The following is a 121,896-nucleotide window of genomic DNA, read 5'->3' on the forward strand; positions in this document are numbered from 1 at the left end:
TGGGATGCCAGGGATTGAACCCAGGTCAGCCGCGTGTAAGACAAATGCCCTCCCTGCTGTACTATCACTCTAACCCCGCATTTTCACCTTTAAAGTACAAACTTCCCCTTTTCCACCCTAGATTTCCCTTGACCGTTGATCATAGAAATGAAAAAGAACAGGGAAGGACGGAAACTGAGAGGCTGGGGGGAAAGATGATGGGGGGTGACAGGGGTAGGGGCCAGGGGCCTGCAGGATCACCTTGCAGTGTAGAGGTGGTACAGGTACACACATGCCCATATGTGGTGTAGGTCGAGCTCTACACATATAAACAGCAGAGCCGACAGTAGTGCGAGTGTGAGAGTTAAACTACAATATCCAAACTCACAAATGGGCCTGCCCAGGACGCAGGCTGGGGCTTGCAGGGGAACTTGGGGAGGGAAGTGGAGGTGGCATTGATGTCGGAACATTCCTGAAAGTCAACTGTGAATAACTATGTAAACAGTGCCTTCATTTTTTTTTCTTTTTGGGTCACACCCGGCGATGCATAGGGGTTCCTCCTGGCTCTGCACTCAGGAATTACCCCTGGCGGTGCTCAGGGGACCACGTGGGATACTGGGAACGGAACCCGGGAGTGCCTTCATTTTTAATTTAAAAAAATACACACAAAATAACTCCTTTCCTCCTCACGTCTGTTATGGCTCTGTAGTGATGACGGCGTGTGCATGTGGGGTAGGGGGTGGGCGGGGGTGTCGCTTGGTTACAATGCTGGAGCATGCTTGGTTGCTGTACCTTGGATCACAAGTAACAGTGACCAGGGTCAACCTCCAGAGCTCGCTTCTGCAAGGCAGTTCTCCTCCTACTGAACTGTTCCCCAGGTCCCAGTTTTTTTTCATGGCCTCAAACAAAATTTTCCAGGACATACTTCGTTCTGCCTTCTGTGTCCATTTTTATATAAATGGATGCGAGGGTTATTTTTATTTTTCTAACGCACGAAATTGGCACAGCAGCAGACCAAAGCCGCAGGTAAATGAGGAGGGTTAAATGAGAGGAGAGGCTTTTCATAACATATCCCGAACAATCACTTACCCGTTGCAGAACATTTCTGCGAAATGGGTGCGTTAGCCGTGTCCATTTTGCCAGCCTCTCCGGGAAGGAAAGCCCGCTGGCTTTTAAGACCCAGGCAGCAAACAAAAAAACACGGTCTTTATCCTCACACACCCAATCTGCACGTTGGGAAAGTGCAGGCCCTGACAAGAATTTCAATTATTTAATCAAAAAGAAAATGAAAGAGGTCTTAAGTGTTGTGATTCGAAGACAGCCTTTTCATAGACCAATCTAGCGGACGCTCACATTGAATATGAAGCAAAATGGGAAGGAAATTAAGGCAGCTTCGGCTTAAATCATGTGATTGCAAATAGTAAATTAGTTTCTCGATGTTTTCATTTAAGTGTTTAAGTGGAAGGTTTTATTCCTAATGTAGTGTAGTGACAGAGAAGAGAACCCTGGGCGCTGGCAGCCCCGTCTGCGCTCTGGCGATGCATTTGCCTTGGGGAGGGCGAGAGAGGCAGAAAGCTAAGATGGAGAGAGAGAGAGACAGAGAGAGAGAGAAGGGGGATGCAAAGGCTCCGCTACGTTAAGGTGCTTTTGTTTCAAATTGCAACCAAAGTAGGCTTTCACAGCACACTCATTAATCGAGCAGATGAGTAATGTCTGCGGAAAATGTACTAAGTGAAATGCATTTAATTTGGAAGGGAAATCAGGAACTGCATTAGTCAGAGCGTATAAATAGCCACAGCAGTCATTGGGCTGTTGTTTTGTTTGACGTGGACACGCTGAATTTGTTCTTAAGGGATAACGGTTAGATGAAAATGGTCCAACATGGAGCCTGCAGCAAATCAGCCGCTCTCGCGCTGGTTTCTGGGCGCTTGGGGCGGCCGTGAGGACTCAGCCCGCAGGAGGGAGGGAGGAGAAGTGCTGGACTCAGGGGGGATGGCACTAATCAGGTTCCACAGAGCTGACCTGAACCGTGCAACAAGTAGCTGGAGGTCATTTCTTTGCAAATGAGCATCCCTTTGTGTCTGTAATTAGCTTTAATTATTCGGCCAGGAGCTTCCCAGCAGGCCTCTGTGGGAGGTCGGGCTCTGGCTTGTGTGAACTGAGCAGAGAGGCCAGCAGGCCCCACCTCCGAGGGCCAGGCTAGCCACTGGTGCTCTAAGACGGCCCCGCTAGGGTCTCTAAAGCTCTGCTCAATGCACGAGAAACCATTATTCAGAGCATTGTAAACCACATATTCACAGTAAAATGTAAAGAAAAAAAAAGCAGTGGATGAGAAAGTATCATTCATGGCATTATAAGCCATAAAAGATAAAAAGGCCCTCCCGTTGATCGTCGATTTGCTCGAGCGGGCCCAGTAACGTCTCCATTGGAGACTTTGTTGTTACTGTGTCTGGCATATCGAATACTCTCGGTAGCTTGCCGGGCTCTCCGAGAGGGGCGGAGGAATCGAACTCGGGTCGGCCATGTTGGCCGCTTGTAAGGCGAACGCCCTACCCGCTGTGCTATATTCGCAATAAAATTGAAAAAGAAAAAAAGTTCTGTTCAGTGGGTGGGTTTCATCCAGGTCCCATTCCGGGCTCATCTCAAGCCAATGGATGCTTTCCCCTAACTTCCAGAGTCCAGCGATCTAGGAGCCGATTCCCCATTTCCTGCCACCAGACAAAGTCACAAGGAAAAGAAAAATAAAGTTAAGGGCCGCAGACTTCGGGGCAAAACCAAAGGCGAGGGGTGGAGAGTGGTCCGTTTCCTGCTCAGCCCAGGCTAACTCAGACCATCCTTTCTCTTGATGGTGGAGTAGTATTTTTGCTTGATCCGTTTTCTTTGTATTATGGAGATCTCCCACAAATAGAAAAGCAAGTACTCCAAGACACTTGCGTGAGTTTCTTGTGTTGCACATTAAGCACTGCAATCTCTTGTCATGTGTGCTCATGTAGCACAAATTAACTGTTAGTTGTGGGGCTACCTCCAACTTCACACCATGGCCCAGGAATGTCATCTGGGGTCTCATGCATGCAAGACTCGTGCTTTATCACACTGACTCATATCCCAGCCCTAGTCTGTGTTATTTGTATCGAACAATGGTGTTTTCTGTGATTCATTTATGAAAAATATTGCGGTGTCAATTGAGTCAATTTCTTATTATTTTTATAGTTAATATGATGCTCTTTTTGTCGGGGAACCACATCTCATATTTTCAGTGCAGCATTTGGGAGTTGCTTCTGACACTGTTCAGGGGACCAGGTGGTGCCCAGGACCAAACCAGGGCTTTTGAATACAAAGCACGAACTTTAGCCTGCGAAATTCTCTCCCTGGCCCCAACACGATGCATTTAAAAATATTTGATTCAGGAATAGAGAGATAACTCAGTGGTAAAGCATTTGCCTTGCATGGGTGAGACCCTGGCATCCCATAAAAAGGGGAAAATGTTAAAAAGACACAATTCAACTTTAATAAGTTATAATTTGCATACAGTCAATGCACCCATTTTAAGATTACAGTGGGCAGCGTTTGGCACACGAGTGTTTCTGTAAAACCACGGTCTCAGTCCCATAAAAGACAATTCCCTTACCCCAAATCTTGCCTGTTCCGTTTCTGGGCTGCTTGAGTCTTATTTTTGGCCCTAGGAACCCCAGACCAGCTTTTCTTCATAGTTAAGAGTTCTTTTTTCAAGGATGAGAAAAGCACAAAGGGCTGAATACACACTTTGCCTTAGAGAAAGTATTGACCCCCAACACCATGTCTCTGAACACCCTCAGGAGTCACTCCTTAGTAGCCTTCAGGTGCTGTGGGGGGCAACTAAACCCCATTTCAAAGTCCAAATAAAAATAATTTAAAAATATATCAGAAATTTTTAATAAATAAGCACTCCCCCAAACCTCTTAATAATCAGTCTGTTCAAAGAAGTAGTAGTAAGCCAACGATTATCCACACTTTGAATTTGTCACCTAAGTCTGCAGTTCCTACATTGTTTTTTTTTTCTTTTTGGGTCACACCCAGTGATGCTCAGGGGCTACTCCTGGCTCTGCACTCAGGAATTACTCCTGGAGATGCTCAGGGGACCATATGGGATGCTGGGAATCGAACCTAGGTCGGCTGCATGCAAGGCAAATGCCCTACCCGCTGTGCTATTGCTCCAGCCTCCCCCCCCCCCATACATTGTTTTAACTTTCCTGAGGAGTAGGGACTTGCCCCATCAAACCTTAGACTTCCTGGATTGTCTGACTGCTTCCATGCAATGTCACTGGCCTTGCTCTTCTATTCTATTTGTTTTTAAGTCACACTCAATGATAGTCAGGGGTCATTTCTTGCTTGAACTCAGAGATGGCTCCTGGCAGTGCTGAGGGGATCATGTGGGATGCTGGGGATCAAACCCAGGTGGGCCAACGTGCAAGACAAGTGTCCTGCCCACTGCACTGTTGCTCCAGTCCGTTTCTCTATTCTTCGTATTTCCCCCTTTTGGCCCTACTTCCTCTTCCTTTGTCCTTATTGAGACAGTGTGGTGGCACACTCCGTTTCGGTGTACTGGGACGGTCTCAACACAGGGGCATTGGTTGGACTGAGTGAATGGAGAGATGGATGGATGGAGTTTCACGTGAACAAAGGGAAGATTTTGACAGGATGGAGCATTCTGCAAACATTGTTGATTGACACAGGTGGTGAAAGGGAATCATGAAAATAATAGCAATTGGATATGAGACACTAGGGTGTGACTTTTTTGTGGAGGTGCGGGGGAGGAGGGAATGCCACACCCAGCCATGCTCAGGGGTGACTCCTGGCTCTGCACTCTGGAATCACTTCTGGTGGGATCATATGAGATGCTCAGCATCAGACCTGAGTCAGTTGTGTGCAAGGCAAGTACCCTAACCGCTATCCTATTGCTCCGGCCCCACATCTCTGGTCCTTATTAGCATCTTTTAAAGTGCTTAAAAGGAACTTCCATGTTCTTTTGTGAACTTTCCTATCCTTTGCCCATTTAAAAATTTTGCTGTCTTTTTCTTGTTGACTTGTAGAAACTCTTAATTTATAACCAATTATCCTTATGTGTGTGGCATGACTAATTTGCAAATAATTCTTCCCAGTGGTTTTTTTTTTCTATTGTGTGTTTTTGGTAATATTTTGTCATGCAGAATTTTATTTCATTTTGTTATTTTTTTGTGTTTGGGGCCACCCCTGCCTGTACTCAGGGCTTACTCCTGGCTCTGTGGTCAGGGATCACTCCTGGAGGTGCTCAGGAGACCATAGAGGATGCTGGGATTAAACCTGGTTGGCTGAGAGCCCCACCTGCTCTGGTCCCTGTGCAGAATTTTAAAAAATTATATAATTTTACCAGTGTTTTCTCTATGGCTTCCGAGTCTTAACTTTATATGTAGAATGCCTTTTGCAATTTTGAATTTTATTCAAGAAAACCTCAGTAACTTCTCTTCTGTTTTGTTGTTGTTGCTGTGCTCAGAATTTACTCCTGGCTCTGTGCTCAGGGATCACTCCCGGGGTGGGCTCAGGAAACCAAATGGGGTGCTGGGGATTGAGTCTGGTCAGCTCTAAGGGTGACCACTATACTCTTGCGCTGTTATCCCACTTCCATTTTCTTTTAAAATGATCTAATATCTTAATCGTTATAAGACAAATTTGATGTCATCCTCTTATAGAGGACAACATTTGTACCCTCTCTTTTTTTGGTGCATTAATTGATTGCATTTTCAATAAATGTTAGAAAGCTAACATTCATTGAGTTTGGGGTCAGAGAGATAGTACAACAGGTTGGTGTTTACCTTGCATGAAGTGGGCCTGAGTTTGATTCCTGGGACCACATATTGTCCCCTGAGTATTTATATGAGTGATCCCTGAGTGCAGAGACAGGAATAGGATCCGAGTACAGCACAGTGGGACCCCCAAATTAAAAAATAAATAAATAGATAAATACTTCATAGACAGTATTTTCAAACAAAATATAAATATTCCAGCATTTAATCAAAACATCAAATATTTCATTGTGAAAAGAGTCTTTTCAGGAAGGTTTATAATATGCTCATCTGTATGCTGGATAATAGCATCATACAATCTTATAAGATCAGAAACTCACCATATAGAATAGTAGAAATTCATACCCCTTTATATTCAAAATTATGCACATCAATTTATTGAAATACTCCATATCAGTAGGCACTGCAGTTTGGATGTGATAGAACTTAGATGGTTTAGAACTGAAGAAAACACCGTGGGCACCCCAGAGCAGGGCGGGTGAGTCCCCCCACCCACCCCAACAGAGTCCTGGCAGCTGAAAACTCCAGAATTAAATCACTGCCATGCTCACGGCCAATCTTCACAGGCTCAGACAAGGCTCATCCATGAGTGAATCTGCTGAAAAACCTAGGTATGCAGGACTTGTGACGGAAATGTCTAGGCTCGCACGGATTCGGGAATGGGTGACCTCCCGCTCATCTCCCTGTGCTTCTGCTAGCCTGGCAGTCACACCCACAAACTGCCTCTGGAACCATATAAGCTCATTAATGGCCATGATCCAGAGACTCACAAATAAATTTCCCAAAAGAGAGCAACATAGAACAACATGAGCAACACAGAGAAACATATAGAGATCCCTCTGGACCCCAAAGTCATCATCCAGTTACACCTAAATTAATTAATTAACTTCAGCTATATCGCCATATTTAAAATTTTAGAATTCCTGTACATCTCATATTCTACACCACTGATGTACCAAGACAAGGGCTTAATGTCTCCAGAGTTAAATACAACAATTTTCCCACATTTTCGTCTAAGGAAACTTTTTTGGATCATTTTTAGTGGATTATTCATAACAAGCAATACACAATAAATTATTGAAGTCTGGCTTTGGGAGCAGACTTTGGGGCTCAGAGTGGAATCATTTGAAATATGATCGTGGGAAGGTATAATGGTGGTGAGCTTGGTTCTGGGATATTGCTCGAGCGGGCCCAGTAACGTCTCCATTGGAGACTTTGTTGTTACTGTGTCTGGCATATCGAATACTCTCGGTAGCTTGCCGGGCTCTCCGAGAGGGGCGGAGGAATCGAACTCGGGTCGGCCATGTTGGCCGCGTGTAAGGCGAACGCCCTACCCGCTGTGCTATCGCTCCAGCCCTCTGGGATATTAAATGTAATAATATTAATGTAATAAATTATTGCGAATAACTTTATAAAAATAAAATGCATTTTTTTAAAAAAAGGCACATATGCTACACGAACTCATGTGCTGGTTGTGTCTACGTGGCTGAGCACATGTGTTGCCCACATCTCCCCTCTTGAGATGTGTACTTCCATGCTTTCATATCTAATACTGGGATGTTTAGGGGCTCTCTCTGCCCTTGGAAAAGTTTGAATTCTCTCTTGAGCACATTATTCTCCACTCTCTCCCACTTTCTCTCCTCTTCCCCTTCAAAAACCTCCAAATAAAATCTATTCTGCTTCCAAAAAAAATGGTAGAAAGATATTTACTTGAAAATTTTAAACTAAAATTAAGATTTTGGACCAGAAGTCCCACAATGGTTAGGAAATGTTAGTATATACCTAACCAGGATTGACTCCATGAGCACTGCCAGTGAGTCCTTGAAGGCCGCAGCTCTGTGGGGTGGTCCGGGTATCCCCAGCATCTCAGGGCCCTGAACAGCATCACACATCTTTGAACCTTTGCCTAGAACCACTAGACCAGTAGGGCTAGAATAACCACCAGAGACCTCAGATCTCCTGAGCACCTATTTGAGAGCGCCTCCACTTGGGGGTGGCCACTTGTGGGAGTGTGTGCTGGTGCTTCAACCTAGGGTTCTCTCTTGTATACAAAGCATGCACTTCTGTCTCTGAGCTATTTCCCACGCCCTGGATTATATCTATTTGCACTGGGATCAGGCCCTGCAGTCTCAGATCTCAGGCTGTTCCCGGAAATGCTTCCCAGGAGAGCTGGCCAGGTGGTTCAGTGCTCTGCACGGCAGTGCCAGGGTCGACCAGGGCCACTTTGTGATGTTCAGGGAGGCACACAGCACCCAAACTGGGATTTACATCCATGCACATGAGAAGCGTGCACTCTGACACAGCATTCTTCAGCCTTTCATAGCTGCGGTCTGGCAGCTCTACACCACTAATACGGTCTATATGGATCAGAACATTTGCTGTGTGTTTTTTATTATTTTTTATTGAATCACTGTGAGATATACCATTGCAAAGTTGTTCGTGTTTGGGTTTTAGTCATACAATGTTCTAACACCCATCCCTTCAACAGTGTACATTTCCCATCACCAAGGACATTTGGGTTATTTGGGGGAAGGTTGGGGGGGGGGGTTGAGTCACACTCGGCAGTGCTTTGGGAATAATTCTGGCTGAATGACTGGGCGGGGCATCATTTCTGGTGGTGCTGAGGGGGAATATGAAGTGCTTAATACTGATCCGTGGCCCTTTGAACTTAACTACGTGTACACTCTAGCCCTTTTGTCATTTCCTTAGTCCCTCCCCTGTCTGGGAAGGAGCCTTTTTCCCCTAGTAATATATCAGACTACTCTATTGGAACTTAATGACGACCACGGTAAAAAACTAATAAACAGAGTGGAAGAGCATTGTAATTTCACCATCATACCTTCCAGAGGGTTAAGAAATCATGCATGTCTTCTTATATTTCAAACCTTCACTTCACTGCTGTGGGTCTTTTATGACTTTAAGAAGCGTGTTTTGAATTGAGAAGCCATGGGCAGTACAGAAAACTTCCAAAGAAAGATGAAAGTTTCTGACCCTCCCGATTGACCCAGTTCTGAATGAACAGATGGATTGGATTTAATCCTCTTGGAACTAGGAATACTCTGATTTCCATATCCCCTGCTTGCATGTGCTCTCACGTGAGTTCCCATCCTAATTTCCAGTGGAAAAGCATTATCTGAAGCTGCATTTGTAGGAAACAGCCTTCCGCTGGACATGTCATCCACTCTACTAGTGCTTAAAATAAAGTACTGAGATAGAAGGCAACTTGAAACAGACAACAAGCAGTATAATACAGAATGTTACGAGTAAAGTGTGTTACTCAGATCCCTCTAAAATACATTTCTCCCTTTATTTTGAAGGCCACGGTATAGGCAACTTGGCTAATGGAACCAGTCTCTTCCTTTGATCCTCAATAGGGTTATCTTTTCGGGAAACTAAGTCCCAGCTCAGATGATAGTTTTCGATGAGGCTGACATGAAAGAGAAAGGCACTATTTAATTATTAGCTCCCTGAAAAACATGTCTTTTCTCTCTTTAAATGAATAATTCTTCAGCTGAAACTGTAAGCAGGAGTGAGGCAGGACTTGTGGGCTGGGTGCGGGAGGGATTCATTTGATCTTTGTTGTTTCTGCTCAGGCTGCAGGCAGACTCTGGGTTATGCACCAGTCTGTGATAGCGTCACCCTGCTGGCCCTGGGGGATGGATTTTTAGGCAAAGGAAAATCAAAGATAATTGTTATGTGAGTGCATTTATTTTGTCTTAGACTTGGGGGGATGTTGGTAAGATGTACCATCAGTTGCCTGGCAGGTAGTAGATGCTCAATGAATGCTCCCAGTAACTGACTACATTTTCTTTGTGTATCTGCCGACATTGAAGAGGGCAATGGGGATTATGGCAATGGACTAGAATCAGGGGGTTGAAAGATAACCACCAGCCATGCCTGTGTAGCTATTGAAATGTTGCCCCACTCTGAATGGAAGTGTCCAGACACTGAAATACAGGCTGAGTTTTAAAGATTGAGCATGAAAAAGAAAAGCCAGGATCCTGGGACATAGTTTAAAGTGCTGGAGCACATGCAGGAGCCCAGGGCTCTATTCTCAGACCTGCAGCATTGGCTGAGGGCCCCCGAGTAGTGATCCAGAGCACTGTGCAGAGATAGTCCCTAAGCAGTGCTCCCACATAGCTCCCGGCGCTGCCAGGTGTGGTGTTTTTTTAAAAAAAAAAAGCAAAAAATGAAAGGGAAAAACACTCAATATTTATATTGATTGAATAATAATATGTTGATATGCTCAGTTTGCTCAAGCAGGCATCAGCAACATATCCATTGTGAGACTTGTTACTGTATTTTGGCATATCAAATATGCCATGGGGAGCTTGCCAGGCTCTGCCATGCAGGCGAGATACTCTCGGTAGCTTGCGGGGCTCTCCGATGAAGTATATAACTATTTCACTTCTTTATTCCACTTACAATGTTTATTAGGGTTTTGTTTTGTTTTTGTCCACATCTGCTATCTCAGGACTTCCAACTTGGTGAGGGTGGCGTGGGGAGGTCACCTCCAGAGGTGTTGTAGGCATCATGGTGTGCTGGGACTCAAACCCTGTGCCTCACACATGCCAGCAAGTCTTTCCCCACTGCCCCCTTCTGCTTTTAAATGGGAGAGTAGAAAAGCTTTCACTCCTGCTGCGGCTTCTATTAGAGTTTATTGGACAGCACTGCTCTAGGCTTTGGAGAGAACACAGCAAATAAAGTCTCACTTTAAGGAGGGATAAAAGTGGTTTACAAGGCATTTTACAAGGATCACCCAGACCCTTTGCCCTGCCCAGACCGTGGTCCTGGCAAGAGGGATGGTGTTGGGCCTGTCCGGATCTCCAGCGGGGATCCGAATGCCTTGAGGTCCCCCACTACAGCCTCGCCCCAAGGAAGATGGACGAGGCCAGTGCTCCAAGGGAAAGCTGGACTAGGTGCTTTCCGGTTCTGTTCAGCTCTGTTGGGGACCCCAGTCTCCAAGTCAATCCTGCAAGCCTGCGGGACCTCATGCTCCGGGTTCGGGGGTTCCAACTGTAAGAGGACCGTGAGGCCCCATAGAGGGAACTTGGCCAGGACCCAGCGGGTGGCGCGGCCAGACCAGCCGGGGCGATTCGTCGCCGCGTCCTCCGGGGAAGAGGCGGTCCCCGAGTCCCCAGGCACCTGCTCGGCGTGGGCTCAAAGCACTTTTCCCGGCAGACGCTGGGGTCCCGTCCCCCTCCTCCCCCTCCTCCCCCAGGTCCCGTGAGGACTGGCGCCCCTGACCGCGCAGCTGGAAACCGAGCGCACGAACCGGATACCGGCCTGGGGGGCGAGCGGGGGACCCGAGACCCGGGTACGTGTGCCCACGGGGTGCTGGGGAGACCCTGGCCCGCCCTGCTCCCAGCAAGGATCTGCGGCGCCCGCGCCCCGTCGGACTTGCTGGCTGCCTGGCTCCAAAGGAACGTTGGTCCCACCCGGAGGCCGGGCCCCGCGGTATCGTGGGGGCGTGCGCAGAAGCCGCTGCCCCGGGTGGGTTTCAGGAGACCCGCGGCCGCGTCCAGTACTTGCCACCCAGGTCGGTCGGTCCATCCCCACCCACGCTCAGGGCGGGTATCTCCACGCCCCCTGCTAGACAGATGAGTGACTGCCCCCCCCTTCGGTCTGGATGGACCCCAGAGCCCCCGCCGCCCTCTCTGTCTGCGCTCCGGTGCGCCCGTCTCCCGAGTTTACCACACAAACCCAGACACCGCGTCTCAGATGCTGCCGCGACGCGTTCTGACCTGGTGCAAAAGCTCTCGCGCGTCGCGCCATCCCACTTCCGACCCATTTCTCCTCTCTGTTTCCCTCTTCCTCCTTCCTCTCACTCTCTTCCTGTTTCCTATCGCCAGCCCGTCTCCTCCTCCTCCTCTCCCAGCTCAGGGCTCCCACTTCTCAGAGCCCTGCAGTTCGCAGTTCGGGGGGCTTAATTGATTCTGGTAATTAGTTTGTTCTACCTGCTAGATCAGATGGAAATTCTACCAGCGTGCCCAAGGATTAGCACTTGGCTTTCTCACACCTCCTCTAATTATCTAATAGCATGGGTTGGGAGGACCCAGGCTCTATTAAAACACTTTTACTATTAGCAACAGTGATTGGGATTGTGATGACGACTAGATTTCAACAAATTAGAGCTTAAAAATGGGGAGATGGAAGAGAAGCGGCTTCTTTTAATTTCCCCGAGTTTGACATCAATAATTAGAGCAATTTTCGGAGATGCGAGCTGAAATTACCCCTGCTGTGCTGTCGATGATCAACCTTAATTTTAGCAAATTTGCTCCCGGGAAATAAGTGTGGCAGACTAGAAAAAAAAAAAAAGACAAACAGGGGGAAAGTAAAACCCCAACACCAAAAGACCAAAAGGTTGGGAAGAAGGAAAATGAAAAGAGATTAAGAAAGGGACCAGGAGACAAAAACCTACTGTCATTAATTTGGGAAACTAAGGCTGAAAAAGGGTGGCCTGGCAGAAGTGGCAAACAGTGTATGAGTGGTACAAGGAGGAAGTAAAATGGAAAATTCAGGAAAGCTAGAAAGGCTGGCATTAGGAGGCAGCTCTGGACAGTTATTTGACTCACTTAGGTGTAACTTTCCTCAGCCCATCACCTGCAACTGAGGTAGAGAGATGTATGGTCATCAGCAACATTTCCTTTCTTTAAAAAATATATTATTATTACTATTAGTTTGGGGACCACACCCTGCCGTGCTCAGGGCTTACTCCTGGCTCTGCGCTCTGGGATCAGTCCTGATGGGCTTGAGGGGGACCAAATGGGGTGCTAGGGATTCAACCTAGGTACTATCTTACCGGCTGTACTATCTCTTGGGCCCCTTCTTTCTTTTTTTCTTTTTTAAAAATTCGGCAATCCTGGGGGCTGGAGTGATAGCATAGCGGTAGGGCGTTTGTCTTGCACACAGCTGACCCGGGTTCAATCCCCAGCATCCCATAGGGTCCCCTGAGCACTGCTAGGAGTCATTCCTGAGTGCAAAGCCAGGAGTAACCCCTGTGCATCGCCAAGTGTGACCCAAAAAAAGCAAAAAAAAAAAAAAATCGGCAATCTTGGTAATCTCCTGGCTTGAGTCATGCCCCCCTCCCCCCAGATAGGAACTCTTTCCTTACCGCCCCCCCCCCCCCCACCTCTCCTTCGCTATCATCTCTTTCACGTTTGAACACCCCGGGCCCCAATTGTGGGGTCAGTGTCTCCTGGCGTGCTTTTTATATGCCTTCTCTAAGGAGGAGTTTGTCGGATGACAGAGACCCGCTCTTCGAGTTTAGAAAACAGAAAAACAAGTCATTTTTTAAAATTTTTTTAAGGGGCTTCCAGTCAAGCGGGCGCTGCAGGGGCGGGGCGGAAAGCGCGGTGAAGAAACCCGCGGGGCGCGAGCCGCTGGTCCGCCCCGCGCTCTCCAGGGTCGGGCCGGGCGCGCTCAGCACCACGGACAGCGCCCGCCCCGCCCCGAGCCCGCCGCGCCCTCCCCTCCGCCGCTGGCAGCCCTGCCATTGGCTCTCCAGGCTCCCCTCTCCCAGCTGCCAGTTCTCCTGCCGGCGGATCCGACCTACCCAGGGACTCGTGCTCGCGCCTCTCCAGCGCCCGGGGTAGCCAGGTCGGGAGACAGCGGCGGGGGATCCGGAGCCTCGGAGGGCGGCTGTCCGGCTCGCGCCACCACGCTTAGTCCAGAGGCCCCACCAGCTCCCCGCGCTTGCTCCAGGCCCTCGCCCCGACATGAATCTCAACTTCACTTCCCCGCTGCATCCTGCGTCTTCGCAGAGACCCACGTCCTTCTTCATCGAGGACATCCTCCTGCACAAGCCGAAGCCTCTGAGAGAGGTGGCCCCCGAGCATTTCGCCAGCTCCCTGGCCTCCCGGGTGCCTCTGCTGGAGTATAGCTACCCCCTCATGCCCACACCCACCCTCCTGGCTCCTCACCCCCACCACCCTCTGCACAAGGGGGATCACCACCACCCCTACTTCCTCACCACCTCGGGTAAGTCCCCGGGACCGGGGAGGGAGATGGTAGGTGTCCCCACACAGCCCGGAGCATCTCGGAGAGTGCCGGCCTGCGGGCCTTGCTCCTAGCCCGGCCTGGCAGTCTCTTTCCCCAAGTGACTGAGGAAGGTCGGCGACAGCGCTGAGCCTTTTAGCCAGCCCTGTCAACTCACCCGTGGTCACTCCGCACTTTTATGCCCAAGGCAGCGGGAGGTTTTGGTGGCATTGGAGGTGGGCAGTGCCTCCCTCCCCCTCCTCCAGGCAGTTTGGCCATTGCTGAGTTGAAGTTCTCCGCCTCTCCCCACTCCCCAACGAGTGGGATGATACCACGGAGACAGAACTCTCAACTTTTTAACTCCAAGGCTCAGATAGACTCAGCAGGGACCAGGGCACGGAGCATTCTCCCATACTTGGTGTGGACTGGCTTGGGAGTGAGCGAGGGCTTGGGGTTGGACTGGAATTCAGGACTGGAATTGAGGCCAAATCAGATATAAGAGAAAGGAGAAGAAGAAGAGTGGGGAGGAGGACCAAGGAGGGACAGAAGCAGCTCCTCTTGAACTCTCTGCACACCCAACTCCTGTCCTGGGCCTTCCGCTGCCCTTCTCCACTCCAGGGTGCTGAAGCTGGGGCTGGGGGCTGGCAGAGTCTGGGTTGGGATCGGGAGATGCGGGGGAAGCAGCCGGATTTTTCCCTCTCTCCTCCGAAAGGCAACCTTCACGCTTTGCCCCCACCTTACCCCCCTTCTCTGCATTTTCATTCCAGCCAGAATAATTTGTTGAGTTTCAGATGCACCGTGTGCTAAAAACAAGAAAACACAACAACAGCAAAAAAACCCATCCTGAGGGGGTGGGTTGGGGTCTGGCACAAACAGGAGCTGGTCTGAGAAAGGTGGGGGGCACCGGAACCCAGGGCCAAAGATAAAGAGCTAAGTGGGGATGAAGAACCAACCCTGCGGTCTGGGTTGGAGATGCTGTAACAAAGACTGCGTTGAAATCCGCATCTCAGCACTGGCTTCGCCACCTGCCCACCAGTCTCTTTCTGGGCTTTGGAGCATCCCTAGGGCAGTGTCGTATGTCCTGTTTCTGGTTCTGCCCCTGGAAAGGACCAGCCTGGATACCCACTGTGGTGTGTTAGTGTGTTTGTGTGTTCACATCTCAGACATGGACCACTGGGTCAGGGCCAGGAATGTGAAGTCCTTCTGCGGACAGCAGAGAACCCTGCAAGCCCTTCTGCTTGGGCTCAGAGGGAAAGAGTGAAAAAAGGAACAAGTCTGATATTAGAGATCTGGGCCCACACCGAGTACCCCAAATTGATCAGGGAACGTGGAGGGGAGGGACGACTGTCTTCCTTCTCACCGAGCCTCTTTGGAGGAGTATTAACCGAGCCCCATTGGCAGCAGGCGGGGAAATGCAGCCAGAGAGAGAAAAGCACTTTCAGTGAGACTGAGAAGCAAGGTCCAATTCGCACTCCTGCCAGTCCTCTGGGGACTGGAAGATTGGGGGTGCAAGGAGAGGCCGGTTGTGAGAGAGGAGTGGAGTTCCGCTGGTTTACCGACAGCTCTCCAAGGAGACGATATTTAAAAGCCCTCACCGGTTTCTGGTTTCTGTTCCCGTTTCTTTGACTCCCCTAACTGTGTATTGTTTGCTTCTAGAGGACCTTTCCCATCAAGACCTCCGCATCCTACTTCTCCTTGTGATTTTTCTAGCCCCGCCTGCCTGCGACTTCCGGAGAAGGGCTCCGGGCAGGCCGGGGAGGGCGCGGGGAGCGCAGGGAGGCAGCGGGGGAGCCGCGGCCCTGCCCACGCGGCTGCTCTTCTCTCTGTAGGGGTCCCGGTGCCCGCGCTCTTCCCGCACCCGCAGCACAGCGAGCTGCCCGGGAAGCACTGCCGCCGCCGCAAAGCTCGCACGGTTTTCTCCGACTCGCAGCTCTCCGGTCTGGAGAAGAGGTTCGAGATCCAGCGCTACTTGTCCACGCCCGAGCGGGTGGAGCTGGCCACCGCGCTCAGCCTGTCTGAGACGCAGGTGGGCAGGCGGGAGAAGCCGCGCTCTCGCGTTCGCTCCCCACAGCACCCCAGGGCTAGGTCGTTGGGGTGGGAACGCGACCCCCACCCGCTTTATTCTAGACATCTGGGAAAGCCATGTGCGCCTTCATGGCCCGATCTGATATCTTGTCCTTCTGGTCAGGGCTCTGACCCGGGTCAGACGTAAACCGGCCAGAGATGATGTAGCAGGTGCTTGAGCAGGGGAAGTCCCCACGGATTTCCTGCCCTCGGTTTAGACTCAGCCGCCCCACTCCTACTCCCGTGGGGGCCCAGTCCAGCCTCGGGCCGTCCGGTCCTGGGTGCAAGAACGTGGCCATCCTCCTGGAAAGGAGATTCACTAAAAACCATGCTGGGCGCGCTCACACCCCAGCGCCAGGAACCCCGGAGAGGGAGGGGACCGGGTACCACCGCAGAGGTCAGCCTAGCAGTTCTGATGAATGACGTGGTTAGTCTGGGGGGCCCGTTGCGCTTTTGCCCTCGCTGGTTGTGAGATCGGTTCTTTTGGAACCGTTAGGACCCTCGAGGCTTTTTCTGAGGGTTCCAGTGGGACCTGACCCAACTGGCAGGCGGTCTTGGTTTGGGAAAATTTGCCTTCATGGATTATGATCTGTTTTCCTAAAAGCCGACCACGCTCAGTTCCAGGCTTAGCCAAGATGGGTGTGAAGGAATGAATGATTCTATTTTATTTTATTCCCCCCTCACCCCGAAATCAGGTAAAAACGTGGTTCCAGAACCGGCGGATGAAGCATAAAAAGCAACTGAGGAAAAGTCAAGACGAGCCCAAAGGGCCGGAGGGGTCGGAGAGCCCCGAGGGCAGTCCCCGTGGCCCCGACTCTGCGCCCCCAGAGGCGCGGCTGGGCCTGCCCGCCGGCCACTTCGTGCTGACCGAGCCGGAGGATGAGGTGGACATCGGGGACGAGGGGGAGCTGGGCTCGGGCCCCAACGTGCTTTGAGCCAGGGCCCGGGCCGCGCCAAGAGTGCCGGGCGGGGAGGTGGAACTCGGGCCACAAACGAACCCACTCGCGGCCTCGGCCCACGCCCCCTCCCGCCCCAGCACCAGCAGCCGCTGGCCGAGCGCCTCGGGGCGTTTCCTCCCGCCCCCGCCCCAGACCCCGGGCTCTAAAGCTGCGGAGCCGATTTCTCCCCACGGATCGCAGACCCGGGGCCCTCACCTCTCCGTCACCTGCTCCCCAACTCCGCGGGCCAGGTCCGCACGCGGCCCTTCCACCCGGACCCTGGGCCTCTTCCTTGGGCAGAAAGGACAGGCGGCAGGTAAGGGGGTCTGGAAGCCGGGCAGAGCCGCGGTTACACCGAAGACGTCCACATCGGACTGATGAGCAGCTGGTCGCCAAACTCCTTCCGGGCCTCTGCCCCGCCCCGGTCCCATTCCAACGCCGATACCGAGGGCGCACGGCGCATCCACGCTCTCGGCTCTGCACCCGTCTAAGAGCTCGAGCTCCCACACCCCATCCTCCCTGAGTTTGTGCCCCACACCTGCCCGGATCCCCGCGTCCTTAACTCTCACCCGCCCGCGCCCGGAGCGCTGCGCAGACCCGGGGGCGCAACTCTCCTGGTCATCCCCGGTGCCCGGCCGGGTGACGCGCCCGTCCCGCCGCGTGCCACAGCCCCCGGGCAGTGCGCCTGCTATACCGAGGAATCCTGGGACGCGGGCGGAGTTTTAGGTAACTGAGATAAGTGCCAGGGCTGGGGTGCGGGAGTACGTGTCCCCTTCCCAGAGGGCGCGCACCAGCCGGAGCTCTCGGCCGCGGGGTCCGGCTCCCTCCCCCGGCGGGTGTAGTAGGAGTCCTCTCCTGGGGGTGGCGGTGTTTTGGCTAATAAAGGGCTCTCCGGGCTACACGGGGAAAGCACGAGTTTCTGGGAATCGTTTGTCTGCGCGTCGTCCCCGGCGCGCTCTGGTTCGCGGGTGGAACTCACGCGGCCACTGATCTTTCCCCGACCGGCCCGCGGCCCCCGCGCCCCAGGCGCTCTGTTATGGAACCTTCTCCATGAGCTCGAGTTCCACCTGCGTGGAAAAGGTCACAGCCACCACCACGCGCGTCTCTGAAATGCCGAAGGGACGGAGAGCCCCACTGTTTGGAGTTTGGAGTCGCGGTGAGGAACAGTGTGAGGACGCGACGCGCGCAGACACTAGGTCAACGACCGCGGTGGGGACCCCCCTAGGCGCACTCGGCTCTTGAGCTGCCGGCGCGTCTGGCGTGTGAGCTGCTAAGTGAACCTCCGACAATTTTTCGTAGACTGTGGCTGGCGCGGGGGCTGGCCCAGCACATACATAATATTACAAACGGCAGCGGCACGGGCTTGCGCTTGGCTTACAAGCATCTTTTGGGTTCTTTGCGTTTAACAGGAGGACGATTCCTAAAGGTCTTTCAGGATTGAGATTTATGCTATACGTGTAGCAGCAGGCGATTTTTTTTTCCCAGAGTGGGCTTTGGCTGGGGGATTTCTACAACAGAAATAAGCGCGACCTTCTAATGTGTATCATTTAGGAAGCAGAGCATTGCTTTAGAAACAGAAGCATTTGCAAAGGGCCCTTTATCAACCAACCATCTGTGAGTCGCCAAGGACGCAGGTGATGTATTGTTTGTTTTTCAGAGATAAGGAAATCAAGGTTTGGCCAGATGGAAGGCATTTGCTCCAGAAGAGTCAGTCGGTCTAGTTAACCAGCGAGTGCGGGCTGAACCAGCAAAAATAACAGAACAGAATCCATTCATGTGCCGACTTCTGCTCATTTCTTTGCCTCTTAGTCCTCACAAGCAAATTTCTCAGGTCTCCTCCCTCCTGAGCTATTGGTCTTATCATTTTCAGGCAGGAGTTTTGGACTGATGTTTTTTGACAAAGGAAAGACTGGGTTATCAAAAAAGTGATTTGGGAATAAGAATGTTCCTTATACCTGGAAGGGAAATGGATATTATTACATCTGGAGGGGGAAAAAAATCTCAATTTCTCTAATCTCAGAAGAACTGCTACTAAAGAAAGATTTGGAAGAGAATCTTTATTTTTTTTAAAAATTTTTATTAGTGAAACACCATGAGGTACAGTTGTGGACTTACAACTTTTTGTGCTTGGGTTTCAGTTATACAATGATCAAGTACCCATCCCTCCACCAGTGCCCATTCTCCACCACCACTAATCCCAGTATCCCTCCCACCCCCACCCCTCCATCCTCCCTGCCTCTGTGGCAGGGCATTTGGAAGAGAATCTTTAAAGAGAATAAAGTGGGTTTTTTTTTGGGGGGGGGAGTGTTGTTTTAAAATTTAAAAAATGAGCATTAGATAGCCACTTGAATTTTCCAATTAAAAATTTAAAGAACGTAAATGAGATGGGTAACACAGAAGCCAAAGCACCAGACCTTCCTTTCTTTCCTCACCATTTTTCACACGAGGATGCCGGGACTCAGAGCAGCCATGGTCTGACCTCCTGTCTTTCAGGGGAATGTCCCCCACCATTCACATGTCCTGATTGAGCCCTGGCTGGGGTTGCAATTCCTGAGCATTAACACAGACACTGTGGCTGTTCATTTGGTGCCTCTTTTGTGGCTGCTCCTGGCAACATTCATGGGAAGAAACAAACTCAGATCTGCAGAATCAGCCACATAAACTGTAGCTCAGTTTTCTCATCCATGTCCCTGAGATTGGTGCCAAACGGCAAAGTTCTGGCATAAATATATATGTGTTATATATATGTGTGTGCTATATATACACACATGTACATACATACACATGTATTATATATACATATACATATGTATACTTTTTTTTAAACACAGGGCATTATTGAGGCTAGTTTAGGATAGACACTGTTCTGTCTCTATTGTAAATGTAAAAGGAAAACACCTTTTGTTTTTGGTCTTCCATATTGATCAAAGACTCCATAGGCTGACTAGGTATTTTGTCTGAATTACTCAGGCTTTTGCCTCAACTTACTTTCATGGCGGGGGAGAGCGAAGATCTGACCAAACTATGCCATTATGCTCTAGTAAAGAAAAGCATCCCTGGGTCTGATTCTGAGAAAGCAGGTCTCAAAAATAGCCAAGTGGCCAACGGGCCTACCTGTAATTCCAAGTGCATGATTTGTTCTTAATGTTGTTTCTGAGAGACTTCATTTCATAGCTTCTCGGAGAGGGACTCTTGATAACATTTCTGCTCTACTGACACAGGAGTATAAGGAATGGACAATACTTCACTCAGCCCTTTATTAGCTGACCGCGGGACAGAGAAATGACAGGTTGGAATCCACAATGGTACTTCAGCGGAGAGAGGGCCAAATACTCTTTCTGCTGTTTGGTAACATGTGTATGAGAGAGAGAGATGGAGGTGCAGGCCCAGCAGTATGCTTCCTGCCACAATAAATGTACTTAGTTAACGAAGCGACTCCCTTGGTATTTTTGAACTGAGCTCAATCGATATGCAGAAGTAATGAGTTAATTGATTTATAGTCATGGTCTATTGTTGGCACAAAAGTGCAGTGAGGATGTTGACAAGCTATATAGGAACCTATAGGAACACTGGGAATGAAAGGGAAGGAAGTACGCGCCACGGTGGGGTGAGCACTTTGGCTTGGTGAAACTGAGTTTAGGGAAGGGGTGGGAGATTAGCGATGGTAATTGTACTTCAATGGTTGCTGGGCTGTTTTGTCTCAAGAGGGTAGATCTACTCTGCAATGCTAAAGGGGTGCAACCAGAACGAGTAGATGCTTTAGAGAAGCTAACTTTGAAACATTTAATCTCCTTTTTCTTTTCTTTTTTTTGGCGGGGTTACACCAGCAGTTTGGGGGATTAGTCCAAGCATGGTGCCAAGGACCAGGCCATGCAGGAAACTTGGCAAGCAGGTACTCCAGCCCTTTGAGGTATCTCTGGCCATGAACATTCTCTTTAGGCCGTGGCATGCCAGAACAGGAGAAGTACACAAAATACTTTCACTAGAAAAGTTTAAGCAGAAGCAGGAAGACAAAACACCAGGATCACCCCATTAACCAGGTTGGATATTGGCTCCACACAATCTCTGTGTGGTTCTCCCTCTTTGTTGCAACCTATTGATTCCAACTTATCAAAAAGCTATTTTTGGCAGGCTTGGGACCACCTCCGATAGTGCTCAGGGACAACTCCTGGCTCTATTTTTAGGGGTCACTCCTAGTAGTGCTTGGGGGGGCCCTATATGGTGCCAGGGATTGAACTGGGGATGGCAACATGCAAGGCAAGTGTCTTAACTCCTGTACTATTCCTCCCCAAACTTATTAAAAATAGGTGATTGAGGATGTAGCTCAGTGTAGAGTATATATTTTCCATCTATGAGGTCCTGAATTTGATTTCCTAGTACCAACTGTCCACTGTCCTCCTGTTGTTCATTGATTTGCTCGAGCAGGCCCAGTAACGTCTCCATTGTGAGACCTTGTTACTGTGTTTGGCATATCGAATACGTCATGAGTAGCTTGCCAGGCTTTGCCATGCAGGCGAGATACGCTCAGTAGCTTGCTGAACTCTCCAAGAGGGGCGGAGGAATTGAATCTGGGTTGGTTGGGTCGGCCACGTGCAAGGCAAATGTCCTACCGCTGTGCTATTGCTCCAGCCCCCTAGCACCAAGAACATTTAAAAATAAAAATTGTCTTCTTACTAAGAGTAAGACTTTATGCATTCTAATTGAAATGTGCCCAAAACAATTAGCAGATGGAAGCAAACCAGATAAGATACTCCTTTATTTATTAAGAAAGTCAGATACCTGGTTTCAGAGAAAAGCTTCAGCAGGATGATGAATTCAACACCGTGACAGAACCAAGAAGAAAGAACTGTCAGTATTAGAAGTGACATTTGATGAGCTAAAAACCCTTCATTTCACAGACAATCGATTCAGATGTAATAAACCCTTGAGCACATAGACAGCAGCAGATTTAAGATTAGAAGCCAGTGTTAAGCATCTGACCTTAAAAGTGGAGTGGGATGTGGAGAGTATTTTGCATAGTAATTTGGGGCTGTGAACTTTTAAAAAACTTTTAGCTGGAAAGTTATCTGGTAAAATCTTAGATCAATTGATGGAAAACCTTTTGGTTAAGAGCAATTCTGAAACTCAAACTGGTTTTCCTGGGAGCTCCTCACTCTCCTGAGCCTTCTTTTCATTTAAACAGGGGTTTTAAATGAAACCTGTTGGGATATATTGCAAGAATTTCAGATGTCCAACAGGATAAGATGGATGATCTCTGAACTATTTTGCATCTCTAATTTTGGCGGGGGTTTTGGTGGGGAGTTTACAAGTGGTGTTTAGGAGGTCTGGTGCCACTCCGGATGATTTTGGCCAACGAGGCCCAGTGGATTAATGTGGGGCCCAAGGATAAGGTGGTCCTCGAACTTGGCTGTTCCAGGGATTACCTGGGCCAACCTGGGGGTGTTGGGGGCTCTCAGGATGCACTTGGTGATATTCAGAGGACCTTTGATGCTGGGGGTCAAACTGGAATTAGTCACACAGAAGAGGTGTGAGGTCTGTACCATCTCTCTGGACTATCACATCTCTCTAGTTTTTTGTTCTAACCAAGTTGGTCTCACCATCTTTAATTATAGATGAGGCATCTGAGAGAGAAATTGACTTAGCGAGGCTCATAAGCCTATTATTTGAGTGAATTACAAAAAGGTAAAGGTAAAGGTAAAGGCCCTCCCGTTGATCGTCGATTTGCTGGAGCGGGCCCAGTAACGTCTCCATTGGAGACTTTGTTCTTACTGTGTCTGGCATATCGAATACGTCATGGGGAGCTTGCCAGGCTCTGCCGTGCGGGCGAGATGCTCTCGGTAGCTTGCCGGGCTCTCCGAGAGGGGCGGAGGAATCGAACTCAGGTCAGCCATGTTGGCCGCTTGTAAGGCGAATGCCCTACCCGCTGTGCTATCGCTCCAGCCAGAGTGAATTACAAAGTTAATATATATGAAGGTCAGAGGTAATTCCAATAATTATGAAGGAGTGAGGCAAAAATTGGACATAATTCTCATGTTTCTTCTCTCCAGATTCTTGCCATGATTTTCTGGTTTTATTTCTTGATGCTCTTTTTCATTTTATTTGCTCCTTCCCTCTCAGTGTTCTCGGTGTGTGCTCCAGATGACCTTTACTCCATGCATTTGTTTATACTCATCCAATCTTCCTGCTTTGACCGCTTATACTCTGGTACAGAGCCACAATCAGTTTTGCCATCCTAGAGGCTGGCTTGGGGGGGGGGGCGTTATTCATTCTAATTGAAATGTGCCCAAAGGAATTAGAAGAGGGAAGCAAACCAGAAAGGATATTCCCTTATTTATTAAAGAAGCCACAAATACTGGTTCCAGAAAGAAGCTTCAGCAAAGATGATGAATTCAACACCGTGAAAGGAACCATCAGTATTAGAAATGACATTTGACGAAACCGAAACCTTTCATTTAATTTGTTTAGAGACTTAAAATTCTACTCTTATTTTTGCAAAAGGTCACTTTACTGGCTGTATGTTTGAGTGATGAGGCAAGTTCCTTTCGCTCAGTTGAGATTGGTTGGGGGATGTGTGATACTAGAAACATTAGAAACAGAAGTGCCTGCTGTGAGATCTTAGATGAAAGGACCTAGGGGAAGAGAGTGGTTAGAATCTAGGTGTGAATATGTCACACGAATTGATTGCTGAAAGCCTCAAGGGCTCCAGGTGTGGACTATAGGGTTGATTAGAAGATGAGAATGAATACTTGTCTTATATCATTAATTGTTAATGATCTTGTGACTGTTTGCTCCTTTTTGGGGGAACACCAGCAGTGTCCAGGGTTTGCTCCTGGGTTTGTATTTAGGGTTCTCCTCTGTGCTCAGGGGACCATCTGTGGCCCAGACACCAAACCTTATCAGTCTCACATAAGGTAAGCACCTTACCCATTTATATCTCCAGTCCTCCTGTGTGTGGCTTGTTTCACTCCAAATTCTTCAGCATTTATCTGTTTTCTCTTTCTCAGGTTGATATGTATTATTATTTTTTTCTTTTTGGGTCACACTTGGCATTGCACAGGAATTACTCCTGGCGGTACTTGGGGGACCTCATGGGATGCTGGGAATCAAACCTGGGTCAGCTGCTTGCAAGGAAAATGTCATATCCACTGTGCTATTGCTCCAGCCCCTTGATATGTATTCTTAAAATTTCACGTTCTCAACAAATCTCTCCCAAGCTTCTGTCGTGCTCTGGATTCTGTATCACTGTATCTCCCATTCCTTCAGCTCAGGAGTCTCTTCATTTTACCCTGATTTCCCACACCCTCTTCTTCCTGGTGGTGGATACACAGTCTCCTGAAATTTGCTGATTTGTGTCTTAAAGGCAAAGGCTTGTTGAGCATCCTTACCTAAAAATATTTCAATTTTCATGCTTTATTCGCATTTGGGATAAGTACAGAATTCTAAGTTGAGAGGCTTTTTTTTCAATATTTTGAATAATTTTGAAGGTAGTAGTCAATTATCTTTAGTTGGTGGATGTCTGAGAGCATTTTGATTCTTGATTCTATGTGTATCTGTTTTATTCACTAATTTGTTTTCCTTTTTGGATACCTGCAGGATATTTCCTCTGTGGGAAGTACGGGGGATTCTATGATTATGTCTATTGGTGGGGATCTGCTTTCACTCATTGTTCTAGAGAAATTCCACAATAAGTTCTTTTGATCTGAAAATAAGTTTATTTCAGTTGTGGGTGATTTTCTTGAACTTTTTGGTGGGGGCCAACATCTTGCAGTGTGTTGAGGTTACTCCTGATCTCCACTCAGGAATTACTCCTGGCAGTGCTTCAGGGATCATATGAAATGCTGGGGATTGAACCTGGGCATGCTGTGTGCAAGGTAAATGCTCTACTGCTGTACTATCTCTCCAGCCCCATTAAATTATTTTATTTCTGTGACTCATTTTCTATGTTAGTTCTTTACGGAACTTTTATTATTTTTTCTTCCATAAATTAGCCTCTAAATCCATTCTTTTCTCTCCTGTCTTTTGCTCCTTTGCTTATGGGGAGAAGTTTCCCAATGTCATCTGCTAATCTTTGACTCTTTAATTTCTGCTCTTATATTTCTAGTTTCCAAGTTTTCTTTTTAATTTCCTGACCTTCCTCCTTTTTTAAAAATCCTCTATAAAATCCTCACGTTGGTAAATCCTTGGCTGTCTGCTCTTTTCGAAGTATGCAGAACCAAAGAGAGCAGAGTGGGAACTTTTCAGCAGGAGCTCACTGGAATTCTGTACTTTTTTTTTTTTTTTTGCTTTTTGGGTCACACCCAGCAATGCACAGGGCTTACTCTGCACTGAGAAATCACTCCTAGAGGTGCTCAGGGGACCATATGGGATGCTGGGAATCTAACCCAGGTCAGCCGCATGCCAGGCAAATGCTCTGCCCGCTGTGCTATCACTCCAGTCCCTGAATTCTATACATTCTTGTAGGAGTCAGTGGTTCTGTTTTTGCCTTGGGGAACCATTGAGTCAGAATTTTTAGATCTTTCATTTTAGGCTGCCTGATTCCTCTAGAAATATTTCCCCAAACGCTTTATTTTAGTTTGGGGATCATACCTGGTGGTGTTCAGGGATCACTCCTGGCAAGGCTCAGCAAACCCTATGTGATGCCAGGGTCAACTGGATTCAAGGCGATCCAATTAAACCTACTCTCTCTCCAGTCCCAAGATTCCCCACAAACTCCTGCTATTAAGGTAGAGACGGAGTCATATAGCAAAGGGGCACTGAGATCTTTGTACTGAGAGACACGTGCTCACTCCTGCTGTTCTGGTGTCCAACAGTTGGCAGAAGAGACCCCAGAGTTCTGTGGGGTGGGGGAGAACTCCCCTTTGCTGCTGGCAAGAACTTCCTCTAGCTCCCCACATCCTTCTCTCCTACTTATAGAGGCAACTGGACACCAGTTCTTGAGCATGTGGGATCTTCTCTAGCAGAATACGGAGCTGATTTGGACTCTTCCTTTACTGGACTAGAATCTAATGCTGTATCTTGCTCTCCAACTTTTAAACAATTTTTGGTACTATTGCCTCTCCTGTTATTCTTTCTGTTTTTAGAAAAACACCTTTTACTGTGGTATGGGGGGGCAGGTAGGAGATGGCAGGAGATTTGCCATGAGAGTAAACAGTATGATTCAGACTACCACATTTTCTTTCTTTCTTTCTTTCTTTCTTTCTTTCTTTCTTTCTTTCTTTCTTTCTTTTTTTCTTTCTTTCTTTCTTTCTTTTTTTCTTTCTTTCTTTCTTTCTCTTCCTTCCTTCCTTCCTTCCTTCCTTCCTTCCTTCCTTCCTTCCTTCCTTTTCCTTCCTTCCTTCCTTCCTTCCTTCCTTCCTTCCTTTCTTTCTTTCTTTCTTTCTTTCTTTCTTTCTTTTTGCGTCACACCCGGAGATGCACAGGGGTTACTCCTGGCTCTGCACTCAGGAGTTACTCCTGGCGGTGCTCAGGGAACCATATGGGCTGCTGGGAATCGAATCCGGGTCAGCCGCGTGCAAGGCAAACGACCTACCTGCTGTGCTATCACTCCAGCCCCCGAGACTACCATATTTTCTCAGAGCTATTTTAATTTGAACATAATGTTATTTTTATACTATTATTGTGAGGGATGGAAGTGTTGATTTTTTTTAACTTTGGTAATCTTTTGTGTAGAAGAATTGTATTGTGATTAGAACAAATTAAAAAACTGACTTTATTGCAAAATCACAGAGCATCTCGAATTCAGTGACATAGTATTTCTGACTCGGGAATCTGCCAGTTTTAGAGTACCAGAAGTCAGAGTTAGCTCTCTCCCTGTGTCTGTCTGTCTAATCTGTTTGTCTCTCACACATAGTGTTGGCAATCAAATCCAGGACCTCACACTTACAAGGCAAGTGCTGAGTTATATTTCCAGTCTAGAGTTACTTCTTAAGAATATTTATGGGTGGTCCTAAATGGTATTATAAGATAATCTTAGGCATTTCAAAGTGAGGGATTTTATTTCATTTTTCTTGCCTACCAATTCCTGTAAAATTCAGGTACTTGAATCTCTGGGAGAGAAACAGAAAGATGAACAGAGAAAGTAAGACAGAGCTACAAGCTACAAACGTGTTTGCATGTATGGGTGCCCAGGTGTACACACACACACACACACACACACACACACACACACACACACATGCACATACACACGCCCTACCACCACCACCACCACCACACTCTAAAGAGAATGATGGAAACAGGACTGGGAGAATTGGAAGGTGATCAATTAAGACATTAAGTGTTTTGTGACATCTGCATTTTGCATTTTGCCCCATAACAAGGCCATCAGCTCATTTTCAGAGGGCTGTTGCCTTCTTCAGCCCGATCCTCAGATCAAAGCAAAACTGTCTGCTTGCATTTTCCAATCAGAATGGGGATGCTAATTTATACTCCTTAATGTGTGATGGTAAGAGACTCCTTCAATTAACTGAATTCTATAGCCAGCCAAATAAAAGGTATACAAAGGCGCAGGCTGGAAGGGCCGAAATTCTCATTAAATCAAAAGGTCCCGTATTCTTGCCTCCTGCATCTGAGGCTAAACACTAAAAAACGGGATCATCAAAGGAGGTTTAATGGGTTAAATTGAGAATCTAATCTAATTAAAATATTAGACATGGCTAAATAGTTCTTTGATATATTCAGCTAAAGGTTTCATTAAAAATTGGTGCTTGAGGTCTGTGTGATAGGAGATTATCAATTTTAAGTAGACAACAAATTTCGGGACCTCATCAGCTCTGCTTCTCAGGGCCATCATTGTGCAGAGGTGGAGGGAGTGACTGGGAGAGCATGGGTGCCAGGTGATGGCTTAGATAGAGAGGGCAGGGAGGGGGCCAGTCTTCCTGGCAGTGATTTTTATTGTTGTCTGGGTGAGAGGGAAGGGGAAGACGTGGGCACGAATTGTAGCACTGTAGCACTGTCCTCCCGTTGTTCATGAATGTGCTTGAGTGGGCATCAGTAAACGTCTCCATTGTGAGACTTCTTGTTACTTTTATTCGCATTTCAAATACGCCATAGGGAGCTTGCCACGCTGTGCTGCATGAGCGAGATACTCTCAGTAGCTTGCCCGGCTCTCTGAGAGGAACGGAGGAATAGAACCTGGGTCAGCTGCATGCAAGGCAAATGCCCTACCCGCTGTGCTATGGCTCCAGCCCGGGCACGAATTGGGAAAGATGAATTTGCCATAGAGGAAAGGACTGTCATAGAGATCTAGGCTGATTTTACTCCCCGGACAGTCCTTTTTTGTTGTTGTTTTTATTGTTCTTGTAGAGTGGGGATTGAACCTGGGGTCAGTTACATAAGCATCACCTGTTATACCATGGGCAAGATCTCCAGCTCTTCTGGTTTTCACATCCTTCTTAAGGGAGTCAGTTTCCCACAGAAGGGCTGATGATGTCTTTTAAGCTTTGAATTTCTGAAAGATGGGGCTGGAGTGATAGTACAGTGGGCAGGGTGTTTGCCTTGCGCACGGCCAACCCGGATTCAATCCCCAGAATCCCATATGGCTTCCTGAGCTTATTCCTGAGTGCAGAGACAGGAGTAACCCCTGAGCATCACCAGGTGTGATCCAAAAAAAGCCCAATTTTTTTCCTGAAGGTTATTCCCCCCCACACCTCCCTTCTGCCACATTTGCAGCACAGGGATATCTATTATCTAAAGTGTTTCTGGCCAAACTCGTGGTGCTGTGGCAGAGGAATCTTGAGTAACAGTCAGCCAGTCTTGGGATCAGTGGATCTCTGTGAGCTGTTATTCATGAAATCTCCTAGTTCAGATATTTCACTAAATATATTTGCCTGAAATGTTCATCTCATTGGGAAGCTTTCAACCTGTTAGAGCCATTTAATAGCAGAAGACCATTTCTTCAGCTTATTGAAAATTAATTACTTACGTTACTCAGGTTTATGAGGGGAAATGAAAAGGCGTTGAGAGGCAGCAAGGGAGATAAACCTGCCCACCAAATTCTTTTTTATTTCTCTCTTCACATTACCCAGAGTCTCAATATTGAGGTGGAGAGAGAACTGAAAAATCGATTCCGTTGATGTTGCACAGCATCTTGCCAGGGGAAATTTGCATAACATCTTGGGAAGGTCCTGACTTCCCAGGGATATCACAGAGCCATAGTTAAGTCAACAAACAAAACGAAAGAAGAAAAGAAATCATCTTGTGATGGGTCATATGTGGGCAGGGGATACAGCTCAGTGGCAGAGCATTTATCTTGCATGTGTGAGATTCTGGTTTGATCCGTGGAACTGCAAAATAATTTTAAAAATGTTTTCAATCTATTGACCAGATATTTACTTAGGGAATTCAGATGCTTCATAGCTTCTCAATAGCTTTGTGGTTTTGCTTTTATTTTTATTTTTTGGTTGTCAAACTTTATTTTTTAATTTGCATGTTTTATTCATTTTTTAAAATGTTGTTTGTGATTTGTCACATTTAATGTTCCAACATCAATACCACCATCATTGTGGGTTTTTATTTTATTTTATTTTTTGATTTTTGGGTCACACCTGATGATGCAGAGGGGTTACTCCTGGCTCTGCACTCAGAAATTACCCCTGACGGTGCTCAGGGGACCATATGGGATGCTGGGAATTGAACCCGGGTCAGCCACATGCAAGGGAAATACCCTACCCACTGAGCTATTGCTCCAGCCCCTGGTTTTGCTTTTAAAAGAGGTTGAGAGAAAGCAAAACAAATAACTCTCCTTGGTTTGGAAGCAGTACGTGAGAAGGAGATTTCAGAGTTTTAGCTCTCTGAGATCCAAATTCAGTATATGCCCCAAAGTGTAGGAAGTACAATTTTTATTAGAATACAAATGCCTCTTAATTTTGCTGTGATAATGCACAATTTTCATATGATAAGAAACAATTCCCTGTAAGCCAGGGATCTAGGGGGAGTGAGACACTATAGAGAAGTAAAATCTATAATTATTTAATTTTTTAAAATTTTGTGCCACTGTTTTATTTTTTTATGTTTTTGCTTTTTGGGTCACACCCAGCAATGCTCAGGGGTTACTCCTGGCTCTGCATTCAGGAATTACTCCTGGTGGTGTTGGGGAGACCATATGGGATGCCAGGGACCAAACCCAGGTCAGCCGAATGGAAGTCAAATGCCCTACCCACTGTACAATCGTTCTGGCCCTCTTTACCACTGTTTTAAATACTTTCCTCACTAGGGAGACTAAGGAGGTATGCAGACTATTCATTTTTGTTGTTGTTTCTCCTTTTTAAAGTAGGCATTAGGAATAAAGATAAAAATCTACTAAGCATTAAAAAGAAGAGGCCCTATAGTCATCCTAGGAAGAATGAAGAACTGGATTAAAATATATACTGTTCAAGATTTAGCCTTATTCTGACAGGAAAAGGTAATTTGGAAGAAAATAGGGTTTTAAAGAGCAATGTTTATTTCGCCCACCTTAAAAATGTCTTATTTTTCAAATGTTGCTTCTAATTGAATGGTAATATATATTTTGAAACACATCTTGGAGAGAATTAGCTAAACTTGCCCTGATATCTGCAGTCTATCACCCAAATTAAATTCATTTTCTGCTGGTTTTCAATAAGTAATTAAAAAAGAATCTCCCCTGAGTTTCCCTAGTCTGCTATTGTAGACCATTTGCTATCAACTCAAAGTTCTCAATTAGCTTCAGTGTTGTTATAATTACTGGATGTGTTTTCAAACAACTCCCAGCTAATAACTGTTGGGATGAAGAGTCATTTTCTCACTATAGATGAGATTGTGCACGTTCATGCTTGCTGTGATGTTTTGACAATGATTCATTAGCCAATAATAAGGCCCCAATTGGAACCATTAGGCATTGGTGCTTTTCTAGGCTTACTGTTTATATTGTTCCTCAACATTGTCCTTTCTTGAGTTGGTTTCTAGATAACTCCTAAGAGACCCCTTACAATTCAAAACAATCATGAAGACAGCTGCCATTAAATTCAGCTCATTGTCCAAGGATGCTATTGCTGGAACTCTAGGTAGAAAAACAGCACATAAAGGAAACTGCCATAAGAGAGAGTCTGTGGTTTTAAAGTCCTTTATTCATCCCATTCCCAGAGATCAGGCAGACCAGGCACTTAAGTATGTCAGCATTAACTATAACATTTGGTCCCATGCAGATGACCCATCCTTCTACCACTCTGCTTTGAAATGTGTTGCTTTCAGATTGTTTTTTAAATATCTTAAACAGAAATGCTATACAAATTAATCACCAGTCCACTTGGGTCTGTAAAATATCTGTACTGTCACTAGTGCTCGCCAGCATGGCTACGTGTCATTCACTGCGTGTGCAGAATTTCAGGCTTGTTTTGGTGTCATATTAGATGAAGGGATTTCTGCTGTTTCTCACCATTGTGAAATGACTCAGTGAGAGAAAAGTCTAGCTTGAACCAATGAGTCCAGCCCCAAGTTTTAAGCAAATATGTTTTATTTCTTTTTTTCCTCCCTTCTTTTTGGGCCACACCCAGCCTTGCTTAGGGGATACTTCTGGCACTGTACTCAGGAATTACTCCTGGTAGTACTCATAATATAACATATGGGATGCTGGGGTCAGCCACGTGTAAGGCAAATACCCTCTCTGTTGTACTATAGCTCTGGCCCATAAATATGTTCTATTTCTTTTGCTAAAAGTCATTTAAGATACCATAATCCCTTTCAATATTTGCAGACAAATTGTTAGGATTTGCAGACAAATTGTTTAGAGTCTTCTGTGCTTTGTGGTAAAGGCTTGCCTTGGATCCTGTGAAATGTCCGACATCAGCAAGATCATTCAATCTGCTCTATAAAGCGAAGGGTGGGTTTGGGTTAGTGTGAGAAAAGTGCGCTGACATGGATGTCATAGTGCTTCGGCTAATAGCAATGGACAGATTTTAAATTACCTCCAAAAAGTGGAGATTATTTTTATAGGTATCATGGAAATTGCTTTGCAAATGTCTCCCACAGCTTTATTGACACAGTAACAGAATCACCAGATTGTAGATGTTTAAACTACGATAAGGTAATGAATACTTCTAAAAATTGAACTTGATAGAAATCTCTGAGAACTACAGGTTCCTTGCTCACATAGGAAAGCAGGAACTCCTCAGGAATCACCAACAAGTTGCTGCTCTGGGTTCTGAGACATCCTAAGTTTGAACCAGGGGTCACCAGTTGTAGGACTGAGACCTGTCACTCAGCCATTCTTTTTTTCTGTTTTTCCTTTTGGGTCACACCCAGTCATACTCAGGGTTTACTCCTGGCTCTGCACTCAGGAATTACTCCTGGTGGTGCTTGGGGAACCCTATGGGATGCTGGGGATTGAACTCTGGTTGGCCATGTGCAAGGCAAGTGCCCTTTGTACCATCATTCTGTCTATCAACTCATCCTTTCTGGACTTCATTTCCTCTTCTGAAAAATGGACCATGAAACAAGATAAAGGTGTTCTGAGTCCTACATTCTTTTAAGATGCACGAATTGAAAAGGAATATTTAAATCGGCTACCCCGTTAAAATAGGAAAAGGGACCAGAGTGATAGTCCAACGGGGAGGGTGTTTGCCTTGCATGGGGTTCGATCCCTGCATCCCATATGGTCCCCTGAGCACTGCCAGGAGTGATTCCTGAGTGCAGAGCCAGGACGAACCCCTGAGCATTTCTGGGGGTGACCCAAAAAGCAATAAATAAATAAATAAGAATAGGAAAAGGTTTGTGTAGGCATTTTCTTTTTTTTTTTTTTATATTCCAGAGTCAGGCCAAGAGAAAGTACCTTGAGCATTGTCAGGTACTTTAGGAAAAAATGGTTCTTTGATTTCATGTTTCTAGTAAAGTCTTGATTGTTCCCCAAAGGGTACCCTTTATTTACAGAAATATTTAGGGGCACCCCTAATGCTGGGACTGGGGCAATCCTCAACTAATTCCTCGTGTCTGACAGCATCTTCCAAATACCACTGAAACAGGACCCTAGTTTTTTTTATAGGACCCTAGTATCGTTTACCTACAGACACTGCTTTTCTAGAATTTCATTTCTAATTGTTACCAATCTTAGAAGAAAGTTAAGGGAAGCATCGTGGTATGTGTAAAATGTATAGAACACAGGCAGAAATCCCCAAAGCTGGTCCTCTGGCCACTTGCATAGAAAACCAGATTTGCCTTAAATTATTAAAACTGTCAATTTCAGAATGTAATAGCAAATTAAACCCAGCTAAAATGTACTTCTTTCAGGTATTATTTTGGAGTTTTACAGTCTCTGGAATTTTACAGTGTTCAGTTTCAAGAGATTTTTTTAAAAATCAGTAGTAAAACCAAGGACTGCTTTAATCTTATTTTTTAATGCGTGAGCACATATTTGATGATAATACACTTGTAGCCAGATACCTTGCAAATTTATAAACTTGTGAAGAAAGTAACTTGGAGAACTGGACATAAGGATTTTTCTTTTGTTTGTTTTTAGTTTGGGGGCCAAACGTGGCAATGCTCAGGGTACTCTCTCTTGGCCTGACTCAGAGATCACTCCTGTTGGGGCTTGGGGGACCATATGCGGTGCCCAGGATGTAATCTGGGTCAGCAGTGTACAAGGGAAGTGCCCACCTCACTATTACTCTGGCCCCGTGGAGGTGAAGATTTCTGATCCTATTTTTTTTTTTTTTTGCTTTGGGGGACCAAATGGAATGCTGGAAATCAAACCCAGGTCGGCTGTGTGCAAGGCAAACACGCTACCTGCTGTGCTATCGCTCCAGCCCCTGATCCTGGTTCTTGTTGCTTTGTGATTAGAACACTTTGTGGCATCATTGGTCCGCATAGACACCTTTTGCTGTACTTTCGTTTGTTCTTCGATTTTATATATAACCCCCTTGCTAAGTTTAGAAATAGTTAAAAATTGTATCTTAACATTTACTGTTAGTTGAATTTGAGTTCAACAGAAACTGAAGTGTTTATGCTCCCCCCCCCCGTGAGGAAGGTGAGAGGGAGATACAGCAGATCTGCTTATTTCTGGTGACTTCGAGGCTCTTATTTTGCATAGGGAAGGCTGGACATAGTTTAAGAAATCGCAAGATCCAATATAAAACTGAAAGGCTTTATTCCCTACTGATTCAGCCTGAATTCAAACTGCTCTGAAAATAAATAAAACAATTTTTTCCCCTCCTAGAAGCTAAAACATGACATCATGATAGACTAGGGCCCATAATTTGAATCCTGGGTAAAGCAAACATGGCTGGCAGTGGGGTGATACATGGATTCTCGCCATCTCAGCAGAAGCGTTGGCGTTTCTCTCCTTTCCACACACTTAGCACGTCTACTCGTTTGTTGTCTAGACGATGTGGAGGACCTTGAAAGCAGCCACGGCCTGTTTTTCCCGTTCATGTCTGCTCTGTAGTACTTCGAGCAGCGAAATTTCCGGTAAAGTCTCTTTTCCAGCATAGGTTGAATTTTTCTTTTCTTTTGATGCAGGATCATTCACTGAGGATGACTTAGGTTTGGGGATGGTTTTAGCGTACTCCAAAGCCTAGAGGCATTTAAAGAGAAAGTTTTACAGGAAAGGGTGACTTGGTTCTCTCAGTTAAACCTGGCCCTAAGTTATCCAGACTCAGAACGCCAATGGAGACTATTGCTACGATACTGTACTCAGGTTCAGATGGAAATGAAGACCAAATGGACACAGGCAAATAGTACATCTTCTAAACAAAACTCACATGGGGCTGGAGTGATACCACAGCGGGTAGGGTGTTTTAGGGTGTTTGCCTTGTATGTGACCGACCCAGATTAGATTACCAGCATCCCATAGGGTCCCCTGAGCACTGGCAGGAGTAATTCCTGAGTACAGAGCCAGGAGTAACCCCTGTGCATTGCCAGGTGTGACCCAAAAAGCAGTAAATATAAATAAATAAATTTAAACAAAACCCACGATATACAATTCTCTGTTTCTGGTCACACCTCGTGTAGCTCATGAGCTCTTTCTGGCCATGCCCAGGAGTTCTCTAATCCTTAGTGGGTTTCAGGGGACCATTGGTGGAACCGGGATTAAACCAGGTCAGCCAGAAGCAAGGCGAGCACTTTATCCGTGTACGATCTCTCTGGCCCAACATACAATTTGTATAAAATGAATTAGCTGCCTAGTAATATGCCAGGGAGAAAAAGCAAGTTGAATTTTGATGCACACAAATGTGCTTTTGGATATTTTCCTTCAAACAACCACAGCTTGATTTTATTCAAGTGCTTGAAAATAGAGTTCTCGGGTGTTTGATCTATTTAGCATCTCAAAGTCTTATTAAAACCAAACACACACACACACACACACACACACACACACACACACATATATTTAATTGAATCAGTGTGAGATAAAGTTACAAAGTTCATGTTTGAGTTTCAGTCATATAATGATCAAACACCCATCTCTCTATCAGTGCACATACATTCTCTGACACCAATGTCCCCAGTATACCCCCCTTTCCAGCCCTCCCCCTGCCTCCATGGCTGACAATTTCCCCCACACTCTCTCTCTACTTTTGGGCATTAAAAACCAAACTTATATTTAGGAGCTATTAATAGGCCTTTTCACTCAAAAAGAACGTTCACAGCTTGAGACCAAAGACATTGCTATAGTTGCTACAAAATTGAGCATCTGTTATTACACCATCTCCTCTTGTTCCTAGGCGCTTAGAAATCCCGGAAGTGTTTATCAGAGACCAACATAATCGTTTTATCTGGGCACTGAGTTGTTCCTCAGAGATATCAGTTCTGAGGGGCATTGCAATAAAGATAAGACCACGAAGTACAGTTTGAAAAATCTGCCTCTATATCAATTTTCTCTTTTAACAAGAATTTGATATCTGAAATGGGAATGGATAGTACATTTAGAACTAAGAGGGGAGAAAAAAAAATCAAAACAGGACAACTCAGATGTCTACGCGAAGGTGACTTATGAAGGAATTTCTTATTAGCAACTTGTCTCGAATCTCTTCAGAGAAAAATAATGGGCCAGAGACAGAAGGAAGAAGGGCATCATAGAAACGCAATCAAGCGGACTGAGATCTTCAAGGTCTGAGGAGGAGAGGCAATCAATAGAGGCCGTGAGGGCCTGTGGAGGAGAACACGAAGTACACATTCCTCAGAGCACCAAGGGCCACTTGTCCCTTGCACAGAGGGTCCTGGTCCTTAGTGGGATCGAGGCTGAGACTACCCTGCCCCATGTCTCACATCCCTGCCGGGAGATGGATGGCATCTGAGAGGGAGAACATTCTGTATTTGATAAAAAGCACTGCTCTCTCTGGGGCAGAAGGAATCTCTCTGACAGTTACTTCAGAGAAAAGGTTGGGGACACACTTGAGGGGAGTCATGAGGGCTTACACAGAACACAAGATGAGATATTGAGTTTCCTCAGATACTAACCAGTAGACTGGGAAAGTTATAGTTTACCTGGATAGCTACTTTTTTCTTTTTTTCTTATTTTTGGGGCGATGGGGGTGGGGCGGTCACACCTGGTGATGCTCAGGGGTTACTCCTGGCTCTGCACTCAGGAATCACTCCTGGCGGTACTCATGGAATCATGGGATACCGGGGATCAAACCCAGCTCAGCCTTGTGCTAGGCAAATGCCCTTCCTGCTATTCTATGCCTCTGGCCCTGGTGAGTGTTTATTCTAGGGAGTTTGTGTCACGTTGTCCCTGAGTGGGAACACTGCACCGCTCTGCCCTTGGAGGAGACTGGAGGAGGGTCATAAGGCCAGGGTGGCCTGCCCATGTCCACGAATGAGTTAAGGCCTGCAGGGCACGGGTGAGTGGATGGGTACGGGGAAGCTGCCTAAACTGGGAGGTGATAGGAAGTGCTGTTGAGCCGCTGTCTCTTACCTTCTGCCGAGGGATGAGAGGCCTGCTCTCTGTCTTCGCAGTTGGGGGTTTGGACAGGAGGGAGAGAGCCCTCATGTTGTATTCTTTGACTTGTTTGGAGTATTCCTTTTGCTGAGCTAACTTCTGCATCTGGGGAGAGAGTCAGACATACAGAGTGACTCTGGGCCTCACCCACATCCCCTGCTCCCGAACGGACCCAGGTGCAAGGCAACAGCAGGGAGGTGGTTAAGACCTGCTTCCCCCCCTCCACTCTCTCTCCTCTCTCTCATCTCTCTCCTCACTCTCCTCTCTCCTCTCTCTTCACTCTCTCTCTCCTCTCTCCATTCTCTCTCTTCTCTCTCTCTCCCCCCTCTATCCCCTCTCTCCTTTCTCTCCCATTTCTCTCTCCTCTCTCTCAGGTGCCAGCAGTGAGGTGGTTAAGAAGTGGTCCCAGGGCTGGAATGATATAGTACAGTGGGAAGGGCATTTGCCTTGCACGGCTGACCCAAGTTCAATCCCCAGCATCCCATATGGTCCCCTGAGAACTGCCAGGAGTAATTCCTGAGTGCAGAGCCAGGAGTAACCCCTGTGCATTGCCGGGTGTGACCCAAAAAGAAAAAAAAAGTGTTCTCTCTCCTCTCTCTCTCTCTCTCTCTCTCTCTCCCCATTCCCAGTTCAGCCAATGGCCCCCTTAAATAGGGCCTAAATCACATTAGACCCCCTCTTTGTTGCATTTACCCAATTTGCTTCCAACTTTGAACCGAGCTCTCTTCTTAGGCCTGGAGTACAACTGCAGTTAAAACACACTCACTGAAGATCTTCTTTCACGAGAGGAAAGAGACTAAAGTGGATGCACTTTTCACGGGCTGGGGAACTCTTAGCCTAAGTGTCTTTTTGGGAGTCACTGTTCAAAATGACTGCCTGGACTTGGTCAGGAAAGACCGACAACCACAGGACACACGACACACACACACCTCTTTCCCAGCGCCCGGGCCAAAGCAACCCCCCTGAGAGGGAGATGAATGAAGGAACACTGGGCAGAGTCTGGTTTTGCGGTCATGGGGTGTCTGTGTGATGTTCCCCAAGGTTTTCCACTCTGCTTGGACTGAGACAGTGGCCGAGGCCTGTGCTGGTGGGGACAGTTTTCCCAAGAGACAGAGGCTGAGCCCCACGGGCGGGCGCTCCGACAAACACTCACTTTGTCTCTTATGGTCTGAAAGTCGGGTCCGAGGCCCCCAAGCTTCACGTCTTTTATTTCATAATCTTTCAGCTTGGAACTCTAAAAATACAACCACAGAGATGGTTTTCTATTAAGGACTGCCTGTCCCCACTGCCACGTGGGGAAAAAGTAGGGGAGAGGGATGAAGTTGGAGCGGATTGAGAGAGAGAGTGGGTGTATTCCCCACCACTTCTTCCCTTGGTCATTGTTTCTTGGGTACTCTGTAGCTAACACATTTTGACTTTTTTTCCCCCCGTAGTTAAAAACGCAGAAGACCTAAAAATTCTAAAGATGTTTCAAGCAAGGTGTCAGAGAGATAGTACAGAGGGTTTTGCCCTTGCCTTGTGTAGGCCGACACAGGTTTGAGCCCTGGTACCCCATATGGTCCCTTGAACCATGCCAGGAGTGACCCCTGTGCTCAGAATTAGGAATAAGTTCTGACACTGCTGGGTCACTGTTAACTGTCCTCCCGTTGTTCATCGATTTGCTTGAGTGGGCCCAGTAACATTGTGAGACTTGTTACTGTGTTTGGCATATAGAATACGCCACAGGTAGCTTTCCAGGCTTTGCCATGCGGGCAAGATACTCTCCGTAGCTTGCCAGGCTCTCCTAGAGGGGTGGAGGAATTGAACTCAGGTTGGCCATGTTGGTTGCGTGCAAGGCAAATGCCCTACCCGCTGTGCTGGGCATGGCCCCCAAATAAAAATTATTTTCAAGGGAGTCAATGGTCTGTTAGTATGTCTTTATTGTCATGGGGATTGTTCCTGGTGGTGCTGGGGGTAGAGAGATGCGGTGGGGCAGGTGGTGGAGGGAATGAACTCAGGGCCTCATGTGAAACATGTGTTTACTCTACTACTGAGTCTCAATAATATTCACACCCCCCCACACACACTCCCCCATCTTCTGGAGGCTGTAAATGACAGTTGATGGTGAATTTCCCTGCATGGGGAGAGGGTAGGGGAAACTTTTTACTTGGGTGGGGGAAGCCCCTCCCCTTTCCATTCTCTTGTCTTAAATGTAGATGTCATTCCTCAAGCTGGAGCCCCAGCAGCAATTTTGTAGTCAGGCAAGATAAAGGGAACAAGAGAATCAACCAGATCCTGGTTCTGCTCTTTTGAGCCCTGGTACCATCAGTGCTTAGCAACTGCCTCCTGGTACATTAATTATAAAAAGAGGGGGCCATTATTTATTTATTTATTTATTTTGCTTTTTGGGCCACACTCGGCGATGCTCAGGGGTTACTCCTGGCTTTTCACTCAGGAATCACTCCTGGCGGTGCTCAGGGGACCATATGGGATGCTGGGAATCGAACCCGGGTCGGCCACGTGCAAGGCAAACACCCTACCCGCTGTGCTATTGCTCCAGCCCCAGGGCCCTCATTTAAAAACAAATGATGTAAAGAGTCGTTCTGGGTAGAACTTAGAGCTGGAGGCCCTAATTCTACCATCCCAGTCTGTCTAAGGGCCCGAACAGGCATCCTCTAGGAAACAAGGATCGGAAAGTGATGTCAGAAGAATTTGCCTATCATAGTCAAAGCAGTGCATTTAATACTCGAGGGAAGAGGACTCTTTCATTTATTTATTAAAGCACTATGATTTACAAAATTATTCATACTTGAGTTTTAGACATACACAGTTGTAGCACCAATCCCACACCTAGTGTCAACCTCCCTCCAACAGGGTCCCCAGATTTAACCCCTCCCCCCATATGCCCCCAAGCCTGCCCTCTTGACAGGAACCTTTCTAAGTTCTGTTATTAAAGTTTGGGGTCCCCTGATTTCAGTGCTTGGGACCCTGTGGTTTGGGTATTTGGCTCGGTCATCCTTAGCACTACCTTTATACCTGCCTTCCCTGACTGGGCCCCGTTGCTTCTTGTCTGTCGCTTCTCCTCCTCCCCTCTTCTCTCACTTTCCTTCTCCACCCTCTGCCCTGGGACCAAGGCTGATCTGGGCATCCCTGAAAGGGGAGAGAAGAGTTTTCAGCCTTGAATCTAAAGCCATTAAAAAAGAATTACATTAAAGCGTAATTTAGAGAGACACTGCTCATTGAAGGGCATTTCAAATTCAGAAATCATTTTATTTTTGTTTTGGGGCCATGCCCAGTGATGCTCAGGGATTACTCCTGGCTTTGCAATCAGAAATTACTCCTGGCGGTGCTTGGGGGATCATATGGGATGCCGGGGATCAAACCTGGGTCCGGTGTGTTCAAGACAAGTGCCTTACCCACTGTACTATTCCCCCATGCCACTCAAAATATTTAAGAAAATAGTCACCACAAGGCAGTCACTACAGCCACTTCCTGCCCCTTCTGTCTCGATTCAGACTTTTACAAAGGTGTCCACATGCTACAAGCTATTTCTTTTTCACTAAGACATTTAGCATTATACTGTATTTCTGTTACTAATGGTCATTTGAGAATGTTTTTTTATGCTTAGTAGTCTGTTGCCTCGTTATAGTCAAATTACTTAGTTCCTGCTCTAAATTTGGAACATTTAAAATATCATGGGGTCAAGGATCTAACTCACATTAGAGAATTTTCCTGGCATGTGTGAGGCCCAGGGTTTGATTCCTGGAACCACAGATGTGCGCACACACACACACACACACACACACACACACCAGAAACCCCAAACCAAAAATAAGATGTCCTAGAGCTAGACTAACGTTCAAGAATAGTCGAGATAAGTACCAGGAGGTTCACTGCATGGCTTGGAGGTCACCCTCACACACTAGGGGAAGAGGCAGCTCAGATAGAGAAGGGAGCACCAAATGATGGGTGTTGGGAGGATCCTCCCAGGATGGGAGATGCATGCTGAAAGTAGACTATAGACGGAATATGATTGCCACTCAATGCCTCTTTTGCAAACCACAGCACCCAAAAGGAGAGAGAGAACAAAAGGGAATGTTCTGCCACAGAGGCGTGGTGAGATGGGGGGGAATGGGGGGTGGGAGGGATACTGGGATCATTGGTGGTGGAGAATGGGCACTGGTGGAGGCATGGGTACTCGGTCATTGTATAACTGAAACTCAAGCACAGAAACTTGTAAGTCTACAACTGTACCTCATGGTGTTTCACTAAAAAAAAAAAAGATGTCCTAGAGCTAAGAACTGTTTGTGGGTCATCCTGATGATTTCTTTGAGATAATAAAAGAGGCTGGGAAGTTTGAGACAAATTCATAAACATGTTAATAAACACTTCATTAGCAATACACAAGAGTGCCTTTCTGGGTTCAAACCTTGATGGCACTGGGTGTTATCACATCTGAAAACACAGCACTAATTTGTAAGAGGCAGAGGTACTTGGAGGCCTTTTTCCATTTGCAGCCTGCTTGTACCTCCAGCATCATCTGTATTATTGTTTTGCAATTCTTAAGTGATGGTCTATCTGCCAAAGGAAACCACTAATGAACAGGAACACGAGAACCTCACTCATATCCAAGTCATAAATCCAATTTATCCACAATAAATGAGAGAGAAATGATCAGTCCCAGCAATCACATCCTTCTCCTGAAGCCGCTTAACTTTAAATCATTTCCACTGACTCACTCACAGAGAAAGATGCTCTGCGTCAGTGCTCGTGTGAGTGCTCAAGGCCGCCTCCATCACCTCTTCCCAGGTCCTGCTGACACAGAGAAAAGGGCCCAGGGACTAGCTCTGCAGACTGACCAGCCAGGAAGAGTGTGGCCCAAAGGGGCATATGCCCAGCGTACTGACCCTTTGCAGGATGAGCTGCTGCTGGCAGCGACATCCCGAGGGCAGGTTTGTTCTGGGTGACTGGCACGGACAAATCCAGGATTTACTGAGGTTTGGCTCAAGTAATCTCAGCACCCCATTGCTGCACATTTCTTTGATCTCTTTCCACCAAGTCTCTCTTAAACAGCTCTACTGAGATGAAATTCACATGCCCCCCACTAACGCGCCCATCTGAAGTCCTACCATCTTGCAGCTATTAGTCATCGGCTGGTGTAAACATGCCCACAATCCAATTTCACAACATTTCCCTGGCCCTAAAAGGAAGCTTTCCCCTTGTGTCCCCTTGAGCAGTCAACCCCTTCCCCCCCATGCCCCCATCCAGCCCATGGCAACCGTTAATCTACTTTCTGTCTCTTCAAAAGGATTTATTGGTAGTGAAATAATCCCCAGAATTTACTTTGCTTTATTTCTCCTTGACTAATGGTCACATGCTATGAAAACAAACCAGCCCCTCAGACCCCCAAACCCAACAAGAGCGTGCCATGAGGTCTACACACATGGATCAAACTCAGGCATATTCTCAACTCCACTCTGACCTCTTGGGGTCACTGCCTGCCCGTATCCCCAGGGTAGCCCCACACCCCAGCACCAGGCTGCCCCCATCAGTTTAGCCCCCAGAGGTGCAGATCTCCCCAGCCGAAGCAACCGGTCACCCGCCTCCTCAAGCCAGACATTTGCTGCCCACTCAGAACCACACGTGTCTGCATTGCAAATGATGGGGGCTTGTACAGCACAGCGGGTAGGGGGTTTGCCTTGCACATGGCCGACCCAGGTTCGATTCTTCCGTCCCTCTCGGAGTATGCTGCCCTCACAGCAGAGCCTGGCAAGCTCCCCATGGCGTATTTGATATGCCAAACACAGTAACAACAAGTCTCACAATGGAGACTTTTCTGGTGCCCGCTCGACAGTGCTACAGTGTCTCCAGAAAATTCCTCAGTTGTGGAAGTGTGAGAAAGTGGCTCCCAAAACAGCAAAGTCTCAAATGCTGGGGCCCAGCAAGAGAAGGAAGTGCATGTTGCAGTCTCTAAATTTAATCCACCTCAACCTCTTTAGCCACGCAGCCAGGCCAGACTGTGACAACAGACTTAGGCTTGAGTGGCGCCGTGCGCTGGCTTGCTGACAGGCCGCAACCGATATTCTCAGCCCGCGTGTCGTCCCGGGCTCCCTGTGAATCTCTTACTGCCTGACGCCTGCACTGAAGGGCTTGGGCCGTGCTCAGTATTCATACATGAGTCACCGCAGAGCTGCTGGAGGCAGAGGAAGCGTGCTCAGGCTGGAGCCCTGACAAATCCTCACATTTTTAATGCAAGGCAGCGCGATTCCCTTGGAAACCCCTAGATTTGTTGCGACTAGCACAGGGGCATGGCCTGGATAATGATTCCTTCTGTCTGGTGCCATGGCTGCCTGCTGGCCTGTCCCAATAAATAGCTCACTTCTAAATCACTTCAGCCTCTGGGAGAGCTTCAAGGGACAAAGAGTGCTTGGGGCTGGAGCAAGAGTACAGTGGGTAGGGCGTTTGCCTTGCACGTGCCCGACCTGGGTTCAATCCCTGGCATCCCACGTGGTCCCTTGAGCATCACCAGGAATAATTCCTGAGTACAGAGCCAGGATAAACCCTGGAGCATCACCGGGTGTGACCGAAGAGTGAAAAATGAAACATGGACAAATTGTGCATCTGGGTTCTTGTCACATGGGGCAGAAGGTGTGGTGGGACCCGGAAGGTGGATTTTTGGGGACTGGAACATTCCCGATGGTGCAGGAAGGCAGGGGTGTTCTGGGCTGGCAGCGGCAGCTGGCTTTCTTCCTCTTCCCCACTTACACAACCTGGGGATGCTCACAGTTCGTCTCCGAGGGGGGCCCATGCCTCATACCCATAGCCAGAGCAACCCTCCTTCAATATAATCCTAAGCATAGCAAAAGTTCCTCAAAGACCCCCCTCCCCACCACCTCCTGCTCCCTCCATGCGGCCAGTAGGGCCGACAACTGGGAGCATCCCTGGCTCTGCTAGCCCCCAGGATGGGCTGAGTGAGCCTCCTACAGTCCCAACTTTGCTTTGCTCTGCTTTGCTCATGGCAGTGTTCTGAAGTCATTGGCATGCCTCAGTTCCATGCAACCGGAAGCCCCTGAGCAGGGGGGAAGGAGGGGGAGGATAGGGTCATGGTCCTGACCAGCCCAACTCTGACCTCTGGGGCAGACAGTCAACAGATCCACTAAGGAGGCTTCCCCGACATGGCCTCTAGAGGGTGCCCCTGGGAGCCCAGCCCTCAGCCCAACCCCTGAGGGTGCCTCTGCGGGGGGCCTCAGGGTCATACCCCAACCTGAGATGACGCTTGGGCAGAGGGAGGTGCCCTGTCCTTCTACAGACGCATGGATCCATGTGCGGGAACCACAGCCTTGGCCCCTGGCCATTAGGGGCCACACTAACCTCTGAGCCTCCCTCCCAACCCAGCATCCGGACCTGCTGCTCCCAGCTCCCAGCTCCCCATCCCAAAACACTGCTTCCTGCCAAGCCTCCTCTCTGGCCTGGAATTCCAGGATGCACTTTTCCTGCTTCTTCCTTCCTCCAGAAGGAGGAAAGAAGCAAGAATCGTCTCCCGTAGGGAGTGTCACAGTACGAAAACACAAGGGCGGCACACCTAGCTCCCTTGGTGCTCCCCATTCCTCTCCACCGTGCGTCCCTCTCCCTCCACCCCTCCCCCGTTTCCCTGGTCTAACCATCAGTTAAACCCAGTGGAAAGGCTTTTAAGGCGCAAGGCGCTAGTGATGGAGACGCTCACGGCAGACCTGGCACTGAGCAGGTCTGAGCTGGCAGTTCCCAAGCAGCCCCAGCTCTGGCCGCTGGGGTTCTTGGAGAGGAACTTGGGAGTGGCACCATGGGGAGCAGGGGGTGGGGGATGGGGGCGACCACAGACACTTCTGCTCATTCGCTTTCTTCTCCTGGATGAGAACATACCTCGGGGCTCAGCCTGGACTGGGGGAGGCGGGGTGGCAAGAGGGACTTGGGGGAGTCTTCGGGAGGGTGTTGTTGAGTCTAGAGTTCAGAGAAGGGTCTAGCCTGTCCCCTCTGCACCCCTTCTTGGAGGTGAAGCTGAAAGGAAGTGGAGATGGAAACGTTCGGTGGAGGTAGGGGAGAAATGTTTGGGAAGCAGAGGGCTAAATGCCAGCCTCCCTCAGCCTTCAACGGCTTTACCAGCCGAAGCAGCCTGAGCAGCGGGCACTCCTGGCCCGGCACCCTGGGCAAGGGCAGCGAGAGCCCAGGCCTTGGGGGTTGTGGAGCCGTGGGGGCTGTGTTTACCTGCACGCTGTGTCTCTTCCTCTGCCGTTGGCCCCTTTCTAGCTGGAACAGGTAGCTCTCCGAATTGCTCCGGCCCATTGGCGCGGGCTTCTTGTAGTGCCTCCCGGAAGGGAGCTGGGACTCACTGTCCACCCGGGTCAGGATGTGCGGGAGGGCAACGTGGTGGTCGTGGTCATGCGGGGTGCCCTCGCTCGGCTGCACCTCGGCCAGCTGCATCAGGGCCTGCTGGTGCTGCTCCATGATCTCGGCCAGCCTGGAGTCCGGGGAGGCGCGTGCTGGTGGCTGGCTCTCGGAGGCAGGGTGGAACTTCCTGAGCAGGGTAGAGAGGGCACAGATGGGTTCACAGAGGGGTGTGGCGCTCTCGACCAGGCAGTGATTACATGTCTTCACCACTGCTCGGACCAAATGAATGAACAGTGGCTAAATCTCAGACATATATTGGTTGATTGATTTTTTTTTGGGGGGGGGCTTTTTGGGTCACTCCTGGCGATGCACAAGGTTACTCCTGGCTCATGCACTCAGGAATTATTCCTGGAAGTGCTTGGGGGACCATATGGGATGCTGGGAATTGAATCTGGGTCAGCCATGTGCAAGGCAAATGCCCTACCCGTTGTTCCAGCCCGGTTGATTCATTTTTTGGTTTTGTTTTTGGGCCATACGCAGTGGTGTTCAAGGGTTACTCCTGTCTCTGCACTCAGGAATCACTCCTGGCAGTGCTTGGGGATGATAGAGATTGAACCTGAGTCAGCTATGTGCAAGGCAATTGCCCTACCTGTTGTACTATCTCTCCAGCCCCAGAAATATGTTGAGTTCTTATTCTGAAAGAGTCCTTTAGGACTTGGGGTGTGGGTTAGTGGTAGAGCAGTTGCCTTGCATGTGTGAGACCTTGGGTTGCACCCTCAGTACTGTGTTCCTCTTTCTCATATATTTTGTTGTTAGCCCGGCAAGCTACCGAGAGTATTCGATATGCCAGACACAGTAACAATAAAGTCTCCAATGGAGACGTTACTGGGCCCGCTCGAGCAAATCTATGATCAACAGGAGGGCCTTTACTTTACTTTACTTTACTTTGATTTGGTTTGGGGCCATACCTGGTGGTGGTCAAGGTTTAATCCTGGCTTTGTGCTCAGGGATCACTCCTGCTGGACCATATGTGGTGCGGGTATTGAACTGGAGTTGACTGCTTCCAAGGCAAGTGCCCGACCCGCTGTACTATTGCTTTGACACCTGCGGTCCCCCCAATACTCAGTTGGAGCTAGGTTAGAACTTCCATTTAGTGCAATTCAAGTAGAAAATATCAGTTTGAAAAATGAAAGCTTCTCCTACTATCAAAAACCTAGAAATGTTGGATTAAATGAGACAAACATTCCTTTAAGTTCAGCGCACCATTTAATTTGTATGAGTGAGAGGCAAGGACTCTTTAAATACTAAAACCAGAAAAGGAACTAAAGCCAACGCAGATTTTTGGATAAGATAAACTGATGGCTGCCTGTGTGCAAGCTTTGGGTGTCAGGATCTGAGTTTGGGGAGTTAAGGGTGGTCCGATGTCTTTCAGTACCTGAGTTGCAAACCATAAGGCTCAATATGTGTATGTGTGTGTGTGTGTGTGTGTGTGTGTGAGAGAGAGAGAGAGAGAGAGAGAGAGAGGAAGGAGGGAGGGAGAGAGAGGGAGGGAGATGGAGAGAGAGAGAGGGGGGGGTGGAGAGAGAGAAAAGAAAATTACCTTCCATAGAAGAAGGCTGGGGGAAGGGAGGCTGGAGGGAACATGGAATATTGGTGGTGGGAAATGTGCCCTGGTGAAGGGGCGGATGGTTGACTATTGTATGACTGAAACCCAACAACTTTGTAATTGAATATCTCATGATGATTCAATTTTAAAAAATGAATTAAAAAAATCAAGAGTTCCAGTGGAAGTGGAAGGACAATGCAGCCAGCAGGGTGCTCGCCTTCCATGCAATGGACCTGGATGAACACCGCAGGAGGGGACAGTTGTTGGTAGAAATCAGAGTCTGGGCTGTAGCGAGGTAAATTCCTTGGGCCCGTCTCATGAACCCTTTCCCATCCTCTCTCGTCTCTTTCTCTAGCAGAGACATTGCTCCTTTGTCCTCTCAATCCTGTGACCGAATGTGGGCATTGCGGAAAGTCCAGCAACCACAAAAAGGTTCTAAAGGGCAACGGTTGAACTGTCACTGTCACTCTCCTGTTGTTCATTGATTTGCTCAAGCAAGCACCAATAACGTCTCCATTGTGAGACTTGTTACTGTTTTTGGCATATTGAATATGTCACTTGCCAGGCTTTACTGTGCAGGCGAGATACTCTTGGTAGCTTGTCGGGCTCTCCAAGAGGGGCGGAGGAATCTAACCCAGGTCGGCTGTGTGTAAGGCAAATGCCCTACCCGCTGTGCTATCTCATCTCTCCAGTCGCTGAACATTTTCTTCAAACAAATGTGTCACACATCTAAGGTGTTTCAGGCAGCGCTCTCTGAGATTGTATGTCTTAAAAAAAATTTTTTTTAATAGAGCGATAGCACAGTGGGTAGGGCATTTGTCTTGCACGTAGCCGACCTAGGTTTGATTCCTCTTTTCCTCTCAGAGAGCCCTGCAAGCTATCAAGAGTATCCAGGCCACATAGCAAAGCCTGGCAAGTTCCCCGGGGTGTATTCCATATGCCAAAAACAGTAACAACAAGTCTCACAATGGAGATGTTACTGGTGCCTGCTTGAGCAATTCGATGTACCGAAGGACAGTGCTACACTGCTATTATTTTATTTTATTTATTATTTTTTGCTTTTTGGGTCACACCCAGTGATGCACAGGCGTTATTCCTGGTTTATGCACTCATGAATTACTCCTGGAGGTGCTCGGGGGACCATATGGGATGTTAGGAATTGAACCTGGGTCGGGCTGCATGCAAAGCGAACGCCCTACCAACTGTGCTGTTACTCCAGCCCCTACAGTGCTATTATTGTTTATTATTTAACATTCCTGGAATTGCACTTTATTTATTTATTTGCTTTTTGGGTCACACCCAGTGATGCACAGGGGTTACTCCTGGCTCTGCACTTAGGAATTACTCCTGGTGGTGCTCGGGGGGCCATATGGGATGCTGGGAATCAAGCATGGGTCAGCCGCATGCAAGGCAAATGCATTACCTGCTGTGCTATCGCTCCAGCCCTGGATGTTATATTTCTGGGGTGGAAATTGGTCACTAGTGGACAAGGGGGAACAGTCTGCTGTGGAAAGACTACTTGAGGAGAAGGAAATTCTTTTTATGTTTTTGCTTCTTGGTTCACACTCAGTGATGCTCAGAGGTGACTCAAGGCCCTGCACTCAGGAATCACCCCTGGCAGTGCTCAGGGGACCCTATAGAATGCTGGAGATAGAATCTGGGTCAGCTGTGTGCACAGCAAACACCCTCCCTGTTGTGCTATGACTCCCGCCCAGAACAGGGCGTTCTTACCACAGTATTTCCAAGTTCTTGTATCTCGCCTCTGCTTGCGTCTGTTTGGGCTGCCTGCGATGTTTCTTCTTTTCCACTGAGCTGTTGACATTTGCATTGGAAACAGTCTGAGCACCTTTCTGGCCGCTGGGCCCCGGCCTCTTGGAGAGTCCGTTGGAATAGTGGAAGTTGGCGTAAGCCAGCGTGGGGGGCTGCAGCTGCTGTGTTGGGAACCGTCTCTCCTCGGGGTCTCTGCGCCCTCTTTCCTTGTGAACGTTCACCAGTGGCGGGTAGACAAGTGGGTTTCTATGACCGATGACGATGTTCTCAAAAGCCTGTTTGGGGGGGGCGGATGCATTGGGGGCGACGCTGTGCTCCTGGACCCCCCGTGCCCTGGGCTGGGGGTTGCTGGGTGGGGCATAGATGACCACCATGGGCTCCTGCTTTGTGGGCTTGTTCTGGTTTGGCTGCTGTCTGGTCGTGGAATTCTGCTCTCCTTGGCCGATGATAACCTGCACATCTGGCCCCAGAGACTTGGAGACCATCCGGTGTCTATATCGCTTGCGGATCTTGCGCCTGACAGGCCTTCTGAATGGCTGCTGGCCATCGGTGGTGTCGGAAGATGGTCCTCGTGGTACACTGTTGGACTTTGTGCTTTCATGCTGAGACCACTGTTCTTGGTAATTCTAAAAAAAAAAAAAGACAATTTTGGTTAAGCAAATGGGAATATTGCAATATTGCAATTTAAAGTAATTTTTCAAACTGGATGTTGAAGCCAACCATGAGGTTGAAAGGAGAGAGAGAGGACAAGAGGGGACAGGGCTGGGGCCCAGGGGGAGAGTGTTTGCTCTGCAGGGGTGATGGGTTCTAGGTTTGATCCCTGGTGCAGCATAATAAAAAGGTGGGTGATGGTTTGGTCTAGCAATTTGAGGGTGAGTCACTGAGTAATTGGCTATTTCAGATGAATTTTATAGAAAAAATATCTCAGAATAAGCTTTTTGTTTGTTTGGGGGCCACACCTGGGAGCACTCAGAGCTTACTCCTGGCAGGCCCAGGGGACCACATGGGGTACTGGGGATCAAACTCAGGCCAGTCATATGCAAGGCAAATACCCTATTTGCTGTACCATTTCTCTGGACTCACAGAATAGGTTTTATTTTTATTTTTTTTTCAAAAAAATTTGTTTCTACATGTGATCTTTTTAAAAAAATTTTAAAAATTTTGAATCATCAAATCATCATGAGATACACAGTTGTTCATGATGGGGTTTCAGTCACACAATGTTCCATCACCCATCCCTTCACCAGTGTGCAGTTCCCTCCACCAATTTCCCCAGTTTCCCTCCCACTCCTCTCCCACCAGCCTGCCTTTATGGTAGGCACTTTTGTTCTCTCTCTCTCTCTCTCTCTCTCTCTCTCTGTGTGTGTGTGTGTGTGTGTGTGTCTCTCATTACCCACAGAATAGATTTTATTTTACTTTTTTTTTTTGCTTTTTTGAGTCACACTTGGCGATGCACAGGGGTTACTCCTGGTTTTGCATTCAGGAAATACTCCTGGTGGTCCTTGGGGGACCATATGGGATGCTGGGAATCGAACCCAAGTCAGCCGAGTGCAAGGCAAACACACTTCCCGCCGTACTATTGCTTCAGCCCCCAGAATAGGTTTAAGTAGAAATCTTTGACTTAAAATACTGTAAAATGCCACTAGATGGGGGGAAAAGTTGCATATCCAGGAAGAACAAATCTGCAAATCTGCATCTAAGTGTGTGAATTTATGTTTCAGTCAGATGAAGTTCTTCAAAAATCTTCACAAGAATATCATTGATTTGCAACACCAACCAAAGGCAAGTTGAGTGTGAAACACAGTTCAGGCGAACACATCATCCTACTCATCATGCAGGTCAGAAGCTGCAAATGGTCTCCTCACTCACTGGCAGAAAGGAGTTAGGTTTTACTCGAAGGCTTCTCTAAGATTCTGTGCTATGCAAGGCAACTGTGAATCCATAAAAGCTGATTTTGCTTCTGTTCCTTAACCTAGCCTGTACTCAGGCAATCAATCTGGGGGAAATATTTCAATTTTAGAACAGTCTTTATGCTTTTCAAAGCCTTATAATAACAGAATGTACCCCTGGCATAATAGATACTCTCTGTGACTATTCTGCACTGAGTCATTTAGAAGTAGTTCCCAAGGAATAACGTACTCATTACTTTATGAAAGACTAGTGAAGAGGCCTATAGAAAGAATGTTCAAATGCTTACTAAAAAGAGTAAGAGGGCTGTGTGTTATATAATCGTAACCCATTTTCCCCTTTCTAAATATACATTGAAAATCCTCTATGATCTGTATCTACGCAAAGATAATTGAAAAATGCAAGTTACCTGGATGGTTTGAGGAAAAAAAATATCTCGAGCAAATCATGTTTGTTTGCTCTGTGGAATGAATAAATTATGGCCTTGCATTCAACTTTTCCTGCTCTCTCCTGATCTGCTTGGCAGACCTCGCCCTATTTCTGTATGAGACTAGACAGTATCTATGTCTAAGGAGATCACATTATATGAGATTAAAATCATTACACTCAGGACAGTAACCTACAACAATTCAATGTCATATTTCTCAAATACGAAATTTAGAGTACATTTTTTTGTTTTGTTTTGTTTTTTCTTTTTGGGTCCCACCCAGCAATGCTCAGGGGTTAGTCCTGACTTTGAGATCAGGAATCACTCCTGGCAGTGCTCGGAGGACCCTATGGGATGCCAGGGATCAAACCCATGTCAAGGGGTGTGCAAGGCAAACGCCTTCCCTGCTGTACTATCTCTCCGGCCCCAATTTAGAGTAAATTTACTTTAGAATTTGAGCTTTCTGTGGGGGCATCGGCTGGGTTTCTAATGAGTTCCTCTGAAATTTAAATTGTGGGCCACAACCAGAGGTGCTCAGGGCCTCCTCCTGGATCTGCATTCAGAGATCGTCCGTGGTAGGGTTTGGGGAGCTTTATGGGTTGCTGAGGGTCAACTGGGTTGGCTGTGTGCAAGGCCAGCACCTTAGCCGATATCCTATGGCTCTGGTCCTAAAGTTTCAATTTTCACCTGCATGGCACCAAAGAGGAAAAGCTAGCCTTTCTATTTTCAATTGAGGAAAGTTCTTTGTTCACTGCCCGAGGAAGACCTTTGGTGCTACCAGTGCTCAGAAAGCATTGGCACAGATAATGGCTTCCTCTGCAGTGTTGGTGGACAGGCACTTGTGGGAAAAGCCGGGGGGGTGGGGGGCAAGTGTCTTTTCTGGCTGATATTCAATCAGTCTGTTTCCACCTGAAAGAGAAGTGCCCCCCCCCACCAGCAGTGTTTTTCTGGGGTGCCGACCTGAAATCAGAGTTTTTCTCATCCTTGTCTCTCATCCTTGTCTCCCCGCTGGGTGCACAGCAGCACCCTCTGTGGGATGCTTTGTCAGCAAGGCCACCGGGTCATCCTTGGCTGAAACTTCAATTGTCTCAAGTGTTAAATCTGCCATTCACACAAATCTAACTGGTCTGAGATGGCACTTCCCATCCCAGAAGGGAAGCTGCCGGGTTCTGGGCTCACTATCATTTTCTCTCTTCATCCCCGTCACCTTCCTTGAGCTCTGCGGTTCACCTATGATCTATTTCCCAACCACGGAGGCCTCAACTGTCCCTCTTCAGGTGGCGAGACCCCGAGTTCCCCGGAAGTTGGGATACAAAGCTATTCTCCGGCTGTTTAATCTCCACCAGTGCCTGAATTCTGTCTTTCATCCAGCTCGCTCCGGGGTCCTTTTGTTACTGGGAACCAGGCCTCACGCCCTGCGCTCACAATCACTGCCTAATGGCCTTGCTGTACCCAGGGCCATCCTGTGCAGGACGCTAATTTCCTAGCCAGACCCCCCGCCCTTAGATACTAATGGTTCCTTCACACCATGCCCTCCCAGACACGTTGCCCCCCTACCCCGTGAAAGGCCGACTCTGGCTGTTTCTCCTTGCTGGCTTCCCTGCTTCTGTGACATGAGCAGAAGGGGCAAGGCGGGCTCTGATCTCGACCCCAGAGTTCACTTGCTTTGAAACAAAGGTCTCGGTTCTCTGGCTCACACTGGAGACCCGGCTGGGCTCTGGGACCAGCTCTGGTGGGAGTTTCTGTTGCATTTGTTGTTAATGAAATACAAACACTTTGAGGGGCCAGAGTGATAGCACAGTGGGTAGTGCGTTTGCCTTGCACGCGGCTGACCCAGGTTTTATCCTCTACATCCCATATGGCCCCCCAAGCACCACCAGGGCTAATCCCTGAGTGCAGAGTCAGAAGTAGGCCCTGAGCATCCCTGGGTGTGACCCCAAACCAAAACGAAAGTACTTTAAGGTCAGACTATAAATCCTATCTGAGGAGCTCAAGAAAATGTTGAATGTGCCTCCTGACAGTGTCTTGTGTGAGTGTGTGTGTGTGTGTGTGTGTGTGTGTGTGTGTGTGTGTGTGTGTGGTGAGGGGGGGTCAGGAAGGGCAGAATCTGGGTTTTGATGAATACAAGCAGCAGAGATCTGTGGGCTTGTGTTGGTGGCGAAACCAAACCAGTCGCTAGTTGGAAAGGTCATAAGATGGCTCAGGATGCAACTTCAGGGCCTGGAGTCCAAGACCCTCGGAATCTTTCCTCCTCTCTCTTCTCTTCCCTGTCTGGGGGTCTGATGTTAGGGCAGAGTGGCAAGAAGCAAGAAGGATAATACCTCAGACCATTCTCATGAAGTCCTTACCAGGGAACTCTGTTCTGTCTCTATCTTTGTCTCTCTCTTTGGGCCACACCAGGAGTTTCCTAGGACTTCACCCTGCTTGTGCTCAGGGGATCATGTATGGTGCTGTGGATAGAACCCCGATCCGCTCCTTTCCCGCTGTACTATCTCTCTGGACCCTGGTGTTCACTTGACCCAAGTGGGGCACTCCCTCCCACTGGCCAGCCGGGGTCAGACCCTCATTGACTCCTGTGTCCTGCACTGGGCACACAGTGGCCATGGGGTTTGGGAAACTGAGAGCCACTTGCGAGGCCACACATTTTGACGACTTGGGATGGTGAGACCTGGGGCTCAGAGGTTGAGTGAAGGAAAGTGTGGATATGGTGGAAAGGCCGAAGGGAGGCAAAAGGCGCTCAGAAAAATGATGCTGCCTGACTCTCCCTGCTGAGGGATGAGCTCACCTCTGGGCGCCTGTTGCTGACATATGTGCTCTGAGCGGCCCCATTTCTGGCCTCTTGTCCTCTCTACCTGGGAGCACCGGCCCCTGTCAGCAGAAAAGGAAGGGCCTCACTCAGCCTCTGCTCCCTTTTCAGCGGCAGGTGCTCCACTTCCCTCCCGTCTCTCATTGGCACCTCCACAGCCTCTGCAGAGGCTCAAACACCCTCAAACACCTCAGCTCAGGCCGCCCGTGGCCTCTCAGATGCTCACTCCTGGGGGCCCTTTTAACTTTTTATTTAAACTTCAAAAAGTGATTTCAAACATGGAGGGAAAGAAGACATAGCACCGAGGAGTCCTACATACCCTGATTGGGGTTCACTGGCTTTTAACACCCTAAATATCCTGACAAGGTGTCTTTTGTCTGCCAACTCCAAACGAAAGCAGATGCAGAGGCCCACGGAACAGCATCTGGGGACTTTGCTTCTGTCCCTGGCCCTTTCCTCCGTGTCTTCCCTGTGGGTGGGCTTTTGTCTCTGTGTGTGTGTGTCTGTGTGTATCTCTCTGTGTGTCTGTATATGTGTGTGTGTCTGTGTGTATATCTCTGTGTGTGTATGTGTCTCTGTGTGTATATCTCTCTGTGTGTCTGTGTGTGTATGTATATATGTGTGTGTCTGTGTATGTATGTATGTGTATATGTGTGTGTCTGTCTCTCTGTGTGTATGTGTGTGTGTGTGTGAGAGAGAGAGAGAGAGGGAGAGAGAGAGGAAGAGAGAGAAGGGACAACTGTCCTCCAATAGCACCTTCTGGGGGGATGTAGGGTGGGCCAAGCCAGCGGTGGCCTGTCTCAGCCTGTCTTATCCACTGGGAGGAGTGACTGAGCCAGGGAGACCCCCTGGACCCCACAGGCATCTCCTACTCAGCAGTGACCCTCGAGACACAGCCAACATTCAGTCTAGCAGGTGACCTTTAGCTGCTGGGCCCTTTGGTGCCACTTATCTTCGGGTTGGAGGGCAGCGTTCTCAGTCTCTCTGGCATTCTGAGTGGACGTCTGGCCAGTGGCTCTGACGGGGTGGAAGATCTGAGAGGACAAAGCACAGATCAGCATGTTAACTGGCTTAGACTTGGCTCTGGAGCCGGCTGGCTCAGCTCTGCTCTCGAACGAGGGGCTTGCAGGACCACAGTTCATTAAGGCTTCATCTTAGTGCTTAGGGACTTGGATTGTTCCCAAGGAGAACAGTAAGAACATGAGAACTGGCACTTTTGAGATGACCACCCCCCATGCCAGTTTCTTTAAACCACAAGGACACCTCCAGGGGTTCCACTTTCCAACGGTTAACTTAAGCAATGCCAGAACTAGGGTTTGAGGAAACCGTGCCAGTGAAGAAATGAACTCCTAGAGGATGATGTCAACAGGAACGTGGTTTCATGTATTTAAGGGTCCCCCAGTGCTCTGTAGAGCCTGTATCAATGCATCATCCCAAAAGCAGTCTCAGGTGTGACCTGGGAACGAAGGGGAGAGCGAGAAGCCCCGAGCTTCTAGCTAAGGACTTCAGAGCCTGCCTTTTGAAAAGTTTGCTAAACAGATTCATATCTAGGAAATGCATCTGGGACTGGGAGCCCCGATGGTCGGGGCGTCCCTGGAATCTGGTGATGTTGGCCCCGGACGCTTTTGCTACAGGGCTGCATAACCGAGCAAAACAATCAAAGCCCTGGCAGCCTCCCAGACCCTGCTTAGAGGTGTTTGGCCACCTGTTCTAAGGTGTATGGTAGAAGGAAGAGGAAGGGATCTAAGGTGTGTGTGTGGTGGGGGGGACTCTTTCTCGGGGTAAAATGTTAGAGCTCGTCACCTGCAAGAACAGCAAGGTACCAGTCCTTCCCCCTTGAGGCCTGTGCAGTGCTGCCTGAGCAGAGCAGGACCTTAGACCAGAGAGATGGGCTTGCAGATGGACAACCACAGTTAGGTCCAGCACCATATATGGTTTTTCCACCCCCAGTCCCCAGCACCACCAGGCATCACCCCTGAACACAGAGCCAGGGACGGATCCTGATCACCTCCACCCACCAGGATCTGTCCTCCTCTCACTCCATGTTCCATGGCGTGGCTCTCCAGGCCCAAGGTGGATGCTCCATCTCTTTGGAAGGCGCCCTGGGTCCTCCCTGTGTCCCTGCATTCCACCAGCTGTCTTCAGAGAAGTTCCGGGCAGTGTGGGGCCATGAAGGGAATTGGGGTGGATCTGAACGCAGGGGGGAATCAAAACCAGACTCCATCATACCCAAGTTTTCATGGCAATTCCAGGAGCCACGAGTGGTCTGTGGTCATCAACTTGCTGGTGGTGATGTGCTGGTGCACAGTGCAGAGTCCTCACAGTGACAGCTCACGTCAACTGTCACTCACTTGTGTCCCCTCTCAGCATGGACCCAAGAAACACCCGGCAGTTAGCTGGGGAGCAGGAGCCTGGCATTTGATCCCTGGCACTGCAGGGCCCTGGGCATAGGCGGGGGCACCCCCCGACTGGTGACTGTAGGAATACTGGGTCTTACGGTTTAGAGCACATCACAGCGGCTGCAGCCCTTATTAGTCACACAATTAAAAAGAAAGACGGCTTAGCAAAGGGAGATTCAAGCGTGGTCTGAGAGCATATAAAGGTCAAGAGAGCTAAAAACTTTATTTTTTAAAGTTTTTGTTTTTGGCCCCCACACCTGGCAGCACTCAGGGGTTACTCCTGGCTCTGTGGTACTCAGGGGAAGGGATGGGATGCTAGAGATCAAACTCGAGTCGTTGCAAGCAAGGCAAGGGCCCTACCTGCTGAACCATCTCTCCAGCCCCTAATAAACATCTTAACAGGCTACTTAAGCAGAGGGCCATGGTCCAGCTGTTAGCGGGCCAGGAGATAAAGGACGCTGGGCTTAGTCTGAGGGCTGCTGCCGGGATGCTGGTCCCCTGCTCTCAGAAGAGTATTTCCTGTCCCGTTTTCAGTTTTTCACTGAGGGCCAGGACTGAAGAGCGCTGAGAGGCCCCCGAGGTAGCCGTGCTGACAGCTTTACGGTAAGAAGCCCCTCATACCCACGCTTCCTTCCTTCCCAGAGGCCGCGGGAGGAACTGTGCTTCTTCCAGGAGGCCGTTTCGGTGAGGCGTGCCTGGATCCCGGGCGGGTTTCGGGCCAGTAAAGCATACTTCTACATTATCTCTTTGAAAGTGGAATGGGACACAACCTCTGCCAGCTCTTTATTTATTTATTTATTTTTTTCCGGCGAGCCATTCTATTAATACCAATCAAATCGAGAAAATGATCAAATGAAATTGCATTTTGAGCATCATAAGCTGCGTAATGCCTATTCTGTTAAATTGGGGCCTATAATTGCTTCTCTACTGAAAAGATACAACAAAGGCAGCAATCATGGCTTGTCATTATCCCGGACTAGAAAACCGGCCTCTGCCGGAGGACTTCAAAGGCTCGGGGTTCTCCAATTGCTTTTGGGCTGCTATTGTTGAAGCCAAGGCAATCTTGATGAGGTGTTTACACTGAGGGAAGGCACAGAGCAGAGAGACTGAGTGCCTGGGTCTAGAGCCATTAAAAAATTGTACATTATGTTCCTCGCTTTGAAGTGAGGGTTCGGAGGGAGGAAAGCAACTCAGATTGAGGACAGCTGAGTTAGATTGGACAGCTACTTCTCTCTCAAAGAAACTCATCGGGTTCTTAGAGAATCAGCGACCCCCCCCCATCAGACCTCCCCCTCAAAAAGTGGGCGCCTAACCACAAGCGCTGTGTGAATGAGCACAGCTGCAGGGGGGCGGGGTGCAGGGAAACATGCGGGCTTGGAGAACCAGCCCGCTTCCAAGTCTGGCAGTTTTGAACCCCATCTCCCCCCACCCCCTCAATCCTGTCTTTCAGTAGTGACCTGAAGCTGACAAGTTGTGGGGAGTCCCTCCTTCATTTTTGGCTTTCTGGTCAGCTTCACTCCTTGATGGACTAAACAACAAGCACATCCCCAGACTAAAGCAGGCCCATGAGTCTGGTATCTACAAGGTGTTCTTTGCACACTCCGCCCCTATGCCCGGGTCTGGCAGCCGTCCCAGTTTCCATCGAGAGTCCCTGGAATCTGTGAGTGTTTCTTGGTTCAACTGGCCCAGGAGGGGGTCTGCGGTGTTGGCTCTCAGTTCTCTTCACAGTGTCTTCTATTCTGTGTGGGTTTTGCACCTGTGGGTGCCGCTCCCCAGCCCTCTTGCTCCCAGGCCCAGAGGGAGACATGGAGATAAAAATCAATACAGTCCAGTACAGGACAGGCTGGCCACTGGTGTTCATTGCTCAGCTACTTAGATCAAGCCACACACAATATTTTGGCTCTGCCCTTGGCCACTTTCTCTACTCCGGGAGGTTTGGCAGCTGTTTGCTCAGTACGGAGCTGAGGCATTTAAATCTTTGGACATATATATGTGTGTGTATGTGGGGGGGGGGGTATGGTAATGTTTGCCTTGCTTGCTACCAAGTCCATTTATTTTGTTTTACTTATTTATTTATTTGCTTTTTAAGGTCACACCTTGTGATGCTCAGGGGTTACTTCTGGCTCTGCATTCAGGAATTACTCCTGACAGTGCTCGGGTGACCATATGAGGTATTTGGGATCAAACCCAGGTCAGCTGCGTGCAAGGCAAATGCCCTACCCACTGTATTATCACTCAGCCCCCCCCAACCCATTTAATCCCAGCACCATATAGAGTTTCCCCCGAACTCCCCAGAAGTGACTCCTGAGCACATAGAGAGTCAAGAGGGCACCCTGAGCACTGTTTGGCCCAAAGAGACAGACACACAAACAAGAATTAGTTAGCAAGCCAGCTCTGGGAAATTCTTTTGGACTTCCCTTGACGGCTGCCATCATGTGCCCCTGTGGGTTCTGCCGGAGCTATGGGTCTTCATGACAGTTATCACTTGGCACTGTCAGCTCCCAGGTCTACCTCCTGCTGGGTGACTGACCACAGCCTACACGGACCACAGACGCACTGATGCAGGGCCCTGGAGAGAGAAATGAAGAATATTCCAGAATCCTGGGGCCCTCCAGGCAGAGCTAGGGAATCTAGCCTCAGAAATGACTCATTGAAGACGAAGTCATGAAATTTACATACAAGTGATACTACATGGAAAGTATCATGTTAAGCGAAATGACTCAGAAAGAAAGGGATAGACATAGAAAGATTGCATTCATCTGGGGAACATAAAGTAACAAAATAGGAGACTAACACCCGAGAATGGCCGAGATTAGTACCACGAATTTTACTCCATGGCTTGGAGGCCAGCCACACATGCTAGGGGAAAAGGGAGCTTAGATAGAGAAGGGAACACCAAATAGAGGGTGTTGGGATTATCCTCCCAGGATGGGAGAAGCATGCTGAAAGTAGACTATAGACCAAACATGATTGTCACCCATTGCCTCTTTTGCAAACCACAACACCCAATAAGAGAGAGAGAACAAAAGGGAATGCCCTGCCACAGAGGCAGGGTGGGAATGGGGGGAATGGGGGGTGGGAGGGATACTGGGATCCGTGGTGGTGGGAAATGGGCACTGGTGGAGGGATGGGTATTTGATCATTGTATAATTGAAATCCAAGCACAAAAATTTGTAAGTCTACAACTGTACCTCATGATGTCTCACTAATTAAAAAAAAAAAAGAAAAAAAAAAGAAATGACTTATTGTGCTGAAGGTCCTGGGTTGGCTTTTGTTCTGGGCCATTTCTGCTTCTGACGGGTTCCCTCCATGGAGTGAACTATCATTCCAGAGACTCTGCAACTTGTCAGTTAAGCAACCAAGCGCTGAGCAGTGAGTGTCTACCAGAAAGAGGTCTGAAGGAACGTATTGAAAGAGCCGTACGGTTCGATATAAATTACGCAGTCATAAGTAAGTGCTCTTGTGGTGCTTACACAGGGCAAATTAAAAAATAAAAGTCCAAGAATCAATGAACCTTCACAGAGCACTGGCTCAGCAGAATAATTTTCACAAGACCCCCGAGGAGAGGTGAGGTCGAAAGACACCAGCCAGCTCCAAGAACTCTATCAAAGATGATGTTCTGTTTCTCTCCCCGGAGAATTAGAAAAAGATGAGCCTAACTTTATTCTAACATTGGTACAGCTTACTTTCATGGACCACAGAAACTTTCACTAAATCCAAAACAGTGGAAAAGGAGAGCAAGCTAAGGAATGGACCTTATCCAGTAGGAGAATAAATTCCAGTGTATTGTTCAGTGACACACGTATTTATGTGGAGCTATAGAATGAACGGAACTCTCCACTCAAACTCATTTGGTCACCTCAGTGGGGCTGGGGCCTCTGGTAGAAGGGAAGACTCTAGCTTCACGTTAACAGCAAAAAAGACTGGAAAAAAGAAAAGGCTCAGCAAAACTTTGTGATTTGCCAAAGGACATAATTGACCAACAATATCAGGGCTCAAGTCAAATATTTCACGTCCAATTCCAGTACAAAGCCAGCTCCTTCCTCCCCCCAACTTTTATTTTGAAAATAATGAGATTCAGGGCTGGAGCAATAGCATAGTGGGTAGGGTGTTTGCCTTGCACGCGGCTGACCCTGGTTTGATTCCCAGCATCCCATATGGTCCCCTGAGTGCAAAACCAGGAGTAACCCCTGTGCATCACCAGGTGTGACTCAAAAAGAATAAAAAAAGAAAGAAAAAGGAAATAATGAGATTCTGGACCAAGGCAAAAGTATGCGAAAATCCCATTGCTTCACCCAACATTTAGATCATGTGTTTCATATGCCAGGCTCTGGAGATCAGTCATTAAAAACACAGGCACACACACAAAAGGCATCCCACTGCTATGGGCCATGGCGCCATGGGCTCTACAGTGGGTGCCCAGGGAAAAGGGAGATGGAGGGAGTAAGGACATTCAGTGCCTTCTGCAAAGCAGAAATCTTGGAGCTTGAATCTCCAGCAAACAAGGTGGGGTGAGTGAGAGGTCTGTCCGTGTGAACACAGGCCCAGTGGCAGGCAGCTGCAGGAGCTATGAGTTCTGCTGTGGCCAGAGCCCAGCGTGCAAGGAGAGGGTGATGGCAAGGCATGGGGCTGAGGAACCAGGAAGGGGCCCGTCACAACAGGCCTCGTTCTTCAATCAGCAAGTTTGGAGATTCAGAAGGAGTTGGCAAATGAACAGGAAGTCGGTGGGTCAGCAGATCAAGATGAATAGATTTGTTACCAACACCAGTGAAGGTAGTGAGAGGAGAGAGAATCAGGGGCTGGAGCAATAGTACAGTGGGTAGGGTGTTTGCCTTGCACGCGGCTGATCCGGGTTCAATTCTCAGCATCCCATATGGTCCCCCGAGCACCATTGGTAGTAATTCCTGAGTGCAAAGTCAGGAGTAACCCCTGTGCATTGCCGAGTGTGACCCAACAAGAAAAAAAAAAAGAATTGAAGGAGCAAGGGTCTGCAATCATACTTCAGAACTGAAGGATCCCACATGCGATCCAAAGTGACCAGCATGTTTATCCCCCAGCGTAAGTGTTGGAAAGAACATGGGGAGTGAGGGAGGGGGACCAAGGGCAATTGTTCAAAGAAACAAACGAATTCAGTCAAGATTGTCAAGTCCTGTGAGGAGACAATGTTCTATCACTTGGGGCCCCGAAAGAGAGACCGTGGCTGCTGGGGGTTGCTCCAGAAAAGGGTCACTGAAGCCGAGAGAGATTCTTCTTCTAGCCACTTTGGTTCTTTTCTACCTGGAGCTAGAGCCCTTTCATGACAGGGACTGGGGCCTGGAGGGAAAAGAAAAAGCTGAGAAGGACCTGCTTCTCCAGAGAGCATTTCTTCCCTTTCGAGTAACGCTGGGGGCTGCATCCGTTTCCCCATCTAAGCAATGCTGGGGGCTGCATCCGTTTCCCTCCCAACCATTCCCCCATCTGAGTAATGTTGGGATATACGTCCATTCCCTCTCTGAGCAATGCCAAGGCCTGCATCCATTTCCCTACTCTGAGTGTCTGCCACAGGGCTGGTGCTCTGGCTCAGTTCCTCCCAGACTCTGCAGGGTCAGGACAGGGGACTCAGGGCCTGTCACCCCTAAACTGGAGCTTTGGGTTTCCTTGCCTTCCCCACCAGAACTGCTGTGCCCCATGAGAGAACTGGCACCATGGCCGGAGGACCCAGCCCTCCCCCCTCACCATGCTGCATTCTTCTTTCCCTCCCTCCAGTTGAACGGCCCAGACACAGCCTCTTCTCGTCATTGTTTTACTTTATTAGCTAGCGGGGTTGACAGGCACAGGGATGATGCAGTTGTGCGTCTCGGCAAAGCAGGCAAAGCATATGCCCGAGGGGGTGGGGGGGAGGAGGCTCCGAGGGAAAGAGCCACCGAAGGGTGCCACTCCTCAGAAAGGAACAGTGAACTCTATACACAGCTCGGTATTGTTCGTGAGACACCTAGGTGATTGTTGTTTTTGCTTGTTTGTTTGTTTGTTTTTGTTTGTTTTTGTTTTGGGGCCAAACCCAGTAATGTTCAAGGCTGACTCCTGACTCTGTGCTCAGAAATCACTCTTGGTATGATGCTCAGGGGACCAAATGGGATGTCGGGACCCAGGTCGGCCGGGTGCAAGGCAAGTACCCTACCCACTGTGCTATTGCTCTGACTGTGGCACTAGGTGATTGAAATAATGACTGTGTTCTCACTTGTCATGCAGCTGTACTTCCAAGGGAAGCACAGAATGGTGGGGAGGAGATTTTGGCTTCTTCCCTCTCGGCCTATCTGACATCTCATCTAGTCAGCCTTTAAAGTCAGGATCAAGGGGGGAAGGGAGCTTTTCCAAGACAGTTTCCGTTGGTGGTGGAGCCTAAATTGATTCCCATTCTAATGAGTTTCAGGCAAATAGCTCTGGCTGCTGAAGATGTCAGGAATACAAGTGAACAGTCTTCCCCGGTTGCTAGCCGGCTGTGGTCCTGAGGTGCCCTCTAGTGAGGGCTGGCTTTCACATCCCTTCCTTCACAACGTCATGAGGTTAAGATCCTCGGGTGTATTGCCACATGATTTCCCTCATGTTCCTTAATAAATAATCAATAGATGGTACAAAATGGCAAGAAGATTGAGAAGCAGTTGGGAGTAGAAACCAGGATTTTCCTTTGAGTTATTATTTACAAGCCAAAGGAAAACGGCAGGTTAGGTGATTCTGCTGTGAGCAGTTAGGGGTGTGAAATTGTAAGGGTGGCCCCCAAAATGTTGATATTGTAAATACTCAGGGGAGATGCAGAGGGAAAAAGTGAAAAGTTGTGCCTCCATTCTGTTCCCCTGCCACCTTCTGCAATGAAACCATCTGTATCCTTCCAGAATTTTCTCTGTATTTCAAGAAAATACAACATGTAGTTTCATTCCTCTCTAATTTCTTTCCTTTCTTTTTTCTTTGTTTTCTTCCTTCCTTCCTTCCTTCCTTCCTTTCTTCTTTCTTTCTTTCTTCTTTGATTTTTTCTTTTTCTTTGCTTTTGGGTCATACTGAGTGATGCTCAGGGGCTAGTCCTGGCTCTGCACTCAGAATTACTCTGAGCAGTGCTCAGGGGGCCATATGGGAGATAGGGATCTAACCCGATCGGTTGTGTGCAAGGCACACACACACTACCCGCTATACTATTGCTCCCCTTCTATACTTTTTAAGTACTGTATACACTATTCTCCATTCTTGATTTATCTCAAAATAATAAATCCTGGTACATTATCCATATCATTAACAATGTTTATAGAGAATATTCTCTAAACAATCCCCCCTAACTTCAGTTCATAGTACTCTGTATTATATTCCTATCTTATAACTTATTGAAGTACTCCCCCAAATGATAGAAAGTTTGGTAACTGCCAATCTTTCACTATTACGAATAAAGCAGAGTCTCCTGCCCCTGTGCCTGGCTGTCCTCGCCAGGGCCCCTTGGAGGGGAGCGGGTTGAGTTTTCCTCCCCGCCCCGACGAGGGCTCCGGCAGCCGAAGACCTCCAGAACCAGCCACCACCATGCTGAGACCACTCTCCGCACGCATGAAGGTACCGGCAGGGGAACAAAGGCACGCGGGTCCCAAGGCTGAGATCTCCAAGCCTTCTCGGATCGGGGCTGAGCATCCTCCACCCAGATCCTCCAAATTCCAGTAGGTGGGGGCCACACCCACCAACTGGCCCCCTGACGCCGTGTAATGGGAATCAACGGCCAAGACTCAGAGACTATAAAACCCAGCTCCCGGAAGCGCGCAGCTCCCGGAAGCATGCGGTCGCATTTGCAGCTGCGCAGACATCTTATCACCTCATTCCTACTTTGGACAAACTGGCAAGCTACCGAATGTAACCTGCCCACACGGCAGAGTCTGGCAAACTCCCTGTGGCGTACCCAATGTGCCAAATGCCAGTAACAATGATGGGTCTCATTCTCCTAACTCTGAAAGAGCCTTGAATATGGCACTTTTTAAAAATCTCAGGGCTAGGACGAAAGAAATGTTACTGGGGCCTGCTCGAGGCAATCAACGAATAACAGGATGGTCGTGATCCTGATCGTGGTCGTGAATAAAGCTGAAATGAATAGCCTTATATGTAGGAATTACTTCAAAACAGCACATTTGAGTAGGAGAAATTCCTAGGAGTGGAGCATGTTGGTTGGGTCAAATTAAAATAATAATTGCAAATACTTATATAGTGCTTGCTAAAAATCAGGCATTCACTGATATAAATACTTTTGCACCTATTAATTCCTCGGTTTAATCTTTTAATAGTTCTATGAGGAAAATAATTTATAATCTCCATTTTGCCTCGTCCAAGGTCAGAGAGCTAAGTCTAGATGCTTAATCACCAGGCCTAAGTCTCTCATGGATTTGTTTTATAATAGATACTAACAAATTGTCCCCATATTGTTTAAAAGGTAAAGGCCCTCCCGTTGTTCCTCGATTTGCTCGAGCGGGCCCAGTAACGTGTCCATTGGAGACTTTGTTGTTACTGTGTTTGGCATATCGAATACGTCACGGGGAGCTTGCCAGGCTCTGCCGTGCGGGCGAGATACTCTCGGTAGCTTGCTGGGCTCTCCGAGAGGGGCGGAGGAATCAAACTCGGGTCGGCCATGATGGCTGCGTGCAAGGCAAATGCCCTATTGTTTAGATCAATTTATTTTCTCAGGAGCTTGACTTTACTTCTTTGCCCATAGGTTGAGCAAGCATTGGAAATGTCATAAAAGAAGGGAACTCGCGTTTCTCTTACAATGACTGAGACTGGGCATTTCCCCCATAGTTTCGTTGATATATATATATATATATATATATATACATATACATGCTTTTCTTTGGATTACATATTGATATATTTTGTGTACTTGTGATTGAGTGAATTTTACGGATTTCTTGGGGCTCTTTATGTGCTGTAAGTGATTTATAATCAATACAAATTTGAGGGGTACAAGAGTGAGATCAGTGGTCTTGAAGTGTGGGTGTCCCCGAAGCAGCCTCAGTGAGACCCATTGGGCCAACACCCTTCACCTACAGAAGGAGGTGGGTTGATCCTTCTTGTCCTTCCTTTAGTTAGATCCAAATACACCTAAAATCAGGTTAACTTTTTTCAGACATTAAAAAAATTTTTTTGAGGGGAACACACACTGATGCTCCCAGCTCTGTGCTCAGGAGTGGCTCCTGGCAGTGCTTAGGGAACTGTGTGGCATGGGGGATGGAACAGGAGTCTCCCAAGTGCAAAGTCTGCACTCGAGTTCATTGAGTCAGTCCCCAGTGGTCGGGGAGCACCTCCTTCCCCTGCCTGCACCCCCACTTTGCAGCATCAGGGATGGAATCCAGGGCCTTACACTAGGCATGTAAATGCATCATGTACCTACTTTCCCTGTACTGTGTGTTGAAGACTGAAACCCAGCGGCTTAGATGCCCACTCTCAGCCTTGGCTAACCACTGGCACTGCCTGGAGGGCAGTGCAAAATGCCACACATAGAGTGCTCCCCAGATGAATGAAACCAGAATGTCAGGACTTCGGGCCCGGGAACCAGCATTCTTTCCATTTCCCTAATGATTTCGATGCTGTCCCCGAGGCTGACCAGCAGTGCTGGAGGCTGGAATAATGTTTCTCAACCCTGGCATCCCATTAGTTGTACCCAGTGATCTTTAAAACTGAAGCTCGATGCTCAGAATCTTTTCCAGAGATAGAAATGGTCCAGGGTGGAGCCAAGGATCACTTTCAAAGAATTAGTTTCTGGGCTGGAGTGATAGCAAAGTGGGGAGGATGCTTGCCTGGCACGTGGCTGATCTGGGTTTGATCCCTGGCAACCCCAGTAGTCCCCTGAGCCCACCAGGAGTGATCCCTGAGTGCAGAGACAAGAGTGAGTCTTGAGCACTGTCGGGTGTGGTCCCCCAAACCAAAGAATTAGTTTCTTAGGTGACTCTGAATGTCCAGCCAGGATTCTAACACCTCACTAGAAATGTCAATTACTAGACATAAACTTCCAGGCACTAACAAAGAGAATAATATTGGAGATGAGGGTAAAAACAACTTTTCCTTTCCCTGCTATTTCCTGAGCCCTTGCAACGTGCCAGGCCTATTCCTACAACGATTAGGAAAATGTATCAAACATAGTTGGTGCCTATCAGGAACCTGTCACCTGTATTGGCAGACGAAACCCACACACATTTCATGTATTTAAAAAAAATGGTTCAAAAGGAACGCAAGATTGTATGCTACTGACTAGAATGGAATAAAACAAGTTGCAACATCACATCTCTGGAAGATCAAGCTAATTTCTGTCCTTTCTGGCATAAGAGGAAGAAGATGAAAAAAGTGTAGGTTGGATAATGAAAAAACAATTTTGAATACAATTAGCCATCATCCCTTAGACATTTGAACCTGGGGAAAAAAATGACGGACAAGGTCAATGACCACTTCAAAGAGTAATTCAGAGCTTAGAGGCTGAGCCAGCCTGAGATGCTTGAAAGTCCCCCCACGGCAGAATGAAGGCTGACCTGTCAATCACAGTAACATTGCCTTAAAAGGCTCAGCCGAACCTACTGAGAAAAGCTAGGAGTTAAGAAATCAGCAATGAAAGAGTTTATAATAAATCTTTTATTACTCAAAATAGTAATAAAATATGTATCACTGTAGCACTGTCCTCCCGTTGTTCATCGATTTGCTTGAGCGGGCACCAGTAACATCTCCATTGTGAGACTTGTTGTTACTGGTTTTGGCATATCAAATATGCCACAGGGAGCTTGCCAGACTCTGCCGTGTGGGCAAGATACTCTTGGTAGCTTGCCAAGCTCTCTGAGAGGGATGGAGGAATCAAACCCGGGCCATCTGTGTTTTTTGTGCAAGGCAAATGCCCTACCAGCTGTGCTATCACTCCAGCCCAATAATAAAATAGGTATTGATTATAATAAACATTATAGAATATGTACTAATTATAATAAACGTATAAAATATAATAAATTATAAAATTCTATTATACCTTTATTATAAAAATACTCAAAATATTTTTGTGAGTTTCACTATTTGCCTCTTCTAGACCAGTGTCTTTTGGGACCACATTTAAAATAAATGAAAAATAACACTTTTGGAAAGACACGGATCCCTAGATACCTTTCTTATAGCTGGTATGGACTATTGAGTTCATTCATGTTTTAAAATAAACCATCAAATGAAATACACAATTTTCACCTTGATTTTATGAAATAAAAAAGTATAGTATCTTTGTACTTTTTAACCCAATACATAAACTTGGATTAAAAAAAAGTTATATTCTTTCAATTTAACTGCCTAGTCATGCAGTTAATTATACCTCATCCATTTCTTTGTCTTATTGCTACTTAATAAAAACATGGATGTGTCATAATTTTTAAAACCTCTAATTCTTGACTTCTATATATATATATATATATATATATATATATTTGCTTTTTGGGTCATACCTAGTGATGCACAGGGGTTACTTCTGGCTCTGGTTACTCGAGAAGTACTCCTGACAGTGCTCAGGGAACCATATGGGACGCTGGAAATCAAACCCAGGTCAGCCACATGCAAGGCAAACACCCTCCCCACTGTACTAATGCTTCAGACCCTTGACTCAAAAAGATTTTTTGGAGAAAAGAGCAATGGCAAATGTTCTTGCTTCATCAGAAACAGGCCAGTGTTTTCTGAGCAAAGCCGCTGTTCCTAACGAGAGTCAAGTGTCCCTGTTTGGTGGGGTTTGGTCAGTTATTTTGGGTTCTGGGAGTGCTGCTGACTTTACATTATACAGAACAATTTTATTTATTTATTTTTAATTTTTTTTTGTTTTTTGGGTCACACCTGGCTTTGCACAGGGGTTACTCCTGGCTCATGCACTCAGGAATTACTCCTGGCAGTGTTCAGGGGACCACATGGGATGCTGGGAATCAAACCTGGTTGGCCGCAAGCAAAGCAAACGCCCTACCCGCTGTGCTATCGCTCCAGCCCCCAGAATAATTTTAGAGAGTTGCCAACCCCAAGCATAACTGGCCAAACGCTATTGAACTACTTTCATATCATATCAAACCAATAATACCAATTAGAGTTTCGGATGGGTCAAAAGGCATCCAAGGTCACAGGCAAACCTCTACTTTGTATTTGAAAGGAGGGGATGAGTTTCCAGCTTTTTGCCCATCCGGCCACTCTTCCCTCACACCCGTGGATCTTTCTATGAGGAAGCAGGTGGATGTGATCTACATGAAACAGAAATTACCCTCCACAGGCTGCGGTGAGAAATGCCGGGCTTTTCCTCGTGCCAGTTTAGAGCCAGACTAAGTTTCGATCCTATCACATCATTTGCACAGGCTAGTAAAGATGGTGGCGTCATTATTGGGTGTTGTGTGTGTGTGTGTGTGTGTGTGTGTGTGTGTGTGTGTGTGGTGGTGGTGGTGGTGATGCGGGGAATTGTACCCAGGCCTCATGCATGCAAGCCTCATGCATGCATGCATGCGCTTTACCATAGAGTCATATCTGTAACCCTACCGCCCTCACTACCTACAGGGGCTGGAAAGAGAATAGACTGACTTGGAGAACTAAAAGAGAAAATGCTTTATGTCGTCCATGTACCCTTGACCACAGCCAATGTATGTACAGACATTGAAAATCCACTGTAGGTCTGTGTGTGGTGTGAGTGGGGCCATGTCCATCTCCAGTGCTGTGGGGTTTTTTTGTTTGTTTGTTTCTTTTGTTTTCTTTTCTTTTTGGGTCACACCCAGTGACGCACAGGGGTTACTCCTGGCTCATGCACTCAGGAATTACTCCTGGCGGTGCTCAGGGGGATCATATGGGATGCTGGGAATCGAACCCGGGGTCGGCCGCATGCAAGGCAAATGCCCTATTCACTGTGCTATCTCTCCAGCCCCATCCAGTGCTGTGTTGGGAGCATGTTACAGTGCTGGGTAAGCAAGGCTGTGGTGGAAACTGGGCGAGTGACTCAACCCTTGATCCTGTAGTTCATCTGCTGGAGCTGTTCAGTTCCTAAACTTGAAAGGGAACATCTTGGCCACAGGGATTGAATCCCAGGGGTAACTGCACCGCGGACCACTCATGGCTTTGCTTTCGTTCTTAAGAGCCTGTGGTACAGCTGCCTCGGTTGGTGAGGCTGGCCCAGAGCAGGGGCGTCTCCCTGTGACCTCATCACCCGCAGGAAGTGACTTCCAGCCACTTCTGGCCGAGGCAACAACCAGCTTAGCGTGGGGGCAGGGATTGCTTTGGGCATCCCCACTTACCTGTTCAAGGTGCGTCTCCCCCCTTCTTTTGCTGTGCAACTGGAGGTAAGAGTCCATCTTTGGCGTGGGAAAGCCCAGAGTCAGCTTGTTTTTTTCCACAAAATATTGTCGAGACTTCCTTCGGCGCGGGCCACGCGAGCTGGGCTGGGAGGCCGCAGGCCGTGACCCGGAGCTCTGCAGATATTGGGACAGGTTGCTGGACTTCTCGGCCAGGTCACTGTCGCTCAGCTCTGATACATGACTGCGGCGGGCACCTTGCTCATAGCTGGGGCTTACGAACTCACTCCCAAGTAAGGAGGGCGCAGAGCTCTGTGGGGTCCTCTCCTCGCCTTTGTCTCCCGGGAGTTCCATGGTGGTCTCCTTGGAAGGGTAGAGGGGATCCAGAGCCACGTTCTCGATGGAGCTGCCCGCTGACATGGGCAACGCCTCGATCTTCAGCAACTGCACCTCTTCTTTCTTCTGCTTCCAGTTTGGGTCATAGCGCAGGTCTGAGTATTTGTCTCCTGTTGGCGACTGGCTGCCAGAGCAGAAAAGAAATGCCGAGATCTTAGTGAAAAAGGAACATTATGGACAATTCTCAAAAAATTAGAAATTGAGCTCCCATTTGACCCAGCAATACCACTCCTGGGAATATATTCCGGAGAGGCAAAAAAGTACAGTCGAAATGACATCTGTACTTCTATGTTCATTGCTGCACTGTTCACAATAGCCAAAAATCTGGAAAAAATCCGAGTACCCGAGAACAGATGACTCGTTAAAGAAACTTTGGTACATCTACACAATGGAGTGCTATGCAGCTGTTAGAAAAGATGAACTCATGAAATTTACACACAAGTGGTACTACATGGAAAGTGTCATGCCAAGTGAAATGAGTCAGAAAGAGAGGGAAAGGCATAGAAATATTGCATTCATTTGGGGAATATAAACTAACAAAATAGGAGACTAACACCCAAGAATAGCCGAGATAAGTACCAGGAGTTTCACTCCATGACTTGGAGGACAGCCTCACATGCTAGGGGAAGAGGCAGCTCAGATAGAGAAGGGAGCACCAAGTAAAGGCGGGGTGGGATGGGGGGATGGGGAGTGGGAGGGATACTGGGATCATTGGTGGTGGAGAATGGGCACTGGTGGAGGGATGGGTACTCAATCATTGTATAACTGAAACCCAAGCACAAAAATTTTTAAGTCTACAACTATACCTCATGGTGTTTCACTAATAAAAATTAAAAAATAAAATAAATAAATAAAATGGACATCTTACTTAAAAAAAAAAGTAGCTGGTCATTTTACTGGGAAGTCAGTCTCAGCCCTCTCTAGCTTTTGAGAAATTAGAGAAAACAAATGCAGCAACATGACAGACTTATCAAGAAGCCAGAAGAAGCCAGGCCTGGATTTTCGGTTCCAGAATTCCCGGAATTGAGTCATGATTTCCCCAAAGTGAGATAGCCATAGTGAGGTCATTAAAGTTACCAATCAGGTGCAGAAACGCTTGTGGTGTCTGTAAGAACACCCATTCACAGGGCCTGACTGTCCAGCAGTGAGATGTCGCCTGGCCCCACTCTTGGCCCTGATGAGTATGTCATGGGACGAAAGCCTTATGTAACCCTTAGTAACCCTTATGTAACTCTGACTTATAACCAATCAACTACGTACAAGTAGTGAAGAGCCCCTTAGACTGCAGCCAAGGGGTGGTCCGAGGAAAGTCTGTTATATAATGCTATGGTATAAAAGTCCCTCACTTTTGAGACTTGGGACCACTCGTTCTGAGAAGGCTGTCACTGTGTCAGTGAGCCGGGTGAGGGCCCGAGCTCAAACTAGCCAAAAAAGACCCTTTGCTTATCACATCACAACTTATCTTCATGTGATTCCTCTGGGGAGATCTCCGTCCAGTTTAACACTTTCATGTCCCAAAGCACATGTTAGGCTCAAATTCGTCCCATGCCCATACTCACCAGGGCCAAGAGTGGGGCCAGGTGACATCTCAGTGCCGGAGAGTCAGGTCCTGTGAATGGGTGTTCTTACAGACACCACAAGCATTTCTGCAGTGCAGGTGTGGTGGATCTTATCTCACCTGCTTTCTCAATGTTGCCCCACCTCCCAGAACTGACATGATGGGGGGAGCCCTTAGTAGCCCTTTAATTGGGTGCAGTTGCGGGGGGTGCTTTCTGTTGTCAGAAGACTGATTTCCAAAAGGAAATTCAGTGATGCCCCTGTCCCCCTGTGAATCTGGGCAGCAGGCCAGCTAAGTCAGGGTCTCCAGGAAGGGAAATACCATCTTCATTGCCATCACTGATCTCACTCTGCCCCTTCGTGGGGAGGGATGTGAGATCCATCTGGACCATATCCTTCCATCGTTCCCATCCTCCTCTCAGCGATTTTACTTCCCACTTGGCTCCCTCGTCGTGGCTTTTATCAGGGGTGTGGCTGCAAGACCCGCTAGAAACTGTTTTGGCTCCAGTGAGGCTTATGCATGCCAAGTGCAGTGGACAGGCCTACACGCACCCAGGCTGCTACGACGTTCAGGGTCCTCCTGTCCCAAGGTGGGCACACAAGTTCATCCTCACGCAAAAAGGCCCCTGACCTTGTCCACTCTTTCCCACGACAATCTCAATTTGCAGAAGTACCTCCAGGCCTTCACTAAAAAAAACGGAAAGGGGGGAAAAAAAGCTGGTAATATAGCATATTTAATGGCCCCTTTGATCTTCAAAAGCTAAATGGGAGAGATTTTCCTTCCTGGAGTACAGTAGAGATGCAATCCTCTAATCAAAAAGAAAATGTAAATCACCCGGGCTTTTTCTGCTATTTGATATTCCCGTTTGCAGAGGACATAATTTCCTGCTGGGTAAACAAACTAATGGTGGCCCTCATGCTAATTTGCTCTTCTTAATATGGACTGGCATTGCTTTGATTTGCTGGAAAGCAATGAGCAGAGTTAAAAAAAAAAAAAAGCCAGAGCCCCCATGCCCAGCTAAACGGTCACTTTGAATTTTTGGTTCCTACTTTATGGGACAACTCCTACCCATGGGCGGCTCTCCCAGGGAAGGCAAATGCCATTCTTCTCCCACGACAGACTCTGCTTCACATTGGTCAGGAACCCAGCTGTCCAGCCAGCCATGATGCTCAAGTTTCCCAGACACCAGCAGGTGAGCTGGCCCCTGGGGTGTCCCTGAGAATAGCTACTTACTTCCGGATTCAGTGTCGAGATATCTCGAAGTCCGTGCCAGCTCCCTTCCATGATCCCTTAATGAACTCAGAAAGAGCAATAATTAAGGAATTCCCACCATTAAAAATATGGTGGTCCTCTATGATGGATGGACATGGATTCCTTGGTGCTAATCCCTACAGTGACCCTAAGATAACATGTCCAGCTGGCCATCATACTTGCCCAGCACCAGCTGGTAATTGCCTCAGTCTAGGGGATATCTTGGCTGTATTTCACATTTCAGGGTATTTCATATGTCAGGGTGATGACATTTTGGGTCTGAGAAGTGACACAGCGGTTACTGGTCCTTGAACAGAAGCCAACAGTCCCTCCTTGTTCCTGCAGCTGTCCCTGCCCTGGGGTCATGACTTGATTTCCCCGTGTCTCTGTTTAATCCTTAATTCTGTGGGGGCAGTAACGGTGCCTATGCCAGGACATTGTTGAGACTAAAGACAGAATGAGGGTGTCTGTACATGCTTAGAGCCTGCCCTGCACTCAAAGAAGGTTCCAAAGAGGCAGGCCATGTGGTCTAGGAAGCAGAGCAGCCAGTTCTCTACGTGTCGTCCTTTGTACATGTTTCCATGAAATAACCCTCTGGACGGCCCTGTGTCCTGCCCAGGATCTCTGGGGAGCCTTCCCTCTCCATACCCCAAGTTATTTCCAGGGCACAAAGTAGCCTTGGGGTTCACTGAGAGGTACCGGAAGGAATAAGCACATGTCTCTGAAGATCCTATCTTTTACCCTACCCTTGGCAGAGAGTAGATGGAGAAGCTGCGGCATAAGGGATTAGGAAATGTGCTTATTTCTGGGCCTGGAGTAGCTCAAGAGTCTGGAATATATAACGCCAAAGTGTCCAGATCCCTCCTCTGCCACTTCTTGTCCACCTTTAATACCCACAGCATCAACATTCCATACTATTGGATAGAGAAGCTACTGATTGATTTATTTAGTCTTTTGGGCCACACCTGGCAGTTCTCAGGACTTACTCCTGGCTCTGTGCTCAGGGATCACTCCTGGAGGGCTTGGGAGACCCTGTGGGATGCCAGGGATTGAGACCAGATGAGCCATTTGCAGAACCAATGCCCTACCCAATGCGCCAGCCCCTAAGTAGGACATTTTATTTTTTTATTTATTTATTTTTCTTTTTGGGTCACACCCGGCAATGCACAGGGGTTACTCCTGCTTTGCACTCAGGAATTACTCCTGGTGGTGCTCAGGGGACCATATGGGATGCTGGGATTCGAACCCGGGTCGGATGCATGCAAGGCAAATGCCCTACCCGCTGTGCTATCACTCCAGCCCTAAGTAGGACATTTTAAAGGGACTATAGAATTGCTTCATCCCCCAAGAGCTGCTTTTGCTTGTTTGGGGGCACAAGAGGGCACACCCGGCTGTGCTCAAGGGCTATTCCCAGTGGTACTTGGGGGACCATGTGATGCTGGGAATTGAATCCAGGCCCCCCACCCCACCCCACCCCACGGGCCAAGTACACCCACTGACCTTTAAAAATGGATTTAGCCCAATTGTTGAAAGAGAAACTCATAAGGTATAGACGCAAAGCTAAATTCTCCAAGCATGGCTCATCAGAGCACCACCTTGGTTGGCCTGTAGTGGCCACGTCAAACACCCCAGCTCCCCACTTTCTGGATGGAACTCATATGGTGAAATAAACAAGGGTGGCATTTTTGCAAAACTCTGGGCACAGAAAGCTGTGATCCTTCACAGAAACACAGCTCCTGGTTGAAAGAGAAGCTGAGACCAGAGGGCCCCATTGTACCAAGCTTGGGCGCTCTGAAGTATGATTTTGTTCCATGGCCCAGGTCAACCCACTGGAGGAAAATGAGCGTGAAGGGCTCCTCCATCCTCTCGTCAGCACACACGCGACCCACTCTCCTGCACATGGAGAGGGAGGTTATGCAGACAATGAGGACATGACCCTTTTGTTCCTGTGCAGACAGCAGATGTCCTGTCTTCTCTTCAGAGGCCTGAGTGAGAGGTGGGCATAGGGGAAGAGGAGGGTGGGTGGGGGGAAGACCCTGAGATTTGTTGGCTCTAATGGACCCTGTATGAGTACTTACTGTGACAACTTCAAACAAAATAAAATCAAATCTCCATTTAATGAAGAGCCTCCTATTCAGTATTGCATTCAATCAAAAAATTACTAAAAATTAGAGCATGTTTCTGGTACAATTAACATCCTTTGCACTCATAATAAAATATTCAATAACTGGCCATTTTGCCTGTTGAGGAGGTGAATAAAAGCATTGCTATTAATCATTTAGCTGCTATTTATTTACCACTTTATTTTAAGTAGGCCGTTAAATTGAAACTGCACGTTATTATTGATTTAGGTTTGAATTAATCCTTTTAAACAGAACAATTATTCCCAATTTATATGCCATTAAATCTTCTATGCCCATGAACAGAAAATTCAATTTCTGTTTAAGTGTAAAGTTTTTTTTAACGCTGTTTTAAGGAACTATCAAACCTGACAATTGTTTCCAGGGATTTAGAATTCTAAGGTCATCTTAATCTTTTTATCAAAGGCTTTTAAGTAAATAAAATGAAATAAATCCAAAGGATTAAAAAAATCGCTTTGAAAATATGCCATAACATGGTTTGTATAAACAGACTAAAATGCTTGAGGCAGTTATTTGTAATCCAGAAATTTCCATTTAGTAAAGGCATTCTTGCTAAAACAAACAAACAACCAACCCCCCCCAAAAAAAACCAACCACCCTAAACACTCAATGTAGGGGGGAAGGTGGTTGATAGACTGAAGGCCAAAGGGAAATGCACTCAAGGGAAGGGGCTGGATTGCTATCCATTGAATTTTATTTATTCGTAATTACATAACCTGGATAACTCCCACCAGTGCCCCTTTTTTCTTTGACAGAGTTTATGGTTGCAAAACACTCAGCTATAGCCCCTAGTTCTTAGTAGCACCAGCCTTGGCTCAGGGACAATCTGTCAGATAAGTGAAAATAAATTATTTAAGGAGGACGTGTTTGTAATTGCCATGTGAAATTCTATGCTTTGCTTTAATTAAGATGATTTCGTGTACAACAAAGGCTGCAAGGAAAATGTGATGGGCTGAACACAGTGTTTAGCCACTAATTCCTTCTCCCGCTTAACCCCCAAATTCAGGTGCTTGGTTCAGATGCTTTCCAGGGTAAGCCTTGATGTTCTTTTCACCCCCCAGAAACCATGGTCAAGAATCAGAGGCCCAGAATCATAAACTTCCAGGTGCTTAAAATTTCTTTAAGTGTCTTTTAAAATCTCTCTTTAAGGTAAAATAATTTGGTGGAGGGGGATGTACTAATTTGAAGGAGAACATGAGATTCTCTGGAGAGAGGAAGAGAAGACTGAAAACAGAGGAAATTCGTGCCTTAGAGAGGTGACCCCTAGTTTGTAATCAGATTCCCAGAGTTGGAGTGTGAATCACCCCACAGTGGAGCACTGAGATTCTCGATTCTGAAATGCCAAAACTAATGGCATTGGCATTGCCCGGAGGCTGTGACGTCAAAGGACGGGACAGACAGATCAAACACCACTGGTCTGGGCCATACTCTGCGGCTGACTGAACTGTGAGTCCCCACTTTGACCTCAATTCCTCCTTTGCACAATAAAGGGGAATGGGTTGGCCTCTGAGAGCTGAAACATCTCATGAATCCACCATGAGTTGAATTGGACTTGTCACGGGAAATTCAATCATGTCCATAAGCATGGGGCAAAGAACTTCCATTGAATTTTATTTATTCGTAATTACATAACCTGGATAACTCCCACCAGGACCCCTTTTTTCTTTGACAGAGTTTATGGTTGCAAAACAGTGCATCCCCCAAATAGGATCCCCAAACCTTTCCATAGTTTCGATGGGAACATTGTGGGGGTTCAACTATTCAATAAGTAATTTGACCACAGTTTTTTTTTTAAATCCTCTTGGTAAACTCACAGGACTATAGGTGGAGCTTACACTTTTCCATAACACTCCACCATGTGGTCAATTCACCGTTACCCGAGCACCATCTGCCTCCCCGTTTTGAAATAAGCTGGAGGGAAGGAGCCGTTGGTGGTATTCCAGGGGAGGAGACCCCAGGAGTTGCCATGGTTTGTGCCTGGCTGGTGGGGCGCTACTTCTAATAGGGGTGGGCACATGCTCTCACACACTCCACTCCCCAACTCTGGCAGCTCATCTATGCCTGCTCAGAGGCAAGTACCTGGGCTTCATCCAGCAGCATGGGTGGGCAAATGGTGAGCATGAAGCCAGAATGATAAAGATGACAAAATAGTTTAAGCCCTCTCCACCACCCAGTGATCTGCAGTCACTGAGATACTCTAGCTATGTTCCACCCCAGAGAAGGCGGCACAGAGCCACCCACATTGGAAGAGGTTGGCCAACCAGTGGCCTTCAACTATAAGTCCATTTAACGAAGATGGTAGAAAAAAATAACTTGGGGCAATGTGGACAGACGCCAACAGCAATAAAGTCTGACCTTGGAAGCTCTCAGAATATTCTCCACAGTACTAGATTAGGCTGAGTTAGCCTCCTGTGTCATTTTAACTGTCCTAACAAGTGCAGAGAACTACCACCAGCCATCACCACTAACACACTTGGGAGAACAGAGTCTGTCCTTGGCTTAACTCTTCCCACACAGAAGTCTGGGAAGTGTGAAGGGAAGTTTCAAAGTTTTGAGATTTTAATGAGTTTTGAGATGTTACTAAGTCTCTCTTTGTCTACCACCTGATTTGGCTTCCCAGTACAGTTATTTTTTTTCTTTTTTTTTTGTTTCTTTCTTTTTTTTTTTTTTACAGTTGTAGATTTACAATTTTTTGTGCTTGGGCTTCGATTATACAATGATCAGATACCCATCCCTCCACCAGTGCCCATTTTCCACCACCATGGATAATATCCCCCCACCCCCATCCCCCCATCCCCCCCTGCCTCTGTGGCAGGGCAATCCCCTGTGTTCTCTCTCTCCTTTTGGGTGTTGTGGTCTGCAAAAGAGGCATTGAGTGGCAAACATGTTCAGTCCATAGTCTACTTTCGACATGCATCTCCCCTCCTGGGAGGATCCTCCAAACACCCTTTATTTGGTGCTCCCTTCTCTATCTGAACTGCCCTTTCCTCTAGGATACCCGGCTGGCCTCTAAGTTATGGAGTAATCCTCCTGGTGCTGATCTCAGCTATTCTTGGGTATTAATCTCATACTTTGTTACTTTATATCCCCCAGATGAATGCAATCTTTCTATGTCTATCCCTCTCTTTCTGACTCATTTCGCTTAGCATGATACTTTCCATATTGTACCACTTGTATGTAAATTTCATGACTTCATCTTTTCTAACAGCTACATAGTACTCCATTGTGTAGATGCCAGTACAGTTATTTAAGTCCTTGTTTTGCTCAGTATTTCACCTGAGTCTTGTATTATTAACCAGAAGCTATAAAGAGGAAAGTATTTGGAAGGAAAAAAATTGCATGCTCCAAAGTATTTGGGAAGGAAAAAAATGTGCAACACAAATGAGTCCTTTGCTGAGATAAGTCTGAATGCTCATTGACAAAGCATTCATTGCACGTGTCCCTCGCCCAGTCATTTCTGGCACCAGGTAGCGTATTACAGACAGAACAGGGGGTTCTTTGCTGAAGGAGATGCTTCCCAGGTATGAGAGAGGAAGACATCTCCACATCTCAAAGATGCAAATATTGGGGCTGGAGCAATAGCACAGCGGGTAGGGTGTTTGCCTTGCACGTGGCCAATCCAGGTTCGATTTCCAGCATCCCATAGGGTCCCCTGAGCATCACAAGGAGTAATTCCTGAGTGGAGAGCCAGGAATAACCCCTGTGCATCACCGGGTGTGACCCAAAAAGCAAAAAAAAAAAATTCAAATATTGGGGTTGGAGTAATAGCACAGCGGGTAGGGCCTTGCATTCCTGAGTGCAGAATCAGGAGTAATCCCCGAGTATCGCAGGGTGTGACCCCAAAGCAAACCCCCCCAAAAAAACCCCAAACAACCAAACAAAAAAATGCAAATATTTTCCAGGAGAGGCGCAAGACCTGAGGGAAAGAAGACTCACTGTGGTTCATCCTAACCTTGGTTTTGACCACAATGAAACCATGTTCATTGCTTTCACTGTTGCTATGTCAGGAAAATGGAATCCTTTAGCGGAACGGTCTTTGATCACCTCCCTAGACGGAGAGAACTCATTCCGTTCCATCTGTCTGGCCTGTGGAGTGAGGCTCACCTCCACTGCTCTCCGAGCCCAGCTTCCTTCTCTGCACAGCAGGGAAAATAGTGTCTGCCTAAGAGGCTCTTGGAAGAGGACAGGAGATAGTTTATATAAAGCCAATCGTGGTACAAATGGCAGCTAATTATATTTAAGTATGCTCGTACACAAGGCCCCAGGAAGCACACACGTACAGCAAGCACTATGCTGATCCTTGCTCTCTGCTGCCGCTGCTGTTTTCATATATAAGGTTTCTGAAGACCCCAAGACTGAAGAGGTTATTTCTAATGCTCTGAGAATTGCATTGATCTCTTTCTTCGTGAGTGCCGAATGTCACAAGGCTAGTTCTGAGTGGGGTTTAAGGATTATCACATGAAGACTCTCTCTCTCCACTCTTGATTCATTCACTCCAGTCAATGCTGCTCCAATTTCCATTAAGTAAAAGGTCTCCTCTCTCTAATCCATATACATTGAACTATGGCTTGACTTTGGTGAGCGAGATGGGAGTAATTGCTTTGAGGAGGTCCCAGGAACATCAAAACGTACAAGGAAAACTCAAGTGATTTGTCAGGCAGCTTTTAAAAACAGTTGCTTGTAAAAGCAAGAAGAAAGAGTTTTTTCCCCCTTGTTTTTAAGGCACGGCTTTGACAATTTTTTGTTTGAACTACAAGTCCCAGAATGCCCTCTCCCTTCACAGACATGAAAGATTACTTGAAATTCCTATTTGAGGATCTGAGAGCAATTTGTCTCTCTCAAGGTTCACCAATGACTCAGCCCAGGAAGATTTCCAAAGACCTCTGTGAGACAGGGAAGGGGGCCTTGAACCAATGCCCACCTGCGTACTATTTTGGGAGCATCATTTGACTACCTGTGCCCACCCTGCTTTGCTTTGTATTGGAAAGCTGGTCCTCCCTCAAGCTCAGTTTGTAAAGCACACAACAGCAGTGGCCAGAGCATGGTCCTGGGGATAATAACCTGTAGTAAAGAAAATTCCTCAGGCAAAGCCACCCGAGGAAGGCACTGTGATCTCTGACTTGGAAGATCAGGGTCTTAACTGGCCTTTTTCATTTTACAAATATTTCTACTTATTTTGAAATCTGTGGGGTGGTGTTTATATTGTCCTTGGAGAAAGAATAGAGGTAAAAGTCAGGTCCCCAAGCACTGACTCTAAGAGAAAAACAACACAGTACTGAGCATATGAGAACACTTCATGGGCCCTTGTTTAGTTTCTTTATCTTAAAAGTATAAGCAAGGCTATCTAGCCACAGCAAGAGATCTTCCCAAGGCTCCCATTTCTGTCAATAAGCGATAACCACTCGATGCTCATAGCAAACAATGACTTTCTTAGAGCTGGTTTTTTTTAGAGCTGATTAGAGCTGATTAGAGCTGGTTAGAGAGATCGGTGCAGTGGTACAGGAGAGAGGCCGCTTGCCTTGCATGCGGCCGACCTGGGTTTGATCCCCGGCATCCCATAGGGTCCCCCGAGCACCACCAGGAGTAGTTCCTGAGAGCAGAGCCCTGAGCATCGCTGGGGGTGAGCAGCAAACAAAATCAAAGTGTGGTTAGAGCCTTGAGTAGCCTGCCTAAGCGTCTGACTGCAACACTCACTCATGTACTAAATGGCGCACAAGAGAACCGTCTTGAACATCTTTAACCTTTGATCCCAGCATTGCAGTCTGTGTTCGTTAGATCACACACACAGATGAGCCACTGGTGGTTCGTACCAGTGCCGACGCTCTCGGCCTCTATTTGCAACCTGTGAAGTGGAATCTCTCTGGTCACTTTCCAGAGCTCCTGGAAGCTGAAATAACACATAGCATTTTGGCAGCAAGGGGCTCGTGGTACCTCTGCTGTGAGCTCTTGCTATCGATGCCAGAGCATGAGAGTAAGACAGCTTGCATTTTTCCCACCAGCACATGGATCTGAGCTGTCTACAGGCGTTGGTACTTTCTTGCTTTTTATCCCTCTCTCTGCCTGTTCACCTGCCAGTCTCTGTCTAGTGACCAAAGCTACCTGCCCAGGGAGTGAAGGAAAGAAAGGTGAGTTCACGCACCCAAGTGGGTCATCTCTGAGGAGGTAGTGGGGTTGGATTTGACCCAGGAAGCAAAAGAACTTTACCCAGAACATTTTAGGTCTTTAAAATAAAATCACCTACAGCAACTATGACAAGAGGCGGGCACTACATCGTCACGTTTGTGGTTTTCAGTAGGTTAGTGTGTTGCTGATGTTGTTGAATTTATAAGATCAGGAATTTAAAACGACAAACTTCCAGTCCTAGCACTCTAAATGGGGGAAATTACTTTCCCTGGGGGGCAGACTGCCCTTATCTGTCGAATGGGAAGGGCATTCGACAGGAATGAGTTGAGGGAAACTGCAGCAGTGCCTTGAAAGAGCTGTCAGACGCTGCTGGGTGGTGTTGTAAACAGCGCCACCTGGTGGTCGCTCCATCAAGCGGCCCCTGTCATTCAAACAGCGGGATGGGGCTCTGACTGGGCCTCCATGCCAGCATTGGTCACTTTCCCTGTCCACGCTCCCCTGCGCCCCTTCTCTGGGAACAGCCTCCAGCCTGGGCTCTGATTCCGCTGGCACACGAGCCCTCGAGCCCTCGTGGGGCTCTGCTCTAGGGTTTCTGACTGGGGCCCTTGTTCAGGGCCCTCTTTGGGGAACGGCCAGTCGGCCACACTGACCCTTTAGTTCTGACGCTCAGCCCTTTAGGTCTGCACTTTCCCGAAATCTTACCTGGTCTACGAAACCCTGCCCAGCCAACTATTCTTTTTTGGTGGATGCTCCCAAGTAATGCTCAGTGGGTGCTCCCAAGTAATGCTCAGGGCGCCTAAAGGGACTTATGATGGAGACCAGACGAGCATCAGTGGCAAAATCTCTCTGGCACCTGCCCACTCAGTTTTACCCCTAATTAGAAAAAAAATGATCTGGGGCTGGAGCGATAGCACAGTGGGTAGGGCGTCTGCCTTACAAGCGGCCAATATGGCCGACCCGAGTTCGATTCCTCCGCCCCTCTCGGAGAGCCCGGCAAGCTACCGAGAGTATTCGATATGCCAGACACAGTAACAACAAAGTCTCCAATGGAGACGTTACTGGGCCCGCTCGAGCAAATCGACGATCAACGGGAGGGCCTTTACCTTACCTTAGGGATAAAGGAGGTAGCTCGAGGCATATACAAGTTTAATCCCTGAGCACTGTGAAGCACCACTGGGTCTGAGCACTGGTCTGTGATATTGCTGAGGAGGGTCCCAGGACCCCTGCTGCCTAAGAAACGTCCTCCCCAACCCCAAACCTAACACCAGCCCAAGAGGTAGTCTCGGTTCCAAGCTCTTTTTTCTTCTTCTTTATTTTAAAGTAGGAGTACTGCTATCTATTCAGCCCTTGATTAGGCTGATTGAATTGGGCATGAAAGCCACTTTTTTTTTTTTTGCTTTTTGGGTTACACCTGGCAATGCTCAGGGGTTACTACTTCTGGCTCTGCACTCAAGAATCACTCCTGGCAGTGCCTGGGGGACCATATGGGATGCTGGGAATCAAACCTGGGTTGGATGTGTGCAAGGCCCTATCTGCTGTGCTATCGCTCCAGCCTCCTCCAAGCTCTTTTTGTAGCCGCACAATAACCCCACAAGGAAACTGGCTTCCTGGCACTTTTCCGGAGCAGGAGGAGACCCAGGCAGGTCTGAGGGGCCATGGACGAGGTCTCCCCGTTAGCAAGTGGCAGAATTTGTACCCAGAAGGCCTGATGGTGACTCTGTGCCTTCATCATCACACAGAGACTCCCTTTTGTCTGCCGGTGAGATGCCAAGGATCGAACTCAGGGCCTCACCCAGGACAGCAAACACTGGACCATAGAGCCCAGCACTGGCCTGATGGCTTTTGTCTGGGGGCCGCATGTGGCCACACCTCAGAGCTCACTCCTGGCTCTGTACTCAGGGATCGCCCAACTCCTGGTGGGATTTAGGGGATCATTTGAGGTGCTGGGGGTTGAATCTGGGTGGGCACATAGAAAGCAAGTGCCCTACCCACTCTACTATCGCTGTAACCCTGGCTCCTTTAAAAAATATTTATTAAAGGAGACTAACACCCAACAATGGCCGAGATTAGTACCAGGAACTTTGCTCCATGGCTTGGAGGCCAGCCACACGTTCTAGGGGAAAAGGCAGCTCAGATAGAGAAGTGAGCACCAAATAGAGGGTGTTGGGAGGATCCTCCCAGGACGGGAGATGCATGCTGAAAACAGATTATAGACCAAACATGATTGCCACTCAAGACCTCTTTTGCAAACCACAGCACCCGAAAGGAGAGAGAGAACAAAAGGGAATGCCCTGCCACAGAGGCAGGGTGGGATGGGGGCATGGGGGGTGGGAGGGAGACTGGGACCTGTAGTGGTGGAGAATGGGCACTGGTGGAGGGATGGGTGTTTGATCATTGTATAATTGAAACCCAAGCACAAAAATATTTAAGTCTACAACTGTACCTCATGGTGTCTCACTAATAAAAATTAAAAAATTTATAGCACAGCGGTAGGGCGTTTGCCTTGCACGCAGCCAACATGGCCGACCCGAGTTTGATTCCTCTGCCCCTCTCGGAGAGCCCGGCAAGCTACCGAGTGTCTTGCCCACACGGCAGAGCCTGGCAAGCTCCCCGTGACGTATTCGATATGCCAAACACAGTAACAACAAAGTCTCCAATGGAGACATTACTGGGCCCGCTCGAGCAAATATTTATTAAAATTTTTTAAAAATTGAATCACTGTGAGATACAGTTACAAAGCTTTCATGATTGAGTTTCAGTCATACAATGTTCCAACACCCGTCCTCCACAAGTGTATATTTCCCACCACCAATGTCCCCAGTTTCCCTCCTGCCACCCCCACCCAACTCCCCACCTGCCTTTATGGCAGGTACTTTTCTTCTCACTGTCTCTACTTCTGGGCATTATGGTTTGCAGTACAGATCCTGAGAGGCCATCGTGTTTGGTCCTTCACCCACTTTCAGCTCACATGTCCCATCCAGCGTCAACCCTGTAAGCCCTGACATTTTTAAGAGCATAACATTTCAAGCTCTTCAAATGCACAGTTTGTTGGGTTGGAGCATTTGACGGCTATTGCCACTCTGCATTTAGAATATTTCCATCGCCCCCCCCAAAGAAGAGTATTAGTGGCCCCATCCCCCCGACTCCCCACCACCGGCCACTCATCATCTAGATGGAGCTTCTGTGGGATCACAGCTCTGCCCCTTGTGTGTGAACAGTCTCACAGGAGCGGGCTTCCTAGCACCAGGTTTCCATGATTTAGCCAGGTAATAGCAGGCAGCAGTTATTCCTGCCTTCCTTCACCCAAATATCAGCCCAGAGATGCTAAGGACATTTGCCCCTTAGTCATCTGTGGGTGGATATTTGAGTCCTCCCTCCAATTTTTTTTTTTTTGCTTTGGGGACACATCTGGTGGTGCTCCAGGCTTATTTACTCCTGACTCTGTGCTCAGGGATTGGTTCTGGTGGGCTGAGAAGGTCATGTGTAGAGCCAGGAATCGAACTGGGCTTGGCTGCATGCGAGGCAGGTGTCCTATATCTCTGGCATCCTTTCCCCTGGACTGCTATGAGTAAAACCACCTGCCATGAATCTGCAGGTTCCCTCTAATGATTTAGGACACTTATTCCTCTCTTTCTTACAGTTTGTTTATCAACAGCTTTGGGGCACCGGTGCTTGAACCCTGGGCCTGACACATTCTCCAAAATCTGAGCATTATCTAATCAATCACTTTATTTTGGTTTGGGGACCACATCCCAGGATGCTCAGGGCTTACTCCTGGAAGTGAGCTCAGGGATCACTCCTGGCGGGCTCAGGGGGCCAGATGCGGTACCAGGATGCCAGGGATGAAACCCAGGTCATCTGTGAGCAAGGCAAGTGCCTGACTCACTCTACTGTCTCTCTGGTTCCCTCTCTCAATAGCTGGTAACTTCTGTTCTTTGTTTATTATTTTTTCTCAAATTGATTTTCTATTTTCACAAATTGATATTGTACTTTTGTATGTCCCTCTCAGAGAGCCCAGTAAGCTACTGAGAGTAATTCTCCCATAAGGCAGAGCCTGGCAAGCTCCCTGTGGCGTATTTGATATGCCAAAAACAGTAACAACAAGTCTCACAATGGAGACGTTACTGGTGCCTGCTCGAGCAGAAGGACAGTGCTACTGTTGTATATGGGTTTTTTTTTTTTTTGCAGGAGAGCATCATGTTTTTTGCTTGTTTGTTTTGCTTTTTGGGTGCTCAGGGGTTACTCCTGGCTCTGCACTCAGAAATTATTTCTGGCGGTGCTCGGGGGACCATATGGGATGCCGAGGATTGAACCCGGGTTGGCCACGTGCAAGGCAAATGCCCTGCCCCCTGTACTATAGCTCCAGTCCCAGAGCATCATGTTTATAGGCCATAAATATTGATCCATAGAAAGGAAATCTGGGGGTTGGAGTGATAGCACAGCGGGTAGGGCGTTTGCCTTGCACGTGGCCAACAGGGGTTGATTCCCAGCATCCCATATGGTCCCCCGAGCACTGCCAGGAGTAATAACTGAGTGTATAAACCAGGAATAACCCCTGTGCATCACCGGGTGTGACACAAAAAGCAAAAAAAAAAAAAAAAAAAAAGGAAATCTGCATATGAACCCTGGGGTGTGGGTCTTTTCTGAACTTCACAGGCTCACAAAGGACTCTACCACCAGAATGTGCATCTCCTCATCCCCACAGCCTTCCCCAGACTGGGGAGGCGTTGCTCGGGTGAGGAGAATGAGCTACGGACATGCCAAGTGACTCCTTCCAAACTGTACCCCAAACAACTCCGCAGCCACCCAAGTCTGGCTGCTTTTCCAGACCCAGCTTCCTGGGACTTCTCCAAGGTCAGGTCAGCGTGTGGGGGCAACCCCCAAGGAATGAACAGGAAATAAGGAGCCTAAGGAATGAGAGCACCCTAATCTACCTGGATTGGTCTTCTGCGGTTTCTCGATCATTTTTAACTTAAAGGAATTGGCAGTGGCAAAGCGTCCAGCTGCCAGCTGTCTGTAATCGCTCAGAGAAGAGTCCGCAACGCCTTGCAAGCTCGGCCCTTTGCTTACCTGATCTTGGTGCCAGGGCCCTGCTCGAGGAGGCGGTCCTTGCTGGCCATCTGCGCTGCTTTCCTGCTGGCCTCCTCCTCCGTCTCACTCAGGCTCTCCTGGACGGGGCTCTCCTCCTCCAGGCTGTCCGCCTCCATGTCCTTGCCTCGTACCCAGACTTCCGGCTCTGGCTGGGACTGGCTCTCTGCAGGAAGGCTTTCTGAATCCAGTTCCAAGGAGTCTTTGGAAATCTGATGGACGTCTTCTGGAGGAAACTTTGGTTGAGCCGGGCGGCCCTTTCGGGTGGTGTGGTGGACAGGAGACCGCCGGGAGAACTTGGGGACCAGCTGACTCTGGCTCATCTTGCAAAAGGCAACCTAACCGGCATGTTCGTATTGAGGGGAGCTGCTGGCTGGGCGTGGACGGCCGCACCTCCCAGAAGCATCACCTGGAAAAATGATATTTATGTTACTCTGCGACTTTGGTTCCAGTGTCAGGGAAAAATTCAGCTGTGTTATAAAAATAGAAACCAAAAATTCAAAACCCCAAACCTTATGACATTGTCTGCAGGCTTTAGCACACACCTTCTGTCGTCTTGTGCGGGAGGGAAGGTGGATGGGAGAGAGAGGGTTATTTTTCTCTCCCTAGAAACTGGTTGTTGCAGAGCTTATAACCAGGCTGAGTGAGGAAATGCAGCTTTATTGAGGAACTGAAATGGCGGCTTGGAAACACATTCCTTTTTCTAGCCTCCAACGCCTACAGCAGAGGATCTCCGACAAAGCCAAATGGTTCGTTATGGCCCTGCTCAAAGGCTTGGCTGCAAATACCAGAGACCAATCTGTGGGCAAGACAGGTTTGGGGCAGGTATCTGGGGGATGGGTGGGGAAGGACTTACTTTTGAAAAGTAAAGGAGAGAAGAAGGGGAGAGAATAGTTTCGAGTGTTGAAAGTATAAAAAGGGAGACAGTTTAGCTACTGTCAGCTGTGACTACTATGGGGGCCTGGTGTGATTTAAATGGGCTGTGAAAACCAATGTCAGCTTTTTTCCCCCCTCTTTTGGGGTCACACCCAACAATGCTCAGGGGTTCCTCCTGGCTCTGCACTCAGGAATTACTCCTGGTGGTGCTCAGGGGACCCTATGGGATGCCAAGGATCAAACCCAGGTCGACTGCTTGCAAGGCAAATGCCCTCCCCGCTGTACTATCACTCTGGCCACTCAGCTAATTTTTAGAAAGGTAATAATGATAAAAACAATTCAGTAGAGAGACTTGAAGTTATTCACCTTCGGAAAGAGAGGCAGTGGTGTGTGTGTTTCGGGGGCAGGAGGTGTTGGGGGTCCAGGTACATGTCTGAACATCTTGGGTTTCTCCCAGCCCAAAGGCTGCAGTGAAGACCCTGGGGTAAGGTGCTTTCTGGGGAGGGGGCCAGGCCAGTGCAGAATTGAAAGGAGATGGGGTGGGGGTTTCGTTTGTTTTGAATTGCTTCCTTTCATCTCTAGCGCTTCAATTTTGCCGTCTTTATCTCACTGCCTTGTTGGTTTCTGGGTCAGATAACAGAAATCTTTCGCTTCAGGGATGACGGGGAAATCTGTGTGAATGGGCTTTTCTGCTTCCTTCTCTAGCGAATCCTAACTTCGATTGAATCGAGCTGCTGCAGCCCACTCCGAGACCTGCTAATAACGTCGGCCTTGTTGCCAGTTTCCAAGGAACTGCCTCAACTCCTCAGAGGGAAGCACCTTCACAAACAAAACAGGCCAAAGGGAGCTGAAAGGCACCCGGCAGGCTTTTCGTTTTAACTCCGAGCACCTGCCAAGACCAGCCTTGTGCACACGAACAGACTTCCTCGCCCCCCCACCCCCCACCCCCCGGATTTGGTTTCTTTTTATAAAAACACAGGCTGCATTCTATTTTATTATTTTACGGCTGATAAGCAGACTGCAGCTTTCCGGTAATTTTAGAAGGCAACAAATTCGTCCAGTGCTCATACATTTTAACAGAAACTATCTTAAAATGCTGGCTTTGTGGTAAAGAGGTCAAGTCCCAGTATTTGGGATCTAAAAAGAAAAAAAAAAGTTAAAATCTCTCATTGTTTTGCAATGTGTCTCTGAATGAAAGAGAGAGAGAGTGTGTGGTGTGTGTGTGTGTGTAGGGGGAGCACTTAATGAATGGAAAAGCAATGTCCCTGAGACAATGATTTTACTAACCGTTTCTTGGCATTTAGGAGGTTGTTTAGGGAAGATAACCAAGCCAAGCTCCGCAAGTCCGGTGCCTCGGGTGAGGGACTGACCTCTGGGAAAATGAGAAAGTGGGGTGTACCGTTGAAGGTGAAAGCAATGAATGTGGTTCCCGTGGCTCCCGGATTTTAACTGGAAGAAGCAGCTGGTAAATCTAAAGTAACTAAGTCATTTGGGGACTTCAGGAGCATCTTGGCACCAACAAAGGCCCGTTCCCAGGGGTCCCTCCCCACCTACCCCAACCGGGGTCTCTCCTCTAGTTCCGGGAGAAAGGAATTTCCCTCTCTAGGTGCCAGGCTACTGCGTGAAGGGTGGAGGAAAGTCGCCCTAGGGGGGCCAGGCCTGATGGGACCCCCGCAGGGTTTCTCTCTCTCTTCCATGGCCCAGATCCGGTCTCCAGGCAGAGACCCGGCGGATCGGGGGTACTGGACCTCAGTCGGGCAAAGGCCGGCCCTGCAGGGGGCCCTTGCATTCCCCAGGGGGGTCCTGCTCCACCGCGGCCCCCACCCCTGCCCGGCCCTCCCCCACCCCGTTGCACCCGCAACCGCCCGCCCGTCACCTGCGCGCGATCCTGGGCGCGACCCCCGCCGCCCGCATCCTCGTGCCCGCTCGGCCGCCTCCGCCCGGCGTGCCCGGCGTGCCCGGCGCTGCCCTGGAGACCCGCGTCCCCGGCGACGGTGGCGAGGGCGGGGCCGGGCCTGCAGGGCGGGAGGCCGCGCCCGGGGACCCCGGGAGCTCGTGCAGCACCCCCCGGCTTTCCCGAACTGTCTGCAGCAAATCCCCCCCACCCTCCGCAACCAGGTGCCTAAAGTCCAAAGGGCAAAGGAGCGAGAAGGACAGGGCATGCCTTCTGCAGGGCGCTGGGGTCCCCGGGCGCGGACACCCACCCCGAGGCGCAGCGCTCGCAGCGCCCCCTGCTGGCGACCGGCGCAAAGGCCCTCCTGCAGGTGGGCGGGAGGCCGCGCCCAGGTGAGTCTCCAGCCCCAGCGCGGGGGGGGGGTGGGGGGGGGGGGATGGGGGGGATGGGGGGGGGCGGGACACGATGCGCATCTCATCATCCATCCTTTTCAATCACGGTGGTCCTATGGGTGTGACTTTCTATCCGACCAGACTCTGTGTGCCAGCCCCCGGCGCTGCTCAGGGGACCCTCTGCGGTGCTGGGGATGGAACTGCAAACGCCTTCACCCCTCTCTCTCCGCCCCTCTCAGCATGGTTTTGATGGATTTCATTTCTTCAGTGATTGCGGGCGCTGAGCATCAATATTCTTATGCATGAATGGTCATTTTTCTTACACCGGACTTTCGTGATGCAACTCTTTAAATTGCAGATTCCCAAGTTGGTGCCTGAGCAAACTCTGAGAGAGTCTTCAAAGGACACATTTGTGAATTTTAATGTATTTAATGTACTTAATGTATTTACTATGGTAGAGATAATCAATGAAATTTTTTGTTTGTTTGTTTTGGTTTGGGGCCCACACCTGCAGGTGCTCAGGAGTCACTCCTGGCTCTGCACTCAGGAATTACTCCTGGCATTGTTCAGGGGACAATAAAGGATGTTGGGGATTGAACCCGGGTTGGCAGCATGCAAGGCGAGTGCCCACCCTCTGTACTATTGCTCTGGCCCCAATCAATAAATTTTTAAAAATTATCATGAACTCATGATTTTTAATTTATTTAATACATTGAAATTTAAATTTATTATTATTATTATTACTATTATTATTTGGTACTCAAATTGTTCTACTTTGGGCCAGTGGAAGTTTACAAAAAGCTTTAACAGGCCAGTTTCTATGTTACTCAACCCTGTGTGAGTGCCTGTGAGAAGATGCTTGCTCCCTAGTCTAAAGTGTCCAAGGCTTATCTTATACATTTCTCGAACCAACATGGAATTAGCTCTTTCTTCAAGGAAATGTGGTTCATTTTTGTGATAATTCTAGACACCAGAGGTCTCAATATCAGGTCACGCACTGCTCCTGGAATGGTGACTGTCTTTAAAGGAACTGACAGAGGATACTTTTTTGTGGGAAAATGGCCCTTTAACTGACCAAGGCCTAAGTGCCTGTGCTAGGTATGGTCATCTTGACCTATGTGACCCCGCAACAGGCAAAGCCAGTGCTATGTATGGTTATCTTGATGTATGGTTATCCTGAGAGAACATCTGTCATGGTTGTCAGTAATAACAAGAAGTAACTATCTTGTGTCTGGTACGTGATGCATGTAAATTTTACAAATCATATGGACATGGCCCTTTGTGTAACTACCTCGTGTCTGGTACAAGATATGCATAAACTTTATGCTTGATATGTGAAAACAAACCTTCCTAACCATATATGGGCACAACCTTTTGTGTAGCTGCCTCACTAATGGATATATACCCTGATTGCCCCCAATAAAGTCTGTCCCTTTTTCTCTCTCTTTCTGAACTGCATTCTGTCTCTTGTGTCTTGTGTTCATTCTGTCGGTCCTTCCCTGCACCTACGGATCCTAGGGCCACCTCCGTGGGCCGGAGAGTGGTTTTGCGGGCCCCCCGCACTTTTTGATTCTTTTGTTCAAGAGGAAATTACATTCTGAGTGTATGCATTTGTTTCCAATTCAAATTTAAGGATGCAAGGTTTTCACTTTATGTTTATAGCTCTTTCATACTGAAAACCTTGGTTCTGGTGATGGTAACATAATTATATACTTTATCCTGCATTATTCGGATATTATTATATTATTATTATATTATTATTATATTATTATATATATTATATATTATATTATATATTATTATATATTATATATTATATATTATTATATTATATTATATTATATATATTATTCGGGTCTCTCAAAGAGGAATCGAAAGAACTATGCTTGGAATATCACGATTCACTCAAATGAGAGATAGAATCCGGAGTGTATGGGGCTGGAGCGATAGCACAGCGGATAGGGTATTTGCCTTGCACGCGACCGACCCAGGTTCGATTCCTCAGCTCCTCTCAGAGAGCTCGGCAAGCTACCCAGAGTATCTTGCCCGCACGGCAAAGCCTGGCAAGCTCCCCGTGACGTATTCGATATGCCAAACACAGTAACAAGAAGTCTCAAAATGGAGACGTTATGGGCCCGCTCTAACAAATCAATGAACAACGGGAGGACAGTGCTACAGGACAGTGCTACAATGCTACAGTGTGTAAATATATTATATGTATACTTGGATTTTGGGGTAGAACTGGTAGTGCTCAGGGATCACCCCTGGCAGAGCTCTGGGGACCATATGTGGTTCTGAGGACCATACTGGAACTGCCTGCCTGCAAGGCTTTCAAGCGACCTTGCAGACTGTCTCCTTTTCAGCGGCAGGATATGGCACTCCCACAGTTAGACCTCCTCACCATTGCTGTTACTTTTATTTTATTTTATTAATTTTTTTTGCCAAGACCTTCTCTAAAACCTTTATTCCTCTGAGTATTATTTTTTAAATTTTTGTTAGTGAAACACCATGAGGTACAGTTGTAGACTTACAAATTTTTGTGCTTGGGTTTCAGTTATACAATGATCAAATACCCATCCCTCCACCAGTGCCCATTCTCCACCACCACTGATCCCAGTATCCCTCCCACCCCCCATCCCTCCCATTGCTGTTACTTTTAAAATAAACTGTGGGACATTGGGAGAGAACATTAAAGAAGGTTCAACTGTCTCCGTTTTGCTTTGCTTCTATCTGAAAATAAGGCCGAGAGCAGAAAAGGCAGGAAAATTAGCATATGTCAGGGGGTCTGGCGTCGATGATGGGTCTGCTCCTGTGTGGTGGGCTGGAGCCAGGGCTGTGCGCCGAGGAAGGTGAGCACGGACACAGAAGTGCTAGATCAAAACCCCATTATAAGCACAGCAAATTGCCGTGACTTCAGCCAGGGGAAGTGGCAGGAGATTATGTCGTTGGGTTAAATTAGTGGACTCGTGAGTGATCTGTGGTTCAAACCCCTTCTTCTGCAAGGGTGATTGCTCGTGGATGTGCGTTGGGCTGATGGGCGCTATAATTTCACTCTGTTATTTTTCCCTAATGACAGAGGGGGCAGCTGAGGTTTGGAGCTGGGGACATTTGGTTAGTGGGGTGTTTGGGGGCTCATTTGAGAGAAATGTAAGCATCCTTTTCACTTAGCTCTCCCTCAAAGGTCTGGCTCAGAAGGCTCATTAGGTAGAGTTGGCTGCAGGGTACCACAGGGCCACCCGGTGTGGGGGAGGTGGGCATGCGGCTCTCCTGGACCTTGCTGCCAACATCTTCCAACTCACAAGCAGTCAGGAGACTGCAGATCCTAAGTCCCAGCATGAGGGAGCAGTAGAAGAGAGGGATGGGAAGGCAGTCAGTGAGGTAACGAGACCGGAACCTTCCAAACGGGGCCTTCAAGATACAAGAAATATGGCAGCAGCCTGCAGAACTCTGGGCAGCTGGAGAAGCTTGAGCAGGGCTGAGGGCTGTGGTGGAGCAAGAGTGTGTGTGTGTGTGTGTGTGTGTGTGTGTCTGTCTGTCTGTCTGTCTGTCTGTCTGTCTGATTCTGGTGCTTCTGGCAGAGTGTGTGTCTGAAACATTCATGCAGATATCCTGGGAAATCCAGCCTTGTGCCTGTTTACTCTTGGCAAGTTTAGGGGGAAAGTGCTTTGTCTTATCTTTACAGGCTGCCATAATTTTGTGATTCTTTTATTTTTTGGGGGGGGGTGAGGGGCATACCTGACTCTGCCCTCAGGAATTACTCCTGCTTGGGTTCTGGGGATTATATGAGATGCTGGGGGTTGAACCTTGTTGGGGAAAGTTTTCCCCAAGGTGCCCGGGCTTGTTGCGCACCAGGTTGGGTCAGGAGTCTGGCTGTGGGGTGAGGGAGGATGAGTGCATGGAGAAACCCCTCCGGGAGCAGCTGATCACAGCTCACTTTATTGCCAGATACACACATTGTTACAGAGGGTCTCAGCTTACAGGAAGGTCCGATCACATAAAGTTTAGCATTATTAGCCCATTGCCTTTTCTTCTCTGCTTTTGCCCCGGTCCAATCCCCATCATGGTGTTGTGGTTCGGATGACTTGCTAAAGGTGTACGTGACAGTTTCTGCATTTTTGGCATATGTGACTAGGAGGTTGAGTGAGGCTCAAGGCTGGACACCTGGTGCTGACACCCTGTTTTGCTAACTTGGCCCAGTTACTCCCTTTTGAAAGGCTTTGCTTCAGGGCCACTTTGCAAGGTCAGGCTTTATCTGCTCCAGTGCCCATTACCCTACTCCATGGAACCTGGGTTGGCCCATGTACCCTCACCACTGGATATTGCTCAGGCCCAATTTGTGATTCTGGAAAAAAATTGAGGCAAAAAAAAAGCACAGTTGCTTCTACCCCAAGGAACACATTTACCGCTTTTTGCCATACAATGGAACAGAGACTGTTACTTTAGAGTTTGTTTATAAAGACCCACACAGAAATGTCCCAAATCAATGTATGTGGGAATCACTCTCACACATCAAGTGAAAGGAAGGTGCAGCCTGGGAAACAACAGAGAAAAGAAAAAAATATATTTTTTATCCTATTTATTAGATAATTTAAAAAAAATCTGTGAAGTCGACCAAGTGAATTCAATTCATTATTTTCTCTTGTACATGGTTTTAGAATGCGGCATCCTGATAAAAAAAAAATTGTCTACCAGGTCAGTTTTTGTGATTTAGCAAGAAAAATAGGAAAATGGAGTCACCAGGCCCACACTGAACTAACATTGGGTCAGGAGGCCCGGGGTCCAGCAGCTCACAAGGCTACATTCTTGAAGGGGCCCCTTTGTGGCACACTCGAAGGACTGATACCTTTAGGTCATTCGCTTCCGTCTTCTCTTTGGGGTTGGGGGCTACACTCAGCAGTGCTCAGAGCTTACTCCTGGCTCTATGCTCAAGGATCACTCTTGGCAGTGCTTGGGGGGTACCATATGGGATGTCGGGGATCAAACACAGGTCAGCCACACGCAAGGCAAGAGCTCTCCCTGCTACTCTATCTCTATGGCTCCATTTTCTTCCCAGTTTCTTATTTAGAGACCAGAAGTAAAGGTCAAAGATAGTTTTGCTTGTGTGTGGGATGGGTGTGGGGGGATGTTGGTGGTCATCCCGAGTTGTGCTCGGAGGCTATTCCTGGTTACCCACTCAGAAACGATCCCCAGAGGTGCTCAGAGAACCACGCATCGGACAAGGACCAAATACATATGGTCAGTCCCCAAGATGTCCGTGAGATGTCAAGCCAGTGCCTTAACCTCTGTGCCAAATCTCTGGCCATGAAGATGTTTTAAGAAGTTTCATTAGCCACCAGGATTTTGTCCCCAGGCAGACGTCAGCTGGGCGCACACACCTCGATGCCCAGTGGATGGATGTAGCAGGCCTTGCATGGACCATCATCTTTCCATCTCTACAGCCATCCCGCTTTCTTGTCCTGGCTTGTTCTGTCCTTATTTTGCAGCTATGGGTCTGGAGTGGTGGACCCCAACTTGCCTGGTGCCCCAAGTCCTTTGTCTTGCGGTGAGAGAAAGTCCCCCACGGAAGATGCCCCCCAGGGTTCGCAATGGCTGTGCCAGGCGGCCTTTCTACACGATGCTTTCTGGCAGAGGGACGTGCTCCCGCCGGAAGCTTGACTGTGGATGCTTTTCTTTCCTCTTTGTTCTTGCTTCTGAGTATAAATGTGTGAAGTAGCTCATGCAGCTCTTGGAGCGGGAAGCTGAAAGAAAACCGCCTTAGAAATGAGTATGTTAGGAGCTCTAAGGGGCAATCGCTGGGACTTTGTAATGTGCCTGTCACAATGACAGGCAGGGGTGAATGAGGGTTGGGGTGGGGAGGTTATTTGGGAACACCGGTGGAGGGAGATTGACACTGGTGGAGGGATTGGTGTTGAATTATCGTATGCCAAAAATGCAACTCCCAGTAAGTTTGTAATTCATGGCTCTTTAATTTAAAAAAAAAAAAAGAAATGAGGGAACTGGAGCACTAGCATAGTGGGTAGGGTGTTTGCCTGCTTGTGGCTGACCTGGGTTCGATTCTCAGCATCCCTTATGGTCCCCCAAGCACCACCAGGAGTAATTCCTGAGTGCAGAGCCAAGAGTAACCCCTGTGCATTGCTGGGTGTGACCCAAAAAGCAAAGAGAAATAAATAAATAAATAAATATATTTTAAAAAATGAGTATTTTGCAGTTGTTGTTTGTTAATTGTGGAATCATGGCTGCTGGCATTTGAATGTCACTGGGATCACAGCCTGGAGGTACTGGCAGGGTCATGCGGTGCCAGGGATCCCTCTCCCTGGCTGTATTTATTTGGGATACTTTGCTAGTTTTAAGCTACCGAGGCTGGCAAGCTACCCGTGACGTATTCAATATGCCAAGCACAGTAACAAGAAGTCTCACGATGGAGACGTTACTGGACCCGCTCGAGCAAATCAATGAACAACGGGAGGACCGTGACCGTGACCATTGCTAGTTTTAGGTCCCCCTATCAGTGTCTTAAAACACTGAATCTAGATTCACGCATGCACTTAAGTAGCCTGGGTCCAAGGCTGTAGTCAAATTCTTCAAGTATTTTGATACCCAAACAAGAAACTTGCAAACCTGGAATAAAATAGGGAGGAGAGTTCTGAAATAAAATAACATGGCAAAGGAAAAGAAAAAAGAAAATAACATAGCTTGCTGAACAAAACAATATTGCTATCTATAAAATGGCATCTTCTTGAGAGAAACAAAAGGGATGAGGGACCATTCAAAGCACACATAGTCAGTCCCCAAGGCTGCAGAGGGTCCCAGAGGATCTCTTTTGTTGCGGCTGTGTTTGGGGACCATACCCAGCAGCGCTAAGGAGCTACTCCCAGCTCAGTGCTCAGGCAGCCACAGCTGTGCAAGGTTTTACACTTGGACCTTCTGCAACAGATCATGCTCTCGGCCCTTTGAGTACCACACCAGCCCACAAGAGACTTTACTGTTTCATAGTTAGCATTTTTGGGGTCATACTCAGTGGTACTCAGAAGCTATTCTGGGCTCTGTGCTCAGGGGTGACCCCTGGGGGTGTTTGAAGGGGCATTTGTGGTTCTGCTGGTGTCCACTGTAAGTACAGCAAGTCCCTCAACTCGTATGAGCTCTAGATAGAGCAAAAGCAACACACACACACACACACACACACACACACACACACACACACACAATCTCCTTTAAGATGCTTCCATTTCCTTTACATATTTTGCTGGGGGGATTACAGTGCAGTCATTCTGGACCAGTCAGACCTTGCATTCGCTTACTCAATCGGAAGACTGGACGCCCCCTTGTGCATCCTGGGCCTGGGTGTGTGCATTGAGCAAATGAGCATCCAGCACAGCCAGAAGGACAGTCAGGCATGGGCATGGGGTGTCAAGCTTTTATGGGACACACGAGAGATGCAGCCTTCAGGGCGAATGTGACAGTGGAACCCAAGAATGGTTTCCTAAAGGGAACTCCCTTCTGTGGCATGCCTGGACCTCTTGGCTTTAGAAGGTGTGTTCTGAAGTCCTGCAGGCTGCTGGGGGCCTTGGCTTTGTTTGGGGACCGCATCTGGCAGAGTTGGGGCTTCCTCTTAGCTCTGTGCTCCGAGGTCATTCCTGGCTCTGGCTCAAGGGACTGTGTGTCGTACTGGGGAATTAAACTTGGTGCATGGAAAGTGCCTGGAACCCCCGTGCTGTCTCTCTGGCCCTACTGTGGCTCTCCACTCCCCCCCACCCCAACACACAAAACATCCTTACAGGCACCAAGTGGGTGACCCTCGCTTTCAAATCTCAATTCACGTAGTTGACTTACTATGGCCATTTTTCTCTTGAGATGATGTTTCTTCATTATTTGACCTTGATCTGTAACTTTCTAAAGTGTATTCCGAAATTTCATTTTCTGCAAGGAAAGAATTTCAAGTTACTCACTTCTTCTACCACAGGCCTGTCTAGGTGGAAATGTCCTTTTAGTAAAGATGATACAGGGTCAGAGTGAGTGCAGTACAAGGGGGAGGGTGTTTTCCTTGCGTGTGGCGCCAACATGGGTTCGACCCCCGGCATCTCATATTGTCCCCCAAGTGCCCCCAGGAATAATTCCTGAGTGCAGAGCCAGGAGTAAGTCCTAAGCATTGCCAGGTTTAACCCCCCAAACAAACAAAATATATAGATGTGAAGGGTGATGCTTCCGTTTTCACATAAGTGTGTACTCATGTCCTCATTTCTTCCACAAATTGTTTTTTATTCTCTTTCCTCTGATTCTTTCCTGCTGTACGGGGCACTGTGAGTTTTGGAGATCAGTAATGGCAGGTTGGAATCAAGTCTGGCTCTTTGGAAGGGCAGATTTCACAAGCCCTTTAAGCACAGGAGGGGAGGGAGATGGGGGGGGGGTGTTAGTGGCAGATTCCGCAGCAACACCTGGTGTAGGCTTGTCCTTCCTGGAAAGCAGATGTGTCAGCCCCAGTATCTCTGGTGCTGGAGAATGTCCATCTGTCTGGGCATCTTGGAAGACTGATGTTTAACAGAAGTGCTTCTGGGAGGGTCAAGTCTGTACCAAGTACAGGATTTGGTTTGGGGGCAGAATGGTTTCTCTGTCAGGAAAAGTCAGTGGTGTCAAAGGGCATGACATCAAGTCATACACACAATTTTAAATTTTCTAGTAGCAGCATTATAAAAATGCAGGTGAAAGTTGAAAGTTATATATAGATGTGTGTATGTATGTGCGAGCACATGTGCACACACATTTTGTTTGTTTTGTTTTAGGGCCAAACCCAGTGATGCTCAGGGCTTACTCCTGGCTCTGCATTCAGGGATCACTCCTGGCAGTGATTGGGGGACCCTATGGTGTGCCAAAGATTGAACCCAGGTTGGCTACGTGCAAGGCAAGTGAGGCAAGCACCTACCTGCTGTATGACCTCTCTGACCCCCAAATTAACACATTTTATTCAACATATAGATCTGATATTATTCTCAGATATCCTCATATGTGTGTGTTTGCACATTTATGTGTGTATTGCATCTTAAAAACTGACTGTGTATCTTTCTACTTTTGTTTTGGGGCCATACTGACACTATTCAGTGTTTACTCCTGTCTCTGTGCTCAGGCAGTGCTCAGGGGCCATAGGGGAGCAGGAGCAGGGATTGAATCTGGGTTGACCACATGAAAGGCAAGTAAGTGCCCTACCTGCGGGACTACTGCTTCGGCTCTGTCTTGTCCAGACTGACTAGCCACATTTAACGTGCTCCCTGGCTGTATGCGGCCACCATATTGAGGAGCACGGGGCAGCGATGAGTAGAGGGCGTTGAACTGTGGCACACATTTTTGGAAAGAGCAGAGTAGAGGTTTATTCTGAATCATTTCTAAGTTCCCTTTCTGCTCTGCTCTTGAGTTTGAGCACCTGATTTATTTTACTAATTTATTTTGGGCGGGGGTTGGGCCACACCTGGCAGTGCGCAGGGCTTTCTGGTGCCTCTGTGCTCAGGGCTCACTCCTGCCAGGGCTCGAGGAACCATATGCGGTGCCAGGGATTGAGCTGGGGATGGCTGCATGCAAGGCCAGAGTCTTAACTCGTGTTCGGTCTCAAAGGCATCTTTCATCCCAGAAACAAACGGTTGCTGAGAGAGACTGGGCACGCTGTCTCGGAACTGAAGCAGCCTGTTACCTCGACTTTTAATTGGCCGTCCCCAGAACTGGAGCTCCTGGAGAGTGAGGACCTTTGATTGCTGTGCCCCCAACCCCTGGCACATTGTGTGGCACAGAGAAGATGCTCATTAAAAGAAAGAATGAATGAGCGAGTGAGGTCACCACTTTGCGTCTCCCTGTGAATGGAGGCCCAGGTGTAACAGCTAGCATCTATAGTATGTACTTTACCACGTGGTCTGTAACGCATAGATAATGTGTTCGTATATCACATCTGTTAAAATGCCCCGTAGACAGTACATCTGTATATTTGGTGCTGAAGACGGAACCTCGGGTCTCAAACATGCAAGACCTGTGTTCCCCCGCCACGTGTCAGCCGTGCCCCGAAGCTTCTGTGACTTAGTGGTCATTCTCTGAACTGCTCTTTTCTCCTGTTATACCCCCCTGGCTATACTTCGTGGAAACGCACGTTTGGTGTCTGCTCCGAAACAAACAATGGTTCCTTTGAGTGATGCCGCGTAACAAGCAGGCCGTGCGCCTCCATCAGGCACGCCACCTCAGTTTCCCCCACCAGCCTCTGTGCCCGCTCACCTTTCTTCCAGACCACATGCGCTTTCCGGAGCTTCATGATGAAGAGCTGGACTATGATGAAGAGCACGAGGATGAGGAAGGAGACGAGCGTGAGCAGCAGGATGCCGCTTTTCTTCCTCACCAGCCCCGCAGACTGAGGAATGGCTGTTGGGATGAGAAGAAAGGAGGGCGGTCAGGCCGTTTGCGGGGTTGGGAGACACAGCAATGACACCCCCGCCCCCACCCCCAGATGTACTGCAAGCTAACAGCTCAGCCAAAGGGAGGCAGGGACGCAGAATAGTTTCCTGAAGGTAAAGAGATTGGTCTTCTTTATTCTTTGAAAGCAAACTGGCTGGCCAGCAAATAACAGAGCGATTCCAGGCAATGATCTGAAAAGGTTTTTTAAGTCACAGAGCGATGGAACTTGTTATTTTTCATTTCTAGAGTGAGCGAACAAAGCAGTCAACTCTTAGATCGAGGATTCAAATGAGCCAAGACCAGTTCAATAGGAAGGGCTCTTGGTAAGGAGTTTGAAAAACAACATAAACGAATGAAAATTTGTTCATCTTGGCTAGGCTGGTTGGCCCAATGTGAGACACGGAAAGATAAACTAGAGGACCCGGGAGAAGGCCTGGAGGACCCATCCCATGCTTTGCATGCAGTGGGCCTGGGTTTGATCCCCAACACCACATGGTCTCCCCTCCCCTCCTCACCAATCATTGCCAGGTGAAGCCCTCACCCACACCTGCAAGGCAGAGCCTGCAGGTAGAGAGAGGAATGGTATGAAACAGGGACCACTGCTCAGGAGAATGTTCTAGAAACCCAGGTATGGAACTCTTCTGCCTGTTGACACCAAGAGTAGTCTTGGAAATGGGTGAACTAGTTAGGAATCAGAGCCAGAGAGGGAGAAATAGTAATGGAAGACTATGAGCACGTAAGAAGTCAGGTAGGGAGGGAGTCATAGACGCAGAGGACTGGCCAGAAGAGGGAAACTGGGTGTCCAGCTGAAGGAAGTCATTAACCAATAGAAAGATCAAGAAAAGTGAGGCCTGACAAAGCCACTGGCCTGACTCGGTCTGAGGAGAACAGTCCCATGTTTGAGCTGAATGTGGTGAGAACACGTACCATTGATGAGGTCTGGATCCCGAGTGGTCTGTTCTTTCTTCTCCTTGTCAGTCTCTGACGTACTAGAACCTTCCATTACTGCCACTGAGGAGAAAGGCACTGTAAATCCATCTGAGAGTCTACATAGCGTGACAGAGACGCACAGTCACCCCAAAGCAGCTTTGGAAACCAAATTGAGGGAAGCTCTTTCATTTGTAACAATAACCAGGGGATCAGCTTTTGGGGGTTTGTTTTAGGGTCACAGCTGGCAGCGCTCAGGACTAACTCCTGGGCCGGTGCTCAGGGGGCCTTAGGTGGCAGCAAGGTCGAAGGGAAAGCACCCTACCCACTGCACCATCTCTCCAACACAGAGGCCAGTTGGGAGCTACTGACTTCTCCCCAGAACAGCTGCAAATGACCTGGCTCACTTGGACTCATCCCTTCAAAGGCCGGTTCCAGGCCGGGAGCATTTGCTCTGATCTTATCACAGCTCTGAGCAAAGCGAGACGGAAAGTCATCACCCCGCTGACATCCGACAGCAAAGCCCCCTCAGCAGAGCCAGATGGACACTCAGAACTCCCAAGGGAGCCATAATTGTCCGCTGCTTCTTAGCGAGAGGGCCCTTAGGTTTTCTTAAAGTAAACAGCTCACCGCTGAACAAAGGCACCCGGGGCTTTACGGACAGAAAATCTCCAACCGCCTGCACTGCAGGACCCCGCAGTTTTTATGTTGCTAAGGAGATTCTCTGTCCTTCAGCTACTCTCAGGAGCTGGAAGTGTTTGCTAGAGAGAATTGGTAAGATTATAAAAGGTCTTTCCCAATTTTGGGGTCCGTCCATCCTATTTTCGGTTTCCCCCCCACACCCCGGCTTTTTGGTTTTTTGTTTTTCAAAAGCCCTTTGCACAGCGCCACTAAGTGGCCCCTGAGGGAAATGGAACCAGCCATTCTGCCGAAAACGATTTTGTTAAGAGCAATAAAATCTGAGAAATTGAAAGCTGAAAGGAATCTTTGAAGCCGTATTTCTTAAGCTTTATGTTCAGTATGAAAAAGCAGAGCAGCAAATTGAGTTGTTTAGCAGTGGTGTAAGCCAATTTAAACACAACTAGATTCTAAACACGTTGGAAAATATTGGATTATTAAAGCAAGTGATGTGGCTGTTCCACTTCATAATATTTTCAATTTTCCAGTGCTCTTCAAAAATCCTGGTACATATTGTGGCGTGTTGTGTAGCGGTCCTTCAAAACCCCAAACATTGACTTTCCAATATTATTCAAGCTAAAAAAATTTTTTTTAAATGTGATCGAATACTCAGAAGTGTGAACATGATAATAAAGTGGAAGCATTCATCCCCCCTAAATGAAATGATTATAGAGACACTATCGGGGACCGGAAGGACACGTCGGAGTTTATGTTTTTCTCAGGACACCACCATAGCATGCGTTCATCCATCCTGCTTTTTCTGAGGACCTGACGAGACCCTCCTGGTCAAAGCCCAAAGATAAAGTAAACCTTTTATGCTTGCCCAGGGTAAACCATTTGTAGGCTTGCTCCCTAGCAAACAGGCCTTCTAACTCAGACTGTTCTGGTATCTGCCACATTAAGGTTTCAGTCCTGCCACCAAAACCTGAGTTTGTGACCACAAAGTAACTGCCATTTCTCTGAGGTGATCTCATCATCTGAGGACCAAGAACCCCCTTTTGGTCCTGCTGTTTTGTTCCTTGTTGATACCAAATCTTTATTATCTCTGGTCTGCTCTAGACAGGTCCAAAAAGGAAATTAGTCTCCGCATCGATAAACACCAGCTTGCCTTTGAGCAAGAGAAACTTAAATGTCACAGGTGTGTGTGTGTGTGTGTGTGTGTAGCAAAATAGCACTGAAATTATAAGGCATATATTATTGCTAAATAAATATTCCTAAAATGGTTTGTTTTTGGGGCACCCCAAAAGCTGGGGCCAATTGGAAGGTGGTCCTGTAGGGTTTATTAAAAATGAAAATGAAAAAAAATTAAGTTTAGAATTGGGGGCCTCAGAGCGATAGTATAGGGATTATAACTCTCCCCTTGCATGTAACAAACCCCACTTTGCATGCATCAAACCCCACATGTGATTTCCCATCTCTGAGCACCACCAGTTAAGCCCCCCCACTTTTAATTTTATTTATTTATTTTTTTGCTTTATGGGTCACACCCAGTGATGCTCAATGGTTCCTCCTGGCTCTGCACTCAAGAATCACTCCTGGCAGGCTTCGGGGACCTTATGGGATGCTGGGGATTGAACCTGGGTTGATTACACACAAGGCAGACGTCCTACCCACTGTACTATCACTTCAGCCCCACTTTTTAATTTCAGATTTGTAAAAGTGACCTTTTCAAGGAGTTATGTTAAAAAAAAAAACTCCAAAACCACTGTAATGGTCTGGCGCCACTTACCAGGATCGGTGGGCTGCGGAGAGTCTGTCTCGGAGAGGGGGCTTGTCTCCGGGCCACCCGATGCCTCTTCAGCCACTAGGGAAGAGGAAAAGCAAAATTCGGCAATGATGGAGAGCAGTTTCGGCCACATTGTGCTGAGGAGAAGAGGTGGGGTGGGCTGGGCTCCTGCTTGGAGCTTTCGTGCCTTCGGCAGCCCACGCTCTGGGTTCTGGACTCTGAGTCCCGCTGACGGGCCATCTGCTGAGCCCCTGGGTGCCGAGGGACAGCAAGCCTGCCCGCCCTGCGCAGCCGGTGCTCACGGGTTCTGTGGGTCCACATGTCAATCAGTCCCTCTGTCTGGCTGTCCACTCATGCCCCGAGCTACCTGCTTTGCTTTAGTCTGGGGGGGGGGGGGGGCGCGTGCGGGGCATACCCAACTGTGCTTAGGCTGTACCTCCTGGATCTGCGCTCAGGAATCACTCCTGGCAGACTTAGGGCTCAGGGGTGCTGGGGATCGAACCCAGGTCAGCCATGTGCAAACCCAGTGCCCTCCCCGCTGTCCCGTCTCTTTGGCCCCCAGCCGAGTTTTTAGTGGTGAGGGTGGCTCTGCAGTGAGCCTCAGAGGGGTGGAGCTGACCCTGGTGTGGAGTGAGTCTGTCTGGGCAGGAGGCCCAGTCTCTCGGGCTGTATTTTTTTCCCATGTTATGAAACGGCGGCTGACGACTCTGCTCTCTCGCACCTTATAAAAAGGCAATAACAAGCCCACTTGAGTTTCGCAAGACGCCAGGCTGGCTACTGTGAGGCGTGCTGCTTCCCCAACGGTCACCAGAGGGAAGAAAATGGTCAGGACTCTTTCCAGGGTGGCCTTTGGGCTAGATCTCGCTAGGGCAGGAACAAGAAGGCATGCAGCTTCCTATTAACTGGCAGATATTGATACTGATAGCTGAGAGGTGGGTTAAGGTCTTGATGAAAGCCATGAGTGCCTTACAGCTACAATGAGTAAATTTCTTGTGATTTTGAAGTCTTTCCTTCCTTCCTTCCTTCCTTCCTTCCTTCCTTCCTTCCTTCCTTCCTTCCCCTTTCTCTTTTTCCTTCCTTTCCCTTCCTTCCCCTCACTTCCTTTCCCTTCCTTCCTCCTCCACTTCCTTCTCTCTCTTCCTCCTTTCTTCCTCACTTTCCTTTTCTCTTTCCTTTCTTCCTTTCCCTCCCTCCCTCCCTTCCTTCCTTCCTCCATCCCTCTTTTCCTTCCTTCCTTCCTTCCTTCCTTCCTTCCTTCCTTCCTTCCTCCCTCCCTCCCTCCCTCCCTTCCTCCCCTCCTTCCTCCCTCTCTTCCTCCATCCCTCCATCCCTCTTTTCCTTCCTTCCTCCCCCCCTTCCTCCCTTCCTTTCTTCCTCCTCCAGAGCATTCACATTGCAATGCAAATGTCCTCCTGCTGAGCCATGTCCCCAACGCCTGAAATTTTATTTCTTAATCATTTATACTTTTGAATCCTGCAGCTGGGAGGGTCTGGGAGGAGGCTGGAGTATTGGCACGACCCCTTCTTGTATAGACACAGGAAGACAGTCAATGCTCTGCTTTTGTAATATGGGAGTTAACTGACTCTGAAAAACATTTACTTCTGGCATCTGTCATATTTACTTTAGTTAAGCCTCAGTTGTCCTGAGATTGACCTCAGTTCCTTACACCCCAAAGGTTGGTCCCACCAAGCCGTAAGCTATTCTGGCTTCGACATGGGACAGCCTCAGGGCCATAAGAAGTATCATAAATTAAGAGCATGGTCATGGAACAAACTCTATCATGTCCCAAAAAGAAGTAACTGAAAAGGGTTCTGCTGGGGTTAGGAAAGACTAACCTGGCCTGAGGACTGTAGTCTGAGAAATACAGTGAAATTTGCTCAGGAAAAGTCACTCTTTGGGGGCTGGAGCAATAGCACAGCGGGGAGGGTGTTTGCCTTGCACACAGCCTACCTGGGTTCAATTCCCGGCATCCCATATGGTCCCCTGAGCACCGCCAGGAGTGCTTCCTGAGTGCAGAGCCAGGAGTAACCTTTGTGCATTGCCAGGTGTGACCCAAAAGAGAAAAAAAAAATTGAAAAGCCACTCTTTACCATGAGTCCAAAGAGACCATTTTAAGCTTAATATAGGGTATACATAAGAGTCTATATTTCTTACTGTGCTTATACAAAATGACTAGAGCTATTATTAAAAAGTAAATTTAATACGATAGTTTAAATGGATTACCGTAAAGGAAAGGAGAAAGCAATATGGCCCTAGATAGAATTCCACCCCTGGGTGGATCTCCTAGAAGGAATCTAGCGTGCTGGAGCCCTGAGATGGAATTCCACCCTTGGGCAGGTCTCCTAAAAGGATCTCCCTGAAGGAAGGGCTCTGCATCTGCTCATGCTTGTGTTTATGCTCAGTCACACCTCTGTTGGGCTGCTGTCCCCCAGCCCTTCACGATCTCTCTATGATAATCCTGTTTATTTTGAATAAATAATAGGTCACCAGCCTGTGGATCCGTCCTTCCATCCATCAGCCACAGGGGACGGCTATGGGTCCCAAATGCGCGCCAGCGGACCCTGGTCACCACGGGACAGTGACTCAGACCGGCTGATGCCGGTTCTTCCTGGGCAAGCATCGAAGCAGGGTGCATGTCACGTGATTGCCCCAGGAGCAGGGCCGCAATGAGGCATTGAAAGGCAAGTTACATCAGTCATCATTGTCAAAGGGCACTGAGGATACTATGGCACGTGGCTCTCTCTATGTTGGGCTCTCCGGAAAGTCAACAGAGTTTCCAACATCTGTCCCAAGAGGGAAGTGTCCCTCCGGGCAGGATAGCTTGGTAGATGGGCCCCTCACTCGGCCTGGCCCAGTCCACTGTACTCTGTTGGGTGGTACACTGGAAAGGCGAATTGACAAGAGTCAAGACAAGTGTTTTTTTTTTTTTCCTCTTACCCAAATCTTCAAACGGGAAAGGGGCCAGCAGGGTCCTTTCCTGAAGACCTGGGTGTCGGACAACGCAAGTCACCACCTCGGTCCGGCCGTGAGTGTGGACTCGGAGCGTGCTAGTGCTGTTCCATTTCTTCCCATCACTGTCCAATTCATGGTGGGTTTCGCCTAAGAAGCAATTTCAGGAAGTTCCTGCGATTATTGCTATTTGGAGGAGATGTGTTCTCACCAAGACTCACAGCCTCAACAGCTTCCATGAACTGCTTATGAAGCCCACCCTCATCCTCTCTATGTGCAGTTCATCCTGGTCACAGGAAGCTGCTTTACAACTGAAAAAAAAAAAACCCAAACCCTTCACTATTTCACTACTGAAAGAAGAATAAGAACTTATAATGGTTTTGCAAGACTGGCACCAAAATGAGTTAAGATAAAATAGACATCCTTCGTGATGTGGAACTGCTCTACTGAACAGCTCAGAGCTTGGATTTTAGGTCTTTTCTCTCTAGCAGTCCATCGGCCCCCCAGTTTCCTCAACTATAAAGAGTTATCTACAGATCTAGGAAATTTAGGATGATATAGAATCAGATTTAATATCTTTTAAAATAGAAAACTGAAAACTGTAGTTTCCAAACATGACAATTAATTCTCTTGATTCCATCAAAAGGCTCGAAGTTTAGATTCTTGTTACTAGAATGCTTGTATCTGTACTTGGGGGTGTGGGACAGTACTTTGCTGTATAATAAGATCTTTAAGCTTTGGTTTGGTTTGGGGTCCCACCCAGCAGCGCTCAGGGCTTACTCCTGGCTCTGCACATAGGGATCATTCCTGGTGGGGTTCTAACCTGGGTCAGCTGCATGCAAGGCAAATGCCCTACCCACTGTACCATCTCTCTGGCCCCTATCTTAGGAGATCTTACCTGTTCTATTTGCATGTACTATGTTAAAGGTGTTTTCACTGTAATAACTGCTTAAAAATAATTCATGCCCTAAGTAATAGCTCTATTGGACCTTTTATTTTGAGATTTTGTGGAACTTTAAGAAGACACTGTAGATATTCAATCTCAGACTTCTACTTTGCTTTAAGGAAAGTACAAAGTCATATCATTTTCAGTTAGCCTGTCAAGATCGAGATACAATTTGGTTAGCTAGGACTGAGAATTTGTCAGGAGAATCCGGGACTTGTTGAAGGGTGCATCCTGCCCTTCCTGCCACCAGGGGGCACCAGAACATCTAGAAATCCATTAGAAATGTAGGGCGGAAAAACAAAAAAATGCAGGGTGGGTCACCTCTCACCATAGATCTCTAAGCCCGCCCCCAGGAGCCAGGTGATCTTCGGAGGAGGCTTGCTTCTCGAAGTGGAGCATGTGACCTCAACATGCTCTTGTCCGTCCTGCAGGCTGACCACAGATGCTGCCACGGCTGGCTGGGAAGGTGTTGCTGGAAGGAAAGTAATTTTTCTGTGCTTAGTTCTCTACGGGCCCCAGCAGAGCAGAGCACCTAGCAACGTGTGGGAATGGACATGAGTGGCCCTGGACCTCGTGTGGTCCAAAGGCACAGACAGATTTGGCTGATGCCCGGATCTCTCCTGCCCCTTGTGGGATGAGTTCTGGAACCGCCCCCCCCTCCCCCCAGGCCCAGTTCTGGAAGTGGTTCTGAAACTAGCAACTGCTGACTGTGTGGATTGCTGGAAACCTGTGTGAGGCTGGGGGGACCCGAATTCAGTCCCCCCGACAGGTCGTAAGGATCAGGGTCAGTGGTCAGCTGTCAGCACATCCACCCTTTGTCTGGGACCTGGAAGTCGATTCTTTTTTTTTTTTCTTTTTGGGTCACACCCGGCGATGCACAGGGGTCACTCCTGGCTCTGCACTCAGGAATTACTCCTGGCAGTGCTCGGAGGACCATATGGGATGCTGGGAATCGAACCCGGGTTGGCTGTGTGCAAGGCAAACGCCCTACCAGCTGTACTATCGCTCCAGCCCCTGGAAGTTGATTCTGTGCTTGAAACTTTTCTCTCCTCCCAGCTCAGTGGCAGCGTTTCTCTCATAAAGGGCCCTGGCACCTTCGCCTCCTTCTCCTGCCTGGACACTCGTGTCTAGCGAGGATGCCTTCTTCCTCTTCTGGGCTGCACAGACACTCTAGGGGCCTCTGTCCCCTCTTGGTTAACTCATGCACCAGCCAGACGCAGGAGCGTCAGCCCAGGGAAACAAGAGGCCTTAGAGGTCAGAAAGAAGGAAGGAAGCAGAGCAGACCCTGAGCAGTTCCTGGAGAGTGTCAGTGTGTGACAGCGCCTGTGCCCAAGGACTCTGAGCAGTGCCCTGAGCAGTTTTTAACTGGCCTGAGTCTTTGTGGGTAGGGGAAGACAAGCCCCATCCCCCAGGCGCTCAGAAACCCAGGGGCCACTGCTTTTGAGGTTCACTGTCACTGTGTCTTCCTGGCAGATACACAGTAAACCAATCTAACCAGGGGAGCTAAGGCTTCACGTGAGTTTGTTAAAGAGCCACAGGAAGCCACGTTTTCCGTGGATCTGTTCTGCCACAAAGAGCAAGGTCTGTACTAAGACTCTGGACATGAGTGACCACTGATGAAACACAGCAAACTCCCACAACCAGAAGGCTGTTCCTTCGTATGTACGACACCTAAACTGCCTGGTTTGGCTCCAGGAGGGCCCACGGCCTAGCGCAGTTGCCATCTGAATTCAGTCTCTTGTTGGGGTGGGCTGGCGTGAGGTTCTGCTCCATCTACATCCGGGTCCAAGGCCCCCTGGCGGGGGCCTGATTCCCCAGAGCACAGTGCTCGGTGTGCGGGTCTCACGCCACCAGACAGGAACTCACTCCCCTTTCTGTTCTCCACAGAGAAAATTCTCTTGAGGCCGAATTGCCCCAAATTTCACACCTGACCCAAGGTCTTTCTTGTCACAAAAGCAAAAGACACCCGACAAGCGCCCAGGAAAGGCCTCGGGTATTGGCAAAAGTTTCGAAGCTCTAGGGGTGACGTCTCAGGAGGCGCTTCCACATTCCTGATTCCACGCCCGCGGCCTACCCAGCACGACGACTCGCACTTCCTTGGTTCTCACGGAGCTGCCGTACTGCAGGCATCTGTACACGCCTTCGTCTTCCTGGCTCGTGTTCAGCAGGAGGACAGACAGCTGGCCGGGGGAGCGATGGAGAAGCTGGTATTTGGGACTCCGTAGGGCTGGGCGGGAGGGAGAGAGATGTCACGGGGAGGGCTGTGGCAGGGCGGCTCCCAGAAATAGCTTCTGGTTTCCATGCTTCCTCATTGTTGAAATGTTTGGGGTCTCGGGAGCCACATCCTGCATTTCTTGGGGCTTATTTCTAGCTCAGGGATTGCTCCTGGTGGGGCTCAGGGAGAGCGCGGGGTACTGGGGATCAAACCCGGGTTGGTCACGTGCAAGGCAAGTGTCTTACCCACTGTCCTGCTGCTCCAGCTCCTTGGTCCCCACACTTAAAAAAAAGAAAATGTCAGGCTGGAGTGATAGCATAGCAGGTAGGGCGTTTGCCTTGCACACAGCCAACCCAGATTCAATCCCTGGCATCCCATATGGTCTCCCAAGCACCACCAGGAGTAATTCCTGAGTGCAGAGCCAGGAGTAACCCCTGAGTATCATTGGATGTGGCCCAAAAAGTCAAAGAACAAATAAAATTAAATTAAATTTAAAAAGCCGTGCTTTTGTTTGAGCTGCCTTCTGTGGCCTGAAGTGTCTCTTGAGTGCTGGATGTTAGTTTGAGGACCGGAACCTGTTAGTCCTGGAGTGTGTGACACAGAGAGCACCTTAAGTGTGCCTGATGGAAAAGAAGAACCTTCTGGGGAAGGCAATGGGGTGAGGAGGAGGCAAAACCATTTTTTTCCGCACTGTGGAAAATGCTCTCCTATGATTCTTGGAGGTGAGATTCGTTTGAGATCCACTTGTCACAAAGGGTGTGGGGAAATGGGATACTATGAAGTTGTTGGGAGAGATGAAGTCATGAAATTCGCTTATAAGTGGATGGACATGGAGAGTATCATGCCAAGTGAAATGAGAGAGAGAGAGAGAGAGAGAGAGAGAGAGAGAGAGAGAGAGAGAGGGACAGACATAGAAGGACTGCACTCATTTGTGGAATATAAAGTAACATGAGACTGACACCCAAGGACAGTAGACACAAGGGCCAGGAACATTGCCCCATAGTTGGAATCCTGCCTCATGAGCTGGGGGAGAAGGCAGCTGGAATAGAGAAGGGATCACTAAGACACTGATGGTTGGAGGAATCATCCAGGACGGGAGATGTGTGCTGAAAGTAGATGAAGGACCAAACATGATAACCTCTCAGTATCTGTATTGCAAATCATAATGCCCCAAAGTAGAGAGTATGGGGGAAATTGTCTGCCATGGAGGCAGGGGGAGAGTTAAAAAGGGGCGGGAGGGATACTGGGGACATTGGTGGTGGAGAATGTGCACTGGTGGAGGGATGGGTGTTTGATCATTGTATGATTGAAACTCAAACATGAAAGCTTGTAACTAAATCTCACAGTGATTCATTAAAAAAAAAGGGGGGGGGTGTAGGGAAAGGCAGATACATTACTGATATTCATTGATCCTGTGGGGTGGTTTTTATTTGGAGAGGGACCCTGTTAAAAAGCCATGAAGGGCTGGAGCAATAGTATAATGGGGAGGGCGCTTGCCTTGCATGTAGCTGTCCAGGGTTCAATCCCCCAAGCACCACCAGGAGTTGATCCCTGAGAGCAGAGCCAGGAGTAACTTTTGAGCATTGGTGGGTGTGGCCCCCAAACAAACAAATAATTTTTTTTTCTCGCTTTTTGGGTCACACCCAGCGATAGTCCTGACTCTGCACTCAGGAATTACTCCTGACGGTGCTTGGGGGACCACATGGGATGTTGGGAATTGAACCTGGGTAGGCTGTGTGCAAGGCAAATGCCCTACCCACTGTGCTATTGCTCCAGCCCCACAAACAAATTTTTAAAAGTCATGTTGAAGGGAAGGAACCCAGGCCCACTCCCCAGGGTGCTCAGCTCCTGGGCCTGACTGTTTGCTCAGGCGTGGTGCTGCATTGGGGCCAGCCACCAGTGCTGCAAGCAGGGGTCTGAGGTTGTGTGATGCCTCAGAGGCTAGCTGGGGGCCTCACACAAACTGGAGGTGTCCATCGCAGAGCTCCCCAGCTTCTGTTCTATGTATGGGCCACACACCGAGTCTCTTCCCTCTGGCTCTGTGCTCAGGGGTGACTCCTGGCTCTGTGCTCAGGGATCACTCCTGGCAGGGCGCGGGGGACCATATGGGGTTTTCAGTTGCTCTGAGATGCAGGTGTCTTCCCTGCTACACTATCTCTTTAGCCTTCAACTTTTTGCTTTCATTTTATTTTTTTTTTTCTTTTTGGGTCACACCCGGCAATGCACAGGGGTCACTCCTGGCTCATGCACTCAGAAATTACTCCTGGTGGTGCACGGGGGACCATATGGGATGGTGGGAATCGAACCCGGGTCGGCTGTGAGCAAGGCAAACGCCCTACCCGCTGTGCTATCGCTTCAGCCCCAACTTTTTGCTTTTAAATTTAAAAGTTTATTATTATTATTTGATGCTTCCCAGAGATCATGGCTTAGTTCTTTGAAGTGGTTGGTCAATGACCAAAAGAAAAAGAGAAGCACTGGAAGGTTCCAACCCCAGCTGGCGATGCTTGGTACCCGGCTGGCCCGGGAGTTCCAGGTCAGGGCCCAGGGCCTTTAGCATACCCGGGCTCCTAGGGGAGGCCATTTGCGGTCTACATCTCTCCTTCTCCATGTCTCCTTTCTAATTTTTTTTGTTTGTTTTATCTTTTGCTTGTTTGGGGGCCACACCTGGACATGTTCAGGGCTGCTCTGGCTCTGTGCTCAAGAGTCCTTCCAGGGACTATCTAGGGTGCCTGGGTCAAACCCAGACCTCCCCTAGGCAAAGGATACCCTTAGCGCGTTAAGCTTCTCTCTGGCCTTCTTTTGTTACTGAGATGTCTATGGTGTGAAGAAGCTAAAATAAACATTCCGTTTCTGCTAGAGCAGAACTCATCTGTATGAACTGATGGATATTGAGCAACTTAGTGTGGCGATCATTTTGCAGCATAAACACAAGCATGATGTTTTTTGCCTTTCATTGAAGGCAGTGTTACGTACCAACTGTATCTCTGTAACGTTGTAGAAGGAAGAATCTAGTAAGACTCTCTTCCTTGGACACACTCAATATATGTTTGTGGGACCATAGGGGTAAGGCTCTTGTCTTACATGTGGTTGAGCCAAGTTTAATCCCTAGCACCACATATGGTCCCCAAGCACAGCCAGGAGTGAGACCTGAACACAACAGAGCCAGGAGTGAGCCTTGAGAACTTCAAGATTTGGCTTCATCCTCCCCACCAAAAAATTCCCAAAGAAAAAAAGTGTGTTTGTTTCATGGCCTGCCTTTCCTATGGCTCCGCCTTCTTGGTCATGAGACCAGCAGGGAGAGAAGCTATGAGGCTGGGAACTTTGCTCCCCCAGAAAGAGGGCCAAAAAGTGGGGCACTGTGCCAAGAGTAAGCTGATGCAAGGCCGAGAGAGAGAGAGAGAGAGAGAGAGAGAGAGAAAAGAGATGAGAAAGGAGAAATAGAGTGAAGAGAGGGGAAAGGAGAGGAGAGGAGAGGAGAGGAGAGGAGAGGAGAGGAGAGGAGAGGAGAGGAGAGGAGAGGAGAGGAGAGGAGAGGAGAGGAGAGGAGAGGAGAGGGAAAATAATGCCTGCCATAGAGGAAGGCTAAGGGGGGGGGTTGATGGGAGGGAAACTGAGGACACTGGTGCTGGGAAATGTACACTGGTGGAAGGATGGGTGTTGGAACACTGTATGACTGAAACATAATCATGAAGAGCTTTGTAAGGGTCTATCTCACAGTGATTCAATAATAAAACCTTTTTTTAAAAAAGAGAGAGGGGTGGCAGCATTGTTTTGGGGCCCCTTTGACCCCGCTGGGTCCCCCACCTGCCATCTGTCATCATGCTGAGAAGGTGATATGAGGGGGTTGGGGGTGGGCGTGTGTGAGGCGGCTTTGCAGTGAGTCCCTTCACCACTGCCTCTGCTGGGGTTTCCACGGCTGACTTCCTGTCCAGAGAGCGGCCTGTGGCCAGCGGGGAGTGCCCAGGACAGCAAGGGGGGCTGGGTGTGACTCATGTTCCCCCGGCCCACGTGGAAAGTCCCCCCAACCTGGGGCCGATTGCGCTCACTCACCAGAGTGCTCGTTGAGGAAGATGGTGAAGCCCGAGGGCGCGAGCCACTGCAGGGAAGTGTTGTGGGGGGCCATGCAGTGCAGCTCCAGGGGTTGGCCTTCCTCCACACTGAGGGTCTCCGCGGGCTGAGCCAGGGTGGCCTCTGCTGAGGAAAGAGAGAGGGCCCATCAGCCTGGCGGGGACTTTGACTCAGCACTCGCCTCTTCATTCACGGGGGCCCTTTCTCACCCTTTTCTGAGAGAACCCAGACCTAGGGCAGCCTGAAGGCTGTAAGGCCTGAGGCTGGGAGTTGGGGGGGGGGGGCTGAGGGAACAGGGGGTTCGAGAAGGAGGGGCAGAGGAGCACTGCTCTGGGCACTGGCCTTATCTGTCATCACCTTTGCTTAAACAGGGACCCTCTGAAGGAAGAACGGGTTTGCGCCTCTGGAAAGGAAGAAGCAGAGGCTCAAGGCCTGAGGTGGGATCGTTACCCAGGTCTGAGCCTCTAGACCCAAGTTTGTGTTTTTTCTAGGTCAGACGCAGCTGCCAGATGCCTGGAAACTGCAGCTCTGGTCTGAGGTTGGACAACAGACTCAGACCTGTTGGTCTAAGTACCTGAGGACAAATCAAATTGGGTGTCCCTCAGCAAGGGGTCACTTGGGTGCGTCTGTGAATTTAGTTGCTGCCCTGTTGGGATGGGGTGTGGAGGGAGATGGTGTCTGATCTCTTCTAGCTAAACGTTCTCCAGGCAAACACAAGATTGGCATGTCCCCAATGAGACTCCTCCCGGAATGCAAAACAATTAGTTCTAAGAGCTGTCGGTTGGTCCCCTGCAAGAAGAGCTGGAAAAATAAGTTGGTTTCACTGCTGAGTTAGCATTTTTATTGCATTTTATCATTTTTTCCCATTTTAAATTAAAAAAATAATCCTCCCCCCCCCCCGAGAGAGTATTCTTATCAATGAAAGTACAAAACAGTTCCCTAAATGCAGAGCAATTCCATGATAAATCATGAGTAGAAGCCATAATGAATTTTACCGCATCATCTTAAACCTTAAAAATAAAAGAGGGGGCGCTTTATTTTCTTGTGGTGAATTTCCTGTAGTCAGAAAAGTGCTTTGAGAGAGCTCTGAGAATTAAATGATGTGGCCTTTTGAATGTGTCCTTTCCTACGTCATTAATGTCTTTCCAGCCTCCAGCAATAATAGCGCGGAATTATTGCATTGTGTTCATATTGACTTTCATGGGAAGACAGTTTGCCTGAGCTCTAATGGAAAAAAAAATCAACTCATCAGCCAATATTATAATGAACAAGGAGAGTCAGTAAAGAGACATTCCATTTTCACAAAAGCATCGGGCAGAGGCCAGAACACTGCTTATGCTGGGTCATGTGGAAATGTTCTCGGCAATGAAATCCACCCATAATTGGGTATTAGGGCTAATGTTAGCAGAGATGCTTTGAAATGATTTGGAGTATCTGCTCAGCTCTGCAGCTTGCAAGCCAAGAATTTGAGTCTAGAACTAACTTCCATTGCTTCCATAATTATTCCGTTCTAATTCTTAACTAATAACAGTGCATTATATCTCTTCCCACAAAGAGCTGACAAGGCAATGGGCAGATCCCTCAGCTCCTTTGTTGTTCTGAGGAGTATGGAGAGACAGGAGGGACATTAGACATTAGAATGATGCGAGATCAAGACTCACATCACCCAAACAGGCCCCGGACTCCATCCTTAGGGCCTGGAGTTAAAACTCTTAGAAACTTTGCCATATTCTGGTAATTGTTCAGTTAGGAAACCTGCTTTTATCTGCAAGTGTTTTTGTGAATGAATGCTTCGCTTTTGTTTTTAAAATTTGATTTAACTTTGCTTTTGAGCCATACCTGATGAGGCTCAAGGGTTTCTCCTGACTCTGCAACTCAGGAATCACTCCTGGCGGTGCACTGGGGACCGTATGCTGGGCATTGAACCAGGGCCGGCCGCGTGCAGAGCAAGTGCCTTACCTGCTGTGCTCTCTCTCTCTCTCTCTGGCCTCCCTTTTAAAAGAGGGATAAGGAGCTCTACAGTAGTCTTTTTCTTTGGATGCAAGCCCCTGAATTAAATAGTACCGCTTAGTTCTTGCTTAATTCAAAATTGTAGTGAAATGTGGCCTGGCTTTTCCATATGTGTTTAAGATTCATGTTTGCTTTCCCATTTAGGGATTCAGCAGACAGGGCTGGAGCGATAGCACAGCGGGTAGGGCGTTTGCTTTGCATGCGGCCGACCCGAGTTCAGTTCCCAGCATCTCATATGGTCCCCCAAGCACCGCCAGGAGTAATTTCTGAGTGCAGAGCCAGGAGTAACCCCTGTGTATCGCCAGCTGTGACCCAAAAAGAAAAAAAAAAGAATTCAGCAGACAGCCTGTGTTTCAGATGGAGGGCGCTTAGCTTAAGAAGAGAAGAACGGTTGTTTCCTACCGCCTTTGCTCCAAGCCTTGCTTTGAACCAACACACCTGTTTATCTTGCAGCGTGATCGTGAACACCCCGTGTTTGATTTTGAGACAGGAACTCACACTTGAATGGAAGCCTTCCCCCGTAAGAAGCCACAGACCTCATTGCTTTGGCCACCGGGCTTGCAAAGACGGTTCTGCATGTTTTGGTCACACCGACGGGTGGAAAAGGAAGTGAGCTCTGCTTACGTCTAGATGACACATCTCCAGATGAAAAGTTTCCTCATACACCTCTGCATGTCCCTGGAAACTAGACTCTAACTTGATTTTTTTGGGGGGTCACCTCCACTTGAAGCCAAACTTTCACCTTCTTCGTCGGAAGGTGGGGGGGTGGGGTACTTTCTTTGCTCACCACTTCCTGCCCTGAAGAGGTGTTCCCTTCATCACTCTGCGCCTTCCTGGTGCGAGTCCTTGCTTGTCCGTTCACCTCTCAAGCCTCACAGTTCTAGTTCCCCAAAGAGCCCAGCGTGGCTCTCAGAGGCTGAGCTTACTGAACTTCGTCACCCAGGGCTGGGGTGTCTTTCTCAGGAGGTCACCCTTTCCTCCTAACAGTCATATCGAGGGACTCACTGACCCCTGGTCCCATGCTTATCTTGTGACTGGATCCATCCCTCTGTGCAGGGCCTTGTGTCATGTTAGTTGAGTGATGGGTGCATAGATGGGACCCGTGACCTTCACTGTCATTTCCTCCCCATGGCCCACGAGCACACGACTGTCACCTCAGAGGGATGGCTTCACACTAGAGCATGTGGAACCAAGCAAAAGGGCAAGCATAGTCCTAGCTGCCTCCACAAAGCTGCCTGGGCTTCTGCTAGGGTTGGGGTGGAGGGCACTCCCAAATGAACTCTTTCCCTTGGCCTCAAGTCAGTGCTTATCTAAAGGAAGCATTTCTCTTTTTCCTTGCCTCAGATGCCCAATTATGCATGCACTATGTTAAAAAAACAAAACTCCAAGCAGAACAAGTCCTACAGGAATCCCAAATTTGACATCTCCATTGTCCACCCCCCCATCCCCAAAAGCCCATAGATGTACGCCCCTGCGCCCTCCCAGGGCCTCCTCGTAGGAATGGTCATCAGCCAGGTCTACAGCAGGCCAGGTTGTCCAGCAAGCTCCTTCCTCCAGAAGATCCCACGAGTCTGTTCACTCTGCTCTGAGCAGCATCGCTGCCTTACTTGAGTCCTCACAGTCAAAAACGCTCTTCACGGATCTTCTTCCTCTCTTTCCTCCTCCTCCTCCTCCTCTGCTCCTGGCGTTCCATTTTAAAAACGTATCTGTCATCAGGTCTTGTCCTTCTGCAGGACTTTGCTATGGGTCCCAGTGCCTGCAGGAACCAGGTCGGAATCTTACTCTCCTTGGGCATCACCTGTCGATGCTCCATGCCCATGGCCACTTGCTGTTCCCAGGAAGTGCCATGCTGACCTCTTGGCCCAGGATATCGTGTATTCTCCAAGACAAGGCAGATCACAGCACCATTGGCAAAACCTCCTTCCTCTCCCCATGACCAATTTTCCCCTTAAGACCCTCTTTGGATACACTTACATGAGGGCCTTAGCACATTACAGTCTTTGCTTCAAGTATATCTCTGTGGAGGGATTAAAAATGCCTCATGGAAAAGTTGTTTGTCATTCATTCACTGTCCATTCCCAGGGTCTAGCATTTTTAGTGTTTTGGTATTAGTTAAATAAAATTGGTTCATAGAGCCATTCAGGAATACATTTTTAATAGGCATGGTAACTTAGCTAGGTAACTTCTGCTGAATAACAGAAGACTAGAGTCAAGTGAAAATCACACATACACAATGATGAGTGGCCCTTGAAAAGAGGGCGAAAAAAGAACAAAAGAAGAGAGAAAGAGAGAGAGAAATACAGAGAGAGAAACAAAGAGAGAAGAAAAATGTCTGCCATAGAGACAGGCTGGAGGAGGGTGAGGGAGGGAAACTGTGGACACTGGTGGTGGGAAACGTACACTGGTGCAGAGCTGGGTGTTGGAACACTGTATACTGAAACCTGACCATGAACAGCTTTGTAACTGTGTATCTCATGGTGATTCAATTAAAAACAAGAAGAAGAAAAAGAAAAGAGGACGAAATCCAATATTCTGGATTTTGCCTTTTGACAGCGCTAGAAGTTGCTCATTAGAAGGGAAAGTGAAAATCATTCAATTATTATTATTAATTATTGTTACTCTTATAGTTTGGGCTGGAGTGATAGCACAGTGGGTAGGGCGTTTGCCTTGCACACAGCCAACATGGTCGACCTGAGTTCAATTCCTCCGCCCCTCTTGGAGAGCCCGGCAAGCTACCGAGAGTATCCCGCCCACACGGCAAAGCCTGGCAAGCTACTTGTGACGTATTCGATATGCCTAACACAGTAACAAGTCTCACAATGTTACTGGGCCCACTCGAACAAATCGATGAACAACGGGAGGACAGTGACAGTGATATTATAGCTTGGGGGCCATCCCCAGCAGTGCTCAGGGCTTATTCCTGGCTATTCAGGGGATCACTCCTGTACTCCTGGCAGAGCTTGAGGGACCACATGTGGTGCAACGTGCAGAGCCAATGTCCTACCCTCTGTACTGTCGCTCCGGCCCTCCACTGTTCAATTCTCTAGAAACAGCTGACTTTGGGTAGTATCACCAAGATTCATGATCTGCTGCCTTTTTGCCACCACAAAAGCTGCCCAGTCTGCCTCTCTCTTCTCCCTCTGGGGCTCTGCAGTCCTGAGGGGTATCACCACGTTCCACTGAGCCCAGATACCTTGAAGGTCCTTTGGGGCAACTTTCAAACTGGGGAGTTTCAACACTGAGTCTTGGAAGCGGAATGAAATTGCAGCCTTCAAGCCCCTGACGGTCCTTTCAAAGCCCACCCTTCTCCCACTGCACCCACTTTAGGGAGGCTCTCGTGATTATTTTAAACACGATGTTCACTCTCTAATTGAAGGGTGTTTATGGCCCTATTTCTTAGCTGTGAAGAGACGGGCAGATGGGCTCATGCCTCTTTTCCATGAGTTTGGGAAGCTTATCATTTATTAGAGTTTAGGTAGTTACAAAAACGTGTTGACATAAAAAATAAATCCCTCTACCCCCCAACCTGCAATTTGCCCAGGCCACCCGGTCGCCAAAATTCATGATCTGAATTGGGCCTTATCTTGTACCTTAAGGAGCTTCACGGGGATTCATTTGTGGTAATAAATATGTGAGTTTCTTTAATCAGTGGCTTAAAGATTAGCAAATATATCCAGTGGGGGGAAAGCCCATTTAGACAACTACAGTGGGAAATTTTGAAATCTAAAGTCTCTAAAGGACATTAACTTTTTCGGGTTCAAGTTACTGCCTTACAAAAACACCTCGCAAAAAATACTATTTTCCTCTTATAAGAGATAATATGAGTTTCCAAGAGTATATTTATATATTTTAAGGTTATGCTGTTCTTCTTTCTCGGTCTCGCTTCCTTAAACCTCAGCTTCCCGCTCCAACAGTTAGGGTTACTGATTCCCAGCCCGGATTCTTTGCGAGGATTTGTGGGTAGGTAATGAAAAGCACCAGCGGCTGTATTTATCTCCTCTCTCTCTCTAAACAGTATTGGACTATATCCTTGAGATGGGTCTTAGGTCCCGCTATGACAATAATAGCTGGGAATGATCACGCTGGACAAGAACTGTGGGTTAAAAGCAGGTAAGGAATAGTCTTGATGACCTTTCAGTATCGATATTGCAAACCACAATGCCCAAAAGGAGAGAGAGAGAGAAAGAGAGAGAAGGAGAGAGAGAGAGAGAGAAAGAGAGAGAGAGAGAAGAAAAGCACCTGCCACAGAGGCAGGCAGGGGCGGGGGGTGTGGGGTGATGGGAGGGAAACTGGTGCTGAGAAATGTACACTGGTGGAGGGATGGGTGTTGGGATTCTGTATGTCTGAAATCTAATCACAAACAGCTCTATAATGGTCTATCTCAGCAATTCAATAAAAAAGTTAAAAAATGCCACTAACACACACACACACACGATGGGCACACACACACACACACACACACACACACACACACACACACACACATGATGGGTCTTAGATCTACCGGAAAACCTGATTATTGCTGTTCTGATTTTAAAAATCGGGCTACTAACATTATACCTATAGAATGGAATCTGCCAGGCTGTCTGAAGTGGGGGTGGGGGCTGCTACCGAAGTTCCCAGGGACTGTGGCTAAGAAGATCGGCACTTTGGTGGTGAGTATGGCAATACTGTGTGCCTGAAACACGCACAGTGATGCTATTATAAATTATGATATCTCAACCAAAAAGTAAAGAAGGAAATAAAAGCCAGCCGAAGGAAATGGAAACCAACCAAAGTTCAGAACTGATATTATTGGCACTTTGGCAGCACGGCACAATGTGGTAACAGTGTAACCTTAAAATATATAAATATATGGACTGGAGAGATAGCACAGCGGGTAGGGCGTTTGCCTTGCACGCAGCCGACTCGGGTTCGATTCCCAGCATCCCATATGGTCCCCTGAGCACCGCCAGGAGTGACTCCTGAGTGCAGAGTCAGGAGTAACCCCTGTGCGTCGCCAGGTGTGACCCCAAAAGCAAAAAATACATATAAATATAAAATATTTAATAATAAATATCACGATAACGATTATCCTGTTGTTCTTCGATTGCCTCGAGCAGGCACCAGTAACGTCTCCTTCATCGTAGCCCTGAGATTTTAAAGAGTGCCATATTCAAGGACATTCCTCACATTCTTACTTTGGCAACCTGGCAGGCTACCGAATGTAACCTGCCCACACGGCAGAGTCTGGCAAACTCCCCGTGGTGTACCCAATATGCCAAATACCAGTAACAATAATAAATATAAAATATATAAATATGTTATCTCTTATAAGAAGAAGCTATTATTTTAGTGAGGTGCTTTTTGTGAGGCAGTAACTTGAACTTGAAAAAAATTAATGCCTTTTAGAAACGTTAGATTAAAATTTCCCACTTTAGTTATCTCAATGAACTCCCCCCCCCAACTGAATGTACTTGCTATTCTTTAAGCCCTGATTAAAGAAACACAGTATTTATTACCACAATTGAATTCCCGTGAAGCTCCTTAAGGTACAAGGACCAAAACATAAGACCCAATTGAAGCATATAAGATAGGAAATTAAAGTTCTATGTGAAAACAGAAAATTCTTCTTTTTTTTAAAGTAACATCTTTCAGCTGCAGCCCTGTGACAGTGCTGAATCAGGGCGGGGGGCTTTCTTTGAACTGAAACGAGAGTCAATATTTGCAAACTCACACAGGCAGGCAAGCAATATGTTTATAGCAGGTTTCCCTTCCAAGAATCTAATACAAGTTGCATCTGAGGGTATGAACACGTATGCCTCTGCCTTGAGTGTTTAACCCAGTTTAACCCAGGTTCAAAGAGGTTTTGCTTGAATTTCCCGTAATGCTACATCAGGATTAAGCATCAAACAGCAGATTTGAAAAGGAAGAACAAAATGCAAAGCATAATGGATTTTTTTTCCCTGTAAAATAGGCACAGAATTTTCACAGGACTCATTACTATCTCCCAACGAATTAAGATGTCTGTGGTACTTTGTCATCTTCCCAGCGCTTTCAGATTTGAAATTTTATCCCTACGATAATCCAGGGAGTTTCGAAGATCAAACACTGCTATCATTTTTCACTTCAAATGCAGGGACTTGGTGAAGGCTTAGAACAGCAAAGTTGCTTTAGAAATCCAAAATGGGTACTTTCAAGGGGGATAGCCTTAATCAATAGCTTTAATACATTCGCCCCGTTTGCCAGCCCGTTGATCTCCTGGAGACACACACTCAGGGACTCTTCCCATACCTTTGAGCACTGGGAAAGAAGAGTTAAGTAAATGCAGGAATTCATTTTAACCTCGAGTTCCCCTCAGTCTTGGTGAACATCCATCTCTTGGATGGGTCTCCGGGGCAGGGCTAGAAAAGTTACCTGTGGAGTTGTCTTCCGTGAATGCAGCTGGCCGCTGGGTAGAGTGACAAAACCTTCGGTCACCTGAACATCAGAATTCACAAGCTCAAAGTCCTTACCTTGTAAGGGGAACCAAGCCAGCAGCAGAGTGCAAAGCGTCCACCACATGCTGTGCTCTGTGTGGTGACAGGCTGTTGCTTCCTCTCGGTTCTGAAATAAGTGAAGCTGAGTGGTTTCTTTTGAAGAGGGGAGAGGCATAAACGTGTGACCTCATGGGTCTCACCTCCTCCATCTTCTCTGGAAGCCCCCTCACAGAACTGCTGCCCCCAAAACCTGCTGGCGGAATGTTTCACGGACCACAGAGGTCAGCTCCGAGGGGGAGAGGCGTGAGGGGCTCTGCCACATTCTGCCACACGTGGGTGGTATCAGTAAGTCAACCGGCTGTGGAGGTCTCTCTGTAGCTTCTTTTCGGAAGGGTGGGTGAGCACTGAAAATGTCTCTGCACCTTGGCGTCATCTGACTTTTACTTTTTAGGCTTATCAGAATTTGGGTTAGTCAATTGGCTGAAACCTTGAGGAAATTTGAGAGTTCTTTGGCAGTCATTTCGAAGTGTTATCAGGAACAGCATTCATTCATTCATTCATTCACATATTTTCTCACTGAAAATCTATTTAT

The 121,896-nt window shown here is 48.0% G+C and overlaps 3 protein-coding genes across 3 annotated transcripts; 1 reads left to right on the forward strand and 2 right to left on the reverse strand.

Moving 5' to 3' along the window:
- Nucleotides 1-13,516: 13,516 nt before the first annotated feature.
- On the forward strand, nucleotides 13,517-16,774 carry BSX (brain specific homeobox). Its single transcript, XM_056115104.1, has 3 exons — nucleotides 13,517-13,778; nucleotides 15,605-15,801; nucleotides 16,535-16,774. Exons 1-3 carry the CDS (start codon nucleotides 13,517-13,519, stop codon nucleotides 16,772-16,774), a joined length of 699 nt encoding a protein of 232 aa, XP_055971079.1.
- Nucleotides 16,775-34,083: 17,309 nt separating this feature from the next.
- Nucleotides 34,084-88,562, reverse strand: JHY (junctional cadherin complex regulator). Its single transcript, XM_056115105.1, has 9 exons — nucleotides 88,496-88,562; nucleotides 85,726-86,152; nucleotides 69,190-69,706; nucleotides 54,446-54,559; nucleotides 48,346-49,010; nucleotides 44,886-45,195; nucleotides 37,819-37,899; nucleotides 36,642-36,770; nucleotides 34,084-34,298 (listed from the first exon to the last, which is right to left on the reverse strand). Exons 2-9 carry the CDS (start codon nucleotides 86,064-86,066, stop codon nucleotides 34,104-34,106), a joined length of 2,352 nt encoding a protein of 783 aa, XP_055971080.1. The 5' UTR covers nucleotides 86,067-86,152; nucleotides 88,496-88,562; the 3' UTR covers nucleotides 34,084-34,103.
- A 5,950-nt stretch (nucleotides 88,563-94,512) lies between these two features.
- Nucleotides 94,513-121,389, reverse strand: CRTAM (cytotoxic and regulatory T cell molecule). The gene is made up of 10 exons (XM_056114838.1): nucleotides 121,341-121,389; nucleotides 112,819-112,959; nucleotides 108,628-108,780; nucleotides 106,882-107,025; nucleotides 105,596-105,757; nucleotides 102,662-102,862; nucleotides 100,255-100,338; nucleotides 99,151-99,294; nucleotides 96,736-96,822; nucleotides 94,513-94,643 (listed from the first exon to the last, which is right to left on the reverse strand). Exons 1-10 carry the CDS (start codon nucleotides 121,387-121,389, stop codon nucleotides 94,513-94,515), a joined length of 1,296 nt encoding a protein of 431 aa, XP_055970813.1.
- Nucleotides 121,390-121,896: the final 507 nt, after the last annotated feature.

The sequence above is a fragment of the Sorex fumeus genome, unplaced genomic scaffold (assembly GCF_029834395.1).
Source record: "Sorex fumeus unplaced genomic scaffold, SorFum_2.1 ptg000028l, whole genome shotgun sequence".
NCBI classification, from domain to species: domain Eukaryota; kingdom Metazoa; phylum Chordata; class Mammalia; order Eulipotyphla; family Soricidae; genus Sorex; species Sorex fumeus.

Coding starts and splice junctions, on each gene's coding strand:
- JHY (XM_056115105.1), bottom strand. CDS start 86,066: ATGAGCCAGAGTCAGCTGGTCCCCAAGTTCTCCCGGCGGTCTCCTGTC. Junction 37,900..44,885: donor GGAAGAGACACAGCGTGCAG/GTAAACACAGCC, acceptor TTGTATTTTTAG/AGTTCCAAGCTGAAAGATTA. Junction 36,771..37,818: donor TTCAGACCATAAGAGACAAA/GTGAGTGTTTGT, acceptor CTCTCTCCCCAG/ATGCAGAAGTTAGCTCAGCA.
- BSX (XM_056115104.1), top strand. CDS start 13,517: ATGAATCTCAACTTCACTTCCCCGCTGCATCCTGCGTCTTCGCAGAGA. Junction 13,779..15,604: donor CTACTTCCTCACCACCTCGG/GTAAGTCCCCGG, acceptor TTCTCTCTGTAG/GGGTCCCGGTGCCCGCGCTC. Junction 15,802..16,534: donor TCAGCCTGTCTGAGACGCAG/GTGGGCAGGCGG, acceptor CCCCGAAATCAG/GTAAAAACGTGGTTCCAGAA.
- CRTAM (XM_056114838.1), bottom strand. CDS start 121,389: ATGTGGTGGACGCTTTGCACTCTGCTGCTGGCTTGGTTCCCCTTACAA. Junction 107,026..108,627: donor AGTGCGAGTCGTCGTGCTGG/GTAGGCCGCGGG, acceptor CTTTCCTTCCAG/CAACACCTTCCCAGCCAGCC. Junction 100,339..102,661: donor TCCGCAGCCCACCGATCCTG/GTAAGTGGCGCC, acceptor CTTTCTCCTCAG/TGGCAGTAATGGAAGGTTCT.